Raw genomic sequence first — 144,179 nt, forward strand, 5'->3', positions numbered from 1 at the left:
AGTTCATATATGTGTATGTATGAACAACTCGATAAATAATATGTATGTATGACAACTCGATAAATAATAATAATAAAATAAAGAGCCTTAAACAGAATAACATGTGTGGAAGCATCGGAGTGTGTATATATGAATGCTACACAGTATTCATCTATGGACATCCATATATGGTGAAACACATGTGAAGAACCTCTCACACACTCACAGCTCCCTAGCAAGAGGGAGCCAGCTTAGCTTAGCTGCCAACACCCACACATCGTGTCAGCAAGGCGGACAGCCCGCCTGCTTTCATACCTCTCACTGTATTTCCCACTTCTATACTTCCCTTCACCTATGCCTCTCCTTCCTCTTTACTCCCCCCCCCCCCAAAAAAAAAATAGAGCAAGGGGGTCAGGACTGGAGTAAATGAAGGTTGTGTCGTCAGCAAATAGAATTGGTTTGAGGTGTTGGGAGGCATTTGGACGGTCATTAATGTAGATGAGAAAGAGGAGAGGGCCAAGTATGTTGCTCCGAGGAACACCAATTTGTAGATTTGACTATACAAGGAACATGTAGATTTGACTAAATGTAAACTCTGTCAGCAGAACTACTCGCATACTTTATTTATTTATTTATTTATTTATTTATTTATTTATTTATTTATTTATTTATTTATTTATTTATTTATTTATTTATTTATGCATATACAAGAATGTACATAAGGAATGTGAGGATACAAATATGGTAATTACAGTCTTGTAAAGCCACTAGCACGCGCAGCGTTTCGGGCAGGTCCTTAATCTAAGAAAATTTTAAGGAGGTAAATACTTGCAAAATTTATAGACAAAAAAATGATAACAGTTACATGAAATGAAAAAAGAAGATGAGAGAAAATTGTAGGTACAGTATATTAAAGCACATAGGTAACTAAGATTGATTGCAATGACAGCTTGAATGGTAGTTGACAAAAATTGGTAGTCACAATACAGCATATTGCTAGCACATACAAGAAGACAGCAATGAACACAATGATAATGTTGTTTGATATTACATAAAAATTAGGAGATTGGGTAACACTAGGTACAGAGCAAATTTAAAGCTCAGTGTAGGAAACTATGAACATGAAGTTAGGTACTTTTTGGTTTTGCTTTTAAATAAGGCAAAAGTTTTACAGTTTTTCAATTCACTAGGGAGTGAGTTCCATAGACTAGGTCCCATAATTTGCATAGAGTGTTTACACAGATTAAGTTTGACCCTGGGGATATCAAAGAGATATTTATTTCTGGTGTGGTGATAATGGGTCCTATTACATCTGTCCAGGGAGAGTTTCAGAGCATGGTTTGCATTTAAGAACAGGGTTTTGTAAATGTAGTTGACACAAGAGAATGTGTGGAGGGAGTTAATATTTAGGAAGTTTAGGGATTTAAACAAGGGAGCTGAGTGTTGTCTGAAAGCAGAGTTAGTTATTATTCTGATAGCAGATTTTTGCTGGGTGATGATGGGCTTAAGGTGGTTTGCAGTGGTAGACCCCCATGCACAGATACCATAATTAAGATAGGGGTAGATTAGTGCATAATATCGTGAGAGGAGAGCAGAGTTAGGAACATAATATCTGATTTTGGAGAGTATACCAACTGTCTTAGAGACTTTCTTAGTTATGTGTTGAATGTGGGTGCTGAAGTTGAGTCTCTTGTCTAGGAATAGGCCAAGAAACTTACCATCATTTTTATTACTGATGTTAATGTTATCTATCTGTAGCTGAATTGCATTTGATGATTTGCTTCCAAATAAGATGTAGTAAGTCTTTTCGATGTTTAATGTTAGTTTGTTCGTTGACATCCATAAGTGGACTTTTTTTAATTCATTATTCACAACATTATTTAGTGTATGTGGGTTGAGGTTTGAATAGATAAGGGTAGTATCGTCAGCAAACAATATAGGTTTGAGAATATTAGAGACATTAGGCAGATCGTTTATATATATAAGAAATAGAAGAGGTCCTAAGATGCTGCCCTGTGGCACTCCAACGGTAATTGGTAGAGTGGAAGAAGTTGTATCATTGATGGTTACATATTGGTGTCTGTCACTAAGATAGGATCGGATGTAGTCAAGGGCAAGGCCTCGGACTTTGCGTCATTATATAATGGAATGTGAAAAAATCGCGGAATTTAGAGATAACACCATCAATAGTGTCCAAGAAATGTGTAAGTACTTCATTCATAATGATGTGCTGCCCGAAATCTTAGCGACGTATCCAAAATTTGCTTACTGTAGGTAATGCATGCACATGACTGTAAAGCTGCCGCCCAGTTGGGTGGGTGTGCAGCAAGACTAGTAACTGTGTGACTCACTATAGATGTAAAGTGCCTCGTATAGTGACTGTTGTGAGCCTCGTGTAATGTCACTTGTGACACCTCTTTGTGTCACTTGTGACACAAAGATTATTGATGTGTGTAATTGTGTGGGTGATTAGATATGTATGTGTATACGTATATATATATGTATATGTATGTATGAGGGTGTGTACTTGTGTATACAACATTGATAATTTTGTAATTAGCGTCAAACATTGTTATTTGCTTAGCTAAACGAACTAGAGGGTTCAGTTCCTGAACCGATTATGTGCCTCTGTAATCCTTTACACCACCGCCCACGAGATGGGTATGGGGTGCATAATAAAGAAAGAAATTGAAATTGAAATAGTGACTGTTGTGAGCCTCTTGTTGATCACTTGTGACAAATGATTATTGATGTGTGTATCTGTGTGGATGATTAGATATGTATGTGTATGTATATATGTATACGTATATATATATGTACATGTATGTATGAGAGTGTGTACATGTATTTATAACATTAATAATTTTGTAACTAGCGTCAAAAGTTGTTATTTGCTTAGCTAAACGAACTAGAGGGTTCAGTTCCTGAACCGATTATGTGCCTCTGTAATCCTTTACACCACCGTCCACGGGATGGGTATGGGGTGCATAATAAAGAAAGAAACTGAAATTGTCATGTATGTCATAGTCAATCACAACATATATGCGTTCCTTCTTGTATATAGTAAATAAATATATAAATAAATACAATATATTATTATATACCTCAAGTTCCAAAGTCTGATTGTTTTTGTTAACAGATATATAAATAGTTCTTAATATAAAACAGTGTGTTTTTACACTGTTGTTTTGTTTTCAAGTAGCTTAGGTTAGCCGCAAAATGTAGTTGTTCCAAAGTCAGAATATATCCGTAGCCGCCTTGCAATATATTTTCAGCAGTTTTTGTAAATATTTTCATTGCTTTCAGCAATATGTATTTCCTTGTAATTAACTTTTATTATTTCCATTTTTATTCCTTAAGCATATTAACTTTATTAATGCAAAGTTAATATGTCGACAAAATATACCTGTCAGACAGTTTTCTCGTCTTGTCCCGTGTCGGCCGAAACTCCAAATTTTCAATCAAATTGACTGGGACACGATTATCAGGCATCATTGTGAGTTGCATTCATCTGTATCTTAGCTATATTTAGTATTACGAAGGATATAATGCAAGTTGCTTCTATAGGTATCCTTAAAAAATGGAAGCAATTAGAATCACTCTCGTCAAAGCTGGTCTCTCCAGAGCCCCGTGTTTACATTCTGGTGTCATATGGTGGTGGTCATGGAGGGTCTTCCTCGTGTTGTTGCTCCCGGGGCGATGGCTCCTCCACCTTCCTGCCTCGCTGACCACCTCTTGTCATCTGAACAGGGTGTCGCGGGTTCCTGCACGAGATTGCACAGGGGTAAGAAGGCCTTTTTATTCTGTGTTGGGTAAAAATTGAGTCGTTCAAAGGGTGTTATGAAGTGTGTGATGCTGTGCAAAAAAAAATAAATAAATAAATAAGTAATGTTTTCGTTTCTTAATTTCGGGGATAGAAAGCTAGTTTAGATGATCTAAGTCACCATAGCATAATTTCCCCATCAGATATATTCCCTGCATATCTTCCAACTAGATCAATTCTGTACTGGGTGCTTTCTATGTTTTGTCACCTCCAGCTAGATTCAACATGTCATTCTCAACACTGACATGTCTCCCAACATATGTACTCATGCAGTCAGTGGGAGGATAAACCCTTCATGTAAACTGCATATACCATCAAGAAGAAGATGGTATATGCTATCTGCTTAGCTGAACAAGTGCGATGAAGCAGGCAATGTGCAAAGTTCCTCAAGGTACAAGGCCAGGTTCCCAGACGTGTGGAAAAGTCAGAGGGCCTAGTTCAATTGAACCAGGCCTTTCGACTGTTAAACAACAATTCCACATAATTTTGGCCCTACTGTCAGGCCCTAGTAGCCTGACAGCTGAGTGGACAGCACATTGGATTTGTAGTCCTGAGGTTCTGGGTTCGATTCCCGGTGGAGGTGGAAACAAATGGGCAAAAGTTTCTTTCGCCCTGATGCGCCTGTTCACCTAGCAGTAAATAGGTACCTGGGCGTTAGACAGCTGCTACAGGCTGCTTCCTGGGGGTGTGTAACAAAAAAGAGGCCTGGTCGAGGAACGGGCCGCGGGGACGCTAAGCCCCGAAATCATCTCGAGATAACCTACCATTAAAATATAAAATTTAAGAGGCTGGATCTTGAAAAATACTGGCAGTGAGGGGTGAAATGTCATCACAGGGAAGGGAAGAGAATTATCAGATGGAAGCATCAAGACATTGCAACTACAGGTACAGTATATAGCACTAGGGAGGGATCAGGATGAGGATTTTGGATATAATTAGGGGGGGGGGGAAAAGAAATGGTGTCCAACCACTTGATCAGTCGGGGATTGATACCCTAATGGGTTCCTGTGGACTTGCATGAAGCAAGATCATCACTCTACTGTCCAGCCCAAGGGTGAAATTTAAATTTTGATCGGTGAAATTTTTCTTCTTTGCGATATGTGCAGTTTGCATGAAGGTTTTTCCTCCTGATTACTGCAAGAGTGGTAATGTTAAAAGATATATCACTCTTAGTGGCGCATCAAGGTTCATAATTTGGCAGAGTTTGAAAGTTATCGAGGTCATCTATTTGTGTGAGGATGTGAGGATGGTGACAAAAATAAACATGAGTGGAGCTTGACTCAGAACGGCAAAGATGAGGAGTTATGTTGATGGTGGTAGCTAAGTGTTGCTCTTCTATGGAAAATGTGTGGTTTACTCAAGTTAGTTTAGTTCATTTATTATGCACCCCATACCCATCTTGTGGGCAGTAGTGGAAAAGGTTACTTAGGCACATAATGGGCTCAGGGATTGAATCCCACAATTCACTTAGCTAAGCAAGTTACAATCTTGCTGAGCTAGTTACAAAATTCAGTGCACATCGTCCCATCAACAATGGGCTCGAGACAGACCACAAGTACAGTTTCTAAAGTAAACAATTGACATGTGGAGAGCTAGTGTCACAATTGATATGTTTATCCTGCAACCCGCCCCCCCTCATCCAGTGGGCAGCAGTGGATTGATTATGATGACTTTGTTATTACCTACAGTTAGCAAACTGGGGATACTTGGTTTAGATTTATATTAGCAGATTATTTTGAATGATGCAAGTCGAAGCATGTTAAGAAGTTAATCGTAATTCAGATAGGTTAGGGTAGATTACCCTACTGTCATTAGGGGGACATTAATAGAGGTTAGATGACATTAAGTAATGTGGGGGTTAGTGTGTATAAGGTTAAGTTGGATTGGGGTTAGTTAGTTTAAGATTGGTTAGGTTAGGCTCTTTAAGTCTGGGATGTGATGGCATCAGTCTTCCTTGATGTGCCAATAGTACAGCATGTTGAGTGTCTAGGGGTGGTGGCAGGATGTCGTGCGAGAGTGTGGTTTACAGTGGTACCTCGGAATGCGATTGTCCCTGTATGCGAGGTTTTCGGAAGGCGAGCAGTATTTACTCCAAAAATTTGTCTCAGAAGGCGAGGGTTACTTCGGGACGCGAGTTTGTTGATACGCGTACAGGCCGACCTAGCGCGTGGTGGTTCGGCGATCGTCACCCCTCCGCCCTGCCGCCCCTCAGTTTACCATTGTCTCGCGCTCAGTGACTACCCCCACATCAATTCTTCTCGCGGATTTTCAGTGTTTTGTTGGATTTTTGGTGATTTGTCTATACAATTTGTTATTATATATCTCACCATGGGTCCCAAGAAAGCCAGTGGTAAGGATAAAGGCCAGAAAGCTCATGTGAGGATGACAATAGAGGAGAAACAAGAGATCATTCGGAAGCATGAGAACGGTACACGTGTTGTTGAACTTTGTAGGCAGTACAACAAAGCCACATCAACAATATGCACTATACTTAAGAAGAAAAATAAGATTATGGGTGCTAAAGTGGCAAAAGGAGTAAGAACATTAATGGCACAAAGACCACAAATACTTGAAGAAGTGGAAAAGTTGTTATTAATTTGGATACACGACAAGGAGTTGAGGGGTGATAGTGTTTTGGAGGCCATTATTTGTGAGAAAGCCAGGGTGTTGCACGAAGACCTTCTAAAGAATACCCCTGCAACGAGTGATGCAGATAAGAAAGAGTTTAAGGCAAGCAGGGGCTGGTTTGAAAAATTTAGAAAGAGAAGTGGTATCCATAGTGTTACAAGGCATGGGGTTATGTGATGTGATTATGGAAGGGGACTCCCCTTCCAAACAGTAACTCCTCTCCTCCTCCCCCCTCCTCACCATCTTCCATACGCCTACAGCACTCGACAGCAAGGTAAGTAATAACTGGAACACAGTTTTGTAGGTTTATTTAGATGAATTAGGTAAATTAGGTATAAAAATTTAGTTTGATGTGGGGTTTTTGGGGTAGTCAGGAACGGATTAATTCATTTCCCTTTATTTCTTATGGGGAAATTAACTTCGGAATGCGAGTTTTCGGAAGGCGAGGCGTCTCCAGGAACGGATTAAACTCTTATTCTGAGGTATGCCTGTACGTGGTTTTTCAGTCGAGTGCCAGGTCGCATGGAGGTACCAGGTCGCATGGAGGTGCCAGGTCACTGGGAGGTGCCAGGTTGCTGGGAGGTGCCAGGTTGCTAGGAGGTGCCAGGTCTCTGGGAGGTGCCAGGTCGTTGGCAGGTGCCAGGTTGCTTCTCTACTACACCTGGGGATGATTCACCCATAAGTGTGTGGAAAATATTAGAGTATGAATGCTAATTCTTTAAATATGGTTCCAGTCATGTTTTTAATTATTTAAATAGATGCAGAAGTAGATGAAACAGTTAAAATCCTTAGGAAAACTATTGAACATATTGAAAGGTATGGGCCCTGCTACCTTTAAAAATCTTATTTCAGAACTGGGGCAAGAGAAATAAATTAGAAATGGTGGAATCTCTTTACAGACAGGGTCTCTTATAGTTGTTCATCATATAATTGGTTGAAATTAAAATTTTGCTCACGGAAATTCACTGACGTGTGGGGAAAAACTAGGATTTGAATTGTAATTCATTAATATGGGCTCTGATCATGATTTAAAACTTTCTCATAGATGAATGAAATATTAAGGGAAACTAGTACAGTATAGCAGTTTTTTTTTATTTGTTTTTACCATAGACGTGGCCACACATTTTCAATGCTAACCAGCATATATACATTTTCTTCTGGCCTCCATGGACAGAGTTAGAGATCTGTTAAACATATAATTCAGTGATTTATTGAACAAAGTATTCGCTGTGTCTTTTTACATAGCGTCATTAATGTGCATTTATGAAGGAGAAATGCAATTCTGACCAGCTTCCACATACCCTGTATGTATATGTGTATATATATATATATATATATATATATATATATATATATATATATATATATATATATATATATATATATATATATATATACATATATATATATATATATATATATATATATATATATATATATATATATATATATACATATATATATATATATATATATATATATATATATATATATATATACATATATATATATATATATATATATATATATATATATATATATATATATATATACATATATATATATATATATATATATATATATATACATATATATATATATATACATATATATATATATATATATATATATATATATATATATATATATATATATATACATTATATATATATATATATATATATATATATATATATATACATTATATATATATATATATATATATATATATATATATATATATATATATATATATATATATATATATACATATATATATATATATATATATATATATACATATATATATATATATATATATATACATATATATATATATATATATATATATATATATATATATATATATATATATATATATATATATATATATATATATATATACACATACATACATACATACATACATACACATGCATATACATACACACACACACACACACACACACACACACACACACACACACACGTACGTGTGTGTGTGTGTGTGTGATTTCACCTGATTTTTTCAGGAATCCCTGTTTACAGGAGTTGTAGCTGATGTGTGGAAAAAGGCTAACATAGTTCCAATCTACAAAAGTGGAAGCAGGGAAGACCCCCTTAATTATAGACCTGTATCATTGACAAGTGTAATAGTCAAAATATTGGAAAAAATAATTAAAACTAAATGGGTAGAACACCTGGAGAGAAATCATATAATATCAGACAGACAGTATGGTTTTCGATCTAGAAGATCCTGTGTATCGAATTTACTCAGTTTTTATGATTGAGTAACAGAGATATTACAGAAAAGAGATGGTTGGGTTGACTGCATCTATCTGGACCTAAAAAAGGCTTTCGACAGAGTTCCACATAAGAGGTTGTGCTGGAAACTGGAAAATATTGGAGGGGTGACAGGTAAGCTTCTAACGGATGAAAAATTTTCTGACTGATAGAAAAATGAGGGCAGTGATCAGAGGTAATGTATCGGACTGGAGAAATGTCACAAGTGGAGTACCATAGGGTTCAGTTCTTGCACCAGTGATGTTTATTGTCTACATAAATGATCTACCAGTTGGTATACAGAATTATATGAACATGTTTGCTGATGATCAGTAGCACTAGAAATATGTTCAAACCGCATACCCCTAAGAAAAAAGAGAAAGAGATGCAGATTGGAACGGGAACGTCGTTCCCTATATAGGCGAAGAAAACGAATCGCAGAACAACTTGAGTCGCACCCTATCTCAAGACCGGCGAAGAAGGTTAGGTAGAGAAATAGAAACAATTGAACTCAAGCTACAAGAATCATACAAAACCCAGGAGAGGCAAAGAGAGCAAAAGGCCATCAGTGAAATAGAGAGAAATCCGAAATATTTTTTCTCCTATGCAAAATCAAGATCAAAAACCACATCTAGTATCGGGCCCCTGCGAAAGGGAGATGGAACTTTCACCGATGACAACAAAGAAATGAGTGAGCTACTGAGGAAGCAGTACGACTCTGTTTTCAGTGAGCCATTAAACGCACTAAAGATTGATAACCCAAAGGAATTTTTCATGGATATGATACCAACATCAAATCATATATCAGACGTCACCCTGTCCCCACTAGATTTTGAAGAAGCCATAAACAGTATGCCTATGCACTCTGCACCAGGCCCGGATTCTTGGAACTCCATATTCATCAAGAACTGTACAAAACCACTATCGCAGGCCCTCCACATTCTGTGGAGACAAAGCCTAGATACTGGCGTTATCCCTGACATACTAAAAACAGCAGAGATAGCACCACTTCATAAAGGAGGAAATAAGGCAGAGGCAAAAAATTATAGACCGATAGCACTAACATCGCACATTATAAAATTTTTGAGAGTGCTAAGAAGTAAGATCACAAAATACATGGAATCACAGCATCTCCATAACCCCGGACAACACGGTTTCAGAACAGGGCGCTCTTGCCTGTCGCAGTTGCTGGACCACTATGATATGGCATTAGATGCTATGGAAGACAAACAAAACGCTGATGTAATTTACACAGATTTCGCAAAAGCTTTTGATAAATGTGATCATGGCGTTATTGCACATAAAATGTGTTCAAAAGGAATTACCGAAAAAATAGGCAGATGGATCTACAATTTCCTGACCAACAGAACCCAATGTGTAATAGTCAACAAAATAAAATCCAGCCCATCAACCGTGAAGAGCTCAGTCCCCCAGGGTACTGTGCTTGCTCCAGTACTTTTTCTCATCCTCATATCGGACATAGACAAGAACACAACCTATAGCACTGTATCATCCTTTGCAGATGACACTAGGATCTTCATGAGAGTAGGCAACATAGAGGACACGGCAAACCTCCAGTCAGATGTAGATCAGGTCTTTCTATGGGCTACAGAAAATAATATGGTGTTTAACGAAGATAAGTTCCAGCTCATGCGCTAAGGAAAAAATAAAAATATAAAAACGGACCACGTACAAAACTTAGGCAAATCATAACATAGAACGAAAAGGCAATGTAAAGGATCTGGGTGTACTCTTGTCGGAAGACCTTACCTTTAAAGAACACAATAAAGTAGCCGTCACAACTGCAAGAAAAATGACAGGTTGGATAACAAGAACTTTTCACACTAGAGATGCTATACCGATGATGACACTTTTCAAAACGCTTGTGCTCTCTAGAGTGGAGTACTGCTGCACAATGACAGCCCCTTTCAAAGCTGGAGAAATTGCCGACCTGGAGAGCGTGCAGAGATCCTATACTGCTAGAATTCACTCAGTAAAACACCTAAACTATTGGGACCGACTAAAGAGCCTAAATCTGTACTCCCTTGAGCGCAGGCGGGAGAGATATATAATAATTTACACATGGAAAATGTTAAGAGGGGCTGGTCCCAAACCTGCACACAGAAATAACATCACATGAGACCAGAAGACATGGCAGGATGTGCAGAATACCCCCGTTAAAAAGCGGAGGTGCAACAGGTACTCTGAGAGAGAACTCTATCAACATCAGAGGCCCGAGACTGTTCAACACGCTTCCACTACACATAAGGGGCATAACTGGCCGACCCCTCACAGTGTTCAAGAGAGAACTGGATAAGCACCTCCAAAGGATACCTGATCAACTAGGCTGTGACTCATACGTCAGGCTGTGAGCAGCCGCGTCCAACAGCCTGGTTGATCAGTCCAGCAACCAGGAGGCCTGGTCGACGACCGGGCCGCGGGGACGCTAAGCCCTGGAAGCACCTCAAGGTAACCTCAAGGTAAGGTATGATGCTAAGATAATAGGAAGGATAAGAAACTTAGATGATTGTCATGCCCTTCAAGATGACCTGGACAAAATAAGTATATGGAGCACCACTTGGCAAATGGAATTTAATGTTAATAAATGCCATGTTATGGAATGTGGAATAGGAGAACATAGACCTCACACAACCTATATATTATGTGAGAAATCTTTAAAGAATTCTGATAAAAGAGATCTAGGGGTGGTTCTAGATAGAAAACTATCACCTGAGGACCACGTAAAGAATATTGTGCGAGGAGCCTATGCCACGCTTTCTAACTTCAGAATTGCTTTTAAATACATGGATGACGATATACTAAAGAAATTGTTCACGACTTTTGTTAGGCCAAAGCTAGAATATGCAGCGGTTGTGTGGTGCCCATATCTTAAGAAGCACATCAACAAACTGGAAAAGGTGCAAAGACATGCTACTGAGTGGCTCCCAGAACTGAAGGGCAAGAGCTACGAGGAGAGGCTAGAGGCATTAAATATGCCAAAACTAGAAGACAGAAGAAAAAGAGGTGATATGATCACTACATACAAAATAGTAACAGGAATTGATAAAATTGATAGGGAAGATTTTCTGAGACCTGGAACTTTAAGAACAAGAGGTCATAGATTTAAACTAGCTAAACACAGATGCCGAAGATATATAAGAAAATTCACTTTTGCAAACAGAGTGGTAGACAGTTGAAACAAGTTAGGTGAGAAGGTGGTGGAGGCCAAGACCGTCAGTAGTTTCAAAGCGTTATATGACAAAGAGTGCTGGGAAGACGGGACACCACGAGTGTAGCTCTCATCCTGTAACTACACTTAGGTAATTACACTTAGGTAATTGCACATGTGCGTGTGTAAATCACGAAAATTAACACGTGATGAAAAATGTGAGCATCAGACAGACCACGGAGGAAGAATTGAAACAAGAATTTCCTTTAGTATGTATGTTGCCTCATATCGTGTGGCACTGGCGGAGCCACTCCTGTTTGCATTTGGGGTGGATGTCACTTCGGCCCTATTTCTTAAGCTTTCTCGTGCTTTGTTTCACCTCTGGTCTGCTTGTGCGCCGCCTGAGTTGTCCTGGTCCTTAGATAGGGTGCTCTCTTTTCTTGTCTTCTCGGTTTGTAGTGGCTCCTTCGGTTCAAGATAGTTTTTCCAAGGCCCTCTTTCAGTTGGCATGAGCTTCAGGTTGGTGAGCTTCATGCTCTCCTCTGGTGCAGACGTTTCTGCTATTCAGTCCTGGTGGTAGGTTTGTTCAGTTGCAGCCTTCTTTTTTTCTGGCGAAGAACGAGACGGCTGCTTTCCGGAGGGGTCCTTGGGTCATTGATGCTTAGTTGGTAAGGCCGGGGGTGCATCAAGTGCTGTGTCCAGCTGCTGTGCTTCGCCATTACTTGCGCACCTTGGCTTCTGTGGCCGGGGATGCACTTTTGGTCGATCCGGTTTCCCTTGTTCCCTGTTCCAGGGCTCAGGTCTCCCAGGTCGTCCACAGGTCATTAAGTCTAACCAGCCTGCTGTCAATCCTTGTGCCCACGACATTCGTAAGTTTGCTGCTGTAACTGCCGTCTTTGGTAATATGTCTGGGCTGATATTCGGGCACAGGGATTTTGGAGGTCGAACAGGGTCCTGGTCGCACATTATCTTGTCAACGTTCCTGGTCCTAGTCGTCTGTGTGGTTTTCACTTCATGTTGAGGAGTGTGTGGCGGCCACCTCCCAGGTAAGTCCCCCTTTTCCTTATCTTTAGTTATGTAGCTCCAGGGAGCCAAAGGGGCTCCTCACAGAAAACCAGCATTGAATGTAATGAAACATTTTCTGGGTGAGCCTCAGAAGCTCCCTGGTAACCTTCCTTCCCTCTGGTCGGCAGTTTTTCACGTTGTTTGATGCTTAGCCTCCGAACTGGAATGCTGGGTAGCCGCTGCGGGGAGGTCCGGGGCTCCCGTCCCCCTCTTGGAGAGGGAAGGGCTCCCCACTGTCTCCCTCTTGGAGAGGGAAGGGCGGTGCAGACGAGCGGTGCTGCAGTGGAGTGTGGCATTTGCTTGTTTGCTTGGGATTGGAAAGAGTTCTACCTCTTTTCATTTTTTGTTTTATGACGTGATGCGCACTTTAAGGGTTAAATAAAAAAAAATAAAATAAAATGAAAGATTTTGAAACAGAACAAATGTCAAAAATGTTCGTTCTGTGATCAGCAGGTAGGCTGCTCCATGTTTCTTAAATAAAAAAAAAAATAAAAAAAAATAAAAAAAAAGAGTTGAAACAATTTGAAAAATAGACAAATGCCATAAAGGTTCATTCAGTGCTTGTCGGATAGGCTGCTCCATTATTGAGACAAATGAAAAATACAAAACAAATGGAACATATTTGAAACAAAGAAAGATTGTCATAATGGAGCAGCCTACCTGACAAACACTGAACGAACCTTTATGGCATTTGTCCATTTTTCAAATTGTTTCAACTGTTTTTATTTTTCGTTTTTTTATTTATGAAACATGGAGCAACCTACCTGCTGAACAATGAACGAACCTTTTTGATATTTGTTCTCTTTTTCAATTTTTTTATTTTTTATTTTATTTTCGTTTTTTTTTTTTATTTAAGAAACATGGAGTAGCCTACCTGCTGAACACCGAACAAACCTTTTGCTATAAGACAAATGAAAAAACAATATTGAACAAATTTGAAGAAAGAAAAATTTCATGAAGGTTTGTTCAGTGTATGTAAGGTAGGCTGCTCCATTATTTAAAACATTAAATGCCATATTGATGTTTTTCGGTGGTAGAACGGATTAATTTGATTTCCATTATTGTCAATGGGGACATTCGTTTTGTATGACTTCCGTTTCACGTGACGATCACGGCGCCGGAACAGATTAAGTTTGTTATTCGAGGTTCCACTGTATTTTCATAACTATGTTAAGATAGAATGAAATTGGTCAACAAATAAATCAGTCACAACTCGCAAAACTTGGGACTTTCAATTGTTTTGGCTGATTTTTCTCTGATTTCAAACTCTATTTTCTTTGTCTCTTTAGGTTGTTTTGATGATTATGGACCATATTAGGGCTTTTTCACTTATATAAAGTATACCCTAAATATATCCCCTAAATCATTATAATTATTATAATTATCCCTATATTTTGTGTTTTTTTGGGGATTATTTTTTCTTCATTTCAACACATTAAACTACAACTTGAACATATTTGAGTACGAATGCCAAGCAGTGTTTATTAAAACATGCAATTAAATTAACGAATTAAAACTACCTTTATTCATTGTTGATTACTTCAACATTAATTATCTCTGAAACTAGAGTTTCAACTTTGAGTGGCTTCTAAAATTCCAGTTATTAACCGATTCTCACTATTTTGACATAGTGTGTGCTCAGCTGTCTGTTCTACAATCCCATCAGAATGGGTTTTTCATAAACTTTATACATTGGAGTTATAATTTTTTTGGGGTCTAAATTTGCTACATAGTGTATTTCAAATGCCATATTGACAATTTTTTTTTACAGTAAACTAGACAGAAGACCCATATTCAAATTTTATGAAAATGAAGAACATATGCTATTCTGAGAGAATAATAACATTAAATGAACAATTAATGATAGTTCATATTTTTTATTCTGAATTGAAAATCTGAAATTTTCAATATTCAATTTTGATATTAATTTTGATTCTCTTGTTTTTAAAGTTACATTGTGATCATTTAGACAAAGTTGGAGCATTTGCCTAGTTGATTATGCAAAAAAAATTGGAAAGTGTTTGTGCAAGTTTTAAAAACTTACGTTAAATTTTTTTGTCAAATTATATATGTATGTATGTACAGTATTGCATGATCTAAGGGTTAATGTGAAGTTTTCCTTAAATTATTAAGTAAAATGTACGACAATAATGACTTCAATTTCAGAATGGATCACCAGTCTCTCCCCAGGGTGACAGGTGAATCCTTATCACCAGATCTTCACCCCTCATCTTCCCAGAAACATCACCTGTCTCCTGTGATTGATCTCAGACCTGTAGATGCCGGTATAAGGTCAATAAACGAAGAGATACACTCAGTTCAGGAAGATTTGCAGCAAGTTCCTCAAGATATCCACAGAGCGGGTGGACAGCTGCACTCGGTCAATAACATTTCTGTCGACGGGGAAGAATTGAGATTAGGAGACCCTGATATGCAGCAAGTCGGCAACAATCACACTGTTTCTGACCCTCTTGCAGTAAGTAGTGAGGACACTTTGACGATGGACGGCGACATGAACGAAATGGACCAGAATCAAGATGTACAAGTCATTACACATCAGGTAATTGATGAGACTTGGCTCTTCTAATTAATTTGCTGTTTATTAACACTGAAGCATTGTACATATCAATCTTTACCCCTGATCTTGGATTTCTTGATATTTGCATTAGTGGAATATCCATTTCATGCTTGTCTTTCATCATATAGCCTGCAGCTTTTCGTATGAATTGTCAATCTATCTCACTTGCATCTTCCCATGTAAAAAAAATGATACACATATATTTATCAACTTTATAATCTTTCGACATCAGTACAAGGAGTCCCCGACTTATGAACAGGATGCGTCCAAAAAGACATTTGAAGTCGGTTATTTGTAAGTCAGATCCAGATTTCCCATGTTTGGATTACTATAGGGGAAATATTAGTTCCCAGATAGCCTAAAACCAACATATTAAGTACAGTACATATTTCAGGGAAAACGAAGATAGCATAAACTTCTCCGTATTTGCCTTGTATAAGGTTGTTGTCCTGCTTGTTAAAAATGCTGAGCTTTTGGAGATTAAAGAGGACTAAATTACTAGAGAGGAGGAGTTGAACCCCTGTACTGTGCTTACTGACATATCTTTGTTGACGGGTGGTGTGCTTATAAAGAAAAGAAGTTTCTTGGTAGTGCGGGGTTCAAAACTAATGCGCATTAACCCCTTAACTGCGCAGCTTCCAAATATGTCACCCCCCCCAGTGTGCAGGAAATAAAATCTGTGGAAAAAATTCTTTTCTGTTTTGAAAGTGTCAAAAACCCTTCCCTGAGTATGGGTATAGTAACAGAAGGTCGAAATTGTATGTACTTTGGCTGCAATGGGGTCCGTAAGTTCGTGCGTGACGTCATCATTTCCTGGTCGCCCGTGGCGTACGCCCCCGGGGCTGGTAGGGCGCTCGGGGCAGGATGAGCGAGTTGTATAATGAACACGTACACTGTATTATGGCAATAGAACATCCGTACTGTCCGAAGACACTGTGTTACGTGCATGACACGTGTGTACACATATCCAGCACATATTTCCATTATATCATGCTAATTTATGTATATATACAGTCTATTTACACACTGTACACTATCACACACTATATACATTCACCATCAACACACTCAGAACTCTGCGAGTGTCAGCTGCCACACCCTCACTCCTCCAACATTGTCTCTCCCTCACTCCTCCAACATCTTACTCGCCAACATTGCTCCTCCCACTATACTGTTATTGTTTGTATTACACTATTTACACATGTATACCTATCTACATGTTTTATTCACCAGAACTATGCAAGTAAGCCAGGATTGTGTCCAAACTTTACAATGGCCACCATACACTGCATGAGAAATCACACAGCAGCCAGCAGACGACGCTACAATTACATCACCTCCCTCGCCAAAATAGCTCCTCCCAACATACTCCTGTTGCTGTTACTACACTCTATACACACATTGTATATACCCATGTACAAATGTGTTCACCATAGCGAACCACTAAGTTAGTATGATGGGCAAAACAAGAGTTGCTGCCACACACAGTGAGGCTACCTCGATTCTCTCCCTTGCTCCCTCACCACAATTCCTCCCCCCACAATATTACGCACATATGTACATGGGTATATACACACATTGTATATATCCATGTACATGTGTGTTCACCATAGCGAACCACTAAGCTAGTATGATGATCAAAACAGAGTGGCTGCCACACACAGTGAGTTTACCTCGATACGCTCCCTCACCACAGTTCCTCCTCCCACAATACTACGCACCGTGCTTATTATCACCATAATCCTGCTGTTATCACAATACTGGTCACTAAATCCTGCAAATATATTATTGACCACAAGTTTATTTTGTAAAGGAACCTAAGAAGTTGTTTGAAGATTCCTAGATGGATGAAATAATGCTGTGGTGCTGTGGCTAGTGCTGTGAATATCGTGAACAGCATTGAATCACAAATATTTGAACATTGTACACAGTCATTATCACACTCAGGCTCTTCTGTAATACTATCATGGTTAAATAATACAAGTTATATATACAGTGGCACCTCGACATACGATGGCCCCTACTTACGATAATTTCGAGTTACGATATAAATTTCATTGAAAAATGCGACTCGACATCCGATATTTGTTGGTACACGTTCGGGTTGGCTGAGCGCGTGGTTCCCGGTCATGCGGTCCGACCTGCCTCAGTTTATTACAGCTACCCGCTTAGTGACGATCGCGCCTATAAGAAATTCCGCTTTTGTGGTGATTTTTTGCATTTTGAACATTAAAGTAATTATTATATAATACGCCATGAGTTCCAGGAAAGTCAGTGATAAGGCTCAACATATGAGATCCCATGTAAAAATGACCATAGAGCAGAAACAAGAGATCATTTGTAAATATGAAGATGGTGTGCAGGTAAGTGAACTGGCTAGGCAGTACAACAAATCTGTCAACGATCTCCACCATACTAGCTAAGAAATAGGACATTATGGGTGCTAAAGTGATGCATCATTACAGACAAATGTTAAAACGAATGGAAAAACAAATGTCTCTTGACAAATTTGTAGTGAGACAAACAAGCACTGAACTACAACCAGGTCCTAGTGGTATTCAGGCAAAACGTAGGAGAGAGTACCCCAGAGAAAACATCACTGCCTGATGTGATAATGGAAGGGGACTCCCCTTCCAAACAGTAACAACTCTCCTTCTCCCCCATCACCATCTTCCATACGCCATCAAGAGCCCTCCATAAAGGTAAGACTAACTTTGGTACTGTATTGAAGTTAGAAAAAAACATTGTATTCAGTATAAAATGTATTTTTATGTTAATATTTTGAAGAGTGGGGAACGGATTAATTCAAATCCCTTTATTTCTTATGGGAAAAATCGCTTCGACTTCCGATATTTCGACTTACGATCCGTCTCTGGGAACGGTTTAGCATCATAAGTCGAGGCTCCATTGTATATTTTTTTACATTATTAGGCGATGCTGTGGTCACAAGCTGTTCAAGTTCACAAGCTGCACAAGTTCACAGCAGTGCTGTGAACTCATGATGCGTGCGCCGGCCTTGGTTGCTCACTGAGTACTGAAGCTCTTACACCTGGGAATAAGGACCACAATTTTTTTTAAAGATGGCGTCTGTTTACAAGAGCCCTAAGGAAGCTGATGTGAACCCTATGTAGCCGCGGGAGTTTTGAATGGAACGTGAAAAAATACAAATACCCGAAGGCGCGTAGTGCACCCCAGACGTGGGCCTGCAGGCGCGTTGCGCAGTTAATGGGTTAACGTGGGTAGTAAGTGAGCATCTCGGGCCTCCAGTGATCAAACCCAACTTGAAAAAAATTCCCAGCATACTTCATGGCCATGGGTAGGCTTGGTTTGAAGTGAGCACCTATGGCTGGCGAACGTGCATCTAGCTTCTGGTCACCTATGGGTCATGTGGGTTAACCACCGTGCTGCGCTGAGTTTATTGTGAAATTTCCCCTGTGCGCATGAAATAAAGTGTTTCCAAAAATTTTTTTTCTCTTCGTAAAATGATAAATTCCCTTCCCTGAACATGTCTATGTAAAAATAAATACCAAATTCCACTTTGGCTGTGGGGACGTGGACAAGGTGCGCTGTGACGTCATCAGGGCCTGTTTCTTAAATAAAAAAAATAAAAAATTAAAAAAACAGTTGAAACAATTTGAAAAACGGACAAATGCCATAAAGGTTCGTTCAGTGTTTGTCGGGTAGGCTGCTTCATTATTGAGAAATAAATGAAACATACAAAACAAATGGAACGCATTTGGAACAAAGATTGTCATAATGGAGCAGCCTGCCCGACAAACACTGAATGAACCTTTATGGCATTTGTCCATTTTTCAAATTGTTTTAACTGTTTTTTTATTTTATTTAACCCTTGTGTTGCTCAGGGCTAATTATAATTAGCATTTGTCACCCACAGGTGCATACCAAAAAAAAAAAATTTTTTTTCTTCTAAACCTGTTAATTTGTGTTCTCGGACGCCTCCGAGAACACAAAAAAGACTCCGAGTCTGGCAAAAAACAGGCGCTGACTCAGTGTGCGTCCTAGGCGGTCTGCTCCTCCCCAGCTGTCAGGCAGGAGTGGCCACAAAGAGATAATTGGCCAATTATTTCAATGTCTCTGATTGATTTTTTGTAGTTTTTTTGCTGAAATATTATTCAGTAGTGTGTAGTGTTATATATTTATTTAATAAAATGTGTGAATCATTGCTGTACTCAAAATTATGTGGTGTGCATATTGTTGATTCAATTATGTTCATCAAATAGTGAACAAATACCTTGTTGATTATTACACTATATACACAGGTTATATAAGTTTCTGTAGGTTTTGTTCACCATAACGAACCCCTAAGTTGGTATTATGAGTCAAAAAGCAACGAGGAGTTACCACCACACACCAGCCAGCCACTCGCTGCTAATCACTCCCTCAACACCTCACTCGCCCACATTCTCCTCCCACCATACTGTTTTTGCTTTTATTAACTACCTGTATATACAGACATTATATATAAGTATTTACATTCGTGTTCACCATAACGAACCACTAAGTTGGCATGCTGAGTGGGAGTGGCAGTGGTAGTGGCAGCCCGCCACTGGCTGCTACTTCCTCCTTCCCTCAACTCACCTGACTCACCCACATTCTCCTCCCACAATACTGTTTTTGCTTTTATTCACTATATACAGATGTTATATATAAGTATCTACATGTTTTGTTCACCACAACTGTACAACTAAGTTGATATAGTTAGTTCAAGCACTCAAAGACATCGCTACACACAGTCAGGTAGCGGCTGCTTCCCTCACACATTCAAGGTCAGACGCACTAAAATTTCACCCCAACAATACTGTTTGTGGTGTTATATATAACGTCTGTATATAGGGTAATAAGTATCTACATGTTTTGTTCACCATAACTGTTCAACTAAGCTGGTATAATGCCCAAAGAGCATAGTGGCCATCCCCTACCAACATGACAAATCATGCAGATGTTGCCACACCCATCACCAAAATGGATTTTCCACCACACTCCTTTTGCTGTTATTACACTGTATATACATGTTATATATAAGTATCTACATTCATGTTCACCATAACGAACCACTAAGTTGGTATGCTGAGTGGCAGTGGCAGCCAGTGGCAGCCCGCCACTGGCTGCCACTTATTATTGTATTATTATTGTAAGAATGACAGCGTTGTTCCAACCCTAGTTTCTGGGAAATACACGTCTCAGGAGAGGTTTCTTTTGCTGCTTATCTGCCTTCATTTTGAAAATAATAAGATGCAAAGGATTGACTGGAAAGTGAGGAAGGAATATGTTCACTGATTTTAGAAGAAAGTTCAAAGATTTCTTGGTACCAGGCCAGAATGTTGATTGATGAATCACTAGTTTTTTCAAGGGACATCTTGTTTTCAAGTAGTATATCCCATCGAAACAGCACAGATTTGGATTGGAATTCTTTGTGATTGTGAAACCAGAATGGTGATATATTATATTCCGGTACGAACATAGACATACCCAGTCATGATTCTCATGGGTTTTCAGCCAGTGAGGTAAAGATGTTCATGGAACCACTGCTGAACAAGTGGCACATTTTGTGCACTGGCAATTATTATACCAGCCCCTTGTTACTTATATTCCAGCTTGAACAGGAGACTGGAGTCTATGGTACAGTAAAGCCTCATAGACGAGAAATGCCAATGTTTGGTACAGGGGTACAGTGTGTTTTCACTTGAACTAACTATATGGGGGCGAAGCCGATTCATTCCAATGCGGAATTCGTTCCATCTGTCCCACCTCGACAAGTTAAAAATATATACACTCACTCACACACTCTCACTCACACACTCACACACACACCCCTAAAGAAAAAGAAAACACACCCTGGAAAAAGGTGACACCCCTAGGGTCAACACTTGCAGCAGAGGAGCTCCAGCATATTTCAACAATCCTAAGTATTGTAGTACAGGTTGATGGTAGTGAGTGGTGTCCCAGAGAACATAAAGGTATAGTGCTCTTGAAAAATAGGTGAGATAACAGGAAAGTGCTAAGGGAAGTGAAAAATCGGATGAGAAAAAGTTGCCCTAGTGTTTACAGTGCAGAGAAGAACATTCAAGATGGCCACTGGCAAGGGGAAAAACAAAACAGAGCTTGATTTTGAGGGATTCAATGAAGAAAGCATTGATATTAGTAGTCTACATAACAAGTTGGTAAATTTAGATACTATAGTGAACTCTCATGTAGAAATAATTAGTAAATTGAAAGAAAGTAATGACCATTTGAATAGCAAAGTTTTATGTCTTGAGGGTTTAGTGAAAGACTTGCGCAAGGATAAGAATCAATTGGAAACAAATTGCAAAGCCATGGAAGAAGAAAATAAACTCTTAAAAATAGCTTTGGAAGAAGTTAAAGTAAATTTAAACATAAATGACTACAATAGGTTAGGCAAGGAAATTCAACAGGAGAAACAGCTTTTGTCAGCACAGATGGAGGAAGTTACACAGGGAATAGAACAGTGCAAGAAAGATATGCAACTCACTTATGCACAAGTGGCCAAGGAGAAGGAAAAAATAGAAGAAGCAGTAAAGGAAGTCAAACACTGCAGCAACCAAGATAAAACAAACATTAGGCTAGAAGTGAGGAAAGAATTGGCATCTAACCCGAAGTTGGTGCAAAACACAGTTGATCGGAGTAAGTCCCTGATCATTTTTGGCTGCAAAGAAAAGGCGATAACATCTAGGTCAGAAAGAGCTGTAGAAGAAGCTAAAGTAGTAGATAAAATTGTTGGCCTCGTGGAAGGTCTTACAAACAGAGAGAATGTGTGCGACTACAGGAGAATAGGCAGGTACGTAAAAGGGAAAGATCGACCTTTGAGGATCACCCTAAACGGTGCCAAACAGATGGAAGAAGTACTAAGGAATGCTAGAAAATTGCAAAGGGATGAGGATGTGAAAGGGTGGTCATTAAGACGAGATCTTTCAAAAGAAGATAGAGAGAAGCTGAAACTGAACCTCGCCGAGGCAAAACATTTAAATGAGAGCAGGAATGAAGAAGAAATAAATTCTTTTTTCTACAAAGTGATAGGGGTAGGCAAACCAGTAAAGTGGTACATAAAGGCAAACCAACAAAATCAATAGAGAGAGGGGGAGTGAAGAATAAGGAGAGGGGGAACAAGTTCCTGAAGATTGCATACACCAACATAGATGGAGTGAGATCGAAGATACTGGAGTTAAGTGATGTAATACAGCTGCAGACACCAGACATTGTTGCACTCACGGAGACAAAACTTGAAGATGTAATTTTAAATGAGGTCATATTCCCAAGAGGCTACTCAATTTGGAGACGGGACAGAAAAATTAGGAAAGGCGGTGGCGTTGCTGTGCTGGTAAAAGAACACCTAAAGGTGAAGGAAATAATGACTGCCAATCCACAAGAAGTTGACATAATAGCACTAGAGATCTGCTATGAGGATGATAAACTAATGATGATAAATGCATATAGTCCACCGCCAAGCAGCACATGGTCAAAGGAGGAGCTAGATAGTAAACGTGAAGGTCTTATAACAATAATGAGAGAGATTATAGCGAGAGCGGATAACGATAGATCACGACTGTTGATAGTCGGTGACTTCAACTTGAAATCCATAGACTGGGAAGCATATGAAGCTAAAACAGAAGATTTTTGGACCTGTAAATTTGTAGACCTCATCCTGGAAACATTCTTGTATCAACATGTTAAACAAGCTACGAGGATGAGGGAAGGGGACGTTCCCTCCATGCTAGATTTGATATTTACCAGGAAGGAGGAAGAGATATTTGTCATTCAGTACCTTCCTCCCTTGGGTAAAAGTGACCATGTCTTTTTGGGAATAAAGTATGCAATGCGTTATAAGCTGGAAGAAAATAAGGAGGTTGAAGCAGTTGAAAAACCAGACTTCAGGAGAGGACATTATGGTGACCTTAGAAATTTTTTTAGTGAGTATAATTGGACAGACTTGATGCTAGGCAAGGAAGTGAATGAGATGTATGGCAAGTTTTGTGAAATATATGATAAAGGCACAAAAAAATTTATACCAAAACAGAGATGCAGAACTAGGAAACAGGATTGGTTCGACAGAAATTGTGAGAGGGCAAGAGACCAAAAGACACAAAAATGGAATCAGTATAGGAAGAGGCCAAACCCCCAAACATACCAGCGATACAAAGATGCGAGAAACAATTATACAGCAGTAAGGAGAGAGGCAGAAAGAAATTTTGAAAAAGGGATAGCAGATAAATGTAAAACAGAACCGGGCCTATTCTACAAATTCATAAACAACAAATTGCAGGTAAAGGATAATATCCAGAGGTTGAAAATGGGAAACAGATTCACGGAAAATGAAAAGGAAATGTGTGAAACATTAAATGAAAAGTTCCAAAGTGTGTTTGTACAAAATGAAATCTTCAGAGAACCAGACACAATAAGAATTCCAGAGAACAACATAGAGCGGATAGAGGTGTCTAGAGATGAAGTGGAAAATATGCTAAAGGAGCTCGGGAGGAACAAAGCAGCTGGCCCAGATGGCGTTTCACCATGGGTTCTGAGAGAATGTGCATCTGAGCTCAGCATTCCACTTCACCTGATCTTTCAGGCATCCCTGTGTACAGGAATCGTAGCAGACGTGTGGAAACAGGCTAACATAGTTCCAATCTACAAAAGTGGCAGCAGGGAAGACCCCCTCAATTATAGACCTGTATCATTGACAAGTGTAATAGTGAAAGTATTGGAAAAGCTAATCAAAACTAAATGGGTAGAACACCTGGAGAGAAATGATATAATATCAGACAGACAGTATGGTTTTCGATCAGGAAGATCCTGTGTATCGAATTTACTCAGTTTCTATGATCGGGCCACAGAGATATTACAGGAAAGAGATGGCTGGGTTGACTGCATCTATCTGGACCTAAAAAAGGCTTTCGACAGAGTTCCACATAAGAGGTTGTTCTGGAAACTGGAAAATATTGGAGGGGTGACAGGTAAGCTTCTATCATGGATGAAAAATTTTCTGACTGATAGAAAAATGAGGGCAGTAATCAGAGGCAATGTATCGGAATGGAGAAATGTCACAAGTGGAGTACCACAGGGTTCAGTTCTTGCACCAGTGATGTTTATTGTGTACATAAATGATCTACCAGTTGGTATACAGAATTATATGAACATGTTTGCTGATGATGCTAAGATAATAGGAAGGATAAGAAATTTAGATGACTGTCATGCCCTTCAAGAAGACCTGGACAAAATAAGTATATGGAGCACCACTTGGCAAATGGAATTTAATGTTAATAAATGTCATGTTATGGAATGTGGAATAGGAGAACATAGACCCCACACAACCTATATATTATGTGAGAAATCTTTAAAGAATTCTGATAAAGAAAGAGATCTAGGAGTGGTTCTAGATAGAAAACTATCACCTGAGGACCACATAAAGAATATTGTGCAAGGAGCCTATGCTATGCTTTCTAACTTCAGAATTGCATTTAAATACATGGATGGCGATATACTAAAGAAATTGTTCATGACTTTTGTTAGGCCAAAGCTAGAATATGCAGCTGTTGTGTGGTGCCCATATCTTAAGAAGCACATCAACAAACTGGAAAAGGTGCAAAGACATGCTACTAAGTGGCTCCCAGAACTGAAGGGCAAGAGCTACGAGGAGAGGTTAGAAGCATTAAATATGCCAAAACTAGAAGACAGAAGAAAAAGAGGTGATATGATCACTACGTACAAAATAGTAACAGGAATTGATAAAATCGACAGGGAAGACTTCATGAGACCTGGAATTTCAAGAACAAGAGGTCATAGATTTAAACTAACTAAACACAGATGCCGAAGAAATATAAGAAAATTCACCTTCGCAAATAGAGTGGTAGACGGTTGGAACAAGTTAAGTGAGAAGGTGGTGGAGGCCAAGACCGTCAGTAGTTTCAAAGCGTTATATGACAAAGAGTGCTGGGAAGACGGGACACCACGAGCGTAGCTCTCATCCTGTAACTACACTTAGGTAATTACACACAACATGGGTTCAGGAGGGTAAATCTTGCATTACAGGCTTGATAGAATTCTACGATCAGGTGACAAAGATTAAGCAAGAAAGAGAGGGCTGGGCGGACTGCATTTTCTTGGATTGTCGGAAAGCCTTTGACACAGTACCGCATAAGAGGCTGGTACATAAGCTGGAGAGACAGGCAGGTGTAGCTGGTAAGGTGCTCCAGTGGATAAGGGAGTGTCTAAGCAATAGGAAGCAGAGAGTTATGGTGAGGGGTGAGACCTCCGATTGGCGTGAAGTCACCAGTGGAGTCCCACAGGGCTCTGTACTCGGTCCTATCTTGTTTCTGATATATGTAAATGATCTCCCGGAGGGTATCGATTCATTTCTTTCAATGTTTGAGGACGATGCTAAAATTATGAGAAGGATTAAAACAGAAGAGGACTGTTTGAGGCTTCAAGAAGCCCTAGACATGCTGAAGGATTGGTCGAACAAATGGTTGTTAGAGTTTAACCCAACCAAATGTAATGTAATGAAGATAGGTGTAGGGAGCAGGAGGCCAGATACAAGGTATCATCTGGGCGAGGAAATTCTTCAGAAGTCAGAGAAGGAAAAAGACTTGGGGGTTGATATCACGCCAGACCTGTCTCCTGCAGCACATATCAAGCGGATAACATCAGCGGCATATGCCAGGCTGGCCAACATACTAACGGCATTCAGAAACTTGTGTAAAGAATCATTCAGAACTTTGTATACCACATATGTCAGGCCAATCCTGGAGTATGCAGCCCCAGCATGGAGTCCATATCTAGTTAAGGATAAGACTAAACTGGAAAAGGTTCAAAGGTTTGCCACCAGACTAGTACCCGAGCAGAGAGATATGAGCTACGAGGAGAGACTACGGGAATTAAACCTCACTTAGCTGGAAGACAGAAAAGTTAGGGGAGACATGATCACCACATTCAAGATTCTCAAGGGAATTGATAGTGTTGATAAAGACAGGCTATTTAACACAAGGGGCACACGCACTAGGGGACACAGGTGGAAACTGAGTGCCCAAATGAGCCACAGGGATATTAGAAAGAACTTTTTTAGTGTCAGAGTGGTTGACAAATGGAATGCATTAGGAAGTAATGTGGTGGAGGCTGACTCCATACACAGTTTCAAGTGTAGATATGATAAGAGCCCAATAGGCTCAGGAACCTGTACACCTGTTGATTGATGGTTGAGAGGCAGGACCAAAGAGCCAGAGCTCAACCCCTACAAGCACAACTAGGTGAGTACAACTAGGTGAGTACTGTATATACCCATGTACATGTGTGTTCCCCATAGCGAACCATGAAGCTAGTATGGTGAGCAAAAAACAAAAAAGTTGTTGCCACACAGTGAGGCTACCTCAATTCTCTCCCTTCTTCCCTCACCAAAATTCCTCCTTCCACAATACTACGCACAATGCTAATTATAACCACAATCCTGGTCACTAATTCCTGTAAATGAATAATTGACCACAAGTTTATTTTGAAAAGGAACCCAAGAAGTCATTTGAAGATTCCTAGATGGATGAAATAATGCTGTGCTGCTGTGGCTAGCGCTGTGAACATTGTGAACAGCATTGAATCACTGATATTTGAACATTGTACCCAGTCATTATCACACACTCAGGCTCTTCTATAATACTATCATGGCTAAATAATACAGATTATATATATATTTTGACATCATTAGGCGATGCTGTGGTCACACGCAGAACAGCAGTGCTGTGTGCTCATGCTGCTAGCGCCAGCCTTGGTTGCTCACTCACTACTGAGGCTCTCACACCCGGGAATGTGGACCGTGAGTTTTTTTAAAGATGGCGTCTGTTTACAAGAGCCCTGAGGAAGCTGATGTGAACCCCATGTAGCCGCGGGAGTTTTGAATGGAACGTGAAAAATACAAATACCTGGAGGCCGACGACCGGGCCGCGGGGACGCTAAGCCCCGGAAGCACCTCAAGGTAACCATCTCAAGGAGGCACGTAGCATACCCCAGACGTGGGCCTGCAGGTGCGTTGCACAGTTAAAGGGTTATTATGTAAGATAGGGATAGATTAGTGAGTAGTATAATGAGAGGAGAGCAGAGTGGGGAACATGATTTCTGATTCTTGTGTTCGTGTGGCGGTCTTTTTTGTGTTCTTGTGGCGGTGTTTGCTAACATTTCTTGGGCTGATATTCAGGTACAGTGGTACCTTGGTTTAAGAGTTTAATCCGTTCCTGGAGACAGCTCATATTCCGAAAACTCGTATTCCGAAGCTAATTTCCCCACTCAATTTAACGGCCTCTTTTATACCGATCTGCCGGTATTAACGACCGGTTTGGGAGACCGGTATCTGGAGCCTGCTATACCGGTCTGCGGTCGATATTACCAACGGTCGGTATTGGGTTTGTTGTGGCATCAGCGTCCCCTCACATGGCGACCAGGCCACCGACCTGGATCGTCCAGAGTCATATATTACATCTTAATTTTCTTTTAAAATGATTCACTTTAATGAAGAAAATTGTAAATTATTATTAATAAAATATTTTGAAACAGTTTTTATTAAGCAAAAGTCTTTGTTTTCTTATTAAATACCTTTTATAGTATAGGCACTAGGTATTTTTTTTCCCATGGACCTAGAATGTACTCCGCCGGGCCATGTGTTCCCATTGTTTACTGTGAACTCGCGCGGTTAGCTTCAATTGTGAAGGATATTACTGTACTGTAATTGTGATCTTCTTTTTAATTTACAAAATGCCAAAAGTTACCCAAAGGAAGCGCCTGACGGTTGCACAGAAGCTGGAGTTAATTAAGAAACTTGATGAAGGATATTCTCATGCACGAGCAGCAGCAGAGTTTAACATCGGGAAAAGTACAGTAAGTGACATCAAGAAACAGAAGGATACTCTATTAAAATATGTGAGCACAACAGAGTAATTACCTAAGTGTAATTACCTAAGTGTAGTTACAGGATGAGAGCTACGCTCGTGGTGTCCCGTCTTCCTAGCACTCTTTGTCATATAACGCTTTGAAATTACTGACTGTCTTGGCCTCCACCACCTTCTCACTTAACTTGTTCCAACCGTCTACCACTCTATTTGCGAAGGTGAATTTTCTTATATTTCTTCGGCATCTGTGTTTAGCTAGTTTAAATCTATGACCTCTTGTTCTTGAAGTTCCAGGTCTCAGGAAGTCTTCCCTGTCGATTTTGTCAATTCCTGTTACTATTTTGTATGTAGTGATCATATCACCTCTTTTTCTTCTGTCTTCTAGTTTTGGCATATTTAATGCTTCTAACCTCTCCTCGTAGCTCTTGCCCTTCAGTTCTGGGAGCCACTTAGTAGCATGTCTTTGCACCTTTTCCAGTTTGTTGATGTGCTTCTTAAGATATGGGCACCACACAACAGCTGCATATTCTAGCTTTGGCCTAACAAAAGTCATGAACAATTTCTTTAGTATATCGCCATCCATGTATTTAAATGCAATTCTGAAGTTAGAAAGCATAGCATAGGCTCCTTGCACAATATTCTTTATGTGGTCCTCAGGTGATAGTTTTCTATCTAGAACCACTCCTAGATCTCTTTCTTTATCAGAATTCTTTAAAGATTTCTCACATAATATATAGGTTGTGTGGGGTCTATGTTCTCCTATTCCACATTCCATAACATGACATTTATTAACATTAAATTCCATTTGCCAAGTGGTGCTCCATATACTTATTTTGTCCAGGTCTTTTTGAAGGGCATGACAGTCATCTAAATTTCTTATCCTTCCTATTATCTTAGCATCATCAGCAAACATGTTCATATAATTCTGTATACCAACTGGTAGATCATTTATGTACACAATAAACATCACTGGTGCAAGAACTGAACCCTGTGGTACTCCACTTGTGACATTTCTCCATTCTGATACATTGCCTCTGATTACTGCCCTCATTTTTCTATCAGTCAGAAAATTTTTCATCCATGATAGAAGCTTACCTGTCACCCCTCCAATATTTTCCAGTTTCCAGAACGACCTCTTATGTGGAACTCTGTCGAAAGCCTTTTTTAGGTCCAGATAGATGCAGTCAACCCAACCATCTCTTTCCTGTAATATCTCTGTGGCTCGATCATAGAAACTGAGTAAATTCGATACACAGGATCTTCCAGATCGAAAACCATACTGTCTGTCTGATATTATATCATTTCTCTCTAGGTGTTCTACCCATTTAGTTTTGATTAGTTTTTCCAATACTTTCACTATTACACTTGTCAATGATACAGGTCTATAATTGAGGGGGTCTTCCCTGCTGCCACTTTTGTAGATTGGAACTATGTTAGCCTGTTTCCACCCGTCTGCTACGATTCCTGTACACAGGGATGCCTGAAAGATCAGGTGAAGTGGAATGCTGAGCTCAGATGCACATTCTCTCAGAACCCATGGTAAAACGCCATCTGGGCCAGCTGCTTTGTTCTTACCGAGCTCCTTGAGCATTTTTTCCACTTCGTCTCTAGACACCTCTATGTGTTCTATGTTGTTCTCTGGAATTCTTATTGTATCTGGTTCCCTAAAGATTTCATTTTGTACAAACACACTTTGGAACTTTTCGTTTAGTGTTTCACACATTTCCTTTTCATCTTCCGTGAATCTATTTCCCATTTTCAACCTCTGAATATTATCCTTTACCTGCAATTTGTTGTTTATGAATTTATAGAATAGACCTGGTTCTGTTTTACATTTGTCCGCAATCCCTTTTTCAAAATTTCTTTCTGCCTCTCTCCTCACTGCCGTGTAGTTGTTTCTCGCATCTTTGTATCGCTGGTATGTTTGGGGGTTCGGCCTCTTCCTGTATTGATTCCATTTTTGTGTCTTTCGGTCTCTAGCCCTCTCGCAATTTCTATTGAACCAATCCTGTTTCCTAGTTCTGCATCTCTGTTTTGGTATAAATTTTTTTGTGCCTTTATCATATATTTCACAAAACTTGCCATACATCTCATTCACTTCCTTGCCTAGCATCAAGTCTGTCCAATTATACTCACTAAAAAAATTTCTAAGGTCACCATAATGTCCTCTCCTGAAGTCTGGTTTTTCAACTGCTTCAACCTCCTTATTTTCTTCCAGCTTATAACGCATTGCATACTTTATTCCCAAAAAGACATGGTCACTTTTACCCAAGGGAGGAAGGTACTGAATGTCAAATATCTCTTCCTCCTTCCTGGTAAATATCAAATCTAACATGTGTGCTACTTCTGGTGCTGCATGTTCGAGAAAAACAGTAAAGTCTGGTCAGTATCCACAATTGGATGCTGCAGTGTATAATTGTCAATAGTGAAGTAGTATTAGAACTCATGTGAATTAGTAGTAAGCCTAGCTGTTGTGTGAAGTGAGTGCCTGAAAATAAGTGTACATGCAGTATGTACCCTGTATACAATACTGTATATACAATATAAAACAAGCGCTGCAGAGGATGACGTAATCTTCACAGCTTCGTAATCTTCAGCTTCATTAAAAGTAAGTAAATTTACCAATTTTATTATAGTATTACAAGATATTAATTGTTTTTTTTCAACAAAAGCTACATATTAGTCTCTGCAAATGTATATTCTATCGTCAGCAGAGAATAGGTGAGCTCAAAATATTTCGTCTTGGCTAGCTCTCAGTGACAAGGCTCGATCGCCATTGTTATGGCATGGCCGCCACAGCGTGTGTTGTAACATTAAAAATACATTACCTGCACTGTTCAGGGTAAATCAAAACACATCTCTAAAATATTATTGAGAAAATATTAACTTGCTGATTGATACATGAAATATTTTGCAATACAAAGGAATGAATCTATTTTTTCCCACCCATCTGGGCTTGATCAGACCGTGTTCACACATCATCCATGCAGCAGCCAACAACTGGCTCAATCTTCGGTGTGGCACTAAATTGGAATGCAATTACACAATGAACTTTATTTAATTTTAGCTATACAGTATAAAATATATCCTACCTGAATGTTACTTGAAAAATTACCCAACCCGACTTAACTTCGGAAATAACGTAGCTCCGGAAATAACGTAGCTCCGGAAATAACGACTAGGGTACAGCCCCATATAGGCCGTTAAATTGAGTGGATACTGTAATGGGAAAGGAATTAATCCGTTCCTGACTACCCCAAAAACCCCACATCAAACTAAATTTTTATACCTAATTCATCAAAATAAACCTACAAAACTATGTTCAAGTTATTACTTACCCTTGTTGATGAATGCTGTAGGCCTATGGAAGATAGTGAGGAGGGGGAGGAGGAGAGGAGTTACTGTTTGGAAGGGGAGTCCCTTTCCATTATCACATCAGGCAGTGAGGACCATTCTGGTGTGCACTCCCTGGCACATTTTATCTGAGTACCACTAGGTCCTGGTTGTGGCTCAATGCTCGATTTTCTCACCACAAATCTGTCCATGGAAGCTTGCTTTTCCCTTCTTCGCAAGCTGTCTCTGTAGTAAAGCATCACATTGTCATTGAAAAGATTAAGGCAACGGCCTACTACAGCTTTCTCTGGGTGAGTCTTTTCAATAATTGTTTGAATCTCTTCCCACATCTGACACACCTTCCTAATTTCTGCAGAAGGGACATTCGCTACTGCCTCGTCCTCCTCCACTGGAGAATCATCAGCTGCGTTGTCTTGCTGTTCCTGTTGAAGGGCTTGGAGTTCGTCGGTGGTCAGTTCTTCGTTGTGTTCTTCCACCAACTCCTCCACATCATCACCATCCAATTCCAAGCCCATTTGCCGGCCCAGAGTAACAATTTCCTCAACAATAGGCGCATCATTTACAGGCTCAAACCCCCTCAAAGTCTAGTTCTGTCACACATTCAGGCCACAATTTTCTCCAGCCAGAGATCAGGGTTCTTTGAGTCACTTCTTGCCAGGCTTTGTCAACGAGTTTTAAAGCACTACAAATGTTAAAATGGTGTTTCCAGAACTCTTTGAGGGTGAGGTTTGTCACTTCAAAACATTTCTGGAAAAGTGCCCTTTCATAAAGTTTCTTAAAATTTGCTATGATTTTCTGGTCCATAGGCTGAATTAGAGGAGTGGTGTTAGGAGGAAGGAATTTAACTGTGAGGAATTTATTGTATCTGGGCAACAAATCATCTTCCAAGCCTGGAGGATGAGCAGGAGCATTGTCGAGGAGAAGCAGGGCCTTGAGTGGCAACTGTTTCTCCTGCAGATATTTTTCTATGGCAGGGCACAGCACTTCATTCACCCACTCCGAAAAAATAAGCCTAGTCACCCATGCTTTTTTATTAGATTTCCACATCACACACATTTGAGTTTTCTGCACTTTATACTGTTTGAAAACCCTTGGATTTTCAGAATGATACACTAGCAAGGGTTTAATTTTCAAATCGCCACTCGCATTTGAACACAGCACAAGCGTAAACCTATTTTTCATAGGCTTGTGTCCGGGCAAGGATTTTTTCTCCTTGGTAATGTATGTCCTCTTAGGCATTCTTTTCCAAAACAGTCCTGTTTCGTCACAATTAAACACTTGTTGCGGTAGGTATCCCTCAGCCTCTGCAAACTCTTTATATTCGTCAATAAATCGTTCAGCGGCTGGTTTGTCTGAGCTGGCTGCCTCCCCATGCCTCGCAACACTATGGATACCACTTCTTTTTCTAAATTTTTCAAACCAGCCCCTGCTTGCCTTAAACTCTCTCGTATCTGCATCACTCGTTGCAGGGGTTTCTTTATAAGGTCTTCATGCAATACCCTGGCTTTCTCACAAATGATGGCCTCCGAAACACTATCAGCCCTTAATTCCTTGTCGTGTATCCAAATTAATAACAACTTTTCCACTTCTTCAAGTATTTGTCGTCTTTGTTTCGTCATTGTTCTTACTCCTTTTGCCACCTTAGCACTCATAATCTCATTTTTCTTCTTAAGTATAGTGCATATTGTTGATGTGGTTTTGTTGTACTGCCTACAAAGTTCAACAACACGTGTACCATTCTCATGCTTCCGAATGATCTCTTGTTTCTCCTCTATTGTCATCCTCACATGGGCTTTCTTGCCTTGATCCTTACCACTGGCTTTCTTGGGACCCATGGTGAGATATATAACAACATTGTATAGTCAAATGACCAAAAATCCAACAAAACACTGAAAATCCAGGTGAAGAATTGATGAGGGATAGTCACTGGGCGCGAGACACTGGTAAACTGAGGGGCGGAGGGGCGACGATCGCCGTATCACCACGCGTTAGGTCGGCCTGAATGCGTATCAACAAACTCGCGTTCCGAGGTAACCCTCGCCTTCCGAGACACATTTTCCGAGGAAATCTTGCTCGTATTCCGAAAAACTCATATACAGGGACACTCGTATTCCGAGGTACCACTGTACTTGGATTTTGGCGGACTAACAGGGTCGTGGCAGCTCGGTATTTGGTTTAATGTCCCAAGGCCTTGTCATGCCCGTGTTGCCTTGGGCTCTCTCTCTCACCCAGCTGTTCCTTCCTCATCTTGATTACCTGCAGTCTCCAACTGCTCCCTGGTAAGTCCTTTGACTTTCTTCTCAATGGGTAGTTTGCTTCAGGGTGCCAGAAAGAGCTTCCCAAGAAAACAAGCATTGAATATAATGAATCGCCTCTTTCTGGATGAGCCCTGGTGACTCCCTGATTCCCTTCCCCTCTTCTAGGTTCATTGGTTAGTTTGTGTAATCTTCACATCTGCTCCAGATCTGGCTTGGAGGCTCTGGGGGAGACTTGAAGCTTTGCCCAACCCCATACTGGCAAGGGGGTTGGTGCTAATGAGCTCTTGCTAGTTTCGAGAGATTCTATTGTTTGTTTACATTGGGGAGTTCATTTGGCAGTTTTGAAGCTTCGGTCTCTCTTTGTGCCTGGCAGTGGTCTGCATTGGTTTGCTGATTTTATGGATGCTTTGCCGGTGGAGTGGCAGTGTCACCTGGTTTCTGCATCTCTGTGAGGAGGGTCAGGTTCTGGCTTTGGTCCCCAGCTGCTGGTGTGTTTAGTTAAGGCTGATGCAGACAATAATGGTCCAGGATAGACCGAAACATTGTCATTTGTTCACTTTGTGATGTGTGGTTTGAATGTCTTAAGGCTTGATGGTACCAAAACCTAAGCTCGAGTAACAATTTGGGGCCCGCCAGAAAATGGCATTTCATTACATTCAGCACTTTATATTTTTACTAATTTTTGTTTAATTATTTATCTTTGTACTGTATATATGTATGGTTATGAATTTTGGTTATATTCTTGATATTTTGTCTTGATAATATATACTTTATAAATTACAGTATATTAAATTCCTGTTGCCAAGGAATTCAACATCTCGTATTTGTTATACCATTAATAAATAATAATGGCACAGCTGGAAAGAGAAGGTATTTTCTTACTAGATACCAGTGTAATAATACTAATTTTAAAAGTTCTCTGGCTAATTGTGACCCTTTGTAGGGATAAGACCAGGAAAATGTTGCATCTGTACCAGCACTGTTTCTGATGAAATACAATAAACAAAGGCAGAAATACAATAAACAATATAGTGCGTATGCACAAATTTCTTTCGTACAGGGACATCTCACTTAGCCATTCCAGATTCATAAGGCTGGTGGAGCTTCAGTACTCGATTACAAGAAGATTTTGATGTTATGATTATATTAAGATCTGCATACATGTGTTTTGTATATTTTTAGGATTTTTTTTTTAAATGACTTGCTTGTTCCAACACCAGATGGAACATTTGGGAGTGCATGCTGTATACATAATACTCTTTAGCTTTAGCTTCATGTTTTTATATGACTGAAGCTTTATGATGATTTCTTAACCAAGGAGTTTTTTGCCCTCAGACTAACCTATTAGAAGATGCATCAGGGGTGCTTAATGCAAATAAGACTATCAAGCTGCACAGATTTGCCACCCAGCAGACTCCCCATGAAGCCCATAATCCACAAGACCTGCAGCTGGGCGGCATGACCAGTGCTGGCGGGGCCTTACCCTTAGATGCCCAACATTACTACGAGACTCTTCACCCAGCCCCAATAATGGTGTATGAAGTTCCCACTGGCAACATTGTTCCTTTTGATTCTCTAGTGCCTGTTCCTTTATCCAAAGGCATTGGGGAAAAGAATAATGAAGGGGTAGATTTGCTACAAGCTTCTGTTAACGAAACTGTATACGCTCATCCGTCTCAGGATATGCCTCATCCTTTATATGTTTTACACCAACCTCAGAAGAAGGAGACTAGTACGGAAGGGATGGTCATTGAACAGATCAATGGAAGTAATGGGGTGGGCCCAAATATTGTCCTTGAGAACCGAGATGGTAGCAACTTTGCAAAAGTAGGTGACCAGTCTGGTAATATGATGCCAATTGGAACAGAGTTTAGTCTGATATCAACCTCATGCTATGATACTTCAGTAACAACTGTAGCAAACATGGCGCAGCTGTCCATGTCGGCAGTGTATCATGCCTCCACAGACACGGACAGCGAAGTGGCACTAACTCTGGCTAGTCTTGGCAATCCAAAAATTGAGAAAATGGACAGAGAATGTGGTCATAATCATGGTTCTGAGCACTCAGATGTCATAAGGGCTGCATCCATCATTTCAGGTGTAACTGATCATCAGCAATTTGATAACATTAATCATCAAACCAATAAAGAATTAGAAGAAATTAGGAATATTAATCACCAAACTAATAAGGCATTAGAAGAAGAAATTAGGAAAAAGGACCAAAAACCCACTCTAGTACTGAGAAGCAGAAGAAGTAGAGGCACAACTCCTAATCACCATCACCAAAGCATTTCTATTGATGACACAAAGAAAATTAACAGGAGGAAGAGAAAAAGGGAGCCAAAACTTGTTCCCTTTCCAAAAACAGAAGAGGGTGACAATTTTATAATTCCAGACAATGGAATTCTGTCTGTTCGTGAAATACCTGCTCCGTCAATCACCATGCAAAACGAATCGCAAAAGGAAAACCTCTTGGGTCAGCTGCTGAAGGCCTCGGAACACTGTGAGCCAGCAAGCCTCATACCAGAGGGTGTTGTGGATGATGTCATACCAGCTGTAGGCTATCGCATAATGGACATGACCAATCTCAGTGAGATGATAAGAATGATGCACCGGTGCACAGGTTCCATGGGAGCCATTGTGATCCAGGAGCAGGCTTCTCTCCGTGAGGGGGCGGTTTCCCAGCTTAGTGTTATTTGTACCGGCTGTCAAGTAAGTGTATACTGACATTTGTTTATTAAATCCATAAATGTAACATTTATTGAACACTTTTTAAGGACATTCATTATCAATGCTCCATTTCCCCCTGTCATGGGATAGGAAGGTGAATAATATATCAAAATAAGGTTATAGATATGTATTTAGAAAATCACTTGGCTATTCATTATATCATCCATATTATGGTACAATATATATATTCTTCACATATAAACAAACACCTTTGCACTCCAGCAATCCTTTACTGCTATAATCTAATGATCCATATACAATAGGTTAATCATAGATTTAGATACATAATGAAATTATATCTACTGTATTCCCCTTTAATAAGTTAATTGTATTTTCCTTTTATTTAATATGCTGAAATTATTCTAGGAAGGGGCAGTATGTGCAACCAGCAACAGAACCTCGGCAACAGGGCCTTGGGACATCAACGCAAGAGTGGAACAACTCACTAAGGAATTCAACATTAAGGAAGACCAAGTGCAACGGATGCTAGAGATTCTTGGAATATTTTATCGCCCTTGTGACCCTTCCCTTCAGCCTATGGCACAACCAATGGTAGTTATTAACTAGGTTGAATCTTACTTTTCATTACATGCAAGAACTTTTGTTTATATTCCTTAACCCCTAGGCTACTCTGGGCTATATGGCCTTCAACACCCACAGGCACAAAAAAAAAAAAAAAAAAAATTTTGGTCTTAAATAATAATAATAAATGTTTATTTAGGTAAAGTACATACATACAAGAGATTTTACAAAGATTGATGGATTTATAGATAGAGCTAGTACATACAATGCCTAAAGCCACTATTACGCAAAGCGTTTTGGGCATAAACAAAATTATATTCGGTTATAAACCTGTTAATTTGTGTTCCCTGAGTCGAGGAAAAAGAAATTTAATTGTACTTAACATTAACGTAAATGAGCCGACAACTTGGGCGATGACGTCACACCTAACATAATCGCTCATGCAATGAGCATCCAGTAGGCATCGCATGTGGTCTTCAAGCAGCCAGAGTTGCTACGAATTTATTTTCGCGGCATTATTTACAGTGTCTAGGCGTATTTTACCTCAATTTTTATCACTAATACAGTTCCATATCATGTTACTTTGTTGTATTATAATACAACTTGCATCCATTCAATACACACTTGCATATTAGTGTCACAATTATGCGCACACAAATGTTTTCTTTTACACAATATATAATATGTATTTAGATTTTTCATCAACATATATACACGCACTCGATAATATGTACAGGTTTCTGGGGGGAGCCCCCGTCGGCTCCCCAGGGCTATACCAGGATGATATGCTAATGTCAGACCTTGGCATCAGTCATGTGTATGGAATTCTTAGGGCCTACCCGATACCACGGCCAGAACCTGGCCCCCTCAGAGAGGCAAGCCTATAGAAAACCCCGTGTGGTTGGAAGCATTCTATGTCTGCCATTGACCGGGTCAAACATCCAGAAAGGTAAGCATCCCAAAACAAACTCCTATTTTGGTGAAAATTGCTACCAAAAGCCAAACTAGTGGATAGGACTCCCCAACAAAAAACAAGCAAACAAATATGACGTCACACGTCACCGTGCCACTGTCTGCGCAGCTCCCCCCCCCTCCCTGGGAGAGGGAAGGGGGCGCCCCAGACCTCTCACGCCGGCAATCCACCCATCAGTTCTTCGGCTGATGCTAAAGGCACCGGTTGTATGCTCCGGCTCCAGTGGTTGTTTCAACACTGTGCCTTGAGTGTGGTGTCTGTCTTCTAGGTGGCGTGTGAGCCGGGAGCGAGTCTCCAGTACTCGGGCTGCATGCGCCTAGGGTTGCCTTCCCTAGGTGTCCTGTAAGTACTGCCCTTGGGGCTTGGGGTTACCTTCCACAAGTTCCTTGGGTCCTGCTTCTGCTAGGCCATCTACTTTTTGGTTTTCGGCCGCCCTTTGTGTGATGAGGGGTTCTGTCTCCTTTGTTCGCGTTAGGGTAAGGGGCAGTTTGCACTGGTAGGGGCACAGGGTACTGCGCAGCTTGTTTTCACCAATCATAGCGGCCGGCTCTGTTCCGCCTGGATACGCTGTCCTCTTGCGGGGGTTGTCTTTTTCCTTTTTGTTTATCTACCTGGTGGGGGGTCTGCCTTTGGTTCTTGCCCCCTTTGTACTGGATTCTCTTCCTTCTTCCGGTGGTTCCCTCTGCTAGGGCTCCATGAGTGTACACGTCCCGGGGGTTCAGTTCTTAGAAAGTTGGTAGACATGGGCGCCGGTTAGCAGTACCCTGCCTGGGATTACCTGAGCGTGAGTTCTCTTATAGTAAACGCTCAGGACCCTGGGAAACCCATAGGGGAAGCGTGGGCCCGATGGATGTGGCCCCGGAGTCCCCCCCTCATTTTGTGCGAGTTTGAGGGTTGCTCTGTCCCCTTGTCTCAGGGTGACACTCGCTGTTTTGCCTCCGTCAGCTGCCTGTGGGGTCGGTGACACCTTCAGCCTGGGGTCCTGCGAGTTTTGTTGCTTGTTGTGGCTCGGTTACCCAGTCTTCTGCTGACTAAGAGGGTGCAGGCAGCATGGGCGTTGCACATTAAGTTTCGGTGGCAACAAGCTAGGTCGTTTGCTCCCCGGAAGCCCCGAGGCTGCCCCGTTTTGATTGGTGGTCTTGTCGGGTCCCCCCCTTCCTTTCCTCCCTGCATCCAGGTCTTTACTGTCTGTAGGTTTGGGGTCGGGGCTGGGCTTCCATGGTTTTGAGACTCGGTTGGTCTCGGGTAATTCCCCTTCCGGGGTAGCGACGGGGGCATTCGAGCCTGTTCCTCCAGCCATGTTGTATGAGTCTGCCAGTGGGCTCCCTTCCTGCCATGTGGGTTCCTGGGGCTGGGGAGGGGCTGACTTGGGGGGCCTCTGGCCCCATTGGAACCCACCGAGGTTTTTTCTACCCTCTGGGTGGGGCTTGCGGTTGTGCGGAGTGGGTTTTTTTTCTTCCCCCACACTCTGCACGAGTTGTTGGGCGTCGGCCCTTCCCAGGGCTCGGTTCCTTGTCCCTTACACCCGTTGGTTCTGTCCTGTTGGTTGGTGCTCTTCTCCGTTGTTCACCCCTTTTAACTTTGGACGGGACTTCCCCGTCATGTTTCCCTCTTCTTGGGGTTCTGTAGACTTTAGGTCTCGGGTGCGACTGGGTTTTTCGGTGCCTTCATCGTTTGTGCTTGCTTCTGTGTTCTTGAAGATTCAGGATGGTTTTTGCTTCTTCCCGTATTAGTGGATCGCCTGTTGTCTGCCGGTGCGGCTTCCCTCCGGTCCTTTCTAGGGCTTGTTGGTCCTCTTCCGTGCTTCCTCTTGAGTTTTCGGCCCTGTCTCGTTCTTTTGTTCATGTTTCTTCTTTCCGTGCTGTGTCTTGGTGCTGCTCGTTTTCCTTCCATACTCCTGGTTCGGGATGCTAGGTTGGGCTGCATGTAGCCCAATTGGGCTACTGGTGGCCCGGTTGGATTCTGTTTGGTTCATTGGTTTCCTTAACCCTTAACATGCTCGGGGTCTAATATCCTGCTATCCACACAGGCGCATGTCATTTTGAAAAAAAAAAAAATTTTTTTTTTTTGCTAATCTGTTAAGTTCTGTTCACTGATCACGGGAAAAATAAAAAAAAAATTCTATTGTACTTACTTTTGTTGCAATAGAGCCGAGAAGCTCTGCGATGACGTCACAATCTGCATGGTCGCTCATGCAGTACACGCCCGGGAGATGTTGCGCGCGTTCCTCAAACAGCCAGAGTTGCCACAAATATATTTTCGCGCTATTTATTTACAATGTCTAAGCGCATTTTATCTAATTTTTTTTCACTAATTGTGTTTCAAATACTGTTTGAACATATTTTGTATCAATAATTGTTGCATATTTGAGTATACACAGGCGCACACAAATGTTTTCAATTACGGCAATATAATATGTCATTACAGTCTATTATATTATATGTTCTGCTTATATGTTTACATATTTACACACTCGCACACGCTATACACACTTTGAAGCACACTTAGAAGATTTCTAGACTGTGGTAGTCATTGAAGCAGTCGACAGCACATAATGGGATACCACACGTTTCACACCATGTTTGCACAAGCTTCCGTTTCTTGTCTCTACGTGTCGTTGTTTTACACACCAAACAATCACGTTGGGCTATTGCACGCTTCACACCAGGTGGCAAATACTTAAGTTTGTGTGCTAGGAAGCCTTCAGTGTGAGCGAGGCGTGGAGTACCAGCATGCTGCAACAGTGGGTTTATGATGGGCCGCTGAATACCTGGGACATCTTTTGCAAACTTTCCTAATAACTGTATTGCAGCATCAAATACAAAGTCACGGAAAGTGGGCTTACGTCCAGTTCTCACAAGGTACATGTTGAAACAGTTCAGCATGCTCATGTCCACAAGATGGAAGAACACTTTTTTCGTCCACCTACATGTCTTCCGCACACACTCTGCAGTGCCAATCATCATGTCTGATTTATCAATCAACCGCATGTTGATATTATAGTCTAAAACACAGTCTGGCTTATATAGTGGTGCGTTTGTTTTATGGCTCACTTTCCCACTGTTCACCATTGTTCCATCATGAATTGTTGTCAACAAGTTCACCTCTCTTTTGTCTTTCCACCGAACTGACAGAATGTTATCACTTTTCCTTCTCTGACACTCACCAACTGCAATGTCGTTGTCAAACACAGGCATTTCCCTTCGTTGTGGCTTTACTGTACCAACCAATCCGGTTCTATTTTCTAGCAAGAACCGAGCTAGCAAGGGACTTGTATAGTAATTATCTGTGTATAAAATGTGTCCCTTGTTCATCCACGGAGCCATGATGGTCTTCACTACACTCCCCGAGAATCCATGTTCGTCGTTACCGGGAATGTCTACATCACTAGCCGAGTACAGAATCATGTGTAACACGTATCCTGTCTCACAATCACAAAGAACAAAAAAATTTCAGGCCAAATCGGTTTCGTTTTGAGGGAATGTACTGTTTGAATGGAACACGTCCCTTGAAAAGTATGAGAGATTCATCAACCACCAGCTTCTGTGCTGGTACGTAAAAATCTCTGAATTTTCCAATAACATCGTTCATGTAGTGCCTCACTCGCCACAGTCTATCATCAGGTGTTCGGTCCTGAACACTTCCAAAATGTAGACACCTGAGGAGTATCTGAAACCTGTCTCGTGACATATATTTCCCGAATAAAGGTGTTGGTATTGTCTTGTCCTTGCTCCAATAGTCATTTATTGCATGTTTGTGACAGTGCTTCATCAACAGAGTGCCAAAAACACATACATTTCCGCCACTGTGGTATTTTTCCAACGCTGCAGTCGTGAAAATTCTGTGATTTCCCTCTCAATCAGGTAAGCAGCATGCAGGTTCGTTTGGTGTACAATGTATTCCATGAGTGGTTCATCATAGAATGCTGTAAAATATTCCATCTCAGCCATGTCCTCACCTTGATTAGGGAAAAGGTTTGTAATCCCTACATCTTTATCGTCAAAGTGAGGAATATTAGGAATAAAATCGTCACCATCACTCCACTCAAGTACACCAGGCGTCCTGCGAGATGCAGAGGAAAGACGGCGAGGAAGCGATGCATACCGGCGACCAGGAGCTGAATACCGTCTGCGAGAAGCACGGCGGCTACGTGCACGTGAGGTGGGTGCACGTGAACACGAGGGTCTTGGTCCCTCATTTGGTGCTATGCGGTGGCGCTTGGCTGGGCGAGATGCTGCTGACGCGACAATTTCTCGCCCAGTTACACCACTGGTACCAGCCACAGGCTCAATAAAACTTTGATCTGAGTCACTAAACCCAGAAAAGGAGTCACCTCCCTCTGACTCGTCACCCTCAAACAGAAAATATCCACAGGAACTGTGAGGTCGTGGTAGAATTGGGGTAGAAAATGGGCGAGGAGGCATGGGAGAGCGTATAGGCCTCGCCATGGCATGGCGGTCATTCTCACTTTCACTGCTGCTGCTACTATCTCCCGACAACTGTGTATAATCCTCATCGTTGTCTGAATCGTCAAACACACTTTCTTCACCTTCAGAGAATAATTCGTGGGCTATTTGCTCTGGGGTGAGGGACTGAGTGATGCGTGCTCGTGAGGCGTTTGACCGTGCGCTCGCCATGGTGACTCTCGCTAAACTGAGGCCTCCCATGCCATCGGAGCGTGAGCTGGATTTTTTTTCAAAATGGCCGCTGTTTACTAGAGCCCCTGGGCAGCGTATGGGACCCCCAGCTACACCGCGGGCCATTCAAATCGTGCGCGGTACCCATACACTTCATATGAAGTTAAGCGCAGTTGACTGGTAAAACGATTTACACTTCATATGAAGTGATGCGCACTTTAAGGGTTAATGAGCCGGCTGTGTGTGTCGTTGCTTACTCCTTTTTTCATTTTTTGGCTTCTGTTCCCGTGCGTTGGGCTGTTTCTTCTCTTCAGCGAATCGCCCGGGATACGTCCTGTTGGGCTACTTTTCGTTCATGTCCTGCACATGCACTGTGGGAGTTTGTTTTGGTTCGGACGGTGTGCACCAGTGCTGGGGTTCTCTGTCCATTTTCTCTAGAGTGCTTTGCCTCTTGCTCGTCTCATTCTCCAGTCCATGCCCAGTTGCTCCTGGGGGTGTTCTGGGGTGCTGCTATGGGGAGGACGCCGAGTTTTCCCTGCATTTTAGGTAGTGGGTGCCTCTGTCGCCTCTCCCCTCCTCTTCTGCATGGGCGACTCTGGCCTGCTTCCGCGGGTGGTGCTCCCGGTTCTCGGCTGCGAGTGCACGATACCCTGGCCGCCTCGGGCGGCCAGGGTATCTTCTGTGCCACTGTTCTGCAGGCGAGTTTATGCGGTCTGGCGTCTCCTTCGTCCAGGCGCTGGTTAATTTTTGGGGGTACAAATGGGAGTACACACGTACATGAGTACATGGAACATACTAACAGGGGTGCCTGCAGCAGGCCTAATGGCCCATACGTGGCAGCTCTTGTTCCTAACCTCCCGATTCGGACGTCAGCCTGCAGGTGACTGCAGGAGGCCTCTCGCCCCATACGGGGCGGCTCCTGACTGTGCCCATCCAGTCCCTCTCCTTTGCATGTCCACCTATGTGGGCTTGGGGAGTAGAACAACTCCAAGAACCCCATCAAGCAGGTATCAAGCAGGTTTCATGCTTGTGTTCGGGGCCCCACCTCCACCGTGTTCCTCGGTGCGTAAGTGGTGGTGCCTGTTGTGTAATACATGTTCCTGTGTCAAGGATGTTATATGGTGACGTTTTGCTGCGGTTTTGATACTGCGGTTGCGTGTTGGAGTGTGCTTGTGGCATTTTGTTCGGCCCTTCCGTGCTTCTTCCTGGGGCCTTCCTTGTTTGAGTTATTTGTTCCATGCTTTCTGGGTCACTCATTCCTTGCCTGTCTTGCTGTACCTGGCTTAGCTTTTCCATGTACATTCAAATTGAAGTTCAGATGTTTATTCAGGTAATGTACATACTTACAAAGTGAGATACAAACATTGATGGAACATTGGATTCTCTGTTCTCCCCTAGTTGTCCTCTCCTAGTTGTGCTTGTTGGGGTTGAGCTTTGGCTCTTGGTCCCACCTCTCCGCTGTCGGTCGCTTAGTCTGCTGGTTCCTGGGCCTGCTGGGCTCTCTCGTATCTACGTTTGACCCTGTCTGGAGTCAGACTCCGCCATTCTCTGCCTTCGCCGCGAGACGTTACTTCCGGTTGCCTGTTGCCTGTTGCATGTGGTGCATGTTGCCTGTTGCATGTGGTGCATGTTGCTGGTGTAACGTGTGCCAGGGTGACATGTGGTACTTGTTATTGTCAGGTTGTTGTGGGGTGACATTTTGCTGTAGTTTTGTACCTGGGGTTGAGCTTTGGCTCTTTCGTCCTGCCTCTTCCCTATCGCTTCCCTGACATCTCCTGACATCTCAGTTGCCCTCAAGCTAGAGGAGGAGCAGGCAGGATGTATCCGTCCTCCTGTTTGACATAGGCCTAGGCCTAAGGTCTAGTCTTCAGTGCGCCAAATAGGTCAGGTCAAACAGGTCAGCTACAGCGTTCCTAAGTGTGCACCATCCCTCCTACCAACTGTGGTAGGCCCTGGATGTGTGGATTGGCCAGAAATTAAGGGAGTAATTGTTAATGTGGCAATATCGAGGCCTGGTGAGGGGAGAGTCGTGAGGTAGGTGAGCCGCCCCACGGTACCTGGAGCCTCGGGCACCACGTGCGTGAAAAATAGTCTTTGTGCCCTCCCTACCCAAGGTCGCGGTTTGTGTGTGCGACTAGTTTGTTTACACAAGACACTGCCAGGACACCCCATATAGTGCCCCTACACTACGTGTGGGTGTAAACCTTGTGCCTTGTAGGTGTCTATATGTACATGTGTGTGTGTAGGTTAGAGTGCAGTGTTGAAGACATACCACCCAACAACACATGAAGTGAGCCGCAGCAAATAGATGGTTGACACGAGGAGTAAGACTTTGAGACAAGTGACCATGGCTGGTGTGCCCGGGTACCATAACACCCCCCCACCCGGGACCCTCCGGTGAGGATCCCAACCCGGGGCCCTCTAACAGTACTGGTACAGGTGACTCTACAACAGGAGATGATGGTTACTGCTTAGTCCAAGGCAGAAACGGCAAGAAACGGGACAGGTTACAGCGACAGGATGAGCAGCAACAGCAGCAGCAACAGCAACCTCAACAATAACAACAACAACAACAACGACAAGACAAAGACAGTGAGTGGCACACCCTAATCTTTCCTGCAATGGGATTGACAGCAGCAGAGAAGTTCAGATGGATTGTTGAGGTCGCCCGCGCCCACAGCACAAAGTATCGTATAGAGACCAGGTGTGTAGGTGGCAATGTTAGTGCACGGGTGCAGGGTTACAGTGCCCTGAAGTACTTCACAGAGACCAGTCTCGAGTATTAAGATAAGAATGTTAAATTGTTGGAAGCAAACCCACAGACAAGACAAACTAAAATTATAATTAAGAACTATAGTATTCATGTTGATGTGGAATTTCTCAAGGACCATGAACAGATTGTTTGGGTCGAGCGCAACACTGAATCAGGGGGACTGGCCAAAAATCAGGCAATCGCTCTGTGGAAGGGAGACCTGCCCCAAGTCATTAAAGTTCCAGGCATGAGGGCGTGCAAAGTGGAGAGGTATATTGGCAGCCCGTCCTTATGTGGCAACTGTCAATGGTGGGATCACAGAACGTGGCAATGTGATCGTCCAATTAGGTGTGGGTGTTGCAATGGCTCTCACGACACCAAGCAGTGCCTAGCTAAGCTTGTACCGGGTGGGGTAACACCTAAATGTGCCAACTGCAAGCAACCCCACCATGCTTGGAACAGGTATTGCAGAGCGAGGCCTACATGGCGGGGCTCGAAACCACCGAATCAAAACGCAGGTGGACCAGTGAACAGGGGCGGGAATGGCTCCGTTAACAGTACCACAGCAAGCCAGGGTCCAGTTCAGGGACCAGCCCAGGGTCCAGTTCAGGGACCAGCCCAGGGTCCAGCTCACAGTAGACCGACAACAGTCTGAAGTAGTGATCATTCAGTGAACAGGGGGAACCCAGGGTGGGGGGGGGAGAATCAGGCGGGGGGCGGGGCGGTGTAGCCAGCCACGACCGCTCCCCCATCCCTGAGGCCTTCCCACCTCTTTCCCCTCCAGGAACCTACCCACCCACACCTCAATCTCTACCCACGGTGTCACACCACCACCACCACCACCACCTAACCTCCAAACCCATACCAATGAATCAGACCCCTCCACTATCTCCCATCTGCCTCTCCCTCCAGGCACTCCTGACCCCCAGGAGGTCGTCACTCAGGTTTGTGTTACAGCAATATTAGACCGCATGATAAGATCTCATCCAGTCGTCCACCAAATATTGCAAAAGCAGACGGAACTTGAGAAAGCCCTCTGCCAGATTAAGACGACTCGGGAACAAATCCTCCAAATCCTGCAATGGCAGAGTTCATCAAGTGGAGGTCCTGCAAGCTAGAGCCTGGTGCAAGATGATGCAACACATACTGCCGAGGTACGTCAGCAGACACAACCAGGACACCAGCACATCAGTGCACACAGTAACGCCAGTGCACACAGTAACGCCAGTGCACACAGTAACGCCAGTGCACACAGTAACACCAAACACCATGGAATACATGATGACACATGTGAACATAATAATTACACACGTGCAGCTGATGACAAACAACCTCAAAATGGATAATCACAATGAACAACATCTCACTATACTGCAATGGAACTGTAATGGAGTTCGCAATAGAATTAATGACATCATACAGTACGTCCGTGAACACCAAACTGACGTCATAGTGCTACAGGAGACGATGGTAGGTGATGACTTCAACCCAAGGTTCAGCGGTTATCGCAAGTTCTCCCTGCCCTCTGGGGAAAGAAAACGAGGTCTCATCACTTTTGTAAATAACAACATTCCCGCACAAATTATTGATGACCTGCACATGGGGGATGAGTTTGAATCACTGGGAGTAACCCTTTACTTAAACAAAAATGCCCTACATTATAATCAACCTATATGTGCCACAGAGTAAACTTGACCTTGACACACTGCCTGAATTTGTTAATGAAGAACCTACCCTGCTGGTCGGTGACCTGAATGCCAGACACCCACACTTTGGTGCCAACTGTCATCAGCCCAATGTCAATGGATGGAAACTGTCACTCTTTGTCAGGGGAAGTGAAAACCTTAGAGTCCTGGGTGATGAACAGCCAACTCACCTCAGAGGAGGAAGATTAGACTATGCTCTCGTGCTGAATGCACAGGACACGGATGCCAGTACACACATTGTGCACAGTTTATGTAGTGACCATTGAGCACTGATTACCACCGTCGACATGAGCAAGAGAAGGAAAGAGACAAATAAAAGAAAAAGGTTATCACTCGGACCAGATATGAGGCCGCACTTCATAAACAGGATGAGTGACTGGTTCACGGAATACCAAATCCCAGAAGACATTGACACATTTGTTGATGACCTTAATCACGAAATTGAGAGCTGCCTAAGAGTTCCGCGCCATACGCCTGGGCGAAGTAACCCTCAGAGGAAGAAAATAAAATGGTATAAGAATGATTACATAAAGATGCTTAACGCAAATGTACGTGACATGAGTAGAGAGTACCAGAGTCATCCCACTGAAAGTAACCAAGAGTTGTTTAAAACTGTGTATCAAGTAGCCAGGGAAGAGAAGATTAAAGAGCGGGAAAGACAATGGCTTGAGTTCACTAGCTCTATTGGACGAGAAACATCTGCAAGACAAGTGTGGGCAAAAATTCAGATAGCTACGGAGGGCAGAGCCCGGCCTGTGGCTTACAAAGACCCCCAGGGTAAGGCTGGGGAACTAATTCACAAGTGGAGTGATCCAGCATCCTCCTCCTCCCTCCCTCCTTCCCTCCCTCCATGCAGAAATCAGCAGGGAACAGCTCCTGCGACATGACAGAAGAATTAGGATAACAAGAGCACTGTCTAGTGATGACGAATATGGGGAACCAATCACAGCCCAAGAAGTAAAGGGCGCTATGAAAAAGGGTAAAAGTACAGCACCTGGTGAAGATGGCGTCACCTACGACATACTCAGTGCACTGTGTGAAGTGTCTGGGAATCCACTACTCCACCTGTTTAACAAGTCATTCCTAAGTGGAGTGTGGGTGTTGTTGTTGTTGTCAAGCCATTGTTGTGGTGGGTCCGTCATAGACACAATGGAAACACGCAATAATTGTTCCTATACCGAAGCCTAATGACCCTGGTAATTACAGACCTATCAGTCTCGTGTCATGCACTTGCAAGATGCTTGAAAGGATCATCCTAAACTGACTGTTGCACAAAATAGGCAGATTAGGGGAGGGGGTCAATGGATTTGTTAAAGGACGGAGCACAGCAAATTGTATAGTTAATTACTTGGCTAATGACACGGCTAGGTCCTCTGTATTTGTTGGCATCAAAGGAGCCTTCGACAGAGCACAGGGGATTGCGATCCTGGACGAGCTTGCATGCATGGGTGTCAAGGGGAGACTCGTGAAATGGGTTGAAGACTACCTCACAGGAAGGAAAGCCAAGGTTTGCTTTAATGGAGCAGTCTCCAGAACAATGAATATGGAACTCGGGACCCCCCAAGGCGGAGTCTTAAGCCCTACACTATTCAATGTACTTATGAACGCCATTGCAAATATTGATTTTCCAGAAGGAACACAACAAGTGGGATATGCAGATGATGTCCTAATACAAGCTCCCACCTTGGGAAAAATTTAACAGTCCATTGAACTCCTTGGAAGGAAATGTATTGAGCTTGGTTTCACTCTCTCCACAAACATGACGAAGGTATACTCCCATCACAAGCGGAGAGCAAATGAAGAACTGCAAATTAATGGTGTAACACTTGAATGGGTTGACCACTATCGGTACCTTGGCGTCACTGTCAGCTCTAACAAGGGAAAGAAAGAGGAGCTCAATCAACTCATAGGAACATGCAAAAGTCGACTCAGGGCACTGAAAGCCATGACCTGGAATGGACATGGAGCCTCTATTGCCGTGCTTAAAATGATGTACACAGCCTATGTGCGCTCCGTCATAGACTATGCCGCACCAGTTCTGTGCACCTACTCCCAAAGCGATATGAAAAGGCTTGAAAGCATTCAAAATGAAGCCATGACAATCATTCTTGGAGTTCCAAGAACTGCCAAAACGTCTAATCTACGAGAGGAGTTGTCCCTTCCCAGTGTTAAAAACAGAATTCAGGAGCTAAATGCTAAGCTTGCAATTAGGATAGCCAGAAATCCCCATTACAATGATATTGCTAAGAAAAACTGAGCTCTGTGCTACTTTCAGGGAGAAACAGGAGAAGCAAAAAATGGCATCACAGATCAGTCCGCTACCTCGAAGAGCTTCACCTGCTTGAGCAAGCCCGTGAGCTCCTGCCTGTGGAGAGGTTACCTCCCTGGGAGGATGACTCATGCAAGATCATCATCAATGAAATGGCAACGAAAAAATCCAACATGATACCACAAGAAATGAGGCACAAGTATCTTAAGGAAATTTATAAAGAAGCCGGTGATGAACTAGATCAAATCTACACTGACGGGTCATCTAATCCTGTCAGTGGCAGGGCTGGTGCAGCATACATGGTAATCAAGGATAATACTTTCCAACGCAGAAATGAAGAAAGAGCATGTATTGAGAACTATGCCTCTTCAACACAAGCAGAGCTAACTGCCATTGTTATGGCGTTAAGGTTTCTTGAACGGAACACTAATGGTGCAGTGATTTGCACCGATTCAAAAGCAGCACTGCAAAGCCTAAGTAAAAATCGGGCAGAAAATCTTGCAATAGTCGCTGAAATTAAGAGAGCTGTGAGAGTACTTACTAATCAGGGAAGAGTTATCAAGTTTCTGTGGATCCCCTCCCATGTTGGAATATGTGGGAATGAACGAGCAGATGTGCTGGCTGTTGAAGGCGCTGAAGGAGACCATATTGAATACTTCATACCCAAGACTCTACTACAAATTAGAGGTATTGTCAGGCAACATCACCGTGACAAGGTAACTGAGGGAAGGAGGATAGAAGCACAAACCAGTGAATCTATACGATGGTACAACGTGGTTGCAGCTGGCAATCCCAATCATTATGGCCGAAGAGGACGACGACGAGGGAGAGAATCGGTAATAGCGAGAATCTGTCTTGGATACAAATATCCATGGAGATATGGAATGGAAATAACAGTTGATCAGCGAAGTTGCAGAATCTGTGGTGAGAGTGATGGACACCGCCTTGACCACTATCTACGTGAATGTGAACACCTGAGAGAAATCAGAAGTATGTGTAGAATAATAAACCCCACATTGTTTGAGTTAGAAAAACACTATTTGTCAAATATTGATACTGTTCTTAAAAGATTTCCCCATTTTGCACCCGCAAGATAACGTAAGCTTTTAAGGGTTGATAGATGTTAATCTTCTTGTTTGAGGAGCTGTTCACTTGAGACAGTTAAGCCAAGTCCCAGCTGTGTCTGTGTACAAGTGACAGGATGAACAACCCATCGGGTTTTCTTCCTATTGGGGAGTGTTGTACATGCTGCTATGGCGGTGTGTCCACTCACAAGATGAGTGACGCTGCCCAATAAACTCGCCCCTCAGGGCAAAATTTAAATTAAAAAAAATCTCCTGGGCTCTGTCAGGTCTGCACTTGCAGCTGTGTGTGAGGTCCACTTCCACCACTTCCCTTCCTCATGCATCTCCCTCACGCTGTTGTGTGTTTTGTTTGTGCTTTTTGGCCTTCCTGTTGCCAGGTTTGGGTTCCTGTTTTCCTGGCTTGCCCTGCCTGTGGGCTTTTTCAGGGTCTAGCAGTGTTCCTTCTCTGGGGTCTCGCGTCGGGTCCGTAGTTTCCGCTCTCCTGGCAAGCTTGCTTGCGTTGGGTTTTTTTTGTTTGACAGACGTTCCATCTCCATCTTTGCTGGCTTGGGTTTCCGGCTATGCCTCCTTGGTGGTCGCGCCCGAGATCTTCCCACGGCTCCGCCTCTTCTATGCTTGGATGAACCTTGACGGGGCTGGTTGGGTTCTGACTCGAGTCTCTCACCTTTGGTAGGTGGTCGGGTGGCTTCGTTGTTGGTGTCCCACCTGCGTGCTTTTCTTGGCGGCAGTATAGAGTATTTTGGTGGTCCTTCCTTTTCCTTCTGTCCCTTCTTAGGTGACTGCGTTTATTGGCGTCGGCTTGGCTTTTCTGGTGGGGGTTGGGGGCCGTTGACTTGCCGCATCCTGTCGTCTCGTTTTGTGCGGCACTGGCGGAGCCGCATCGGCTTGCTTTCAGTCTTGGTGTTGCATCTGTGCCGTTCGTAGGCTGTCTCATGCGTTGTTTCACCTCCGGTCTGTTCTTGCGCCGCTTGGGTTGTCCTGGTCTCTGGACAGCGTGCTCTTTCTTCTCCTCGGTTGGTGGTGGCCCCTTCAGTTCGGGTTTGTTTTGACGGCTCTTTTCCTGTTGGCGTTTGCCTCTAGGGCTTGGGTCGCTGAGCTTCTTGCTCTCCTTCGGTCATGGTGTTTGGTTTGTTCGGTTGCAGCCGTCTCTCTTTTCTGGCACGGGGTGAGGCTGCTGCATTCCGGGGGGGGGGGGTCCTTGGTTTGTTGGTGCTTGGTTGGTCGGGCTGGGGGTGTGTTGTGTTTCGTGTTCAGTTGAGGCCCTCCGCTGTTATTTGTGCACCACGGTTTCTGTGTCCTGGGTGCGCTTTGGGTTACTCCTGTTCCGTTCTTCCCTGTTTGTGGGAGGTGTCCCGGGTCATCCGCCGTGTTGTTGCGGCTAGCCAGCCTGTGTTCTTTGCCTGTGCCCGTGGCGTTCGTGGTTTCACTGCTCATGCTGCCGTCTTGGCGGCGTGTCCTTGCTGACTTCGGACATGGGGCTCTTTGGCAGTCGTACAGGTGCCTGGCTGCTCGTTGTCTCGTGTCGTTCCTGGGCTCGTTCGGGCCTGTGTCGCCTTGGGTTGGCGGTTGCAGCCAGTTGTCTTGCTTTCCATTGAGGGGTGTTTCCGTTCTCCTCCCGGATCCGTCCCTTTGACTTTCCTCTGTGGGTAGTTAGCTCCAGGGAGCCGACAGGGCTCCCCCCAAAAAACCAGCGTTGAATGTAATGAAACGCCATTTTCTGGGTGTGACCCGGAGGCTCTCCGGCAACCCTCCCTCCCTCCGGTCGGCGTTTTTTTTGCGTGTTTGACATCCAGCCTCAGAACTGATGGGTGGATAGCCGGCATGAGAGGTCTGGGGTTCCCCCTTCCCCCTCTCGGGGAGGGGGGGAGCGGCGCAGACAGCGGCGCGGTGACATGTGACATCATACTTGTTTGCTTGTTTTCTGTTGGGGAGTTCTATCCACTAGTTCGGCTTTTCGTAACAATTTTCACCAGAATAGGGGTTTGTTTTGGGATGCTTACCTTTCTGGATGTTTGACTCGGTCGATGGCAGCCGTAGAATGCTTCCAACCACACGGGGTTTCTATAGGCCATTGCTCCCCTTTCCTCTCTGAGGGGGCCAGGTTTTGGCCGTGGTCCCCGGTAGGCCCTAAGAACTCCATATACGTGACTGATGCCAAAGTCTGACATTAGCATATCAGCCTGGTATAGCTCCTTGGAGCCTCCGGATCACACCCAGAAAATGGCGTTGCATTACATTCAACGCTGGTTTTTTGCACCAATATTGGACATTCAGAGGTCATTGACACAGTGGTAGTCATTAAAGCAGTTGACAGCACACCAAGGGACAGCACATGCTTCACACCATGTTTGCACCAGTTTACGTTTCTGTGGTCTCATTTGTGTGGGTTTACAAACTATGCACGCACGCTGGCCTATTGCACGCTTTCCAATTGGTGGTAGATATTTTAGTATGTGTACTTGAAAGGCCTCCATGTAAGTGAGCCTGGGTGTAGCATCATGGTGCAATACTGGGTTCTGAATGAGTCTTTGTATGCCTGGAATGTCTTTGCCAAACTTTGTTACTATGTCACAACTGTAAAACTAAATGTACGGAAAGTTGGTTTATGACCTGTTTTCACCAGATACATATTGAAACTGTTCAGTATGGTTACATCAACAAGATCTATCTCTTGAGGTTATCTTGAGATGATTTCGGGGCTTTAGTGTCCCCGCGGCCCGGTCCTCGACCAGGCCTCCACCCCCAGGAAGCAGCCCGTGACAGCTGACTAACACCCAGGTACCTATTTTACTGCTAGGTAACAGGAGCATAGGGTGGAAGAAACTCTGCCCATTGTTTCTTGCCGGTGCCTGGGATCGAACCCGGGACCACAGGATCACAAGTCCAGCATGCTGTCCGCTCGGCCGATCGGCTTCCCTTGGAGCCGGAGATGGAAAAACATTTTTTTCATCCACCTCAATGTTTTCCGTACACACTTGACAGTGTCCACCATCATCTCACATTTATCAACCAAACTCATGTGGCAATTGTGTTGCCACATGAGTGTTCAAAACATTGTGTCAATTACACATAATCAACCATTATTGGAGCAAACACCAGACTGTTCCAACACCATTGTATGGGAAATATATGTCTCGAGACATACTTTTGATACTCCTCAGATGTCTTCATTTTGCAAGTAATGAAGACGAGACACAGGATGATAGGCTTTGTAGGGTGAGGCACGTTCTGAATCAACTTATTGGAAAGTTCAGAGATTGCTACGTACTAGCTCAGAAGCTTGTGATTGATGAATCCCTTGTCCTTTTCAAAGGACGTGCTGCCTTCAAGCAGTATATTCCCTCCAAACGCCATAGATTTGGATTGAAATTCTTTGTACTCTGTAACACTGAATCAGGAATGGTGTTACACATGATAATGTATTCAGGTACAAATGTAGACATTCCTGGTAATGAAAAACATGGCTTCTCAGGTAGTGTGGTGAAGTCACTGCTTGCACCATGTCTGAACAAGGGTCACATATTATACACAGATAACTATTATGCAAATCCCCTTGCTAACTAGGTTCTTGCTTGATAATAGAAGTGGAATATGTTACAGAGTAAAGGCAAAACGAAGGGAAATGTCAGTGTTTGACAATGCTATTCAGGTAGGTGCAATAGGTACTCTGAGAGAGAACTCTATCAACATCAAAGGCCCAAGACTGTTCAACATGCTTCCACTACACATAAGGGGCATAACTGGCCAACCCTCACAGTGTTCGAGAGAGAACTTGACAAGCACCTTCAAAGGATACCTGATCAACCAGGCTATAACTCTCACGTCAGGCTGTGAGCATCTGCGTCCAACAGCTTGGCTGACAAGTCCACCAACCAGGAGGCCTGGTTGACGACCGGGTCACAGGGACGCTAAGCCCCGAAATCATTTCAAGGTAACCTCAAGGTGATGTGATTGCCAGCCAAGAAAAACTGGTGGAATGCTTTCTGTGTGATGGAAAGACAGGCATGAAGTGAATATGTTGACCACTATTCACACTGGTATAATGGTGGACAGTGGCAAAGTGAACAGAACCACCAGACAAATAATATATAAGTCAGATTGTGTTATGGGCTGCAACATAAACATTCGTTTGGTGGATAAATGTGATATGATGGTAGGGGCAGTCGAGTTTATACGTAAAATAGTGAAGTGGACCAATAGGATATTTTTCCACCTTGTTGACGTAACAATGCTAAACAGTTACAATATGTATCATGTGAAAATAGGTAGTAAACCACATTTCCATGCATTTAGTTTTCAAGTTGTGATACAATTACTAATAAAGTTTGGCAAAGAAATCCCTGGCATACAAAGACCCATTCAGAACCAAGTATTGCACCATGCTCCCACACCTAGGCTTGCTTACTGGGAAACCTTTTAGGTACACAAAATAAAAATAATTATGACCAACTGGAACGTGTGCAGTAGGCCAGCATGAGTGCATTATGTGTAAGACCACACAAAAAAGGCCACAAAAACGTAAATTGGTGCGAACATTGTGTCCAGCGTGTGCCATCCCTTTGTGCTATGTCGACTGTTTCAAAGAGTAACACACTCTCCAAGACTTCAAAATGTCCAATAATGGTGCAAAAACATGTACATATATTTAGATTTAGATTTTTTATTCAGGTAAAGGTACATACATTGAAGATGAGTTACAAACATAATGTTGGAATTTAAAGATAGAGCTAATACATACAATACCTAAAGCCACTAGGAAGCATAGCGTTTTGGGCAACGTTATGTTACCATATATTACATATTAAATGACATATTAAATGACATATTAAATGAGTGAGTGTATATATTGAAAGAAAAATCATAATACATTTTATATTTCCTGAAAAATACATTATTTTGTTGCACATATCTGTGACACTAATATGTGTGTGTATTGAATTTATGACAGTTGTATTATAATACATCAGGTAGCAATATATTGAACAATGTCAGTGACAAAAAATGGTTGTAAAATATGGTGTAGATAATGTAAATGATGCCGCAAAAATAAATTTGCGGCAACTCAGGAGGCTTGAATGCCGCGACGCCTTGGGGACGCACCACGCTCTACCAACTTCTCGGCTCATTTACCTTATTGGTAAGTACAATTAATTTTTTTCCTGTACTCTGGGAACATAAGTGAACACTTTTAAGACAATTTTTTTTTTTTTAATTTTTTGTTTTTGCGCTTAGCAGTGTTGAAGGCCATTAGGCCCATAGCAGCATAAGGGTTCAGCAGGGTAGTGGACATCCCAATTAACATTTTGTCATTTTACTGATGTAATTTTTTTTTTATTTTTTTATTATTATTATTTTCTACCACAAACGTGGCCACACATTTACAATGCTAACCAGCATATATACATTTTCTTCTGTCCTCCATGGACAGGGTTAGAGATGTGTTAAACATATAGTTCAATAAACCCTTGAACTGATGTAATAATACTGATACTCTTGTATGCAAAATTAACTTTCCTGATCTGTATTCACAGGAAATGGAAACAACCCCTGTTCATATTACCAAGAAGAGAAGAAAGAAGAAATCTGACACAGATTCCTGTGGGAAGCCGAAGAATTTAGTCTGCACTGTTTGTAAGGAGAGATTTGTTGGAGTAAGTTCTGGCTAGCACATTTTACCCTATGACTAAATCATTTAGTGATATTGTATGTAACTATGTATCCCTGCCAGGATACCTTTGTTGATATCACATTTGCCTGCTTACTGAACCGAGATTTGTGTTAATTCGGTAGATTTAAACACAAGTAGGATGACATTATGGACACAGTACCACAGAAAATCTTTCAAGTACAGTACAGTAGTGTCTTTAGGATTATGGACTTAATGAAGAATATTAAATCTAGGTCAGTATAACAGATATTTTATTCATGAAAACTCAAACCCGTTTCAAACCCTCCCAAACCCTTGTTTGGCATCACCCATTCCTGCAAAAGGAGGAATACTGCCAACAGCAAGTAGGCCTGCCGGGCTACCATCACCAGGTGGCAGCACTATACCTACCTTTCAGTATCCCTAGTCCAAGCCACTCCACTTTTATCCTTGCACTGTCCCATGTCACTCTGCAAGGAAAAAGTGTATATCGGTCAATTTTGCCTTGGTATCACTTCCCAAAGTTCAGAAGAGTTTAATCTGTTTTCACTGTTCTGGACCTTTGAATTCTATGCTGAAAGCTTATGTTTGTGCAGCACATATATTATATATTATATATATATATATATATATATATATATATATATATATATATATATATATATATATATATATATATACATATTATATATATAATGTATATATATATATATATATATATAATGTATATATATATATATATAATGTATATATATATATATATGTATGTATATATTATATATATATATATATACATATACATACATATGCATACATATACATATACATACATATACATATACATATATACACAGTGGTACCTCGGAACACGAGTGTCCCTGTATGCGAGTTTTTCGGAATACGAGCCGGATTTCCTCGGAAAATGTGTCTCGGAAGGCGAGGCTTACCTCGGAACACGAGTTTGTTGATACGCGTTCAGACCGACCTAGCGCGTGGTGGTACGGCGATCGTTGCCACTCCACCCCTCAGTTTACCATTGTCTCCCGCACAGTGACTATCCCTCCTGAATTCTTCACAAGGTTTTACAGTTTTATGTCGGTTTTCTGGGGGGAGCCCCGTCGGCTCCCCGGAGCTATCCCAGGCTGATATGCTAATGTCAGACTTTGGCATCAGTCATGTGTATGGAGTTCTTAGGCCTACCGGGGACCACGGCCAGAACCGGGCCCCCTCAGAGAGGCAAGGGGAGCAATGGCCTATAGAAGCCCCCGTGTAGTTGGAAGCATTCTATGTCTGCCATCGACCGGAACAGGCACCCAGAAAGGTAAGCGCCCCAAAACAAACCCCTATTCTGGTTAAAATTGCTACCTAATACCGAACTAGTGGATAGAACTCCCCAACCGAAAACAAGCAAATTAGTGTGACGTCACACACTGCCGCGCCGCTGTCTGCGCAGCTCCCCCCTCCCCGGGAGGGGGAAGGGGGAGCCCCAGACCCCCCGCGCCGGCTACCCACACCTCAGTTCTTGAGGCTGATGATATAGGCGATGGTCGTGTGCTCTGGCTCCGGTGTCGCTACTGCACTGTGCTTTGAGTGTGGTGTTAGTTTTGTGGGTGCGAGAGCCAGGAGTTATCTTCAGTACTCGGGCTGCATGCGCCTAGGGCTGCCTTCCCTAGGTGCCCTGTAAGTACTGCCCTTGGGGCTTGGGGCCACCTTCCACAGGCTCCTCGGGGTCTGCCTCTGCTGGTCCGTTTTACCTTTCGGTTTTTCGGCCGCCTGTTGGGCTCTTGGGTGTTCTGTTCTCCCTTGTTACCGGCAGGTAAGAGGCAGTTTGCACTGGTAGGGGCGCAGGGTGCTGCTCAGCTTGTAATTCCCGACATCGCGGCCGGCTCTGTTCCTTGGGGTTCGCTGTCCTCTTGCGGGGTTTTGTTTTTCTTTTTGTTTTTGCCTGGTGGGGGGTTCTGTCATTTTATTCAGTTTGTTTTTGCCCTTCCACTGTTCTCCTCGGTGGCGCCCCCTGCTAGGTCCCCGTGAGTGTACACGTCCCTGGGGTTCAGCTTTAGAAGTTTGCTTGGTAGTTTTGGGCGCCGGTTTGCAGCACCCTGCCTGGGACTACCTGAGCGCGAGTCCTCTTAAAGTAAACGCTCAGGACCCTGGGAATCCCCTAGGGGGCGCGTGGGTCCGATGGATGTGACCCCGGGGTCCCCACTCGCTGTGTGCGAGTTTGAGGGTTGCTCGGTCCCCTTGTCTCAGGGTGACCCTCATTGTTTTTGCCTCTGCCACGCTGCCTGTTGGGTCAGTGATACTTTCGACCCTGAGTCCTGTGAGTGTTGCTGCTTGCTTGTGACTCAATTTACCCAATCCTCTGATGATTCTATTCGGGTACAGGCGGCACGTGCGTTGCAGTCTAGGTTTCGTCTGTTGCAACGCGCTCGGTTGGTTGCTTCCCCGGATGCCCCGGGGCTGCCCCGCTTTGCTTTTCGAGACCCGGACTTGGGGGTGGGGGTCGCTTCGATCCTGGTTCAGTCCGCACCTCCTCGTCCTTCCCCTTCTGTTCGTTCTGGTCCCCCGCCCCTGCTTCCGGCCCCGAAGCGTCTGAGGGTTTCGGGGTCGGAGCAGGGGTTACTTGATCTCGAGACTCGGGCAGCTTCGGGGGTTGCCCCTTCCGGGGGGGCGGCAGAGGCATTCGAGTCTTGTCTCCCGGCCGAAGCTTCAGGGTCTGACCAGTGGGCCCCCCTTCCTCCAGCTTTTCCGGCTGCTCCGTCCTTGTCTTGTGGGGTCGGGGCTTGGGGAGAGGACTCGGCCTCGGGTCCTGTGGTGACGGACCTCGAGGCTGGGGAGGGGCTGATTTGGGGGCCTTGGGCCCCGCTGGACCCCGCCTGGGTTTTTCTTCCCACTGAGCGGGGCTTATTGTTACAAGGAGTGGGGTTTTCTTTCCCCCCCTCTGCGTACGAGTTGGATTTGGTGTCGGCCCCTCCCCGGGTACGGTTCCGTGTTCCCCCGGGTACGTCGGTTCCGTCCTTCCGGAGGTTTTCGGCTTATCGCATCCAACCTGGTGTGGTGCGAGCGGCCTTTGCAGCTTACCTCCTGCGTGACCCGGATTATGCCTCGGAAATGGATCCGTCCACGTTCAGGTTTGGGACTTCGTTCCCTTTCTGGCTCCGTTACGAGGTTCCGGAGTCATCCTGGCTAGCAGACTGCCCCTTGTTTGGTCTGGATTCCTGGCATTCCTTCTGTCGTTCCCGCACGCTGGAGTGGCGGGAAGCTTCCACGGTGCTTCAGGTTTTCCTGGGGGGTGAACTTGAGTACCTGAATGAGTGCTTGTTTGCCCCTGCCCTTCCCCGCGATGTGGGCGTTATTCAGCTCCATGTGCAGGTTCCCTCCCTTTCGGCGGCGCTCGTGGCGGAGGACTTGCGCGCTCGGGGCCTTTTGTGTTCGGCCTTGCGGTTCTTTTCCCTCCTGGAGCTGTCTTCGGATTGGCTCGTGGAGGATGTGGGGACGCTTGGGTCCGTCCCGGGGTCCGGCACCTTGTCCTCGGCTGCGCGTTCGTCGGCTGCCTTGTTGAAGCTGTTCACGCCGATTTTGCGGGATGCGGTTTCCCTGTTCTATGCTTCCCGTCTCGCGTGTCGGCAGGCGGTGCTGGGTTCCTCCGTGGAATCTGCTTGGGCTCTGGCTCTTAGGCGTTCTTCACCTTTTTGTCCTCTCCTGTTTGGGGAGTCGGCCGTGGCGCAGTTTATTCAGGCTGCGTCGGCGGCTTGTCGTCCGATGTCGGACTTGTTGGTTTTCCGGGGGTCCCGGGGTGGGTCTTCCCGGAAAGGTCGTGCCAGGGCACGGGGTTCCTCTCGTCGTGGTAGGCCTCTGGTGTCAGGTTTGGGGTTGGCTCCTCCTGCGGACCCTCCCTCGTCTGGTCGGCGCGGTGTTCGCGCTGTGCGGGGTTCTGGGTCTCGTAAGGGTCGCCGGCCCTTTCGCGGTTTGCCCCTTTGACGGGGCGATGGGGGGGCGGCTTGCGCTGTTCGCCCGCGCCTGGTCCCACGATTCGTGGGCCTTTCGGGTCGTGTCTCGCAGCCTGCGGTGGCGTTGGGTGGCCCCTCCCCCCTTTGGGGGGTCGGGGCTGGCGGGGCAGGCTTCTTCCCCTGCGCTCTGTCGAGTCGTCTTGGAGTGGGTACGCTTGGGCGTCGTCGAAACGACGTCGTCCCTCAGATGGGTTTCCCGTCTGTTTCCGGTTCCGAAACGGGACTGCGCGGACCTGCGGTTCATTCTGGACTTGTCCCGTCTGAACCCCTGGGTTCATTGCCCCTCCTTTCGGATGACTACGCTGTCTCAGGTTCGGCTCCTCTTGGAGCCGGGTGCTTGGATGGTGTCCCTGGACCTCCGGGACGCTTATTGGCATGTCCCGGTTCATCCGCGGTTCAGGGACTGGCTCGGTTTTGTAGTGGGGCGTCTGAGTTACCGCTTTCGTTGTCTCCCGTTCGGGTTGAACCTGGCACCTCGCGTGTTCACACGCCTTACACGGGTTGTGGTGGCTCGTTTGCGTCTCCTAGGTGTTCGGGTGTTGGCCTACCTCGACGACTGGCTGGTTTGGGCTCCCAGCCAGTCCGCTTGCTTGCTAGCCAGGGATTTGGTTCTTTCCCAGCTCGCCGGGTTCGGGTTCTTGGTGAACTGGAGGAAGTCCCATCTGGTTCCCTCTCAGGTTCGGACTTGGCTGGGTCTCGTGTGGGACTCTCGGACCGCCTCCTTGTCTCTCCCTCCGGAGTCTCTCCTGCGGCTGCGGTCCCGCCTTCGTCTGTTTCTGGAGGGCCCTCGGGTCACCCGGCGGTTGCTCGAGGGGCTGTGCGGGAGCCTGAACTTCGCGATGGTGGTCTACCCGCTGGGTCGGGTTTGGCTTCGACGGCTGTTCTGGTTCCTTCGGGGTTCCCCCTTCCGCCTCTCTCGCGATCGCAGAGTTCGACCCCCGGGGGACTTGCGTCGGTTGCTGCGTCACCGACTTCCTCTTCGGGTTTTTCGGGGTTCAGTGCCTTGGCGCCTACCCGAGCCCTCGCTCGATGTGTACACGGATGCGTCGTCTCTCGGCTGGGGTTTTGTGACCAGTGCTCACCAGGCCGGCCAGGGGCGTTGGGATCCGTCCTTCCGTCGAGCTCACAGTACGGTGCGGGAGTTCGCGGCAGTGTGGTTTGCTCTGGGGAGGATTCGGGTGGCCCGCGGATCGACGATTCGGCTCCATTCGGACTGCTCTCCGGTGGTTCATTGCCTGAACCGCGGGGGTTCGATGCGGTCCTTGTCTCTTTGGGGTTGGTCGCTTCGGGTGACTCGTCTGCTGAGTTCTCGGGGTTTGGCTCTCCTGGCGGTTCACGTACGGGGCGTGTCCAACGTCTTGGCCGACGCCCTGTCTCGCTTCGTTCCCCTCTCCACGGAGTGGACGGTCGACGACGAGTCCTTCCGTTGGCTTTGCCAGACGTTCGGGCGCCCCGAGGTGGACCTCTTCGCGTCGGCGTGGTCGCGGCGTCTTCCCGTTTATGCGGCGCCCTTCCCCGATTGCGAGGCCGTCGGGGTCGATGCCTTTCGGCTCGACTGGTCGAGGTGGGGGTTCCTGTACCTCTTTCCCCCAGTTCGGCTGTTGCTCCAGGTCCTGACTCGCTTAGAGACTTACCAGGGGAGAGTTGTCCTTCTGGCCCCTTGGTGGCCGGCCCAGCCTTGGTTTCAGGCGCTGGTTGCTCGGTGTCCGAACCCGAGGGTTTTCCCGCGGCTCCGCCTCTTTCAGCAGATTGGGCCGGTACGTCACGTAGCTGGTTCGATCTTCTCCTCGAGTCTTCGCGTATGGTTTTTTTGACTCGAGTCTATCATCATCTCTATGGTGATCAGGTGGCCTCCTTGTTGGTGTCCCACCTGAGGGCTTCTTCTCGGCGGCAGTATGAAGTTTCCTGGCGGTCCTTCCGTTTCTTTTTGCGTCTTCGTCGTGTTAGCTCCTTGTCTGTTCGGGTGGTCTTGTCCTTCCTCTCGTGGTTGTTTCAGGACCGTCATCTTATGCCTAACACTGTCGCTTCGTATCGTGCGGCGCTGGCGGAGCCGCTTCAGCTTGCTTTCGGTATCGATGTTACGTCTGCGCCGTTTCGCAAGCTGTCTCGTGCATTGTTTCACCTCCGGCCTGCTCATGCGTCGCCTGAGCCGTCCTGGTCTTTGGACAGAGTGCTCGCTTTCCTTTCATCTCCTCGTTTCGTTGTGGCCCCTTCGGTCCAGGATTGTTTTTCCAAGGCACTTTTCTTGTTGGCTTTGGCCTCTGGGGGTCGGGTAGGGGAGCTTCATGCTCTCCTCCGGCGCAGGGGTTTCTGCTCTTTTGGTCGTGGTGATAGTTTTGTTCGTTTGCAGCCGTCTCCTTCTTTTCTGGCGAAGATTGAGACTGCTGCGTTCCGGAGGGGTCCATGGGTGGTTGATGCTTGGTTGGTCAGGCCGGGGGTGCATCATGTTTTGTGTCCGGTTGCGGCGCTTCGCCGTTATTTGCGCGCCACAGCTTCTGTGTCCGGGGACGCGCTGTGGGTTGATCCGGTTTCCCTTCTTCCCTGTTCGCGGGTTCGGGTCTCTCAGGTCGTCCGCAGGGTTATTAGGTCTAGCCAGCCTGCGGTCTATCCCCGTGCCCATGACGTTCGTAAGTTCGCGGCTCTTGCTGCCGTCTTTGGGAATATGTCTTGGTCTGATATTCGGGCGCGGGGATTTTGGCGGTCGAACAGGGTCCTGGCTGCTCGTTACCTTGTGAATGTCCCTGGCCCTCGTCGGGCCTGTGTTGCTTTGGGTCGGCGGTTGCAGCCAGTTGTCTCGGCTTCGAGTTGAGGGGTGAGCGACGACCGCCTCCCGGGTAAGTCCCTCTTTTTCTGTCTGTGGGTAGTTAGCTCCGGGGAGCCGACGGGGCTCCCCCCAGAAAACCAGCGTTGAATGTAATGAAACGCCATTTTCTGGGTGAGTCCCGGAGGCTCCCCGGCATCCCTCCCTCCCTCCGGTCGGCGGTTTTTCGCGTTTTTGACATCCAGCCTCAAGAACTGAGGTGTGGGTAGCCGGCGCGGGGGGTCTGGGGCTTCCCCTTCCCCCTCCCGGGGAGGGGGGAGCTGCGCAGACAGCGGCGCGGCAGTGTGTGACGTCACACTAATTTGCTTGTTTTCGGTTGGGGAGTTCTATCCACTAGTTCGGTATTAGGTAGCAATTTTAACCAGAATAGGGGTTTGTTTTGGGGCGCTTACCTTTCTGGGTGCCTGTTCCGGTCGATGGCAGACATAGAATGCTTCCAACTACACGGGGGCTTCTATAGGCCATTGCTCCCCTTGCCTCTCTGAGGGGGCCCGGTTCTGGCCGTGGTCCCCGGTAGGCCTAAGAACTCCAAACACATGACTGATGCCAAAGTCTGACATTAGCATATCGGCCTGGGATAGCTCCGGGGAGCCTCCGGGACTCACCCAGAAAATGGCGTTTCATTACATTCAACGCTGGTTTTTTGGCCATTTGAGCATAAAAGTTGTTATTATATATCTCGCCATGGGTCTCAAGAAAGCCATTGATAAGGTTCAACCTAAGAAAATAGCTGTGAGTAGAGGCAGTAGAGGATGTCCCTTCTTGATTAAGAAAATGTGTGAAGTATGGGAAGAACTGCAAAGTTTTGTTGAAAAAACTCACCTAGATAAAGCTGTAGCAGGCCGTTGCATTGGCCTTTTAAATGACAATGTGATGTCTTGCTACAGACAAGTGTTAAAATGTAGGGAAAAACAAGTGTCTTTAGACAGATTCTTAGTAAGACAAACAAGTCCTAGTGGTATGCAGGCAAAATGTGCCAGTGTGTGCTCACCAGTGAAGTCCTCACTGCCTGATGTGATAATGGAAGGGGACTCCCCTTCCAAACAGTAACTCCTCTCCTCCTCCCCCCTCCTCACCATCTTTCATACGCCTACAGCATTCAACAGCAAGGCAAGTAATAGCTTTAACATGGTTTTGTAGGTTTATTTAGATGAATTAGGTATAAAAATTTAGTTTGATGTGGGGTTTTTGGGGTAGTCAGGAACGGATTAATTCATTTCCCATTATTTCTTATGGGGAAATTAGCTTCGGAATACGAGTTTTCGGAATACGAGCCGTCTCCAGGAACGGATTAAACTCTTAAACTGAGGTACCCCTGTATATATATATCATACCTAGTAGCCAGAACGCACTTCTCGGCCTAATATGCAAGGCCCAATTTGCCTAATAGGCCGAGTAATTTTCTTTATTTTCAATAAATTGTTTCCAATTGGTTTATTTTAAATATTATTATTATATTACATTAAGAACATGAATTATTGATTTAGTTTCATTAGTTTAGGTTAGAGTAAGATAAGTTAGGTAGGGTTGGTTAGGTTCGGTCATATATCTACGTTTGTTTTAACTGAAATTTAAAAAAAATGGTTCATACATAATGAAATAAATAGCTTTATCATTTCATAAGAAAAAAATTTGAAAATTTTTGAAACTACGGAAATCTTGGCTTATTAGGCAAACTGGGCTCTGCATAGTAGGCAAAGAACTGCGTTTTGGCTACTAGGTACAACACTTATCCCAAGTTCTTTCCCAAGAGGCAGACAAGAGGAGCTCCAGCATATTTCAACAATCCTAAGTGTTGTAATACAGGATGATGATAGTGAGTGGTGTCCCAGAGAACATAAAGGTATGGTGCTTTTGAAAATAGGTGAGATAACAGGAATGTGCCAAGGGAAGTGAAAAATTGGATGAGAAAAAGTTGCCCTAGTGTTTCCAGTGCAGAGAAGAACATTCAAGATGGCCGCCGGCAAGAGGAAATACAAAACAGAGCTTGATTTTGCTGCATTCAGTGAAGAAAGCATTGAGATAACCAGTCTATACAACAAGTTGGTAAAATTAGATAATATAGTGACCTCTCATGTAGAAATAATTAGTAAATTGAAAGAAAGTAATGACCATTTAAAAATAAAATAATAAATATTTAAATAGTCTTGAGGGTTTAGTGAAAGACTTGCGCAAGGATAAGAATCAATTGGAAACAAATTGCAAAGCCATGGAAGAAGAAAATAAACTCTTAAAAATAGCTTTGGAAGAAGTTAAAGTAAATTTAAACATAAATGACTACAATAGGTTAGGTAAGGAAATTCAACAGGAGAAACAGCTTTTGTCAGCACAGAGGGAGGAAGTTACACAGGGAATAGAAGAGTGCAAGAAAGATATGCAATTCACCTATGCACAAGTGGCCAAGGAGAAGGAAAAAATTGAAGAAGCAGTAAAGGAAGTCAAACACTGCAGCAACAAAGATAAAACAAACATTAGGCTGGAAGTGAGAAAAGAATTGGCATCTAACCCGAAGTTGGTGCAAAATACAGTTGATCGGAGTAAGTCCCTGATCATTTTTGGCTGCAAAGAAAAGGAGATAACATCTAGGTCAGAAAGAGCTGTAGAAGACGCAAAAGTAGTAGATAAAATTGTTGGCCTCATGGAAGGTCTTACAACCATAGAGAATGTGTGCGACTACAGGAGAATAGGCAGATATGTAAAAGGGAAAGACCGACCTTTGAGGATCACCCTAAATGGTGCCAAACAGATGGAAGAAGTACTAAGGAATGCTAGAAAATTACAAAGTGATGAGGATGGGAAAGTGTGGTCGTTAAGACGAGATCTTTCAAAAGAAGATAGAGAGAAGCTGAAACTCAACCTCGCCGAGGCAAAACGTTTAAATGAGAGCAGGAATGAAGAAGAAATAAATTTTTTTTTTCTAGAAAGTGATAGGGGTAGGCAGACCAGTAAAGTGGTACATAAAGGCAAACCAACAAAATCATTAGAGAGAGGAGGAGTGAAAAATAAGAGGGGGAACAAGTTCCTGAAGACTGCATACACCAACATAGATGGAGTAAGATCGAAGATACTGGAGTTAAGTGATGTAATACAGCTGCAGACACCAGACATTGTTGCACTCACGGAGACAAAACTTGAAGATGTTATTTTAAATGAGGTCATATTCCCAAGAGGCTACTCAATTTGGAGACGGGACAGAAAAATTAGGAAAGGTGGTGGCGTTGTTGTGCTGGTGAAAGAACACCTAAAGGTGAAGGAAATAATGACTGCCAATCCACAAGAAGTTGACATAATAGCACTAGAGATCTGCCATGAGGATGATAAACTATTGATCATAAATGCATATAGTCCACCGCCAAGCACCACATGGTGAAAGGAGGAGCTAGATAGTAAACGAGAAGGTCTTATAACAATAATGAGAGAGATCATAGCGAGAGCGGATACCGATAGTTCTAAACTGTTGATAGTCAGCGACTTCAACTTGAAATCCATAGACTGGGAAGCATATGAAGCTAAAACAGAAGATTTTTTGACCTGTAAATTTGTAGACCTCATCCTGGAAACATTCTTGTATCAACATGTTAAACAAGCTACGAGGATGAAGGAAGGGGACGTTCCCTCCATGCTAGATTTGATATTCACCAGGAAGGAGGAAGAAATATTTGACATTCAGTACCTTCCTCCCTTGGGTAAAAGTGACCATGTCTTTTTGGGAATAAAGTATGCAATGTGTTATAATCTGGAAGAAAATATGAAGGTTGATGAAATTGAAAAACCAGACTTTAGGAGAGGACATTATGGCAACTTTAGAAATTTTTTTAGTAAGTATAATTGGACAGACTTGTTGATAGGCAAGGAAGTGAATGAGATGTATGTCAAGTTTTGTGAAATATATGATAAAGGCACAAAAAAATTTATACCAAAACAGAGATGCAGAACTAGGAAACAGGACTGGTTAAACAGAAATTGCGAGAGGGCCAGAGACCAAAAGACACAAAAATGGAATCAATACAGGAAGAGGCCAAACCCTCAAACATACCAGCGATACAAAGATGCGAGAAACAACTACACGGCAGTGAGGAGAGAGGCAGAAAGAAATTTTGAAAAAGGGATTGCAGACAAATGTAAAACAAAACCAGGTCTATTCTATAAATTCATAAACAACAAATTGCAGGTAAAGGATAATATTCAGAGGTTGAAAATGGGAAATAGATTCACGGAAAATGAAAAGGAAATGTGTGAAACATTAAACGAAAAGTTCGAAAGTGTGTTTGTACAAAATGAAATCTTCAGGGAACCAGATCCAATAAGAATTCCAGAGAACAACATAGAGCACATAAAGGTGTCTAGAGACGAAGTGGAAAAAAATACTCAAGGAGCTAAATAAGAACAAAGCAGTTGGTCCAGATGGAGTTTCACCATGGTTCTGAGAGAATGTGCACCTGAGCTCAGTATTTCACTTCAACTGATTTTTCAGGCATCCCTGTTTACAGGAGTTGTAGCTGTTGTGTGGAAAAAGGCTAACATAGTTCCAATCTACAAAAGTGGAAGCAGGGAAGACCCCCCTTAATTATAGACCAGTATCCTTGACAAGTGTAATAGTCAAAATATTGGAAAAAATAATTAAAACTAAATGGGTAGAACACCTGGAGAGAAATCATATAATATCAGACAGACAGTATGGTTTTCAGTCTGGAAGATCCTGTGCATCGAATTTACTCAGTTTCTATGATCGAGCCACAGAGATTTTACAGGAAAGAGATGGTTGGGTTGACTATATCTATCTGGACCTAAAAAAGGTTACGACAGAGTTCCACATAAGAGGTTGTGCTGGAAACTGGAAAATATTGGAGGGGTGACAGGTAAGCTTCTAACATGGATGAAAAATTTCCTGACTGATAGAAAAATGAGGGCAGTAATCAGAGGCAATGTATCGGACTGGAGAAATGTCACATGTGGGGTACCACAGGGTTCAGTTCTTGCACCAGTGATGTTTATTGTCTACATAAATGATCTACCAGTTGGTATACAAAATTATATGAACATGTTTGCTGATGATGCTAAGATAATAGGAAGAATAAGAAACTTAGATGATTGTCATGACCTTCAAGATTACCTGGACAAAATAAGTATATGGAGCACCACATTTGCAAATGGAATTTAATGTTAATAAATGCCATGTTAACCCTTTAACTGTGCAACGTGCCTGCAGGCCCAGACTTCGGGTGCGCAACGCGCTTCCGGGTGTTTTTATTTTTCACGTGCCATTCAAAACTCCCGCGGCTACATGGGGTTCACATCAGCTTCCTCAGGGCTCTTGTAAACAGACGCCATCTTTAAAAAAAATCATGGTCCACATTGCCGGGTGTCAGAGCCTCAGTAGTGAGTGAGCAACCAAGGCTGGCGCTCGCATCATGAGCGCACAGCACTGCTGTTCAGCGTGTGACCACAGCATCGCCTAATATTGTCAAAATATATATATAATCTGTTTTATTTAGCCATGATAGTATTATAGAAGAGCCCGAGTGTGATAATGACTGGGTACAATGTTCAAATATCAGTGATTCAATGCTGTTCGTGATGTTCACAGCGCTAGCCACAGCACCACAGCATTATTTCGTCCATCTAGGAATCTTCAAACGACTTTTTAGGTTCCTTTTCAAAATAAACTTGTGGTCAATTATTCATTTACAGGAATTAGTGACCAGGATTGTGGTTATAATTAGCATTGTGCGTAGGAAGGAGGAATTTTGGTGAGGGAGGAAGGGAGAGAATTGAGGTAGCCTCACTGTGTGGCAGTAACTTTTGTTTTGCTCACCATACTAGCTTCGTGGTTCGCTATGGGGAACACACATGTACATGGGTATATATAGTGTGTGTGAATAGTGTAATAACAGCACCAGGAGTATGTTGTGAGGAGCTATTTTGGTGAGGGAGGTGACGTCGTAATCGTGGCTTCGTCTGCTGTCTGCTGTGTGATTTGTCATGCAGTGTATGGTGGCCACTGTATTGTTTGGACACAATACCGGCTCACTTGCATAGTTCTGGTAAATAAAAATGTAGATAGGTATATATAATATGTGTATATAGTGTAATAAATACAATAACAGTATGGTGGGAGGAGCAATGTTGGCGAGTAAGACGTTGGAGTGAGGGAGGGCTGGCTGGGTGTGGCTGCTCACACTCGCGGTGTTCTGAATGTGTTGATGGTGAATGTATATAGTGTGTGACAGTGTACAGTCTGTAAATAGATTGTATATATACATAAATTAGCATGATACATAGTAAATATGTGCAACATATGTGTACACAAGTGTCATGCACGTAACAGTGTCCTCAGACAGTACGGATGTTTTACTGCTGTAATATAGTGTACGTGTTCATTATACAAAGGATTAGCACGTAAAAACAAATAAAATGCATTTGGAACTGTGCGCAAAAAATGAACGAAAATATATTCGCGGCAACTCGCGCGCCCCGCCCCGGGCGCCCCACCGCCCCTGGGAGCTTACTGCACTGGCGAATGGGGAATGGTGACGTCACGTGCCAACTTACGGACCCTATAGCAGCCAAAGTAAGTACAAGTTCAAAATTTTTTTGACATACCCATACTGGTGGAAGGGTTTTTGACATTTTAAAAAAAGAAAAGAATTTTTTCAAGATAATTTATTTCCTGCTCTCTGGGGGGTGTCATATTTATAGGCTGCTCAGTTAAAGGGTTAAGGAATGTGGAATAGGAGAACATAGACCCCACGTAACCTATATATTATGTGAGAAATCTTTAAAGAATTCTGATAAAGAAAGAGATCTAGGGGTGGTTCTAGATAGAAAACTATCACCTGAGGACCACATAAAGAACGTTGTGCGAGGAGCCTATGCCACGCTTTCTAACTTAAGAATTGCTTTTAAATACATGGATGGCGATATACTAAAGAAATTGTTCATGACTTTTGTTAGGCCAAAGCTAGAATATGCAGTGGTTGTGTGGTGCCCATATCTTAAGAAGCACATCAACAAACTGGAAAAGGTGCAAAGACATGCTACTAAGTGGCTCCCAGAACTAAAGGGCAAGAGCTATGAGGAGAGGTTAGAGGCATTAAATATGCCAAAAATAGAAGACAGTAGAAAAAGAGGTGATATGATCACTACGTACAAAATAGTAACAAGAATTGATAAAATCAATAGGGAAGATTTCCTGAGACCTGGAACTTCAAGATCAAGAGGTCATAGATATAAACTAGCTAAACACAGATGCCGAAGAAATATAAGAAAATTCACTTTCCCAAACAGAGTGGTAGACGATTGAAACAAGTTAGGTGAGGTGGTGGTGGAGGCCAAGACCGTCAGTAGTTTCAAAGCGTTATATGACAAAGAGTGTTAGGAAGACGGGACACCACGAGCGTAGCTCTCATCCTGTACCTACACCTAGGTTAAAAAACAAAAACACAAAAAAAACACTAAGGTAATTACACACACATATACACAGTGGTACCTTGGTTTAAGAGTTTAATCTGTTTCTGGAGACAGCTCGTATTCCGAATACTCGTAATCCGAAGCTAATTTCCCTATAAGAAATAATGGGAAATGAAATAATCCGTTCCTGGATTAAGGGGCGGGAAAGGGGCGCCAGCCCTTTCGCGGTTTGCTCCATTGACGGGGCAATGGGGGGGAGGCTTGCGCTGTTCGCTCCGCCTGGTCCCACGATTCGTGGGCGTTTTGGGTCGTGTCGTTCGGCCTGCGGTGGCGTTGGGTAGCCCCACCTTTGGGGGGGGTCGAGGCTGGCAGGGCAGGTTTCTTTTCCTGCGCTCTGTCAGGTCATCTTGGAGTGGGTTCGCATGGGTGTCGTCGAAACGACTTCATCCCTCAGATGGGTTTCCTGTCTGTTTCCAGTCCCGAAACAGGACTGCATGGACCTGCGGTTCATTCTGGACTTGTCCTGTCTGAACCCCTGGATTCATTGCCCCTCCTTTTGGATGACTATGCTGTCTCGGGTTCGGCTCCTCTTGGAGCCGGGCGCTTGGATTGTGTCCGTTGACCTCCGGGACGCTTATTGGCAAGTCCCGATTCATCCGAGGTTCTGGGACTGGCTCGGTTTTGTTGTGGGGCATCTGAATTATCGCTTTCGTTGTCTCCCGTTCGGGTTGAACCTGGCACCTCGCGTGTTCACGTGCCTTACGCGGGTCGTGGTGGCCTTTTTGTGTCTTAGTATTCGGGTGTTGGCCTACCTCGACGACTGGCTGGTTTGGGCTCCCAGCCGGTCGGCTTGCTTGCTAGCCAGGGATTTGGTTCTTTCCCAGCTTGCCAGGTTCGGGTTCTTGGTGAACTGGAGGAAGTCCCATCTGGTCCCCTCTCGGGTTCGGACTTGGCTGGGTCTCATTTAGGACTCTCGGACCGCTTCTTGTCTCTCCCTCCGGAGTCTCTCCTGCGGCTGCGGTCCCGCCTTCATCTGTTTTTGGTTGGCCCTCGGGTCACCCAGTGGTTGCTCGAGGGGCTGTGCGGGAGCCTGAACTTCGCGATGGTAGTCTACCCGCCGGGTCGGGTTTGGCTTGGTCTGCTGTTCTGGTTCGTTTGGGGTCATCCCTTCTGCCTCTCGCAATCACTGGGTTTGACCCCAAGGGGCCTTGCGTCAGCTGCTGCATCGCTGGCTTCCTCTTCGGGTTTTTCCAGGTTCAGTGCCTTGGCTCCTATCTGAGCCCCTCGCTCGATGTGTACACAGATGCGTCATCTCTCGGCTGGGGCTTTGTGACCAGTGCTCACTAGGCCGGCAAGGGGCATTGGGGTCCGTCCTTCCGTCGAGCTCACAGCATGGTGCGGGAGTTTGGACTGCTCTCCGGTGGTTCATTGCATGAACCGCGGGGGTTCGATGCGGTCCTTGTCTCTTTGGGGTTGGTCGCTTCGGGTGACTCATCTGCTGAGTTCTCGGGGTTTGGCTCTCTTGGCGGTTCACGTACAGGGAGTGTCCAACGTCTTGGCCGACGGCCTGTCTCGCTGCGTTCCCCTCTCCATGGAGTGGACGGTCGACGATGCTTCCTTTCGTTGGCTTTGCCAAACCTTCGGGCGCCCCGAGGTGGACCTCTCTGCATCGGCATGGTCGAGGCGCCTTCCGGTGTATGTGGCGCCCTTCCCCGATTGTGAGGCCGTCGGAGTCGATGCCTTTCGGCTGGACTGGTCGAGGTAGGGGTTCCTGTACCTATTTCCCCCGGTTCGGCTGTTACTCCAGGTCCTGACTCGCTTGGAGACTTACCAGGGAAGAGTTGTCCTTCTGGCCCCTTGGTGGCCGGCCCAGCCTTGGTTTCAGGTGCTGCTTGCTCGGTATCCGAACCCGAGGGTTTTCCTGCGGCTCCACCTCTTTCAGCAGATCGGGCCGGTACGTCACATGGCTGGTTCGATCTTCTCCTCGAGTCTTCGTGTATGGGTTTTTTGACTCGAGTCTTCGTGTATGGGTTTTTTGACTCGAGTCTATCATCATCTTTATGGTGATCAGGTGGGCTCCTTGTGGGTGTCCCACCCGAGGGTTTCTTCTCAGCGGCAGTATGAAGTTTCCTGGTGGTCCTTTTGTTTCTTTTTGCGTCTTCGTCTTGTTAGTTCGTTGTCTGTTAGGGTGGTCTTGTCCTTTCTCTCTTGGTTGTTTCAGGACCGTCATCTTATGCCTAACACTGTTGCCTCGTATCGTGTGCCACTGGCGGAGCTGCTTCAGCTTGCCTTCGGTGTTGATGTTACGTCTGCGCCGTTTCGCAAGCTGTCGTGCTTTGTTTCACCTCCGGCCTGCTCATGCGCCGCCTGAGCCGTCCTGGTCTTTGGACAGAGTGCTCGCTTATCTTTCGTCTCCTCCTTTCGTTGTGGCCCCTTCGGTCCGGGATGTTTCTCCAAGGCTCATTTCTTGTTGGCATTAGCCTCTGGGGGTTGGGTCGGGGAGCTTTATGCTCTCCTCCGGCGCAGGGGTTTCTGCTCTTTTGGTCGTGGAGATTGTTTTGTTCGCTTACAGCCGTCTCCTTCTTTTCTGGCGAAGAATGAGACTGCTGACTACCCACTGATCCGGAAGGGTCTGTGGGTAGTTGATGCTTCATTGGTACGGCCGGGGGTGCATCATGCTTTGTGTCCGGTTGCGGCGCTTCGCCGTTATTTGTGCGCCACGGCTTCTGTGTCCGGGGACGCACTTTGGGTTGATCCGGTTTCCCTTCTTCCCTGTTTGCGGGTTCGGGTCTCCCAGGTTGTTCGCAGGGTTTTATCAAATCCAGCCAGCCTGCGGTCTATCCCCGTGCCCATGAAGTCTGTAAGTTCACGGCTCTTGCTGCCATCTTTGGAAATATGTCTTGGTCTGATATTCAGGCGCGGGGTTTTTGGCGGTCGAAAAGGGTCTAGCTGCTCGTTACCTCGTGAATGTCCCTGGGCCCCATCGGGCCTGTGTTGCTTTGGGTCGGCAGTTGAAGCCAGTTGTCTCGACTTCGAGTTGATGAGTGAGCGACGACCGCCTCCCAGGTAAGTTCCTCTTTTTTTCGTCTGTGGGTAGTTAGCTCAGTGGAGTCGACGGGGCTCCCCCCAGAAAACCAGCGTTGAATGTAATGAAACGCCATTTTCAGGGCGAGTCCCGGAGGCTCCCATGGCATCCCTCCCTCCCTCCGGTCGTTTTTTTTTCATGTTTTTGACATCCAGCCTCAGAACTGAGGTGTGGGTAGCCGGCGTGAAGGGTCTGGGGCTCCCCCCTCCCGGGGAGGGGGGAGCTGTGCAGACAGCGGCACGGCAACGTGTGACGTCACACTAGTTTGCTTGTTTTCTGTTGGGGAGTTCTATCCACTAGTTCGGCTTTTGGTAGCAATTTTAACAAGAATAGGGGTTTGTTTTGAGGCGCTTACCTTTCTGGGTGCCTGATCCGGTCGATGACAGACATAGAATGCTTCCAACCACAAGCGAGTTTCTATAGGCCATTGCTCCCCTTGCCTCTCTGAGGGGGCCCGGTTCTGGCCGTGGTCCCCGGTAGGCCTAAGAACTCCATACACATGACTGATGCCAAAGTCTGACATTAGCATATCAGCCTGGGAAGCTCCGGGGAGTCTCCGGGACTCACCCAGAAAATGGCGTTTCATTACATTCAACGCTAGTTTTATACGTAATTCAACCAAATCTACACTTCAAAACTATGTTCAAGTTATTACTTACCATTGCTGATGAATGCTGTAGGCGTATGGAAGATTGTGTGGAGGGGAGAGGAGGAGAGGAGTTACTGTTTGGAAGGGGAGTCCCCTTCCATTATAACATCAGGCAGTGAGGACCTCTCAGGGGTGCATTCTCTGGCACGTTTTGCCTGCATACCACTAGGTCCTGGTTGTTGCTCACTGCTTGATGTTCTCACAACATATGTCCATGGAAGCTTGTTTTTCCCTTTTGCGCAAGATGTCTCTGTAGTTAGGCATCACATTGTCATTGAAAAGATTAATGCAACGGCCTACTACAGCTTTCTCTGGGTGAGTCTTTTCAATAAAAGTTTGCATTTCTTTCCACATCTGACACCACTTCTTGATGTCTGCAAAAGGGACATTCGCTACTGCCTCATCCTCCTCCACTGGAGAAACATCCTCAGCTGGGTCTTCTTGCTGTTCCTTTTGAAGGGTTTGGAGTTCTTCGGTGGTCAGTTCTTCGTTGTCTTCTTCCACCAACTCCTCCACATCATCACCATCCAATTCCAAGCCCATTTGCTGGCCCAGAGTAACAATTTCCTCAACAATAGGCGCATCATTTACAGGCTCAAATCCCTCAAAGTCTAGTTCTGTCACACATTCAGGTCACAATTTTCTCCAACCAGAGATCTGGACTCTTTGAGTCACTTCTTGCCAGGCTTTGTCAACGAGTTTTAAAGAACTACAAATGTTAAAATGGTATTTCCAGAAAACTCTGAGGGTGAGGTTTGTGGTTTTCATTCACTTCAAAATATTTCTGGAAAAGTGCCCTTTCATAAATTCTCTTAAAATTCGCAATGATTTTCTGGTCCATAGGCTGAATTAGAGGAGTGGTGTTAGGAGGAAGGAACTTTACTGTAAGAAATTTATTGTATCTGTGCAACGTTTCTGCCCGAAACGCTGCGCGTACTAGTGGCTTTACAAGATTGTAAATACTGTACTATTCAATGTATTCTCACAAACCCAATGTACCTTCTTGTATATATATATATAAATAAATAACAATTCATCTTTCAAGCCTGGAGGATGAGTAGGAGCATTGTCGAGGAGAAGCAGGGCCTTGAGTGGCAAATGTTTCTCCTGCAGATATTTTTGTATGGCAGGGCATAGCACTGCATTCACCCACTCCGAAAAAAAAATCCTAGTCACCCATGCTCTTCACATCACACACATTTGATTTTTCTGTACTTTATACTGTTTGAAAACCCTTGGATTTTCAGAATGATACACTATCAAGGGTTTAATTTTCAAATTGCCACTCGCATTTGAACACAGCACAAGCGTAAACCTATCTTTCATAGGCTTGTGTCTGGGCAATGCTTTTTCCTCCTTTGTAATGTATGTCCTCTTAGGAGGCAATCTTTTTCCAGAACAGTCTTGTTTCATCACAATTGAACACCTGTTGCGATAGGTATCCCTCAGCCTCTGCAAACTCTTTAAATTCTGCAATAAATTTCTCAGCGGCTGGTTTGTCTGAGCTGGCAGCCTCCCCATGCCTCACAACACTATGAATACCGCTTCTTTTTCTAAATTTCTCTAACCATCCCCTGCTTGCCTTAAAATCTTTCTCTGCACTCGTTCCAGGTTTTTTTTTACAAGGTCTTTGTGCAATACCCAGGCTTTCTCACAAATGATGGCCTCCGAAACACTATCACCCGCTAACTCCTTGTTGTGTATCCGAATTATTAACAACTTTTCCACTTCAAGTATTTGTGGTCTTTGTTTCGTGATTGTTGATACTCCTTTTGCCACTTTGGCACTCATAATGTCCTTTTTCTTGGCAAGTATAGTGCATATTGTTGACGTGGATTTGTTGTACTGCCTACAAAGTTCAACACGTGCACCATTTTCATGCTTCCGAATGATATCTTGCTTTTCCTCTATTGTCATCCTCACATGCGATTTCTTGCCTTGAACCTTACCACTGGCTTTCTTGGGACCCATTGCGATGTATATTATAACAAATTTTATGCTCAAAGAGCAAAAACTCAGAAAATAAATGGTGAATCCTTGTGACGAATTAAGGCAGGATAGTCACTGGGCGCAAGGCACTGGTAAACTGAGTGGCGATCACCGTGCCACCATGCGCTAGGTCAGCCTGTACGCATATCAACAAACTCGTATCCTGAGGCAACCCTTGTAACCCGATACAAATTTTCCGAGCAAATCCTGCTCGTAACCCAAAAAACTCGTAACCAGGGGCGCTCGTAATCCGAGGTACCACTGTATACTAATAAATGGCCAACTATAATATATACTAGGTTAGTTAATCAGATATAGAATGCTTCCAAATGCTAGTGAGCTCGTAATGTTGATCGGAGACTCGTTGGTTCCTTTGTAGGGAGACTTGCGGAAATTTTTTTTGTTAGTTTTTTTACACGTGTTGACTGGGACAAGCTTGTCTATATAATGGGGGGGTCTCCTTCCCTCCCCCCTTCATCCCGCTTCAGGGACTTGTTCTCAGGAACGGTTCAAAATTTGTAGTTTTCGTCACTGGTAGGTGTGCGGGGTACTACATCGCTAATTATCACCTATTATAGCGGCTTGCTCTGTTCCGCCTGGTAAATTGTCCTCTTGCGGAGTTTTTCTTTTGTTTTTGTTTGTTCCTGCTTGGTGAAGGGGGGGGGGGGTTCTGCCTTGTCCTCCCCTTCTCTGTTGTTGGGATTGGTGTATATTTTCTTGTGTGTTGGTGGTATCCCCCGCTAGGCCCTCCGAGAGTGAACACGTCCTAGGAGCTCAGCTTTTAGAAGTTCGTTTGGTAGACTTGGGGGCCGGTTTACAGTACCCTGCCTGGGCTTCCCTAAGCGTGTTAAGAAGGTTACGGGTCCTGTAAAACCCTGCGGGGGGCTCCATGGTCCGATGGATGTGACCCCTTAAGTCCCCTCTCGCTTCTTGTGAGATTGAAGGTTGCTCTGTTTCCTTATTTCAGGGCGACACTCACCAGTTGTGCCTCCGCCATGCTGCCTGTTGGGTCGGTGATTCTTTTGACCCAGAGTTGTGCGACGTTTGTTGTCTGTACGTGCTTCAGTTGTTCCAAGCTCCTGAACATATGAGGGTGCAGGCAGCTGCTGCGTTGCATGCTAGATTTAGGTTGCTGCAACGCGCCAGGTTGGTTGCTGTCCCGAATGCCCCGAGACTACCACGTTTTGTTATAGGGACCCGGACTTGGGGGGTGGGAGTCGCTTTGGCTCTGGTTCCGTCCGCCCCTCCTAATCCTTCCCCTTCTGTTGTGCATCCGGTTTTCCCTGCTTGCTTCCAATTCTGAAGTGTCTGAGGGTTTCGGAGTCGGTGCAGGGTCTAGTTGGTGTTGAGACTCTGGTGGTCTCGGGGGAGTCCCCTTCTGGGATTGCGGCAGAGGCATTCGAGCCTGGTCCTCCATCCGGAGCATCTGGGTCTGACCAGTGGGCCCCCCTTCACTCCTGCTTTTTTGGCGGCTCGCGCTATTACTTTAGAAGCAGGGGGTTTGGAGACTGGCTCGGCTCCGGGTCCTCAGGGCGAGGTTACCAGGGCGGGGGTAGGGGTTGACTTGGGAGCCTTGGGCCTCGTTGGTCCCCGCCTGGGTTTTTCTACCCTCAGAACAGGGCTTGGTGTTACAAGGAGAGGAGTTCTCTTTCGCTCCCTCCTTGTATGAGTTGGATTTGGTGTTTACCCCTCCCCAGGTTTGGTTCTGTGATCCCTTAGGTTTTTCAATCCCATCCTTCCGGAGGCTTTCGGCTTACTGCGTTCCATCACAAGTGGTGCTGGAAGCCCTTGCGGTTTACTCCTGTGCGACCCAGATTATGCTTTTGTGATGGATCCGTGTACGGATCTTCGTGTCAGTACCGGGTTTTTAATGAAGCTCTGGAGTCGTCCTGGTTGGCAGACTGCCTGCTCTTCTCTTTGGAGGCTTGGCACATGTTCTGTCGGTCCCGCGCACTTGAGTGAAGGGATACTCAGACGGCGTTGCAGGTTTTCCTGGGGGGGCGACTTCAAACATCTCGATGCTTGTTTGTTCGCCTATGCCCTTCGGCGGGATGTGGGTGTGATGCAGCTTCGGCCCTGCGTTTCTTTTCCCTCCTCGTGCTGTCCTTGGATTAGCTTGAGTGGGATGTGGGGGCGCTTGGGGCCGCTGCTGGGTCAGGTGCACTGCCCTCAGCTGTGCAGGTGTCGTCTGCCTTGTTGAAGCTGTTCGCATCTGTGACGGTAAAGTGTTGGAGTGTTTGATGTTCGGCTGTCTTCAATAGCAGGGGGCAATGCCTCGTCACATTTACAGAAAAAAAAGAAACAGCTTGCCTGTTTGTCTGTGGTAAGGTAATGGGAAGACACACAAAACACAAAGTATAAACAATGAAATTTTAATTACTCTAGAAAACAAGATATGAACAAAGACAATCCTTGGCTTACGTAAAATTCAAAACAAGTCAACAAACAAAACAACATGAATAATTAATGGCGGTGAAATTTACTCTAAAATAAAATGGAGTGTAAAACAATAGTAATATTAATCAGGTGCTGAGAATACTGGCTTTAAGCTGCCACCTCCCTTAGTACACGACAGCCAGAGCTTTGTCTACCAGAGAGAGATGTCAACTCCAAAGAGCACAGAGATATTCTGAGGAGTACGGCGTGTGCTGGCCTAGACGTCGACTCAGGTAGTGGCGTTAGTGCAGGTGCGGCGACACACCAGCCAACCAGGAGCAGGCAGGCGGAGAATGAGTAGTTTGCTCGTTGACGGCGGGCGGGAGCCGGTGAGTCTGGTGGTGCAAGGTACACTTTGCTTCCTGGGCAAAACGTTTGGCGATACTGGTGGACGTATCTTCAATATAGTATCTTGTACTTGAATGACGTGAATTTTGTAGGGAAGAGCAGGCTCAATCTCTCTTGAAAGAGATTATCGTCACACGCTGCTCCTGCGGGATACGATTTCGCGGTTTTATGCTTCTCTCCTCGCATGTTGGCAGGCGGTGCTTGCTTCTTGCTTGGAATCCAGGTGTGCCCTGGCTCTTAGGTTGTCCTCGCCTTTTTGTCCGTCGTTGTGTGCAGAGTCTGCGGTGGTGCAATATCTGCAGGCGGCTTCGGTTAGTTGTCGGCCTATGTTGGACTTGTTCGTGCTCCGGGGGGGGTTTGTGGGGGGCCTTCCTGAAAACGTCGTGCCAAGGCTCGGGGTTCCTTCCATCATGGTAGGCCAATGGTGCCAGATTCGGGGCATGCACAGCCTTCGGTTCCGTCTGTTTCCGGTAGGCGTGGGGATTGCCCCGTGCGCCGCTTAGGTTCTCATGTGGTGCGTCAGCCCTTTTGCGGTTCATTCCATTGACGGAGCACAGGGGGGGGGGGGGGGAGGCTTGCTCTGTTCGCTCGCGCCTGGTCCCACGATTTGTGGGGGTTTCGGGTCGTTTCGTGCAGCCTGTGGTGGCGTTGGGTGGCTCCTCCTCCCTTGGAAGGCTCGGGGTTCGCGGGGTAGGCCTCTTCTCCTGCGCTCTGTCAAATCATCTCTGAGTGGGTTCTCTTAGGCATGGTCAAAACGACCTCGTCCCTCAGGTGGGTTTCCCACCTGTTTCCGGTCCCGAAATGGGACTGCGCAGACCTCCGATTCATTCTGAACTTGTCCCGTGGGTTTATTGCCCCTCCTTCAGGATGACTACCCTGTCCCAGGTCTGTCTTCTGTTGGAACCGGGCGCTGGGATCGTGTCCCTGGACCTCAAGGACGCATACTGGCACGTCCCAGTTCATTTGAGGTTCAGGGACTGGCTAGGTTCCGTTGTGGGGCGTCAAGCTTACTGCTTTCGTTGCTTTCCATTCGGCTTGAATCTGCCGCCTTGCTGGTTCACTCGCCTTACTCGGGTCGTGGTGGCCCGGCTGCATCTGTTGGGTGTTTGGGTTCTGGCCTACCTCGACGACTGGCTGGTTTATTCCCCCTGTCCACTGAATGGATGTTCGACGCCAGCTCATTCAGTTGGCTCTTCCAGACATTCAGGCCTCCGGAAGTGGATCTCTTCGCGTCGGCGTAGTCGAGGCGTCTCCCGGTATAGTGGCACTTCGACATACGATTGCCCCTACTTATGATAATTTCGAGTTAAGATATAAATTTCATCGAAAACATCGACATCCGACATCTGATGGTGTTGTCGACATCCGATGGTGTCGTCGACATCCGATGGTTTCGTCGACATCCGATATCTGTTGGTACACGTTCGGGTCGACTGAGCGCGTGGTTCCCGTTCACTCGGCCGACCTGCCTCAGTTTACTACAGCTGCCTGCATAGTGACGATCGTGCCTATAAGAAATTTCCATTTGTGGTGATTTTTTGCATTTTGAACATTAAAGTAATTATTATATATCACGCCATGAGTCCCAGGAAAGTCAGTGATAAGGATAAACATATGAAAACCTATGTAAGCAGACCATAGAGCAGAAACAAGTGTACAGAATATGTCTTCCTCAACAATTAAGAAAATGTGTGCAACATGGGAAGAATTGCAAACCTTTGCTGAAACGACTCGCCCAAATCAAGCTGCAGTATGTCGTTGCCTTAACCTATTCAATGACACTGTGATGCATCATTACCGACTAATGTTAAAAAGGGAAAACAAATGTCTCTTGACGATGCATCATTACCGACTAATGTTAAAAAGGGAAAACAAATGTCTCTTGACAAATTTGTAGTGAGACAAACAAGCACTGAACCACAACCAGGTATTCAGGCAAATACCTAGTGGTATTCAGGCAAAACGTAGGAGAGACAGTACCCCAGAGAAAACATCACCGCCTGATGTGATGATGGAAGGGGACTCCCCTTCCAAACAGTAACAACTCTCCTCCTCCCCTCATCACCATCTTCCATACGCCATCAAGAGCCCTCCATAAAGGTAAGTGAAACTTTGGTACTGTATTGTAGTTAGAAAAAAACATTGTATTCAGTTTAAAATGTATTTGTATGTTAATATTTTGGAGGGTGGGAAACGGATTAATTCAATTCCCTTTATTTCTTATGGGAAAAATCGCTTCGACTTACGATCCGTCTCTGGGAACGGATTAGCATCGTAAGTCGAGGCCCCATTGTACATGTGACGCCATTCCCTGACTGCGAGGCCGTCGGAGTCGGCACCTTTCGGCTGGACTGGGCAAGGTAGGGTTACCTATACCTCTTCCCCCCAGTTCAGCTGTTGCTCCAGGTCCTGGCACGCTTGGAGACTTACCAGGGGAGAGTTGTCCTTCTGGCTCCTTGGTGGCTGGCTCAGCCTTGGTTTCAGGCGCTGCTTGCTCAGTGTCCGAACCCGAGGGTCTTCCCGCGGCTCCGCCTCTTTCATTAGATTGATTCAACCCAGTACGAGGCTGGTTTGGTCTTCTCCTTGAGTCTTCGTGTCTGGTCTTTTTGACTCCGGTCTATCATCACTTGTATGGTGCGCAGGTGGCTTCGTTGTTGGTCTCCCTGCTGCGAGCTTCATCTCGGCGACAGTGTGAAGTTTCCTGGCGGTCCTTCCGTTTCTTCCTATCATTGTGTAGGTGTTCTTTGGTCTCGTATAGGGTTGTTTTGTCTTTTTCTTTCTTGGTTGTTCCAGAACCGTCATCTTATGCCGAATACTGTTGCCTCGTATTGTGTGGTGCTGACGGAGCAGCTTCAGCTTGCTTTTGGTGTTGATGTTACTTCTGCCCCGTTCCGCAAGCTGTCTCATGCATTGTTTCACCTCCGGCCTGCTCATGTGCCTCCTGAGCTGTTGTGATCTTTGAACTGGGTGCTCTCGGTTCTCTCTCTTCTCCTCGGTTTGTTGTGGCCCCTTCCGTTCAGGATTGTTTTTCCAAGGCATTTTTTCTGTTGGCATTGGCCTCTGAGGGTCTGGTCAGGTTGGGTCGGGGAGCTTTATGCTCTCCTCCGGCGCAGGGGTTTCTGCTTTTCTGGTCCTGGTGGTCATTTTATTTGGTTGCAACCTGGCGAAAAGTTGCAATCTTTACTGGCGAAGAATGAGATGGCTGCGTTCCGGAGGGAGCCTTGGGTCGTTGATGCTTGGTTGGTCAGGCCGGCAATCGAACACAACACATGTGTTGTGTCCGATTGTTTTTCTCAACCGTTATTTGTGTGCCATGGCTTCAGTGGCTGGGGATGTGCTGTGGGTTGACCCGGTTTCTTTTCCTCCCTGTTCCCGAGATCGGGTCTCTCAGGTCATCCGCAGGGTTATTAAGTCTAGCCAACCTGCGATTTATTCCCTTGCCCACGACGTTCGCAAGTTTGCTGCTTTGGCTGCCGTCTTTGGCAACATGTCTTAGGCTGACATTCAGGCCCGGGGTTTTTGGAGGTCGAACAGGGTCCTGGCAGCTCACTACCCAGTGAATGTCCCTGGGCCCGGTCGGGCCTGTGTTGCATTGGGTCGGCAGTTGTAGCCAGTTTTCTTCTTGACTTCGTCTTGAGGATTGAGGACAGACCGCTTCCCGGGTAAGTCCCTGTTTTTTTTATCTTTGGGTAGTTAGCTCCGGGAAGCCGACAGGGCTCCTTCCAGAAAACCAGCGTTGAATGAAATGAAACCCCATTTTCTGGGCGAGTCCCGGAGGCTCCCCAGCATACCTCCCTCCCCCTGGTCGGCGGTGTTTTTCGCGTATTTTGACATTCAACCTAAGAACTGAAGGTTGGTTTGCCGGTGCAAGGGTCTGGGGCTCCTCCTTCCCCTTCCCAGGGAGGGGGGGGTTGCACAGACAGCGACGCTGCAACATGATGACGTCATGCTTGTTTGCTAATTTTCGTTTGAGGAAGCTCTGTCCACTTGTTCGGCTTTCGGTAACAATAGTTACACCAGAATAGGGGGTTTGTTTTAGGGCGCCTACCTCCCTGAGTGCCTGTCCTGGTCGATGGCAGACATAGAATGCTCCCAACCACATGGGGGTTTCTATAGGCTATTGCTCCTTGTACCTTTCTGAGGGGGGGCCAGGTTCTGGCTCGTGGTCCCCAGTAGGCAAGAACTCCAAGCACATTGACTGATGCCAGATAGTTCTACATATCCATTCAGCCTGGGATAGCTCTAGGAAGCCTTCGGGACTCGCCCAGAAAATGGCGTTTCATTACATTCAAAGCTGGTTGTTTTGGGGGAAGGATTCAAATTAGGAGGTGAGCATACTATATGTGGATGTATTATAATAATAGTGCATGCATTTTTAGTTATTGGTCTCTAAATGAAACCTGTGTTATGACAAACTCATTATGCTAAAACTTTAGTTATACATAGGAGTTGACTGTAGTTTAATAAGTTCCATAGTGAATTATGATGATGGTCAGTGAAAATGTTTTCTTTTGTGACCATTATATTATAATTAATTTGTTACTACATTGAAGATACCATATGCTATATATTGAGACAGGTTTTGTTGGTGTTACAGGAAAACCACCTCAAAAAACACATGCACAGCCACGACCTGTCCCTACACACCTGTCCCTACTGTCATGCATATTTCAAGAAGCCCTTCAACCTCAAGCAGCATATTAAGAAGCATGAAAGTAAGTCTTTATTCAAAAGTAGAGGAGTATATGAATTGTTTGCAAAATGTTAATTGTTTTTCTTTGTGTGGGAGCCCCGTCTGCTCGCTGGAGCTATCGGACTGATATTAGCTATCAGTAGCTAATAGTAAAAAAGTAAAGTAAAAAGTCTGGGGCTTCATTCTCATGGAGTTCGAGCCTACCAGCGACCACAATCCAGAATCTGGGGCCAGATTCACGAAGCAGTTACGCAAGTACTTACAAACCTGTCCAGTTGCGGCTTTACGCCGTTACCTGTACACCTCGGCTTGTGTGTCCAGGGATGCCCTGTAAGTTGAACCGTTGTCCCTCGTTCCTTGTTCCAGGGCTCTGGTTTCTCAGGTTGTCCTCAGAGTTATTAAGTCTAGCCAGTCTACGATCTACCCTCGCGCCCATGATGTTCGGAAGTTCGCAGCTCTTGCTGCTGTGTTTGGGAACATGTCACGAGCTGACATTTGGTCGTGGGGGTTTTGGAGGTCGAACAGGGTCCTGGCTGCCCAATAACTTGTTAATTAATGTGCCGATTTTTCAGCGGTTTTGTGTTGTGTTGCGTGGGCGGTTGCAGCCAGTTGTCTCGTCTTTGTCATGAGTCCCACGGTGCGGCTGCCTCCCAGGTAAGTCCCTCTTTTTCCTGCCCTTTGGGTAGGGAACCAACAGGACTCCCCCCACAGAAAACCAGCATTGAATGTAATGAAATGCCATTTTATGGGTATAGCCCTGGAGGCTCCCTTGCACCCTCCCTCCCTCCGGTCGGCGGTTTTGTTCCATTTGTCAGTCTTCAAACTAGCGGTCCGGGTGGTGGGTGGTGTTTCGGCGCACACGAGTGACACATGTTATGATGACTTGTTGCTTGTTATCTTGTTTTCCTTGGGGGGAGACATTTTAGCCTCTGTTCGGTCTCCGGTTGCAGTTTTCTTAAAAGTTGGCGTCTGTTTTGGGGCACCTACCTTTTTGGGGTGTCTAATCCCGGTCAATGACAGACACGACTACTAGCACACAAGGGAGTTTCATAGGCCATTGTTTTCTGCGCATCTCTGAGGGGACTAGGCTCTGGCTTGTGGTCACTGGTAGGTTCAAACTCCGTGAGACTGAAGCCCTAGACAAATAGAGCTAATATCAGTCCGATAGCTCCTGGGAGGCTCCGTGGCTCTACACAAAAAATGGTGTTTCATTACATTCAACGCTGGTTTTATTAAATGAATTTTTCATGATTTCAGCTAACCCCTTCATTCTAGTTATGCATCTAATCCTTGATTCTAGTTAGGAAGTTGTCCTTGCCCAAATAACTATCTAAAGTTTTATACAGTTCCCATTGTCAGTGAGGTTTAGTTTCAGCCACAAAGGAAAAAAATTATAAAATATTAATAATGAGCATGAGTAGTGGTAGGTTGATGAAAGACTGGGAATGAAAATAGTGCTGAGAATCATCTCCAGCTTTCTCCATAAATTTGAACACAGAAGTTCAGCACAATATTCTTTTTGAACTTTGTTTTCATAAAGGTTAATAAGTTTTTGAGACTCATGGGTGTCATCTCTAAATTATGACTTCCAAATTTAATGTATTTATGGCACAGCTATGCTTGTGAAGTTCAACATTTTCTTGTTTTTATTAACTTTAATTAATTTGTATTAAGTGTCCCTGATAAATATTTTTTAGGTCTGTGTGACTCTTGCTGTTTCAGACAAGGAACTCTGCAGTCATGCTGTAGAATTCATCCTATAGAGTAGGTTTATTTCAAGTAATACTTCCATCATGGCATTCAACTCTGTGAATGCTGCTTCAATTTTTCCCCTTGAAACAATTTTTTGTGGAAAAAAATAGAATGTTTTCTTAGACATAATTTTGTTAAGAATATCAACCAGGATTTGGTTCCTACCCTGCATATCTGTATTCAGTTCATCTAGGTAATGAATGATATCACATACATAGGGAGCCTGGCAGACATGTTTCTTCTCATAAAGATAAATTTAGATTTCAGCTATTTAATAAACTCTTGCAAAAAAAATTCTTGAAAGACCCAGCAAACTTTTCATTGGATGAATAGGTATTGGTGTTCAGATCCCATTTCCTTCCACATCTTTGGAGATGCCTTCAAGTGTGAAATACATAAAAAGCTCATGCTTTTTATGTATTTCACAATTAGGTTGGCATCTTTGAGAAATGAGCAGATCTCGAGCTGCATTTCTTGGATTATTTGAGTTTTTTGATGCAGAAAGCAGGGAAATCGAGACAATGCTAAAATTTATATCCTTAACCCTTGAATGGCACAATAGATACATGTACATGGGAAGTAACTGTCAGGGAATGGCGCACATCGTACATATACTATTGAGGGTCTCACACTCGATATTAAATGCCCCCCAAGGGATATGGGCAGTTATAGTCCAGCCACGGCCGATAGTAAACAGACGCCATCTTGGAAAAAAATTGTGGGTAACATTCCCGGGTGTGAGAGCCTCAGTACTGAGTGAACAACCAAGGCTGGCACACGCAGCATGAGCTAAGAGCACTGCTGTTCAGCTTGTGATCACAGCATCACCTAAAAATGTCTAAATATATATGTACCTGCTATTATTTAGTGAAGATAGTATTACATAAGACCCCCTGACTGTGATAAAAATGACCAGGATTCTGATAACAGGACTGTGGTGATAATTAGCACTGTGCATAGTATGGTGGGAGGAGTAAACTTGGTGAGGGAGGGAGGTAGCATTGTCTGCTGACTCTTTGTGGTCACCTGTTAATGTCTTGACTCACCATGCCAACTTAAAACACTTTGGCTCACCGCGCACACAAGACCCGCATTGTCCCGGGTGGGTCTTGGCGTTTCACGGGAGCGTGCGGTAATTCTGAAAAGTGTGTACTCTCTTCAATTTTGTCACCTCAATTTTCGTCCTAGATTTTTCAATTTGGTATCATTGTGTTCGCAATAGAATTCTCTACACGACTAAAGACATATAAAGTCCAAAAGCCCTGCTTACCATCCACAACAAACAGAGAAAGTGAGTGCGTGTTACCTGGGAGCACATAAGAGCTATAAAATGTATACACTCCTTTCATGTTTGTCACCTCAATTCCTGTCCTAGGGCTTTCATTTTGGTATCATTGTGTTCGCAATAGAATTCCCTTGCAGCATGCCTCCTGCGTGACCCGGATTATACCTCGGAGATAGATCCCTCGGAATTTAGGTTTGGGACTTCGTTCCCTTTCTGGCTCCGTTACGAGGTTTCGGAGTCTTTCTGGCTTGATGACTGTGCCTTGTTTGTTTTAGATTCCTGGCATTCCTTCTGTCGTTTCCGCGCGCTGGAGTGGTGGGAAGCTTCCACGGTGGTTCAGGTTTTCCTGGGGGGTGATCTTGAGTACCTGAACGAGTGCTTGTTTGCCCCTGCCCTTCCACGTGATGTTCAGCTCCATGTGCAGGTTCCCTCCCTTTCGGCGGCGCTTGTTGCGGAGGACCTGCGCGTCTGGGGCCTTTTGGCTTTGGCCTTGCAGTTCTTTTCCCTTCTAGAGCTGTCCTTGGATTGGCTCGTGGAGGATGTGAGGGCGTTTGGGTCCGTCCCTGGGTCCAGTGCCTTGTTCTCGCCGGCTCGCTCGTCTGCCTCCTTGTTGAAGCTTTTCGCGTCAATTTTGCGGGATGCAGTTTCCCTGTTCTATGCTTCCCGGCTCGCGTGTCGGCAGGCGGTGCTGGGTTCCTCCGTGGAATCTGCTTGGGCCCTGGCTCTTGGGTTGTCGTCGCCTTTTTGTCCTCTTCCGTTTGAGGCGTCTGCCATGGGGCAGTTTATCCAGGCTGCTCCGTCTGCTTGTTGTCCAATGTCAGACTTGCTGGTCCTCCGGTGGTCCTGTGGGGGGTCTTCCCGGAGGGGTCGTGCCAGGGCTCGGGGTTCCTCTTGTAGTGGTAGGCCACTGGTGTCATGTTCGGGTTCGGTTCCTTCAGACCCGCCCTCGTCTGGTCGGCGCGGTGATCGCTCTGTGCGGGGTTCTGGGTCTCGTAAGGGGCGCCAGCCCTTCCGCAGTTTGCTCCATTGACGGGGCGATGGGGGGGGGGGGAAAGCCTGCGCTGTTCGCTCACGCCTGGTCCCACTATTCGTGGGCGTTTTGGGTCGTGTCTGTCGGCTTGCAGTGGCGTTGGGTGGCCCCCCCCCCCTTTAGGGGGGTCGGGGCTGGCATGGCAGGTTTCTTCCCCTGCGCTTTGTCGGGTCGTCTTGGAGTGGGTTTGCTTGGGCGTGGTTGAAACGACAACATCCCTCAGATGGGTTTCCCGTTTGTTTCCAGTCCCGGAACAGGACTGCGCGGACCTGCGGTTCATTCTGGACCTGTCCCGTCTGAACCCCTGGGTTTATTGCCCCTCCTTTCGGGTGACTACACTGTCCCAGGTTCGGCTCCTCTTGGAACTGGACACTTGGATGGTGTCCCTGGACCTCCGGGACGCTTATTGGCACGTCCCGATTCATCCGAGGTTCTGGGACTGGCTCGGTTTTGTTGTGGGGAGTCTAAGTTACCACTTTCGTTGTCTCCCGTTCGGGTTGAACCTGGCACCTCACATGTTCACACACCTTAAGCGGGTTGTGGTGGTCCATTTGCGTCTCTTTGGTGTACGGGTGTTGGCCTACTTCGACAACTGGCTGGTTTGGGCTCCCAGCTGGCTGGCTTGCTTGCTAGCCAGGGATTTGATTCTTTCCCAGCTCGCCATGTTCGGGTTCTTGGTGAACTGGAGGAAGTCCCATCTGGTCCCCTCTCAGGTTCGGACTTGGCTGGGTCTTATTTGGGACTCTCGGACCGCTTTCTTGTCTCTCCCAGGGAGCCGAGCGAACAGCACGCTGGACTTGTGATCCTGTGGTCCTGGGTTCGATACCAGGTGCCGGTGAGAAACAATGGGCAGAGTTTCTTTCACCCTATGCCTCTGTTACCTAGCAGTAAAATAGGTACCTGGGTGTTAGTCAACTGTCATGGGCTACTTCCTGCGGGTGGAGGCCTGGTCGAGGACCGGGCTGTGGGGACACTAAGGCCCCGAAATCATCTCAAGATAACCTCCCTCCGGAGTCTCTCCTGTGGCTGCGGTCCCGCCTTCGTCTGTTTCTGGTGGGCCCTCGGGTCACCCGGCGGTTGCTTGAGGGGGCTGTACGGGAGCCTGAACTTCGCGATGTTAATTCTACCCGCCGGGTTGGGTTTGGCTTCGTCGGCTGTTTTGGTTCCTTCGGGGTCATCCCTTCCGCCTCTCGCGATTGCTGGGTTTGACCCCCGGGGAGCCTTGCATCGGCTGCTACATCACTAGGTTCCTCTTCGGGTTTTTCGGGGTTCAGTGCCTTGGCGCCTACCCGAGCCCTCGCTCGATGTGTTCACGGACGCTTCGTCTCTCGGCTGGGGTTTTGTGACCAGTGCTCACCAGGCCGGCCAGGGGTGTTGGGTTCCATCCTTCCGTCGAGCCCACAGCACAGTGCGGGAGTTCGCAGCGGTGTGGTCTGCTCTTCGGAGGCTTCGGGTCGCCCGCTAATCGACGATTCGGCTCCATTTGAATTGCTCTCCAGTGGTTCATTGCCTGAACCACTGGAGGTTTGATGAACCATGGGGGTTTGATGCGGTCCTTGGCTCTTTGGGGGCTGGTCGCTTCGGGTGACTCATCTGCTGAGTTCTTGTGGTTTGGCTCTCCTGGCAGTTCACGTGCGGAGAGTGTCCTACGTCTTGGCTGACGGCCTGTCTTGCTTTGTTCCCCGCTTCACGGAGTGGACGGTTGACGACGCTTTCTTCCGTTGGCTTTGCCAAACGTTCGGGCTCCCCGTGGTGGACCTCTTCGCGTCCGATTGGTCGAGGAGCCTTCCCATGTATGCGGTGCCCTTCCCCGATCGCGAGGCCGTCAGGTTCGATGCCTTTCGACTGGACTGGTCGAGGTGAGGGTTCCTGTACCTCTTTCTCCCGGTTCAGCTGTTACTACAAATCCTGACTCGCTTGGAGACTTGCCAGGAGAGAGTTGTTCTTCTGGCCCCTTGGGGGCCAGCCCAGCCTTGGTTTCAGGTGCTGCTTGCTTGGTGTCCGAACCCGAGGGTTTTCCCATGGCTCCGCCTCTTTCAGAAGATCAGGTCAGTACTTCATGTGGCTGGTTCGATCTTCTCCTCGAGTATTCGCGTATATTTTTTTGACTCGAGTCTATCACCATCTCTATGGTGATCGGGTGGCCTCCTTGTTGGTGTCCTACTTGCGGCTTCTTCTCGGCAGCAGTATGACGTTTTCTGGCGGTCCTTCTGTTTCTTTTTGCGTCTCCGTTGTTTTAGTTCGCTGTCAGTTAGGGTGGTCTTGTCCTTTCTCTCTTGGTTGTTTCAGGACCGTCATCTTATGCCTAACACTGTCGCCTCGTATCATGCGTCGCTGGCGGGGCCACTTCAGCTTGCTTTCGGTATCCATGTTACGTCTGCACCGTTTTGCAAGCTGTCTCATGCAGTGTTTCACCTCCGGCCTGCTCATGCGCCGCCTGAGCCGTCCTGGTCTTTGGACAGAGAGCTCGCTTACCTTTTGTCTCCTCGTTTCGTCGTGGCCCTTTCGGTTCAGGATTGTTTTTCCAAGGCTCTTTTCTTGTTGGCATTAGCCTCTGGGGGTTGGATTGGGGAGCTTCATGCTCTCCTCCGGCGCAGGAGTTTCTGCTCTTTCGGTCGTGGCGATTGTTTTGTTCACCTGCAGCCGTCTCCTTCTTTTCTGGCGAAGAATGAGACTGCTGCATTCCAGAAGGGTCCGTGGGTGATTGGTGCTTAGTTGGTACGGTCAGGGGTGCATCATGCTTTGTGGCCGGTTGTGGTATTTTGCCTTTATTTGAGCGCCACGGCTTCTGTGTACGGGGACGCGCTTTGGGTTGATCCGGTTTCCCATCTTCCCTGTTTGCAGGTCGGGTCTCCCAGGTCATTCGCAGAGTTATCGAATCCAGCCAGCTTACGGTCTATCCCCATGCCTATGACGTCCGTAAGTTCGCGGCTCTTGCTGCTGTCTTTGGGAGCATGTCTTGGTCTGACATTCGGACGCGGAGTTTTTGGCGGTCGAACAGGGTCCTGGCTGTTGTTAACTCTTGAATGTCCCTGGGCCCCATCGGGCCTGTGTTGCTTTGGGTCGGCGGTTGCAGCCAGTTGTCTCGACTTCAAGTTGACGAGTGAGCGACGACCGCCTCCCGGGTAAGTCCCTCTTTTTCCGTCTGTGGGTAGTTAGCTCTTGGGAGCCGATGGGGCTCCCCCCAGAAAACCAGTGTTGAATGTAATGAAATGCCATTTTCTGGGTGGGTCCTGGAGGTTCCCCGGCATCCCTCCATCCCTCTGGTTGGTGGTTTTTCGTGTTTTTGACATCCAGTCTCAGAACTGAGGTGTGGGTAGCCAGCGTGAAGGGTCTATGGCTCCCCCTTCCCCCTCCCGGGAAGGGGGGAGCTGTGCAGACAGCGGCGCGGCAACGTGTGACGTCATACTAGTTTGCTCGTTTTCTGTTGGGGAGTTCTATCCACTAGTTCGGCTTTTGGTAGCAATTTTAACCAGAATTGGGGTTTGTTTTGGGGCGCTTACCTTTCTGGGTGCCTAGTCCGGTCAATGACAGACATAGAATGCTTCCAACCACACGGGGGTTTCTATAGGCTGTTTCTCCCCTTGCCTCTCTGAGAGGGCCCGGTTCTGGCCGTGGTCCCCGGTAGGCCTAAGAACTCCATACTCATGTCTTATGCCAAAGTCTGACATTAGCATATCAGCCTGGGATAGCTCCAGGGAGTCTCCGGGACTCGCCCAGAAAATGGCGTTTCATTACATTCAACGCTGGTTTTTTGGATAGGCGGTTTCCAGATTAGAGGGTGTCTACAGTATTAAGTTATTGTGGTTTGTCATCATTAAAAACTAACATTACTCTGTAATTCTCTGCAGTCACAGATTTTGAATTTTTCACATGAACTAAGAATAAAAATGTTCCCAGGCCAGAGTCTTGAGGAATACCACTCATCGCATTCCACTAGCTTGACTTCTGAATGTGAACCTTTCTTTTCTGTATATCAGGTACTCCATTATTCATTTCAGAGTCCGAGCACTTTAAAAATCGATATATTTTGACCAAAAATAAAAATTCTATAAAAAAAGGTAAAAATCTCGTAGCTTCTGGCATAATGTTCATGGAAATCTTATATCGTAATGTTAAATAATAATTTTTTATGAATAAATAACTACCCCTCCTGCCCACTTCTGACAAGGCAACAATTGTGGACAATTTTGTGCTGGGGGGGGGGGGGGGCTCCCAAGCACAAAATTGTCTGCAATTGTTGCTTTGTCACCTTGGGCGTGTTTGTTGTCAAGTTGCATCTGGGGCAGGTTTTGGGGTTCATGAAAAGCATATTTGTTATCTACTTTCTCTCTGAATATTCTTTGGTGTGTGTGTGTGTATATATATCGCATCAGTATTTCACGAGACAATTTTAAAAATTGACCTGCCTTCACTGTGGCAAATCATAACCAGAGGAGAGAGTAATCTTGCTTTAAGGAGCAACTGATTGTACTGCTCAGAAAATTATTCGTGTACTCAAAATTTAACCTTTTCAGATTGCAAGTACGAATGCACCCAGTGTCAGAGAGTGTTCACGGATAAGTCAACTTTGCTTTGTCACATTAGATCACAACATGAAAAAAGGTAAGAAAATTATTTTTAAAAATTTGGATAATTTATGAAAGTCAATATGTGACATTTGATTTTATTTAGGGCATGGAATGGCCATAAAAATGAAATTTCTAAGGAAAACAAGTATTCAGTTTCATAATCTGGTGAGATATAATTAGGAGTCATAAAATGTATGGGCTGTGAGTTTTATCTATGGGCTTGAGAAAAATGGAGCTACTGTATTTATCAAAAGAAAAAATGGAAATTAAAAATTTAGTGAAGACTCGACAGAATAGGAAAAAAATGATTTAAGTGAAATCACAGAAATTAATACTTATGTTTCCAATAATGCATTCATGCATCATCCATTACATCTGCTTCACACATAAGCTTCACATGACGTGGGAAGAGAGAAGGAAGGCTGCAGAAGCAAGAAAGCGATGCAAAGAAAGTGATCAGGATGGGGAAAGCCACAGGACTCGGCTCAGTACAGTATCCACTTGATTTAAAGACCTCTTATTTACTGTTTCGCCGGTTCAAATAGCCGATTTTTAGATCGTTAACTGGGGCCTTATTTACCGAGTCATTGGGCCATTAAATTCGGAATATGGTATTGAGTTTACAGAGTCCAGTACGCATTAAACTGGAGGCCACTATTGTGTTGTGACAACCTTGCCTTCTCTCTAGGCCAGAGGTTACATTTTTCTTCACAGATTTCACTGCTTCTGTTATGCAGCATCTACTCAGAGCTAGTCACAGTCACAACCAGTCAGAGGCAACCATGGTCAAGTCACAGTCAGGCTGTGCAACCTGCTTTCGCACAAGACAGCACATATATGACTTATTGCTTAGTCACTTTTGCTTATAATTAAGTACACATGTGACATATTCCAAGCCATATTTGTTTTCAAGGCACTAACTTTTCCTCTGTTTTATTAAACAATAGAGATTTTATACAAAATTTGACAAGATCCTGAGTTACTTTACAATTTATTTAAATATTTTAGTTTTGTTTTATTATTTTTATAAAACTGTAATATCAATATAGGTATAGGTTCAGTACTAATTGTAATATCTTAACATACTAAGAAGGTCAGGTTAGGTTGTGGTTTTCTATTCAGCTTTTCAAGATAAACTCAATATTCACAATAAATTAGTATGTCACATATGCACTTATTCATAAGTAAGATATTAACTATAAGCAAGTGCAAGAACGGGTTGCAGGCAGGCATTCACAGTCACAAGTCAGTCAGTCATAACCAATCAAAGGCAGTTAGGCATTCATAGTCATAGTAGCAATCAGTCACAGTTTGTAAACAATATGAGTGATGATGTTGACTAAACACCAACATTATTTACTCACAAACACAAAACCTTCTAGTATATAAATAAATAAATAAAGCTGTCAGGCAGGGCAGTCTGCCCCCAAGGCCATCAGCTGGTGGGAAGGTAGCCTAGCCATATGGTATTAATCCCGCTCAGACCGTCTACACGCGGCTCGAGGGGTGGGGGATATATCTGGGAGGGTCTGGTGGGGGATGGGGAAGCTATAAGCCAGTCTGTGGTTGTCCACCCACCTGCCTGCCACTATGCCAGTCACCCACCACTACGACAAAGTCACTGAGGCATTAGAAGAAAAACAGAATGCTGATGTGATATACACGGACTTCGCAAAGGCTTTCGATAAATGTGACCATGGCGTGATAGCACACAAAATGAAGTCAATGGGAATAACCGGTAAAGTAGGACGCTGGATACTCAGTTTTCTGTCAAACAGGACTCAGCGAGTAACGGTCAACCATATAAAATCTAGTCCAAGTGCAGTTAAAAGCTCTGTACCTCAGGGTACAGTCCTTGCACCGCTGCTTTTCCTTATTCTCATATCAGATATAGACAAAAATACAAGTCACAGCTTCGTATCATCCTTTGCAGATGACACAAAAATCAGTATGAAAATTATCTCGGCTGAAGACATTGAAAAACTTCAAGCTGATATTAATAAAATTTTCGACTGGGCATCAGAAAATAACATGATGTTTAACAGTGATAAATTCCAGGCACTCAGGTACGGTAAAAATGAGGACCTAAAACATAATACAGAGTACAAAACACAATCAAATGTACCCATAGTAGGAAAACAGCATGTAAAGGATTTGGGAATAATAATGTCTGACGACTTAACGTTTAAGGAGCATAACCAAGCAAATATTGCGACAGCCAGAAAAATGATAGGATGGATTATGAGAACTTTCAAATCCATGGATCCCATCACAATGGTTGTACTCTTCAAGTCACTTGTGTTGGCCCATCTTGAGTACTGCTCAGTACTCGCTTCCTCCTTCAGAGCAGGAGAGATTGCTGAAATAGAGGGAATACAGAGAACATATACGGCACGCATAGACGCAATAAAGCACCTAAATTATTGGGATCGTCTCAAAGCCCTCCAAATGTACTCACTAGAAAGAAGACGAGAGAGATATCAAATAATATACACCTGGAAGATACTGGAGGGCCAAGTACCAAATCTACACAGTAAAATAACAACGTACTGAAGTAAACGATATGGAAGAAAATGCTGAATAGAACCAGTGAAGAGCAGAGGTGCCATAGGCACAATCAGAGAACACTGTATAAACATCAGAGGTCCGCGTTTATTCAATGTCCTCCCAGCAAGCATAAGAAATATTGCCGGAACAACTGTGGATATCTTCAAGAGGAAACTAGATTTATTCCTCCAAGGAGTGCCGGACCAACCGGGCTGTGGTGGGTATGTGGGCCTGTGGGCCGCTCCAAGCAACAGCCTAGTGGAGCAAACTCTCACAAGTCAAGCCTGGCCTCGGGCCGGGCTTGGGGAGTAGAAGAACTCCCAGAACCCCATCAACCAGGTATCAACCAGGTATCACCAGTCCATTCATCAATCCACGCACCCCGTCCAGCCACCCAACTACCCAGCAAGCCCAGTGATGTCTTGCCTGCCCACCCATTGCAAAGCCCGCCTGCCTACCCTGATGCCCAAACCCCTGTCTGCCATGATGCCCACCTGCCCAACCAGCCCATACCTATCCACCAGTCAGTCACCAATGCATCTATCCATCCACCCTGCCTGCCTGCCCGTCCATTCAGCCTGTCTGACCACCTGCCTGCCTTTCCATTCAGCATGACTGCCTGCCTGCCCTGCCCTGCCCTGCCCCCCCCCCACATCTGCCTGCTCACCCAAACCCACCTGAACCTACCTATCTGCCTGCCAGTCAGCTATCCACCCACCCAGCCAGCCATCAACCCTTCCCATCTTCCTGCCCACTCTGTCCCCCCACCTAACTACCCACCCACCAGTTGGATTGGATGAATTGGTTAACCACTAATCCATCCACCCCCACCTGCCTTCCAGTCAGCAACCAATCCATCCACCCTGCCAGCTCACTACCCAGCCAGTATACACCTGCCCACTACCCATCCAATCAACCTGCCCACTACCCTGCCAGTCCTCATGCCCACCCCCACCTGCCCACCACCTAGCCAGTCCACCTGCCCACCCCCATTCTCGTCTGCCTACCAGCCAGTTATTCATTCGATCCATCCAGACAGACAGCCCACTTGCCTACCCACCCAACTGAGTGGGTCTACCAGCCAGTTAACTAGCCAGTCAGCCCACCCAACATCCATCCTGTTGCTCTTCCAAATATCACTAAAAAGTTACCAACATTTTAAAACCAGATTTAGCAGAGCCCCGGATTTAACAACCTGTGTACAGTCCCATATAGGTTGTTAAATCGAGTGTATACTACAGTAACCTCAGAGGGACGTGGGTTCCCCCCCCCCCACCAGCAGGCAAGTATCCTGGGGGGAGGGGTAGGGGTCCAGCAATGTAACTGAAGCCTCCCACCAATCCACCCCATGACCATTCTACTGCAATCACTTGTACCTCCCCAATCAGTAGAGACCCTCTCCAGATCCCCCCCCCCCTGCTCCCCAACCCCATACCCTCCTTGTTCCCCGACCCTATGCCCTCCTTATTCCCCAACCCCTTCCCCCACCCCATGCCCTTCCCTGTTTCTCCAGCCCATGCTCTCCCCAGTTTCCCCCGCCCCCCAAGCTCTCCTCCCTACCCCTCCCCCACACTTTCTTCTTGCCTCCCCCCCCCCCTCCCCAGGCTTCCTTTCCCTTCCCAACTCTTTGACCTAGAGGGCTCGCCTTCATTCCCCAACCCATGACCTTCCTCCCCCTCCACGACATGCCCCTTCCCCTGCTCCCACATCCCACGCCCTAATTGATACCAACCCTCTCAGCTACACCACCCCAGACCCTCCTAGCCTTCCCGTTCCAGATCCTCTCAGCCCCCTCACACCCCAGATCCCCCAGATCCTCATTCTTAGGCCCTTCCACCCCAGACATACCTTGTCCCTCTACTCCATTGGAATCAAATGAAACTGAGGATGGACTGAAGAGAGTCAGCTTCAAGGTAATATTCTCAAACATAGATGGGATTACGAGCAAGGCAAGTGAATTTAGGAAAAGAGAACAAGAAGTGAACCTGGATGTAATTGGACTCACAGAAACAAAACTCTCAAGAATCAAGAGAGAAAACTCTCAAAACTCGACGAGAGAAAACTCTCAAGGAATGCGGCAAAAAGGAGGATCTGAAACATAATACAGGGTACAAAACACAATCGAATCTGCCTATAGTAGAAAAACAGCATGTCATGGATTTGGGAATAATGATGTCTGACGACATAACGTTTAGGGAGCATAACCAAGCAAATATTGCGTCAGCTAGAAAAATGATAAGATGGATTACGAGAACTTTTAAATCCATGGATCCCATCACAATGGTTGTACTCTTCAAGTCACTTGTGTTGTCCCGTCTTGAGTACTGCTCAGTACTCACTTCCCCCTTCAGAGCAGGAGAGATTGCTGAAATAGAGGGAATACAGAGAACATATACGGCACACATAGACGAGATAAAACCTAAATTATTGGGATCGTCTCAAAGCTCTCCAGATGTACTCTAGAAAGGAGACGAGAGAGATACCAAATAATATACACATGGAAAATACTGGAGGACCTGGTCCCAAATCTACCCAGTAAAATAACAACGTACTGGAGTGAACGATATGGAAGAAAATGCAGGATTGAACCAGTGAAGAGCAGGGGTGCCATAAGCACAATCAGAGAACACTGTATAAACATCAGAGGTTCGCGGCTGTTCAACGTCCTCCTAGCGACTATAAGAAATATTGCCGGAACAACCGTGGACATCAAGAGAAAACTGGACTGTTTTCTAAGAGAATTTCCGGATCAGGCGGGCTGTGGTGGGTATGTGGGCCTGCGGGCCGCTCCAAGCAACAGCCTGGTGGACCAAATTCTCACAAGTCGAGCCTCGAGCCGGGCTTGGGGAGTCCAAGAACTCCCAGAACCCCATCAAGCAGGTATCAAGCAGGTAATCATAACAAATATGGTGTTTCCCCAGGACTACACTAAAATAAGGAAAGAGAGGGAGGGAGGGAAGAAAGGGAAGGAGGTGGAGTGGCCCTACTGGTGAGAAAGGAGTGGAGTTTCAAGGAGATGGTTATCCTGGGCTGTGAGGGGTTCAGAGACTACATAACAGGCACCATGATGATGGGAGGACCAAGAGTAGTAGTAGCAATGATATATAACCCTCCACCAAATGACTGAAGACCCAGGCAAGAGTATGACAGAAACAACAAGGCAGTTAACACTTTTATTGAGAGAGCAGCCATTGCTGCCTGTAGAAATCGATTCCATCTGCTCATCACGAGGGACTTCAATCATGGAAGGATAGACTAGGAAAACAAATAACTGCTTGGAGGTGAGGAAACATGGAGAGCTAAATTGTTGCAAGTGGCAACAAGAAACTTTTTAAATCAGCATGTCAGGGGAACCACAAGAATGAGAGGCAACAATAAACCAGCGAGACTCAACCTAGTCTTCACTCTAAACGACTCCAGCACAAGGGAAATCGGTTTCGAAGCCCCCTGAGGGAATGAGCGATCACAGCATACTGATGTTTGAGTTCCCGGTCGAAGTAGGGTAAATGTACTCAAGGAAGGGCCCAAAAAACAAATGACTGGCATTCCGAAGGGGAAACTATGAGGAGATAAGAAAATTCATTACAGATATAACTTGGGAAACAGAGCTCAGAAGAAAGACAGCCCAAGACATGATGGACTACATCACGCAGAAGTGTAAGGAGGCAACAGACAAGTTTGTCCCGGTCCAAAAGGAAAAAAATTAAATGCAGACGAGCAGCTCATTTAATCAGAGATATAAACTAGCAAAGCAACTAAGTACAAGCATTTGGAGAAACTATAGAAATTACAGATCACTAGAGAGCAGAGAAAGATACCAGAGTGCCAGGAATGACTACGTCATGGTGACAGGAGAAGCAGAAAGACACTATGAAAGTGACATAGCATGCAAGGCAAAGACTCGACCTAAATTGCTTCACAGCCACATCTGAAAAAAAACAACAGTGAAGGAACAGGTAATGAAACTGAGGATAGGGGCAGACAGGCACAACCAGCAGATATCAGAGCCAACTAGGAACAAAACTTTCCTAGATCTGGTCTTCACAAACAATGAAGATATAATCAGGGGACATAATGATCTCGGATACCACATATGCAGATCACAAGCTCATTGAATTGCAAACTATCATCAATACTCAGAATAGACCTAAAACAATGATGAAGAAAGAGGGGTTATTCAGTAAATTAAATTTTAATAAAAGGATTGACTGAGAGAAAATAAACATGGAACTTACAAACATTCAATGGGAAACTGTTCTAAGTAATAAAAATCCTGCACAAGGAATAGAAAAACTGACTTTCAAAGCATATAAAATCTGTCTCAACCATGTTCATTTGCAGAAAGCTAGAAAGAGGTCTGACTTAGAAAGAGAACGCAAGCGACACTACCAAAAAAAAAAAGGAAAAAAATAACGAAAATGCTAAACCACCGTGCTGCGCCGAGTTTATTGTGAAATTCCCCCTGTGCGCATGAAATAAAGGGTTCCCAATAAATTCTTTTTTTTTCTTCGTAAAATGATAAATTCCCTTCCCTGAACATGTGTATGTAAAAATAAATACCAAATTCCTCTTACTTTGGCTGTGGGGACGTGGACAAGGTGCGCTATGACGTCATCAGGGCCTTGTTCGCCCGTGCATGACTCACCCAGACAGTCGCGCGGACCATTCAAGCACCGGGTGTTGCCACAAATATATTTTCAGTTATTTGTTCTATGTATTTCCAATGCGGTTTTATTTGTTTTTTATCATATATGATACATATTTGTGTCCTTTACACTATATACAGTAGAATGTTCATAATGTTCCATGGAACTGTGATACATGTGTCAGTAATGTGTCCACAATAAATGTTTGTCTCAATATTACTTGTTAAAAATTCACTAAAATTACAATATGTACAGTTTCACACACTACACAGTAACACACTGTATTACACACTCAGTACTTCAGAAGTGAGTAATAATCAACAAAGTAGTCCATGATGCACTGCACGACTTTGCTCTTGTTGCACCAGGTAGAGATAGATTTTCGCTTGCTGTTTCTTCATTCTGCGTGCTTGCAAATAACGCACTCACATACACCCTTGGCTTTAGTACTTGTAGGTTGTATGTAGCCAAGCTTGTAAAGCATAAGGTAGTATTGAAAGGATTATAGGAAAAGATCAATTTGTAAGGTAGTCTTGTAAAGATCGCTTTGTATGGTCCCACACAGGAAGAGATTCAGCTTGCCTCAAAGAGTGTCCATCAGTCAGGAAGAGATTCAGGTATTCTTGAAAATATCTATGGAAAATTAACAAATCCACAAGGGCTGTGACAAGGATTCGAACCTGCGTCCAAGAACATCCCAAACGCTGCCTTAATTGACTGAGCTAGGACATGGTCAAAATGAAGTACGGGTAAGTAGGGTCAAAATGATATAATGAAGTAAGGGCGAAGAGGGAGAACTGCCTATTGACATCGCTCGAGTGCATGGGGGAGTTGTGTAAAACCCTGGTTTGTGCCTCGGAGAGGCTGCAGGATCCAGTAAGTTCAGTAGAACTTCGGTTTCAACTCTTTTTGACCATTTTGTAGCTCAGTCGATTAAGGCAGTGTCTGGGATGCTCTTGGACGCAGGTTTGAATCTTCGTCATGGCCCTTGTGGATTTGTTCATTTGATGCATCACGCAATTGTGATTTGTGTGTATATCTATGGAAAACACCACCATGGAAGCCGCTAACACTGCTCATCTATGCTACTTGTATCAGATGCATCATCACTGAGTGCAGAAAATGATTCATCTATGTATCATCTAAATAAATTGGAGATAGCATAGAATTGCAAGGGTGATGCTCAGAGTAAACTGGATACGCTCGCTGTATCGTCCTCATAGGTGCTGTATCACTTGCATCCGACCTTTGTGTTAGGTCCTTATTGCGCCTAGCTTCACCAATATTATAACCCTTATGTTCTTCAAACAAAAGGTTTGAATTTCACCGACAGAGCGTTATCTTTCAATACCACGTCGGACAGGTGTTTGGGAGCCAGAGGCGCGTGCGCCACCCCTGGTTGTTCACTTGGTACTAACCCAGCCAGCAGCCCTTGGACATTCTGGGAATTTTTTCCAAGATGGCTGCCTCTCACTGTAGGTCCTAAGAGTCCATTTCGTACACAACCAATCTCGCACACATTCAGAGTGGGTACGGAAAAATCAAAGAGTTTTCTTGGTTGGCGCAGTTTCCCGCCGACCGAGAATACTTGGTTGGCGCAGTTAAGTGGTTAAGTAGATACGACTTTCCCTACAAAGGAGGAATAATTTAACCCTAAAGTTGCTAAGGGGTCCCGAGGAGATTTACACCTCTGTGCGCAAAAAAAAAAATGTTTTTTAATTATTTTGTGTTCTAAAAATGATAATTTTGTTCCCTGGGCACGGGAAAATAATAAAAAAATCGTAGGGACATATTTTGGGCGCAACATGCCGAGGAAGTCTGGCAAAATGTCGGCGTCGACAGAGAGCGGTCGTCAGAGCTGGTCAGCGTCACCCGAGCTGACAGGTGAGAGTTGCCACAAAGATATTATCATCTAATTATTTCAATGTCTCTGAATAATTTTTTCTTAGTTTTTTGCAGTAATATTATTGAATAGTGTGTAGTGTGATAGATTTATATAATAAAATGTGTGAATCATTGTTATACTCAAAAGTATGGTGTTTATATTACGGTTCAATTATTACGTTCATAAAACAATAAACAAATAGTTTTGCAGTTATTACACTATATACACACATTATATACAGTATAAGTATCTACATGTTTTGTTCATCACAACTGTACAACTAAACTGATAGTTCAGGCACTAAGAGACGTTGCTAGACACAGTCAGCTGGCGGCTGCCTCCCTTCCTCATTCAAGGTCAGGTGCACTAAAATTTCTCCTCCAACAATACTGTTTGGGGTATTATTACACAATATACACACAATATATATAAGTATCTACTTGTATGCACCGTAACTGTACACCTAAGCTTGTAGGGGGCCCAAAGAGCATAATGGCCACCCTCTACACAGCTAGACAAGTCAAGCAAATGATGCCTCCGTCACCCAAATGGCTCCTCCCAACATAGTCCTTTTGCAGTTATTACACTAATACACACATTATATATAAGTATCTACATTTGTGTTCACCATAGATAACCACTGAGCTGGTATGGTGAATGCAGACAATAACAGGTGGCCACACAGTCAGTAAACGACGCTATCTCCCCTCCCTCCCTCCCTCCCTCAGCATTACTCCTCCCACACAGCAATAATTATCTCAACAATCCTGCTATTGTCACAATCCTGGTAGTTTTTATCACAGTCACAGTCATCTGTAATACTGTCATCGCTAAATAATAGCAGTTACATATTTATTTTGACAGTTTTAGGTGATGCTGTGGTCACAAGCTGAACAGCAATGCTGTTAGCTCATGCTGCATGCGCCAATCTTGGTTACTCCCACAGTAATGTGGCTCTCACACCGGAGAATATTGCCCACGATTTTTTTAAAATATGGCGTCTTGTATACAAGAGCCCTGAGGAAGCCGATGCAAATACCTTGTAGCCGCGGGCCATTTGAATCGTGCCTGGCACCCTATGGCGTATACATACACTGTGCGCACCGTGGGATATGTTACTCATGGCGTATATATACGCCATGCGCAGTTTAACCCTTAAAAACTGCGCAATACACCTACTGGCCCTCGTCTGGTTTGCGCAACGCACCTCTGGGTATTTGTATTTTTCACGTTCCATTCAAAACTCTTGTGGCGTCCCAAAACAAACCCCTATTCTGGTGAAAATTGCAACCAAAAACCAAACGAGTGGATAGAACTCCCCAAACAAAAACGAGCAAACTAGTATGACGTCACCCATCATCGCGCCGCTGTCTGCGCAGCTCCCCCCCTCCCCAGGAGGGGGTTATGGGTAGCCCCAGACCTACCACGCCGGCGATCCACACCCCAGTTCTTCAGCTGATGCTAATGGCACCGGTTGTGTGCTCCGGCTCCAGTGGTTGTTTCAGCAGTGTACCTAGAGTGTGGTGTCTGTCTTCTAGGTGGGGGGACTGGATGGATGGTGGGGGAGTCTGGATGGATGGATGGTGGGGGGGTCTGGATGGATGGTGGGGGACTGGATGGATGGTGGGGGGGTCTGGATGGATGGATGGTGGGGGGTCTGGATGGATGAAGCTTCATTCGCAGCTCCCTCCTTCCCCCTCCCAGGGAGAGGGGAGCTGTGCAGACAGTGGCACAGTGGCTGTGGTGACGTCATGTTTGTTTGCTTGTTTTCTGATTGGGGAGTTCTGCTTGCTTGTTCGGCTTTCGGTTTGCAATTTTTAACCAGCTGTAGTTTGTTTTGGGATTCCTACCTTTTTGGGTGTCTAGCCCGGTCGATGGCAGACATGGAATGCTTCCAAACACACGGGGGTTTCTATAGGCCATTGCTTCTCGTGCCTTTCTGAGGGGGGACAGGTTTTGCCACGTGGTCCCTGGTAGGCAAGAACACCAATAGAATTGACTGATGCCACAGTCTAATACATACATATCAGCTCGGTAAGCTCCTGGAAGCCTCCGGGACTTGCCCAGAAAATGGCGTTTCATTACATTCAATGCTGGTTGTTTAATTTACTTTGGTGGCTTAACATTTCACAGGTTTATGTACTTTCTTTGAGAGAAACACTTCCTGTAGCTGTTCAGCATGATGGTATTTACATTCTAGCCTCTTGCATGCGCAATATTAGATAAGTTTTTAAAGAAATTATCAAGCTTTAATATTTTCTTTCTATTTAGCACCTTAAATTGTATGAGATCCTATTACATGTCATGCTCGAAGCATTGTCACCTCTATAGCATTCACCCTATATTTTCACAATAATTTAGTTTCTGGGTGATTTAAATGCAGTCTTAGATTGAATTTGGTAATTAGTAATAATATTTGTTGTATCCTTTAATTGAAAGGTATTGATTATGACTACTACTTGGTTTTGATCTCATTTAAGTCCATTTGAAATATTACACTTCTCGAGAAAACTTTAACTAAGTTACTAGTATAATTTAAATTCTCTAATTATATAATAGCATTTTTGATTTGTACTTAAGTTTAAAATTGTCATTAAATTTTAATAATCTTTCAATTTCTTTGCAGATATAACATTCAGTGTGAGCTATGCTTAAAGCGTTTCTATCACCGAGCGCATTACAATGAACACGTTCGAATACATACTGGTGAGAAACCATACATGTGTGAGTTGTGTGGCAAGAAATTTTCCTGGCATGACAGTGTGAAAAAACATATGCAGACTCATAGTGCTGAATCCAAGTACAAGTGTCGCCTTTGTGGAAAATGGTTTCGGTAAGTTTGAAATGCTACGACGGTTTAATTTCTTTCGTCACAAAAATGTAGTTTATAATTCAGCTTACCGCTACCATATATGATGTCTTACTATACAAGTTCAAGCTTATGCATGCCCATTCATGACTAAATACATTGTTTACTTTATGGGGAAGTGCCCCTTGTGGCTTTCTGAAGCACTCTCTCTGAGATGGTCCCAAACCACTGGAGTGCATCAACTGTGGAGTTCACTTCAGCATACAGTCGACCAGAGCCAGAACCTTCCCCTCCACCCCCTCACAGAGGAATGAAGAGCAGGTGACTGAGAATGCTACCACAAAGTCAGAAAGCCAATATAAACCAGTTCCCCCACCATCCATTCAGGCAGGCAGGGAGGCAGGCAGGCAGGCAGGCAGGCAGGCAGGCAGGCAGGCAGGCAGGCAGGCAGGCAGGCAGGCAGGCAGGCAGGGAGGGAGGGAGGCAGGCAGGCAGGCAGGCAGGGAGGGAGGGAGGGAGGGAGGCAGGCAGGCAGGCAGAGATTGGGAGGGAGGTAGGCAGGAAGGGAGGCAGGCAGGCAGAGCTTGTGAGGGAGAGGCAGGGAGGGAGGCAGGCAGGCACGGAGGGAGGCAGGGAAGGAGAGGATGGAGATGGATTGATGGAAGGATGGAGGGAGGGATGGAAGGATGGATGATTTGAGTGTGTGTGTGTGTGTGTATGGGCTGCAGGGGTGGGGGTGGGGGGTTGGGGGAGGTGTGTCGGTGGTGGTGAAGGGACCGACTCGGTGATAACCCTAACTCTGACCCAGTTATTTTTTTTTTAACTTGATTTGTTTCTTCAATTCTGGATGGATGGAAGGAGAAAGGGGATGGATGGAGAGAGGGAGGGAGGGATGGATGGAGAGAGGGAGGGAGAGATGAAGGGGGAGGGAGGGATGGAGAGAGGGAGGGAGGGAGGGATGGAGGGAGGGAGGGATGGAGAGAGGGAGGGAGGGAGGGAGGGATGGAGAGAGGGAGGGAGGGAGGGATGGAGAGAGGGAGGGAGGGAGGGATGGAGAGAGGGAGGGAGGGAGGGATGGAGAGAGGGAGGGAGGGAGGGATGGAGAGAGGGAGGGAGGGAGGGATGGAGAGAGGGAGGGAGGGAGGGATGGAGAGAGGGAGGGAGGGAGGGATGGAGAGAGGGAGGGAGGGAGGGATGGAGAGAGGGAGGGAGGGAGGGATGGAGAGAGAGAGGGAGGGAGGGATGGAGAGAGAGAGGGAGGGAGGGATGGAGAGAGAGAGGGAGGGAGGGAGGGAGAGAGAGAGGGAGGGAGGGATGGAGAGAAGGAGGGAGGGATGGAGAGAGGGAGGGAGGGATGGAGAGAGGGAGGGAGGGATGGAGGGATGGAGAGAGGGAGGGAGGGAGGGGGGATGGAGAGAGCAAGGGAGGGCTGGAGAGAGCAAGGGAGGGCTGGAGAGAGGGAGGAAGGGCTGGAGAGAGGGAGGGAGGGAGGGATGGAGAGAGGGATAGATGGAGAGAGGGATAGATGGAGAGAGGGATGGAGGGAGAGAGAGGGATGGAGGGAGGGATGGAGGGAGGGAGGGAGGGAGGGAGGGAGGGAGGGATGAAACAAGCATGGTGTGTGTACAGGGATTAGACCCGTCCACTCACGCTAGAGTTGTTCCAATAACATACAGTAATTTCTCAAAAAGCAGATGTCTATCATATTACAGTATATTTTCGGTTTTATTTAGTTTAGTTTAATTAGGATAATAAAAAGCTATTAAAACACTGGTTTTAGAAATTATTTATTAATATAAAACTTTCAAAAGTCATGGGTCACTGAACTATGACGACACACAGACGAAAGCGAGTGAAACCTCACTGTAAAGTGAGGTTTACAGTACAGTATTCTCTTATCTGTCCACCCTCACTCATCTTGTTTCATCACAGAAAATGTCTATAAGGAGATTTTACCACATGTAGCTAGGTAATCACGCTTCATCCTTTAAATTAATGTACAAAGATACGTGTGCCCCAAATCAGTGAACGAAAATCATGGAAACTCAGTTGTTCACTTGTGTGGATCACTCTGGCTGGTGTTTGTGTGGACCATTTTGGCTGGTGTTTGTGTGGACCATTTTGGCTGGTGTTTGTGTGGACTATTTTGGCTGGTGTTTGGTTCATATGGTTCACTTGTGTGATCCAACTTCTTATGAAGGAATTATTAATTGTAATCTGTGATAGAATGAGAAAGTTTTCCACCAGTCTGTGAACTCTGTCTGGACATCGTAAGCAAATCTGAACATCCCTCGCTTCGGCGAACCATTGTTCGTCGAACCTGGTGAGTAAATTCGGCCTGAAAAGTGTGTGAACTAGTCGGAGATTCGTTGAATCGAGGTTGTACTGTATAAAATATAATTTGACACTGTAATATGACTTGCACTATGGAATAATGATATTCCATAGTGCAAGTCAATTAATTTAGATGATGATAAATGCCCGAGAATATTAATAGTAGAAATCAAGTTTATTGTTTTAAGTACAGGAACAGCTGATCTAGACTGTATAAACTATTTCCATTAAACGAAAGTATATACTATCAAATAAAAATAAATATTATTAATCAATAATCCTTAACCCTTGTGTTGCTCAGGGCTAATTAGCATTTGTCACCCACAGGTGCATACCAAAAAAAAAAAAAAAATCTTCTGAACCTGTTAATTTGTGTTCTCTGATCATGGGAAAAATAATAAAAAAATCGTAAGTGGCATATATTGCCCACTATAGGGCGGGAAAGTTGGGCAAAAAACAGGCGCTGACTCAGCATGCGTCCCAGACAGTCTGTTGCTCCCAGCTGTCAGGCAGGAGTGGCCACAAAGAGATAATTATCTAATTATTTCAATGTCTCTGATTGATTTTTCGTAGTTTTTTGCTGTATTATTATTCAATAGTGTGTAGTGTGATATATTTATATAATAAAATGAGTGAAACATTGCTGTACTCTAAATTATGATATGCATATTGTTGATTCAATTATGTTCATCACACAGTGAACAAATACTGTGTCGGTTATTACACTATATACACAGGTTATATATAAGTACTGTCTCCACTCGATCATACGGACTATATGGGAAGGACCCCCCAGCCGGATTATCACATTTTTCGGATAATGGTACTTTTTCACCTACGAGTCCAAAAGTGACAATTTCCAACTACTTTTATACTACAAACAACATAATTTGAATTGCCTTGCCACATATAATTATTAAATATTCAACTAGAAACCTCAACTTACCTTGTTGGTGTTCGTCTTCTTGATTGATGCCACACATCTTGAAGTTAAGAATTCTTAACAATTTACGTAACCTATACTAACACAACACTTAAAATTACTGTACAGTTCATTAAGCAAAGTTAGTTTTGACTGCCAGCTGGTGAAGCCTCACTGGTTGAAGGCATTTGGGTTGCCTGTGAGGCCTCGCTTGTTGAAGGCGCTTGCATGCGCCTCACTTGTTGAAGGCGCTTGGCTTGCCTGTGAAGCCTCACTTGTTGAAGGCATTTGGCTTGCTTGTGACGCCTCGCTTGTTGAAGGCGCTTGCTTGCTTGCTCCTCACTTGTTGAAGGCGCTTGGCTTGCCTATGGCGCCTCACTTGTTGAAGGCGCTTGCTTGCTTGCTCCTCACTTGTTGAAGGCGCTTGGCTTGCCTATGGCGCCTCACTTGTTGAAGGCATTTGGCTGCCTGTGACGCCTCACTGGTTGAACAACACATAACTTGTCTTTAATTGCTAGGACAACCTTCTTCCTCTTAACACCTCCAGAACGATTGATGCTGCTACCAGACATAGTCTTGGCCAAAAATATTCAAAGTTACTATGAAAATAAAAAAGTTATTTAAAAAAATATTTCACTAATGGCGCAGCACTGTGTATAACACGAGGGACGGACGCACATGGGTTGACCAGTGTTGGACGGGTCCACTTGGGGTGGGGCAGCTATAGCGCGTTACGTAGGCCGCCAGGAGGAAAAAAAACTCAATATTTTTGAAGGAAACTTCAGCCTGTGCACATTACTTTTAGGAAACTTATTTATTTGTTAATACATAATTACTAGTACTTATTTAATTTGTTTTTGGCTATGATTAAGTGTTCTAAAATTAATGGTAATTCCTGTACCCAGGTGGTCCCTTCCGACGCACCCCTCCCACCCTCCCAACACCACCCACCCACCCCACCCCCTCCTCCACCATGCGTCTAGAGCCACAGACGGGATTAATACGGTATGGCCGAATATTCATCCGGCCAAACCAGCTTTTATCCGGTTTCTGTGGCCATTTTGGCCGGATATTGTGATAGCTTTATCCGATCACGATTTTGGCCGTATAAGGGCGTTTTCCGGATGTTTGAATCCCGGATAATCGCGGGGTTACAGTATCTGCATGTTTTGTTCACCATAACGAACCACTAAGTTGGTATTATGAGTCAAAAAGCAATGAGGAGTGACCGCCATACACCAGCCAGCCACTCGCTGTCATTCACTCGCTCAACACCTCACTCGCCCCCACATTCTCCTTCCACCATGCTGTTTTTGCTTTTATTCACTATATACAGACGTTATATATAAGTATCTTCATTCGTGTTCACCATAATGAACTGTTAAGTTGGTATGCTGAGTGGCAGTGGTTGTGGCAGCCCGCCACTGGCTGCCACTTCCTCCCTCCCTCAACTCGCCTGACTCCCCCATATTCTCCTCCAACAATACTGTTTTTGCTTTTATTCACTATATACAGACATTATATATAAGTACATGTTTTGTTCACCACAACTGTACAACTAAGCTGATATAGTTAGTTCAGGCACTAAGAGACGTCTCTGACACAGTCAGCTGGTGGCTGCCTCCCTCACACATTCAAGGTGAGATGCACTAAAATTTCACCCCAAACAATACTGTTTGTGGGGTTATTACCCTATATACAGACGTTATATATAAGTATCTACATGTTTTGTTCACCATAACTGTTCAACTAAGCTGGTATAATGCCCAAAGAGCATAGTGGCCACCCCTACCAACATGACAAATCATGCAGATGTTGCCACCCCATCACCAAAATGGCTTCTTCCCCACACTCCTTTTGCTGTTATTACACTGTATATACACATTATATATAAGTATCTACATTCGTGTTCACCATAACGAACCAATAAGTTGGTATGCTGAGTGGCAGCCAGTGGTAGCCCGCCACTGGCTACCACTTCCTCCCTCCCTCCACCTCACCTGACTCGCCATCATTCTCCTCCCACCATACTGTTTTTGCTTTTATGTACAGACATAATATATAAGTATCTGCATGTTTTGTTCACCATAGCGAACAACTAAGCTGGTATAGAGTGTCCAGACAGTAAAAGGTGGTCACACAGAGTCAGCAGTACTTCCTTCCCCACCAAGATTACTCCTCTCACTACAGCACTAATTATCACAACAATCCTGCTATTATCAGAATCCTGGTCATTTTTATCACAGTCAGGGGTCTTCTGTAATAATATCGTCGCTAAATAGTAGCATGGACATTTATATTATTGCATTTTTAGGCGATGCTGTGGTCACAAGCTGAACAGCAGTGCTGTGAGCTCATGCTGCGTGCGTCAGGATTGGTGGCTCACTCAATACTGAGGGCCTCCCACCTGGGAATTTGGCCCACGATTTAAAAAAAATGGTGTCTGTTTACAAAAGCCCTGATGAAGGTGATGTGAACCCCGGATATCCGCGGGTCGTTTAAGTCTTGCGTAGTACTCCAATACATCATATGATGTGATGCGAATTTTATAGCAAGTCACTCAACACATCGTATGATGTGTTATGCAATTTAAGGGTTAATAAAGAAGTGTAAATGAGGCTGGATACAATTCGATCCATTAATATGTAGAAATTATTCCCTGTGGCGGCTGGCTGATGCAACATGGCCATGATTCTAGGGAGAAATCGAGTGCTACTATGCCTCAATGAAATAATTTAATTTCACTACTCTATTGGTTAGTAGTGTAGTAAAATATAATGCCTAGTACAAGAATTACATCTTATTGTACTAGGGGTTAGTAGTTAAGGATTGGAAATTTCCAACTAGGCCCTCCCTGCTTTCTCCTACATGTGCATGCACTGTAAATTTGAACAAGCCATCCTAAACTTAAAGCATCATGAATGTATGTCTTTTCACTAGGAAAGATGCCAGGTCCACTGTCTTACCTTTTTCTCTGGCATGACTGACACAGTGCAATTCCTTTTTCCACCCTTCTTCTGTTCCTCAGTTCCACAACCATTTCCATTTCCATTTCTTAAATCCCAACACCTCCACCTGTGTCCCTGTCTCCCCTCCAGTCTCGGTGGCGGAGTCGACTGACACCACCATACAGATTCCTGTTGCTTTTGATTCTCCCTCATGTGTTGACATTCATCAAGTGCACTTTGCCATTTCTGTCCTTCCTCACCCCCCCCATTTACTTGACATCACCTTCCCAGTGTCTTTTTTCCATTCCCCCACCACTCTAACTCTTCCATCTTTGCTAGATTTACCTATGACCCACCCTAATTTCACTGAACCTGTCCCTGATCCTCCCATGTTCTTTTTTACCTTAGTTTTCTGGGAGGAGCCCCGTCGGCTCCCCGGAGCTTTACCGGCTGATATGCTAATGTCAGACTTTGGCATCAGTCATGTGTATGGAGTTCTAGGGCCTACCGGGGACCACGAGCCAGAACCTGGCCCCCTCAGAGAGGCAAGGGGAGCAATGGCCTATAGAAACCCCCGTGTGGTTGGAAGCATTCTATGTCTGCCATCGACCGGGTCAAGCATCCAGAAAGGTAAGCATTCCAAAACAAACCCCTATTTTGGTGAAAATTGCTACCTAAAGCCGAACTAGTGGATAGAACTCTTCAACAGAAAACAAGGAAACTAGTATGACGTCATACGTCACCGCGCCGCTGTCTGCGCAGCTCCCCCCTCCCCGGGAGGGGGAAGGGGGAGCCCCAGACCTCCCACGCCGGCTATCCACCCATCAGTTCTTCGGCTGATGCTATAGGCAACGGTTATGTGCTCCGGCTCCAGTGGTTGTTTCAGCACTGTAACTAGAGTGTGGTGTCTATTTTCTAGGTGGTGCGTGAGCCGGGAGTGATTCTCCAGTACTCGGGCTGCATGCGCCTAGGGTTCCCTTCCCTAGGTGCCCTGTAAGTACTGCCCTTGGGGCTTGGGGCCGCCTTCCACAAGTTCCTTGGGTCCTGCCCCTGCTAGGCCGTTTACTGCTTGGTTTTCGGCCGCTCTTTGTGTGCTCGGGTGTTCTGTCTCCCTTGTTCGCCTTAGAGTAAGGGGCAGTGTTTGCACTGGTGGGGCGCAGGGTACTGTGCAGCTTGTCTTTACCAATCATAGCGGCCAGCTGTGTTCCGCTTGGGTACGCTGTCCTCTTGCGGGGTTTTCTTTTTCTTTATGTTTATCTACCTGGTGGGGGTCTGCCTTCGTTCTTGCCCCTTTGTGTCCCTTGTGTTCTGAGTATTTTCTGGTGGTACCCCTGCTAGGTCCCCGTGAGTGTACACGTCCCGGGGGTTCAGCTCTTAGAAAGTTGTTTGGTAGCTTTGGGTGCCGGTTAGCAGTACCCTGCCTGGGATTACCTGAGCGCGAGTCCTCTTATAGTAAACACTCGGGACCCTGGGAAACCCCTGGGGGCGGGCGGGTCCAATGGATGTGACGCCAGAGTCCCCCCCTCGCTTCCAGCGAGTTTGAGGGTTGCTCTCACCCTTTGTCTCTGGGTGACTCTCTGTTTTGCCTGCGTCTGCTGCCTGTGGGGTCGGTGACACCTTCGACCCGGAGTCGTGCGAGTTTGGTTGCTCGTTGTGGCTCGGTTACCCAGTTGTGCTAACAAAGCGGGTGCGGGCAGCAGGGGCGTTGCACTTGAGCCTTGGTGGTGGCAACGTTCTCGTGGTTTCCTCCCCGGGAGCCCCGGGGCTGCCCCGTTGTAGTTCGTTTTGGGACTTGGGGGTGTTGGTTGCTTCGGTTCCATCCACGCCCCCTTGTCTTTCCCCTGGATCACCCTTCCTGCCTGCAGCCGGTTCCTTACCGTCTGTAGGTTCGGGGCGAGGTTTTTGATGGTGTTGAGACTCGGGCAGTCTCGGGAAATTCCCCTTCCGGGGTAGTGACGGGGGCATTTGAGCCTGTTACTCCAGCCGTGTTGTACGAGTCTGCCAGTGGGCTCCCTTCACTTGTGTTTTCACGGCTGCCCCGGTTTTCTGGTACGGCCGGGGCTTTGGGGGAACGGCTCGGCCCCGGGGTCTGTTGTGTAGGTTCCTGGGGCTGGGAAGGGGCTGACTTGGGGGGCCTTGGCCCCATTGGACCCCGTGGGGTTTTTTTTATCCCCCTCTAGGCGGGGCTTGTGGTTACGCGGTGTGGGGTTTTTCCTCCCCACTCGCCGTACGTGCTGTTGGGCGTCGGCCTCTCCCCGGGCTCGGTTCCTTGGCCTTTTGAGTCGGTTGGTTCCGTCCTGTGGGTGGATGTTTCCTCCCACCCCTTTATGGGATGGTGTTTTCGTCATGTTTCCCCGTTCGATGGGGTTCTGCGTCACTTCTGATCTCGGGTGCGCCTGCACCTTCGTGTGCCTTCGGGACTAGTGTTGGCTTCTGTGTTCTCGAGGGTACGGGAAGGTTTTTCGCTACTTCCCGCATTATTGGAACGTCTGTCGGCTCCTCGTCCTTGTCGCCCTGTTGGGCTACTTGTCGCCCTGTTGGGCTGCCTGTCGCCCTGTTGGGCTGCCTGTCGCCCTGTTGGGCTGCCTGTCGCCCTGTTGGGCTGCCTGTCGCCCTGTTGGGCTGCCTGTCGCCCTGGTGGGCTGCCTGTCGCCCTGGTGGGCTGCCTGTCGCCCTGGTGGGCTGCCTGTCGCCCTGGTGGGCTGCCTGTCGCCCTGGTGGGCTGCCTGTCGCCCTGGTGGGCTGCCTGTCGCCCGGTTGGGCTGCCTGTCGCCCGGTTGGGCTGCCTGTCGCCCGGTTGGGCTGCCTGTCGCCCGGTTGGGCTGCCTGTCGCCCGGTTGGGTTCCTTTTTGGGCTCTTTGCTTCTTTGGCCGGTTTTATTGTTCCTGCTCCCTCTTTTGGCTACTTTTCTCGTGCAGTTGTCCTGGCTGGCGCCTTCCCGCTGGGAGGGTGTGCGGTTCGGCCAGCGTGTTATGCGCATGCGCCGTGGAGTTTGTTTTGGTCTGGGCGGTGTTTCAGTGCTGGTGTTTTGCGCCCTTTTTGCTACAGTGCTTCGCCTCTCGTTCTTCTCCCTGGCTGCGGTATGTGCCCCTTCGCGCCGGGGGTGTCCTGGTTCCCAGTTGTGGGGAGGGCACCGCGGTTTTCCGTGTCATGGGTGTGGACCGCCTCCTTCGCCTCTCCCTGCTCTCCTGCGGGTCCGGCAAGGTCCGGCTCTGGCGTCTTCACCTGGCGGTGCTCCCAGGTTCTTCTGGGCACGGTTGAGTCGTGTCAAGTTCGTGCCACCATTCGCCAGGTGAGTTTCTGCGGTCTGGCGTCTTTTGGCCGGGCGCTGGATGCGGTGTTGTTTATATACCTGTCCTTGTTTAGGTATCTTTTTGTACGACTGAGACCGTTCGCACACCAGTGACTGTCCCTTTTTCAACCCTTCCTGTCCCCCTCATGTGCATGTCCAACCCATGCTGGAATCATTCAGGGGACCCTCCTTTTTTACTGTTGTGAGGTGTGGGGGTTGTAGGGTTGGTTCTGTACTCACCTGGTAAGGCTCCTGGCTGTGCTTGCAGGATTTGAGCTCTGGCTCTTGGGTCCCGCCTATCTGGTAGAACTTGCGGGATAGTACCAGTGGAGTGCAGTGGTGCTATTGGCACATTTGGGGAACACTGTATTACCATCAGAGGTCTGTGCTTGTTACACGACCTACTTGCGAGCATAAGCCTTCTTGCTGGTTCGTCCGTGGACTTCTAAGGCGCACTAGCCTGTTTTCGTATGGCAGTTCCGGCCCGTCCTGGTTGTGGGGGTATGTGGGCCGGTGGACTGCTCCTAGCAGCTGCCTGATGGGCCACCCTCTGGCCGGTCTAGCCTGGCCTTGGGCCGGGCTTCAGGTGTAATAGAGCTCCCAGTACCTCATCCAGCAGGTATCGGGCGGGGTTTTCTCCGCCGTCGGTCGCCTGGTGCAGGTTTCTGGGCCTGCAGGGTTTTGTCGTGTCTCCGTTGGCCCTGTCTGGGGTCTGCCTGCTCCGTTCTCTGCCTTTGCAGAAGGGAGTTGCTATTTACATGTTGCATGTTGCAGTGGTGCCTGTTGCTGCTGCTGCACGTGTGCATTGGTACCGTGTTTCACGGTGGCGTGTCCTTGTTCCTGTGTCCAGTTGTGGAGTGGCACTTTGCTGCCGTTTTGTGCCTGGGGATTGCGTGGGGGTTTTTCTGTCCCTGCCTGCTTGTCCACCCCTGGTTGTTCTCCTGGGGTTTTTGTGCTTCTGCTCTTTCTTCCTGCCTCCTCTGCAGCAGGGATGTTCTGCGTGTGTTCTTAGGCGTTGGTCAGCCTGTGTCCTGTGATGTGCTTCTTTGTCTCGGTCTATTGCAGTTGTTCGTACCCCTGGTTCGGGTACTGTTCTGGCGGCGACCCTTCCGCCTTCTTTGGTTTCCTAGCTTGCCCTGCCGGTTGGTTTTTCTGGGGTCTTGCGATGTCTCGCGTCGGACCCATCGTTTCTGAACTCCTGGCGGGCTTGCATGCTTTGGGGAGTTTTTTCTGTTCGGCAGACATTCCATCTCCTTGTGCCGCCTGGGTTTCGGTGGTCACGCCCGAGATCTTCCCGCGGCTCCGCCTTTTTCCTGGGCTCGGAGGGGCCTTGTCGGGGCTGCTTATGTTCTGCCTCGCGGTCTCGCCTCCGGTTGGTGGTCGGGTGGCTTCGTGGTAGGTGTCCCACCTGCGTGCTTCTCTTGGCGGCAGTATGGGGTATTTTGGCGGTCCTTCCTTTTCCTGTCCCTTCTTAGGTGGTTACTCTTGTTAGCTTGGTTTCCTCTCGGCTTGGTTTCTGGTGGGGGTTGGGGGCCGTCGTCTTGCCACATACTGTCGCCTCTTTTCGTGCGGCGCGGGCGGAGCCGCTTCAGCTTGCTTTCGGTCTTGGTGTTGCTTCTGCACCGTTAGTCAGCTGTCTTGTGCGTCGTTTCACCTCCGGCTTGTACGTGCGCTGCTTGCACCATCCTGGTCTCTGGTCAGCGTGCTCTGTCTTCTCCTCGGTTGGTAGTGCCCCTTCGGTTCCGGTGTGTTTTTTCGTCGGCTCTTTCCTTTGGGCCTTTGCCTCTGGGGGTCGAGTCGCTGAGTTTTCTTGCTCCTTCGGTTTTAGCATTTTGGTTGTTTGGTGGCAGCAGTCTCCATCTTTTCTGGCGCAGGGTGGGGCTGCTGCATTCTGGAGGGGTCCAGGGTTTGTTGGTGCTTCGTTGGTCGGGCCGGGGGTGTGTCGTTTTTGTGTTCTGTGGCGGCCCTCCGCTGTTGTTTGCGTGCCACGGCGTTTGGGTCCGGAGCGCGTTTTGCGTTGATCCGGTTCTGTTCTTCCCGGTTCGCGGGTGATAGTGTCCCGGGTGGTCAGCCGTGTTCTTGCGGCTATGCTGCCTGTGTTCTTCCCTCATGCCTGTGGCGTTCGTGGCTTTGCTGCTCTTGCTGCCGTCTGGGCGACGTGGCCTTGCGGTCTTTCGGCCGTGGATTTTTGGTGTTCGTGCAGGGGCCTTGCTGCTCGTGGTTCTCGTGTTGTTCCCGGGAATTTTCGGGGCTGTGGCGCCTTGGGTTGGCGTTTGCTGCCGGTTGTCTCACCTCCTTGGGGGGTGCGTGGTGTCCTCCTCCCGGTTCTGTCCCTTTGACCTGCCTCTGTGGGTAGTTAGCTCCGGGGAGCCGACGGGGCTCCCCCCAGAAAACCAGCGTTGAATGTAATGAAACACCATTTTCTGGGTGTGACCCGGAGGCTCCCCGGCATCCCTCCCTCCCTCCCTCCGGTCGGCGTTTTTCGCGTGTTTTGACATCCAGCCTCAGAACTGATGGGTGGATAGCTGGCGTGGGAGGTCTGGGGCTCCCCCTTCCCCCTCCCGGGGAGGGGGGAGCTGCGCAGACAGCGGCGCGGTGACGTATGACGTCATACTAGTTTCCTTGTTTTCTGTTGAAGAGTTCTATCCACTCGTTTGGCTTTTGGTTGTAATTTTCACCAGAATAGGGGTTTGTTTTGGAATGCTTACCTTTCTGGATGCCTAACCCAGTCGATGGCAGACATAGAATGCTTCCAATTTCACTTCTGAATTTCTTCTGTCTCTTCTGAATTCTGGTGAGCTCACTCATTTGGACTCTCGGACTCGCACCCTTTCCTGCCTTGATCTTTCTCTCTGTTCGTCGTCTCTTTACTTGGATTTCACGTGGTGAGTTCTTAATGACCTCCATGGCAGTGACCAATTTCCCCATCCTTGTTAATTTTTTCTCTTTTCACCCTCCCTTCTCCTTCCCTAGGTGGCAGTTTGCTAAGGCAGACTGGAACCTATTTACCCTCTGTGCTGCTCTCTCTGACTTCTCCCTTCTGCCTCTCCCTCACTCTTCCTCTCGGGAACAACGAAAGTGCGTTCCCTGGTGGAATGTGGACTGTGCTCATGCTGTCCGCTGTAAGCGTGCAGCGTGGAAGAGACACCGCTGCAGGCAGAAGGCTGACTTTTTCTTTTGTTTCGGAAGGCAAGTGCGGTGGCCCATAGGGCCACCCGTACAGCTAAGCGTGAGTGTTGGAAGTCTTATGTTTCCACCATTACGTCAGAAACTCCAATCCGCAGATCTGGAAGCGTGTCCGCAAGATAGCGGGTAAGTTCGTTCCCGATGTCTCGCCGGTCCTTCACCTCCATGGTACTCTTGTGGCGGACCCGTTGCAGGTCACGACCGAACTGGGTTCCCACTTTTCTTCTGTTAGCTCTGGTTCTCATTTTCCTCAATCTTTCCTTCTTCGTAAACCTGTCTTTGAATCTTGTCCTTTAGATTTCTGCACTCATCTCACACTTCCCTATAATGATTACTTCTCTCTGAACTTCAGTCTGCCCTGGCCCTCTGCGGTTCTACAGCGGCGGGCTTCGATGGCATTCATTATGAAATGCTTCGCCATCTCCCACCATGCACGTCTCAGTATTTACTGAGTCTGTATAATCGGGTCTAGGAGTCGTCATCGGTCCCTGAGGACTGGCTCGATGCCGTTGTCCTCCCTGTTCGGAAACCAGGGTCTCTGGGGACATCCCCTAAGCACTTCCACCCTATTGCCCTCGAGAGTTGTCTGCAAACTCTTTGAACGTATGGTTAACGTTCGTCTGATGTGGTTCTTAGAACACCATCACCTCCTCTCCCCTTCTCAATTTGGTTTTCGCAAGTGCCGCAGCACAACAGATGTCCTGGTGAACTTGGAGGTCTATATTCGTACTGCTTTTGCTGCGAAGACCTCTGTTGTTGCTGTCTCTTTTGACCTGGAAAAGGCTTACGACACCACTTGGTGCTATCATATTCTGTCCCAACTTCATTCTTTTGGCCTTCGTGGTAATCTCCCTCTCTTTCTCCAAAGCTTCCTTTCTTGTCATTCCTTTCGAGTGAGGCTTGGTACCACTTTCTCTGCCTCTTTTCAGCAATACGAGAGTTTGCCCCAAGGTAGTGTTCTGAGCACTACTCTTTTTCTGGTTGCCCTCAATGGTCTTCTTTCCTCTCTTTCTTCTGGCATCTTCTACCCTCTCTATGTCGACGGTCTTACCCTTTGCTGTCGGGGTGATGATTCGCCTCTCCTTCAGCGGCGGCTTCAACTTGCGATTGATGCCGTGTCGTCTTGAGCCACCGATCATGATCTCGGGTTTTCTACGTCTAAGACTTGTGCTACGACTTTTACTCAGAAGCGTGTCATTCTTCGTCTTTCTCTGTCGCTTTATGGTCACCCCTTTGTGTACAAGGATTCCGCTAAGCTTTTGGGGTTAATCTTTGACACTCGTTTGTCTTGGTCACCCCATATCTCTTACCTCCGACTTGAATACTCTAATGCCCTAACCCTCCTTCAGGTATTGTCCCATACTTCTTGGGGAGTGGATAGGCGCGCACTCCTCGCTTTACATTCCTCTCTCGTTCTGTCTAAACTCGATTATTGTTACCCTGCTTACTCGTCTGCTTCTCCTACTCTTCGCCGTCTTGATGCTTTGCACCATACTGGGTTGCGCCTCAGCTCTGGTGCCTTTCATTCGACTCCCGTCCTCAGCTTTTATGTTGACACTGGCTTTCTACCTCTCCAGGACCGCTGTGATCGCTACTGTCTTCGCTATCCTGCGCGATCCTTGCAACATCCTTCCTCTTGCCTCTGTCGTGCTTTATCTTTTACCCCTCCTGTGGTTCCTGTTTCTCTTCACCACCTCCCTCTTTTTGCTGGGTTATCTCGCTTACAGGATTCTCTTTCAGTTCATATTTCTAATATTTCTCCTCGTGTTGTTCCTTCCTTGACCCCGTGGAGAGTCCCCCTTCCAGTTTTGTACATCTTTAACCCGCATCACTAAAACTTTTACCCCTCCTACAGTTCTGAAATGCCTTTTCCTTGAGTACTTTCTTTGCACTCCCGCTCCACTTCCATCTTCACCAATGGGTCTAAGTCTGGGGACGGTGTAGGCTACTCTGTTGCTTTTCCTGACAGCACTTATATGTGTCGCCTACTTCCGGAGACTAGCATCTTCACAGCGGAACTTTATGCTATTCTCTATGCTTTTTGTCTCCTGCTTTCTCGTTGTCAGTCTTCCTTTGAAGTTGTTGTTGACTCTCGTAGTGCCCTCATGGCTCTCGGGTCCTTTAACCCAGTCCATCCAGTGGTTGTCGAGATTCAGCATTGGCTGTTTCTTATTTCCAGTAAATTTAAGTTAGTTGAGTTTTGCTGGGTTCCCAGCCATATTGGTGTCAATTTAAATGAGCGTGCAGATGCTGCTGCTAGGGAAGCTGTCCGCTCTTGTCCCATCTCCCGTAAAGGTATTCCTTATTCCGACATTTACCCAGTTATTCATTCCTCCATCCTTACCCGTTGGCAGGATTGTTGGTCTTCTGTTACTGGTAGCAAACTGCGTACTCTTTAGAGTAGTGTGTCCTCATGACCGTTCTCCTACCACTGTAACCGGCGATGGGAAACGGCTCCGGCGAGGTTGTGTATTGGCCATACATGTTTAACTCACGGTCACTTAATGGCGCGCCATCCTGCTGCTTATTGTCCAAGTTGCATTATCCCTCGTACGGTCGTGCATATCCTCGTTGAATGTCCTGACTTCCAGGATGAGTGTGTCTTGTTTTCCAACCATCCTTCACGGTCGCTTGTCCATCGATAGAATTCTTGGTGAATCGGATACTTTTGATATCGTTCACCTTAAGCGTTTCTGTTCGTGTATTGGCATTCTTGGTGAAATTTAGCGCCCTCTGATTATTCCGCACATTTAATGGTGCTACATAGCCTTTCCGGTTTGGTGCCTCCTTTTGATAATTACTTACTTCATATCGAATTAGGTAGCAGCACATTGCTGAGTGTATCTAAACTTCTTAATAAAAGCAAGTTTTCTTGAATATCATAAGATAATCTTGTTTATATTTCTGCAAATTATAGCATAGTGCATGTGTGCTATGAATAGACAGACTTGTCCCTGATCCCTTGTGCTGCACTTAAATTTTCACCCATGTCCAAGGTGTCTATGTTATGTAAAAAATTTAGTTTGAAATAATAAAAGCAAAGCAAAATATAACAATGACCGCTCAAAAAGGACCTTTCGTGCCTGGTGTAATGAAGTGGCATAGTGACAAATTGTGATAAATATGTTAAATGGTGGAATTTTTGTATGAGTATCTTCAACCTTATTTTGCTATTGTTTGGCTCTTTCCTCCAGGCTGAAGCCTCACATCTCATGAAAATGGGAAATAGGGTAAAGATACAGATGTCACAATGGTTGTATTTAATTCCCCAGTCAGATTGATTGATCTGTCGGGCTTTTAGAATTTACAGCATACAATAGTTTTATTTAGATTTAGCACATTGTGTTTTTCATGATTTAGGTTTCGTAGATATAAATAAGCAATTTATATACTTTCTATAATATGTGACTTGTGTGGCACTCATTTTGTTTTTCCTAAATTTAGAATGTGATATATATTATTTGTTTATTTGCAAAACGTAAATTTTCATTGCAGATGGCTTCAAGGTGTCCGCCAACACCTACAACAACAGCACAAGCTTAAGAAATGTGACATAGAAGCTCAAGTTGTGACAGCAGCGACAGAAACAGCCTCGACTCTTCCGCAGTTCCATCAACAAGCACACCCAGAGCAGCAGGCACACCACACTCATGCTCACCCACAGCCACATGTCCTACCACAAGCACCAGCTCAGCAACCACATGATGACAGTGCTTCAGGAAGAGAATACCACACTCTTGAGGCTGCTGCACCCAACAGTGACACCACAGCACAACAGACATTGAATATGTTTCATGTAGAAGTAGAGACTCAGCAGCAGAGTATGTTTCAATATCATTAATGTTTCTCAAAAATAACTGCCAGCTGTTAGTCTTGAGATTTTTAATACTGTATATGTATTTCAGTGCCCAAAAGGATGAATTTGCCTTATATAATTGTATTCTACATCTCTCTTTAATCTGAACAGTTTCTCTTGAAAAGAAAATTGGGCTATGATTTATTCAAATTTTCTCCTTGATCATATACTTGAGACTAATCCGCTTACAAACCATTGAGAAACTAGTAATTTTCTTGGCTCTCAAATGACTTTCCATCATTTAAAAAAAATTATACGCTTATATGTATGTAACACAGATTAAAATGTGAAGAAAAAGCTTGATTAAATGTAAAAGGGTCGAGAGAAATACAAGTGCTGAAATATAAAAGTGGTGTAACTTGTGTTTTAAAGTATATGTAGAAAGATGGTAATGCTTAAAGTAAATCAGTTTGTAAACCAAACTGATACGAGCTCAAATAAAATTTAACATGGAAGTTTGTTCTAGAGACCTAATATTTTTATAGAATTTCCTAAAAAAATATATATTTAAAGGTTAAGTTTTCAATATATTTTCTGTGGGGAGCCCCTTCGGCTCCCTGCAGCTATCAGGCTAATATGCAATTCATTAGACCAGGGCATTAGTCATAGTTCAGCCTACTCTAGATCACATCTGGACAAACATAACCTCTCCGCTTACTTCAGGTATAATCACCGATAGCACTACAGACCATTACCCCACATTTCTCTTAACTAACATTAGCAAACCACCTCTTGAGTCAAGAGAGATACGTTTTAGACTACACAATGAAACTGCTATAGACAATTTTATAACTGCTACTGATAATGTCAACTGGGAGTCCGAGTTAGGTAACATAGAGGACATCAACCTAGCAGTTCAATCTTTTCTTCAAAAAACTCTTAGCCTTTATAATACCCACTGTCCTCCCCCTCCCCGCTCAGCTCGTTGTCGCCGTGTGGGGGCTTAGTGGGCGGCTGCCGGAGTGTGATGCTCCTTGGGACGGTCCTCTGTCCTTTTCTAGCCTTGTGCTCCTGCTGCCGTCCTCTCCAATTCTGCTGGGCATCTTTTCCTTTTCCTTCTGTTTCGTTTTTCTCCCCCCTCTTCTCCTATCTGCTTGCCGTTTCCTACCGACCTTTTGCTCGTTCTGGTTCTTCCCTTGGACTTCTTCTATTTTGACGCCCAGGTGCTTGAGGAGGCATACTCATGCACCCGTAGAACTGCAGTACCCGACGTCGAGAGCGAGGGGAACCTTTTATTGTCAATCCCCACTTCGTCACTGAACCCGATCTCGACGGACTGTCGGTTTCTTAAGGTGGCGTTTGTGGGGCGTATACTCGCGACGCACCCCTAGGAGGCCCCGACAAGATCGGCGATAGCTTCTTGTTGGGTGTCCTGCCTCTAATTGTGGCTCCATGGTGGGTGTGGGGGCACATTCGTGAGTGAATTCTTTCTTTCGTCAAGATGATTACCCCTGCTTCGGCTTCTTCTGGTTTACCTTCTCAGGCTCGTGGGGTGGGCGACCAAGCCCCCGAGTCGGTCCGTATTGGAAGACCGGGCTCTGTAGCCTCCGCTGCATTGGGCCCCGACCTTGCTCCTCCTTTGGCCTCTCTGACTCCTTCCTCTGGCTCCCCTCCCTCCTCTGTGGTTGGGTCGAGCCCCAAGCCCCCAGTGGTGACTACCTCGTCCCCTGGCGTGGCTCCTTCTCTAGTTGTAACTACTGCGCCTTTTAACCCCTCTCTCTCTGGGGGTTCTCGCCGCCGTCTTCGTCACGGCCGCCCTCGCTCGATTCATTCCAGTTCTGCTACCTATCAAGCCTTGTTTGGTCCCGCTTCGTGGGCCAAATATTTTGATCTCCTCCCTCTTGATTCTGCGCCTCCTGACGATTTCTCCCTCCATCGACATCTCATTGATTCCGTGGATGCCTCCATTACTTTCAACCCCACTCGTCTCGGTACACGTGTCGTTGCTGCTCCTTCTCAGGATGCTGCTTCCCGCTTGGCTGCCTTATCCTGCCTTGGCGAGACCCCCGTTCGGGTCTCGAAGAACGTTCAGTTGAATGCCAGTGTTGGCACTATTTTGCTCCCGCCCCATGTTGCGACCGGTGTTCGGGACCTACGCGACTGCCACGACGATATTCGACATATCCTCGCTGCCCAGGGCCATTCTATTCTCCAGGTGGACACGTTTACTCGTCCCCCTCGTGGTAGTCGCCGTCAACCCCTCCGGGTTGTGAAGATTACCTTTGATGGTAGGACCCTTCCACCCTCTGTCATTCTTGCTGGTGCCAGGTGCTCTGTCCAGGAGTACATTCCTTCTCCTCGGCTCTGCAACAAGTGCTGGAGGTTTGGGCATGGTGCCCTCCACTGCTCCGGGACTGTCTCTCTCTGTCCTTTGTGTGGTGGCGAAGGTCACTCTAAGTCGGAGTGCGCTTCTCCCCAGGCTCGTTGCCTCAACTGCGGTGAGGCCCATCCTACCTTCTCCCGTGCGTGTGTCCATTACAAGCTTGAGGCAGCCGTCCTCAACTTGAAGCACCGGGAGCGTTTATCTTTTCCTGAGGCGAGGCGCCAGGTTCGCCGGCTCCCGCCTTATGCTAATATCTCTTATGCTCGCGTGTTGCGCTCTTCCTCTCCTCGTCCTTCCCGCCTTCCTCAGACTCACAACCGTTTCCAGGCCTTGGACCCTGATGCGCCCACTGCCCCCTCCTCTGTCCCTTTGGGTTCTCTCCCGAAGGATCCTCCTCCTGGTCCTCTGTCTGGGGTTCCCCTTCCTTCTACCCGGTCTGTCGTGTCTTCTGTGTCTCCTTCCTCGTCCCCCTCCGATCCTCCTTCCCATCCTCTTCCTCCATCTATCGGCTCTCCCCGCCGCCTGTCGGTGCGGGCGGATGTCCATCGCTCTCCTAACGGCCGTCGTGTGTGCTCTCGTTCGGCTTCTCTTGTTGAGACACTGGAATCCGTTGCCCGGTACGTAGTTGCTGGGACACCGGTCTCTTTAAGTCAGAAGCGTAAGCCTGGCTCCTCTCCTTCCTCTTCCCCGGCGGGTAAGAAGGCTTCGCTTTCTTCCTCAGCTCCTCCTTCTGGCTCTGTTGCTCCTTCCCCTCCCGTTTCAGTGCTTGCGCCCCCTGTTCCTGCTATGGAGGTTTCTTTGGCCCCTGCTTCCCTTTCGGTTGCTGCTCTTGCTGGGGTGCGCTCCTCTCTTTCTGCTCCCCCTCTTCCTGCTGCTGTCCTTGACTGCTCCTCTCCGTTGTCTCCTCCTCCTCCTCCTCCTCCTCCTCCTCCTCCTCCGGACCCTGCCCGCCCACCTCTGATCTGTTCTCCCGTTTCCTTCCCTCCGTCTTTGCTCAGTTTACCCATGCCCCCTAACCCTGACTTTGCTGACCCTGATCCCGACCCTGATATTCTTTAACGTGCTCTGTTGGTCTTTCGCCTTTGTTTCTTCCTTGTTCTCTGTTTTTGTCCTTTCTCTTCTCGTCGTTGTCCATTGTTCAATGGAACGTTCGAGGTTATTACGCCAATTTCCTCGAACTCCAACTTCTGGTTTCGCGGTTTTCGCCCCTTTGTGTCTGTCTCCAGGAGCCGATGCTTGGTGCTCGTCCTGGTCGTTTTCGTGGCTATTCCTTTCTCTCCCCCCCCCCCAGCCATTGCTGGGGCTTCTAATTCTTCTGCTCTCTTGATTCGGGCTGATGTTCCCTTTGTTCCTTTACTTTTTCCTTCGCCTCTCCATTGTTCTGCTGCTCGTATCTTTGTGGGGAAATGGTACACAGTTTGTTCCATTTATCTCCCCCCGAGTGTCCCGCTCTCTCTTCCTGATTTGAAACACCTCCTAGACTCCTTGCCGGAGCCTGTGCTCCTGCTGGGTGACTTCAATTGTCGTCATTCTCTTTGGGGTGACGTTCTGACGAATACCCGGGGTCGCCTCCTTGAGCCGTTTCTCCTCTCTTCTTCCCTGTCTCTTCTGAATTCTGGTGAGCCCACTCATTTGGACTCGAACTCGCACCCTTTCTTGTCTTGATCTTTCTCTCTGCTCTTCTTCTCTTTACTTAGATTTCACATGGCAGGTTCTTGATGACCTCCATGGAAGTGATCATTTCCCCATCCTTGTTTCCTTTTTCTCTTTTCGCCCTTCCCTCTCTTTCCCTAGGTGGCAGTTTGCTAAGGCGGACTGGACCCTATTTTCCCTCAGTGCTACTCTCTCTGACCTCTCCCTTCTGCCCCTCTCTCGCGCTCTCCTCCTTTTTCATGACACTGTCTTCGACGCTGCCCTCCGCTCTATTCCTCGCTCTTCCTCTCGGGGTCCACGGAAGTGCGTTCCCTGGTGGAATGCGGACTGTGCTCGGGCTGTCCGCTGTAAGCGTGCAGCCTGGAAGAAGCACCGCCGTAGGCAGACGACCGATTCTTTTCTTTTCTTTCGGAAAGCGAGTGCGGTGGCCCGTAGGGCCATCCGTACGGCTAAACGTGAATGTTGGGCATCTTATGTCTCGACAATTACGTCCGAAACCCCTCTGGCCCAGATCTGGAAGCGTATCCGCAAGATAGCGGGTAAGTTCGTTCCCGATGTTTCACCGGTCCTTCACCTCCATGATACTCTTGTGGCGGACCCGTTGCAGGTCGCTTCCGAACTGGGTTCCCACTTTTCTTCTGTTAGCTCTGGTCTTCATCTTCCCCAATCTTTCCTTCTTCGTAAACCTGTCCTTGAGTCTCGTCCTTTAGATTTCTGCACTCATCTTCAGCTTCCCTATAATGATCCCTTCTCTCTCTCTGAACTTCGTTCTGCCCTGGCCCTCTGCGGTTCTACGGCGGCGGGCTCCGATGGTATTCATTATGAGATGCTTCGCCATCTCCCTCCGAGCACGTCTCAGTATTTACTGAGTCTGTATAATCGGATCTGGGAGTCGTCGTCAGTCCCTGAGGACTGGCTCGATGCCGTTGTCCTCCCTGTTCGCAAACCGGGGTCTCTGGGTACTTCCCCTAAGGACTTTCGCCCTATTGCTCTCACAAGTTGTGTCTGCAAACTCTTTGAACGTATGGTTAACGTTCGTCTGATGTGGTTCCTGGAACACCATCACCTCCTCTCCCCTTCTCAATTTGGTTTCCTCAAGTGCCGCAGCACGACAGATGTCCTGGTGAACTTGGAGGTCTATATACGTACTGCTTTTGCTGCAAAGACCTCCGTTGTTGCCGTCCTTTTTGACCTAGAAAAGGCTTACGACACCACTTGGCGTTATCATATCCTATCTCAACTTCATTCTTTTGGCCTTCGTGGTCATCTCCCTCTCTTTCTCCGCAGCTTCCTCTCTCGTCGTTCCTTTCGGGTGCGCCTTGGTACCGCTCTCTCTCCCTCTTTTCAGCAACACGAAGGTGTGCCCCAGGGTAGTGTTCTGAGCACTACTCTTTTTCTGGTTGCCCTCAATGGTCTTCTTTCCTCTCTTCCTTCTGGTGTCTTCTCCGCTCTCTATGTCGATGATCTTACCCTTTGTTGTCAGGGTGATGATTCGCCTCTCCTTCAACGCCAGCTTCAACTTGCGATTGATGCCGTGTCGTCTTGGGCCACAGGTCATGGCTTCAAGTTCTCTACTTCTAAGACTTGTGCCATGACTTTTACGCGGAAACGGGTTGTTCTTCGTCCCTCTTTGTCACTTTATGGTCATCCCCTTGAATACAAAGATTCCGCGAAGCTTTTGGGGTTATTCCTTGACACTCGTTTGTCTTGGTCTCCCCATATCTCTTACCTCCGTGTTGAGTGCTCTAAGTCCCTTACCTTCCTTCGGGTCTTGTCCCATACTTCTTGGGGGGCAGATAGGCGCACTCTCCTTGCTTTACATTCCTCTCTCGTCCTGTCTAAGCTCGATTATGGTTGCCCTGCTTACTCGTCTGCTTCTCCTTCTACTCTTCGCCGTCTTGATGCTTTGCACCATACTGGGTTGCGCCTCAGTTCTGGTGCCTTTCGTTCGACTCCCGTCCTTAGCTTGTATGTTGACACTGGCTTCCTGTCTCTCCAGGACCGCCGTGATCGCTACTGTCTTCGCTATCTTGCGCGGTCCTTGCAACATCCTTCCTCTCGTCTCTGTCGTGCTTTAACTTTTACCCCTCCTGCGGTTCCTGTTCCTCTTCACCACCTCCCTCTTTCTGTCCGGTTATCTCGCCTACAGGATTCTCTTTCCGTTCGTATTTCTGATGTTTCTCCTCGTGTTGTTCCTTCTTTGCCCCCGTGGAGGGTCCCTCTTCCGCGGTTTTGTACATCCTTGACTCGTATCACTAAAGCTTTTACCCCTCCTACAGTTCTAAAACGCCTTTTCCTCGAGCACTTTTCTTCTCACTCCCGCTCCGTTTCTGTCTTCACCGATGGGTCTTAGTCAGCGGACGGTGTTGGCTACTCTGTTGTTTTTCCTGATCGCACTTATATGTGTCGCTTGCCTCCGGAGACTAGCATCTTTACAGCGGAACTTTATGCTATTCTCTATGCTCTTCGTCTCCTGCTTTCTCGTTGTCAGTCTTCCTTTGTGGTTGTTGTTGACTCTCGTAGTGCCCTCATGGCTCTCGGGTGCTTTAATCCAGTTCATCCGGTAGTTGTCGAGATCCAGCATTGGCTGTTTCTCGTTCACAGTAAATTTAAGTCGGTTGAGTTTTGTTGGGTTCCCAGCCATATTGGCGTGTCTTTAAATGAGCGTGCGGATGCTGCCGCTAAGGAAGCTGTCCGCTCTTGTCCCATCTCTCGTAAAGGCATTCCGTATTCCGACTTTTACCCGGTTATCCATTCCTCAGTCCTTACCCGTTGGCAGGCTTCTTGGTTGTCTGTTACTGGTAACAAGCTACGTACTCTTAAATGTTGTGTTTCCTCGTGGCCGTCCTCCTTCCACCGTAACCGGCGGTGGGAAACAGCTCTAGCGAGGTTGCGTATTGGCCATACTCGCTTAACCCATGGTCACTTGATGGAGCGCCGCCCTGCTCCTTATTGTCCTAGTTGCATTGTCCCTCTTACGGTCGTGCATGTCCTTCTTGAATGTCCTGACTTCCAGGACGAGCGTGTGTCTTGCTTTCCGACCGCCCCTCGTGGTCACCTGTCCCTCGATAGAATTCTTGGTGACTCGGATACTTTTGATATCGTTCGCCTTATGCGTTTTTGTTCTCGTATTGGCATCCTTGGTGATATTTAGCGCCCTCTGATTATTTTGCGTATTTGATGGTGCTACATAGCCTTCCCGGTTTGGTGCCTTCTTTTGATAATTACTTACTTCTTAAATTACATCATTATGGTGTCAGAGGACACTCCCTACAATACCTCAAATCCTACCTTACTGACAGGCTCCAATGTGTTTCTGTGAATAATACAATTTCTCCCACACTACCCATCAACATTGGTGTTCCCCAGGGCAGCATACTTGGCCCTCTCCTCTTTCTCATCTACATTAATGACCTTCCAAATGCCTCCCAACACCTCAAACCAATTCTATTTGTTGATGACACAACCTTCATTTACTCCATTCCTGATCCCCTTGCTCTAAATGCCACAGTAAATACTGAGCTTAATAAAGTCCATCTGTGGCTAACTGCCAACAAACTCACCCTTAACATTGACAAAACTTTCTATATTCTGTTTGGCAATAAATCCTCTAATCAAATAAATCTCAAAATAAACAATACCCAAATTTGTAACAAATTAGATGGCAAATTCCTTGGCATTCTCATTGACCACAAGCTGAATTTCCAGGGACACATTCTAAACATATCAAAAAAAGTTTCAAAAACTGTGGGCATTCTTTCTAAGATCAGATATTATGTACCACGCCCTGCCCTGGTGACTCTCTATTACTCCCTTATCTATCCATATCTCAACTATGGTATTTGTGCTTGGGGCTCTACTACCCAAAATCACTTACGTCCTCTAATTACTCAACACAAAGCTGCTATTAGGACAATATCCAATTCTGGCCCCAGACATCACTCGGTACCCCTACTCAAATCTCTGAATATGTTAGACATTAAGTCACTGCACATTCTCTCATGTGTATTATACATATATAAAACGCTAAACTATAATGACAATCCTGATCTCAAAAGCTTCATAGAAGGTTGTAACAGAACCCATGAGCACCACACCAGAAATAAATACAGTTTTGATATTCCTAGAGTACGACTAAATCAAACCAGAAATGCTCTACAAATCAAGGGGCCCAGAATGTGGAATGACCTTCCCAACCATGTTAAAGACTGTACCTCTCTCAACCAGTTTAAGTTAAAAACGAAGCTATACCTAATAAATTCCATGTAACCCACCTTACCCCCCTGTTGTCAACCCATGTATATTTTTTGTTTTTTTTTGTTTTTCAAATCAACGCTGTTTGAATGTAATTTTCTGTAATAATTTGTAATTGTATTTGTGCTGCTTTTTCAACAATGTTCCCCCCTCTTTTACCTCTATTTTTTATATGTACACATCACATCTTTTCTTTTTACCCATTAGTTTTAAGCTGTAGTCATTAATGTTTTTCCTGCCCGAAACGCTTTGCGTAATAGTGGCTTTAGGCATTGTATGTACTAGCTCTATCTATAAAGCCAACAAACTTTGTAAATCTCTTTATGTATGTACCTTACCTAAATAAAGATTATTATTATTATTATTATTACTGGGGACCACGAGCCAGAACCTGGCCCCCCTCAGAGAGGCATAGAGATCAGTGGCCCTGGAAAAAAATAAAATGTGGTTAGGGGTTTTCCTTGGCTGCCATTGACCAGGGTTAGGCACCCAGAAAGGTAGGAATAACAAAACAAACCCCACATGGTAAGAAAATTGAACAGAAAACTGAACAAAGGCAGAACTCCCTCCAATCCCAAGGAAACAAGCAAATGTCACACCCCACTACTGCGCCGCTCGTCTGAGGGAGGGGGATAGCCATTCCAGTTCATCGGCTAATGCAATCCAGGGCGGCCGTCATCTCTGGTCTTGATTTCCTACACAGTGTTTTACCTTAGTGGCCCCCTCCCCATCCGGCCCGTTGGCGTCGTGAGGGGGCTTGGTGGACGGCTGCCGGAGTGTGATGCTCCATTGGGCAGTCCTCTGTCCTTTTCTGGCCTTGCACTCCTGCTGCTGTCTTCTCCAATTGTGCCGGATCGCTTTTCCTTTTCCTTATGTTTCGTTTTTCTCCCCCCTCTTCTCCTATCTGCTTGTCGTTTCCTGCCGACCTTTTGCTTGTTTTGGATTCTTTCTTTGGACTTCTTCTATTTTGACGCCCGGGTGCTTGAGGAGGCATACTCTTGCACCCATAGAACTGTAGTACCCAACGTCTCGAGCGAGGGGAACCTTTTATTGTCAATCCCCCTTTCGTCGCTGAACCCGATCTCGACGGACTGACGGTTCTTAAGGTGGCGTTTGTGGGGCGTATACTCACGACGCACCCCTAGGGGGCCCCGGCATGATCGGCGATAGCTTCCTGTTGGGTGTCCTGCCTCTAATTGTGGCTCCATGGTGGGTATGGGGGCACATTCGTGGATGAATTTCTCACTTTTCGTCTCTATGTCATTGAATGTTTCCGTTTTACCCTCTCAGGCTCGTGGGGTGGGCGACCAAGCCCCCGAGTCGGCCTGTATTGGAAGACCAGGCTCTGTAGCTCCCGCTGCGTTGGGCCCCGACCTTGCTCCTCCTTTGACCGTCCTGACTTCTTCCCCCAGCTCCCCTCCCTCCTCTGTGGGTCGAGCCTCCAGCCCCCGGTGGTGACCACTTCGTCCCCTGGTGTGGCTAAGTCTTTCGTTGTGACTACTGCGCCTTTTGACCCCTCTCTCTCTAGGGGTTCTCAACGCCGTTCGCGCCCCAACCGCACTCGCTCGATTCCTTCTCGTGCTGATGCGTATCAGGCCTTGTTTGGTCCTGCTTCATGGGCCAAATACTTTGATCTCCTCCCTCTTGATTCTGCGCCTCCTGACGATTTCTCCCTCCATCGGCGTCTTGTAGATTCCGTGGATGCATCTGTTACTTTCAACCCCACTCGTCTCGGTACACGTGTCGTTGCTGCTCCTTCTCAGGATGCTGCTTCCCGCTTGGCTGCCTTATCCTGCCTTGGCGAGATCCCTGTTCGGGTCTCCAAGAACGTTCAGATGAATGCCAGTGTTGGCACTGTTCTCCTCCCACCCCATGTTGCAACCGGTGTTCGGAATCTGCAGGATTGCCACGATGATATTCGGCATATCCTTGATGCCCAAGGCCATTCTGTCCTCCAGGTTGACTCGTTTACTCGTCCCCCTCGTGGTCGTCGCCATCAACCCCTTCGCGTTGTGAAGTGAAGATCACCTTTGATGGTAGGACCCTTCCATTCTCTGTCATTCTTGCTGGTGCTAGGTGCTCTGTCCAGGAGTATATTCCTTCTCCTCGACTTTGTAACAAGTGCTGGAGGTTTGGGCATGGTGCCCTCCGCTGCTCTGGGACTGTCTCTCTCTGTCCTTTGTGTGGGAGTGAAGGTCACTCTAAGTCGGAGTGCACTTCTCCCCAGGCTCGTTGCCTCAACTGCAGTGAGGCCCATCCTACCTTCTCCCGTGCGTGTGTCCATTACAAGCTTGAGGCAGCCGTCCTCGACTTGAAGCACCGGGAGCGTTTATCTTTTCCTGAGGCGAGGTGCCAGGTTCGCCGGCTCCCGCCTTTTGCTAATATCTCTTATGCTCGCGTGTTGCGCTCTTCCTCTCCTCGTCCTTCCCGCCTTCCTCAGACTCACAACCGTTTCCGGGCCTTGGACCCTGATGCGCCCACTGCCCCCTCCTTTGTTCCTTTGGGTTCTTTCCCGAAGGATCCTCCTCCTGGTCCTCTGTCTGGGGTTCCCCTTCCTTCTACCCGGTCTGTCGTGTCTCCTGTGTCTTCTTCCTCGTCCCCCTCCGATCCTCCTTCCCATCCTCTTCCTCCATCTATCGGCTCTCCCCACCGCCTGTCAGTGCGGGCGGATGTCCATCGCTCTCCTAACGGCCGTCGTGTGTGCTCTCGTTCGGCTTCTCCTGTTGAGACACTGGAATCCGTTGCCCGGTACGTAGTTGCTGGGACACCGGTCTCTTTAAGTCAGAAGCGAAAGCCTGGCTCCTCTCCTTCCTCTTCCCCGGCGGGTAAGAAGGCTTCGCTTTCTTCCTCAGCTCCTACTTCTGGCTCTGTTGCTCCTTCCCCTCCCGTTTCAGTGATTGCGCCCCCTGTTCCTGCTTTGGGGGTTTCTTTGGCCCCTGCTTCCCTTTCGGTTGCTGCTCTTGCTGAGGTGCGCTCCCCTCTTTCTACTCCCCCTCTTCCTGCTGCTGTCCTTGACTGCTCCTCTCCATTGTCTCCTCCTCTTCCTCCTCCTCCTCCGGACCCCGCCCGCCCACCTCTTATCTGTTCTCCCGTTTCCTTCCCTCCGTCTTTGCTCAGTTTACCCATGCCCCCTAACCCTGACTTTGCTGACCCTGATATTCTTTAACGTGCTCTGTTGCTCTTTCGCCTTTGTTTCTTCCTTGTTCTCTGTTTTTGTCCTTTCTCTTCTCGTCGTTGTCCATTCTTCAATGGAACATTCGAGGGTATTACGCCAATTTCCTCGAACTCCAACTTCTGATTTCGCGATTTTCGCCCCTTTGTGTCTGTCTCCAGGAGCCGATGCTTGGTGCTCGTCCTGGTCGTTTTCGTGGCTATTCCTTTCTCTCCCCCCCCCCCCCCCAGCCATTGCTGGGGCTTCTAATTCATCTGCTCTCTTGATTCGTGCCGATGTTCCCTTTGTTCCTTTGCTTTTTCGTTCGCCTCTACATTGTTCTGCTGCTCGTATCTTTGTGGGGAAATGGTACACAATTTGTTCCATTTATCTCCCCCCAAGTGTCCCGCTCTCTCTTCCTGATTTGAAACACCTCCTAGACTCCTTGCCGGAGCCTGTGCTCCTGCTGGGTGACTTCAATTGTCGTCATTCTCTTTGGGGTGACGTTCTGACGAATACCCGGGGTCGCCTCCTTGAGCCGTTTCTCCTCTCTTCTTCCCTGTCTCTTCTGAATTCTGGTGAGCCCACTCATTTGGACTCTCGGACTCGCACCCTTTCTTGTCTTGATCTTTCTCTCTGCTCTTCTTCTCTTTACTTAGATTTCACGTGGCAGGTTCTTGATGACCTCCATGGAAGTGATCATTTCCCCATCCTTGTTTCCTTTTTCTCTTTTCGCCCTTCCCTCTCTTTCTCTAGGTGGCAGTTTGCTAAGGCAGACTGGACCCTATTTACCCTCAGTGCTGCTCTCTCTGACCTCTCCCTTATGCCTCTCTCTCACGCTCTCCTCCTTTTTCATGACACTGTCTTCAACGCTGCCCTCCGCTCTATTCCTCGCTTTTCCTCTCGGGGTTCACGGAAGTGCGTTCCCTGGTGGAATGCGGACTGTGCTCGGGCTGTCCGCTGTAAGCGTGCAGCCTGGAAGAGGCACCGCCGTAGGCAGACGACCGATTCTTTTCTTTTCTTTCGGAAAGCGAGTGCGGTGGCCCGTAGGGCCATCCGTACGGCTAAACGTGAATGTTGGGCATCTTATGTCTCAACAATTACGTCCGAAACCCCTCTGGCCCAGATCTGGAAGCGTATCCGCAAGATAGCGGGTAAGTTCGTTCCCGATGTTTCACCGGTCCTTCACCTCCATGATACTCTTGTGGCGGACCTGTTGCAGGTCGCTTCCGAACTGGGTTCCCACTTTTCTTCTGTTAGCTCTGGTCTTCATCTTCCCCAATCTTTCCTTCTTCGTAAACCAGTCCTTGAGTCTCGTCCTTTAGATTTCTGCACTCATCTTCAGCTTCCCTATAATGATCCCTTCTCTCTCTCTGAACTTCGTTTTGCCCTGGCCCTCTGCGGTTCTACGGCGGCGGGCTCCGATGGTATTCATTATGAGATGCTTCGCCATCTCCCTCCGAGCACGTCTCAGTATTTACTGAGTCTGTATAATCGGATCTGGGAGTCGTCGTCAGTCCCTGAGGACTGGCTCGATGCCGTTGTCCTCCCTGTTCGCAAATCGGGGTCTCTGGGTACTTCCCCTAAGGACTTTCGCCCTATTGCTCTCACAAGTTGTGTCTGCAAACTCTTTGAACGTATGGTTAACGTTCGTCTGATGTGGTTCCTGGAACACCATCACCTCCTCTCCCCTTCTCAATTTGGTTTCCCCAAGTGCCGCAGCACGACAGATGTCCTGGTGAACTTGGAGGTCTATATTCGTACTGCTTTTGCTGCGAAGACCTCCGTTGTTGCCGTCCTTTTTGACCTGGAAAAGGCTTACGACACCACTTGGCGTTATCATATCCTATCTCAACTTCATTCTTTTGGCCTTCGTGGTCATCTCCCTCTCTTTCTCCGCAGCTTCCTCTCTCGTCGTTCCTTTCGGGTGCGCCTTGGTACCGCTCTCTCTCCCTCTTTTCGGCAATACGAAGGTGTGCCCCAGGGTAGTGTTCTGAGCACTACTCTTTTTCTGGTTGCCCTTAATGGTCTTCTTTCCTCTCTTCCTTCTGGTGTCTTCTCCGCTCTCTATGTCGATGATCTTACCCTTTGTTGTCAGGGTGATGATTCGCCTCTCCTTCAACGCCGGCTTCAACTTGCAATTGATGCCGTGTCGTCTTGGGCCACAGGTCATGGCTTCAAGTTCTCTACTTCTAAGACTTGTGCCATGACTTTTACGCGGAAACGGGTTGTTCTTCGTCCCTCTTTGTCACTTTATGGTCATCCCCTTGCATACAAAGATTCCGGAAGCTTTTGGGGTTATTCCTTGACACTCGTTTGTCTTGGTCTCCCCATATCTCTTACCTCCGTGTTGAGTGCTCTGAGGCCCTTACCCTCCTTCGGGTCTTGTCCCATACTTCTTGGGGGGCAGATAGGCGCACTCTCCTTGCTTTACATTCCTCTCTCGTCCTGTCTAAGCTCGATTATGGTTGCCCTGCTTACTCGTCTGCTTCTCCTTCTACTCTTCGCCGTCTTGATGCTTTGCACCATACTGGGTTGCGCCTCAGTTCTGGTGCCTTTCGTTCGACTCCCGTCCTTAGCTTGTATGTTGACACTGGCTTCCTGTCTCTCCAGGACCGCCGTGATCGCTACTGTCTTCGTTATCTTGCGCGGTCCTTGCAACATCCTTCCTCTCGCCTCTGTCAGATTCAGATTCAGATTCAGATGTTTATTCAGGTAAGGTATATACATACAAGTGATGTTACATTTATGGATTGATATATAGATAGAGCTAGTACATACAATGCCTAAAGCCACTATTACGCAATGCGTTTCGGGCAAGAAAAACATTAATATCTAGAACTTAATACTAATTGAGCATAAAGAATAAAAAGTGTTGAGAACAAATACAAATAAAGATAAAAAAAAAAGGGGGAACATGACTGAAAAAGCAGCACAAATACAATAGGTTGACAAACAGTGTTGATTAAAAAAAAAGAAAATAACAGACATGGGTTGACAATAGAGGAGTGAGGTAGGTTACAGGGAATTTATTAGGTAGTGTTTAGTTTTTATCTTAAACTGGTTGAGAGAGGTACTGTCTTTAACATGGTTGGGAAGGTCATTCCACATTCTGGGCCCCTTGATTTGTAGAGCATTTCTGGTTTGATTAAGTCGTACTCTAGGAATATCAAAACTGTATTTATTTCTGGTGTGGTGCTCATGGGTTCTGTTACAACCTTCTATGAAGCTTTTGAGATCAGGATTGGCATTACAATTTAGCGTTTTGTATATGTATAGTACACATGAGAGAATGTGCAGTGACTTAATGTCTAACATATTCAGGGATTTGAATAGGGGTACCGAGTGATGTCTGGGGCCAGAATTGGATATTGTCCTAATAGCAGCTTTGTGTTGAGTAATTAGAGGACGTAAATGATTTTGGGTAGTAGAGCCCCAAGCACAAATACCATAGTTGAGATATGGATAGATAAGGGAGTAATAGAGAGTCACCAGGGCAGGGCGTGGTACATAATATCTGATCTTAGAAAGAATGCCCACAGTTTTTGAGACTTTTTAGATATGTTTAGAATGTGTCCCTGGAAATTCAGCTTGTGGTCAATGAGAATGCCAAGGAATTTGCCATCTAATTTGTTACAAATTTGGGTATTGTTTATTTTGAGATTTATTTGATTAGAGGATTTATTGCCAAACAGAATATAGAAAGTTTTGTCAATGTTAAGGGTGAGTTTGTTGGCAGTTAGCCACAGATGGACTTTATTTAGCTCAGTATTTACTGTGGCATTTAGAGCAAGGGGATCAGGACTGGAGTAAATGAAGGTTGTGTCGTCAGCAAATAGGATTGGTTTGAGGTGTTGGGAGGCATTTGGAAGGTCATTAATGTAGATGAGAAAGAGGAGAGGGCCAAGTATGCTGCCCTGGGGAACACCAATGTTGATGGGTAGGGTGGGAGAAATTGTATTATTCACAGAAACACATTGGAGCCTGTCAGTAAGGTAGGATTTGAGGTATTGTAGGGAGTGTCCTCTGACACCATAATGATGTAATTTAAGAAGAAGGTTTTGGTGGTTGACAGTATCGAAAGCTTTACGCAGGTCCACAAATAACCCAACAGGGAACTCATTTTTATCAAGAGCTGTATGAATCGAGTTAAGCATACTAATAAGTGCATCGTTAGTGCTTTTTTTGGGCCTGAAGCCATATTGGCAAGGGCTAAGTATATTGAGTTTGGCTAGATATGAGTAAAGCTGCTTATAGATTAGTTTTTCAAAATTTTTTGACAAGTTTGGCAGGATTGATATAGGTCTGTAGTTGTTAACATCTGTGAGATCACCACATTTGTGGACAGGCGTTACTCTCGCTTTTTTTAGAATATCTGGAAAGGTTTGGAGTTCAAGTGACTTGTTGAAGAGCAAAGCAATAGCAGGGGCTAAAGATCTGGAGGCTTTTTTGTAGATTAAAGTTGGTATCTCCTCAAGGGCACCAGACTTGGTTTTAAGGGAAAGGATTATCTCATTGACGTCAATGGAATTAATAGGCTTTAGGTACAGAGACTGGGGATAGTTCCCTGTCAGATAGTCCTTAATGTCAGTACTGGAAGATGGAATATCATTAGCAAGGGATGAACCAATGGAAGAGAAGAACCTATTGAACTCAATAGCAGAATCAGAGGCTGAAAGCTGACGATCGTTATTAGACAGGAGAGTCGGTTTGTTATTTAAAGACTTCTTTGATCCCAATATTTGTGAAATTGTTCTCCATGTTTGTTTAATGTTGCTCTTTATTTGGGTAAATTTATCTTCGTAGTACTTAGTTTTGGCTCGTCTAATTATCTTAGATAGCAATAATGAGTAATTCTTTGAGAATTCTTTGGAGACAATCCCTAACCTATACTTTTTCTCAAGGTCATGTTTTTTATTAATAGATTTAAGTATTCCCTTTGTAAGCCAGGGATTGTTAAGCCTTTTGGTTGTGACTTGTTTTGTAAGCATAGGACAGTGGGTATTATAAAGGCTAAGAGTTGTTTGTAGAAAAGATTGCACTGCTAGGTTGATGTCCCCTATGTTACCTAACTCAGACTCCCAGTTGACATTATCAGCAGCAGTTATAAAATTGTTTATAGCAGTTTCATTGTGCAGCCTAAAGCTTAACTCCCTTGTTTCTAGAGGTGGTTTGCTAATGTTAGTTAAGAGAAATGTGGGATAATGGTCTGTAGTGCTATCGGTGATTATACCTGAAGTAAGCGGAGAGGTTATATTTGTCCAGATGTGATCTAGAGTCGTGGCAGTGCTATCAGTGATTCTAGTAGGTCTAGTGATTAAGGGTATGAGGAAGCAGGAATTCATACAGTTGAGGAAGCTAACAGCAGTAGGGTGTTCTGGCTCGCAGAGGTCAATATTAAAGTCCCCTGCGATAATTAGGTGGTTTTTGTTCAGTCTGTTATCAAGTATTAGATTTCTAAGGTTTGAGTTGAATTCGGACACATCAGTGTTAGGAATTCTATAAACTGTCGTGCTTTAACTTTTACCCCTCCTGCGGTTCCTGTTCCTCTTCACCACCTCCCTCTTTCTGTCCGGTTATCTCGCCTGCAGGATTCTCTTTCCGTTCGTATTTCTGATGTTTCTCCTCGCGTTGTTCCTTCTTTGCCCCCGTGGAGGGTCCCTCTTCCGCGGTTTTGTACATCCTTGACCCGTATCACTAAAGCTTTTACCCCTCCTACGGTTCTAAAACGCCTTTTCCTCGAGCACTTTTCTTCTCACTCCCGCTCCGTTTCTGTCTTCACCGATGGGTCTAAGTCAGCGGACGGTGTTGGCTACTCTGTTGTTTTTCCTGATCGCACTTATATGTGTCGCTTGCCTCCGGAGACTAGCATCTTTACAGCGGAACTTTATGCTATTCTCTATGCTCTTCGTCTCCTGCTTTCTCGTTATCAGTCTTCCTTTGTAGTTGTTGTTGACTCTCGTAGTGCCCTCATGGCTCTCAGGTCCTTTAATCCGGTTCATCCAGTGGTTGTCGAGATCCAGCATTGGCTGTTTCTCGTTCACAGTAAATTTAAATCGGTTGAGTTTTGTTGGGTTCCCAGCCATATTGGCGTGTCTTTAAATGAGCGTGCGGATGCTGCCGCCAAGGAAGCTGTCCGCTCTTGTCCCATCTCTCGTAAGGGCATTCCGTATTCCGACTTTTACCCGGTTATCCATTCCTCAGTCCTTACCCGTTGGCAGGCTTCTTGGTTGTCTGTTACTGGTAACAAGCTACGTACTCTTAAATGTTGTGTTTCCTCGTGGCAGTCCTCCTTCCACCGTAACCGGCGGTGGGAAACAGCTCTGGCGAGGTTGCGTATTGGCCATACTCGCTTAACCCATGGTCACTTGATGGAGCGCTGCCCTGCTCCTTATTGTCCTAGTTGCATTGTCCCTCTTACGGTCGTGCATGTCCTTCTTAAATGTCCTGACTTCCAGGACGAGCGTGTGTCTTGCTTTCCGACCGCCCCTCGCGGTCACCTGTCCCTCGATAGAATTCTTGGTGACTCGGATACTTTTGATATCGTTCGCCTTATGCGTTTTTGTTCTCGTATTGGCATCCTTGGTGATATTTAGCGCCCTCTGATTATTTTGCGTATTTGATGGTGCTACATAGCCTTCCTGGTTTGGTGCCTTCTTTTGATAATTACTTACTTACTTACCTTAGTGGTGTCCTCTGCTATTCATAGTGTGGTGGCCAGGTGTACCTGAAGTGTACCGGGGCTGCATGCGCTTAGGGCAGCCTTCCCTAAGCACCCTGTGAGTACTACCCTTGCGTGTCAGGATTATCTTCCCTGGTGCGTTTGGGATGCCATTTCTGTAGGGGTGGTTGGTGCTCGGCATATACCTGAGCATAATTTTGTGGCCCTTCGCTAGGCCCCCGTGATTGTGCATGTTGCAGGGGTTTCAGTGTTTTGATCTCCCACTTGTTAGCTTTGGGTCTAACCGGTTAGCAACACAATGCCCGGGCTTCCTGTAGCAGTCAGCCTATGGGCTCAGGAAAATCCTGTTGGGGCTCGGTGGACGTATGTATGCGTCTTCAGAGTTCCAGCTCACCTGTGCAAGTTTGAAGGTTGCTATGTGCCCTTGTCTCGCGGTGACAGTCACCACTTTTGTCTCAGTCATGTTGTCCGTTGCGTCACCGACCACAGTCTTTGACCCAGAGTCTTGCTCCTTGCTTGTTCTCCAATTTACCCATTCTGATGACATTGATATTAGGTACAAGCGGCATCTGCGTTGCACGCTTGGTTTAAGTTGCTGCAACTCGCTAGGTTGGTTGCCCACCCGGATGCCCCGAGGCTGCCCCATTTTGGTTATAGGGACCTGGACTTGGGGGTGTTAATCGCTTCGATTTTGGTTGTCCATACTCCTTGGTCCTTTCCCTGTTGTTCACCCTGCTTCCGGCTCCCAAACGTCTTGAGGGTTTCAGAGTCGGAGTTTAGTGTCGGTAATGGGAATTGGGCAGCTTTGGGGGGCTGCCCCATTCGGGTTGGGGACGGAGACATTCGAGCTGGTTCCTCATGCCGAGGCTTCTGGGTCCCACCAGCAGGCCCTCCTCTTTTCTGCCTTTTCTTCAGGGGGTAGAGGGTATGGAGAACTGCACTTCCTGACATGGAAGGGGTTCCCGGGGCTGGGGAGGAGTTGACCTCGGGGCTTGGGCCCCCTTTGACCCCGCTTGAGTGCTAGTGCCCTCTTTGCGGGGCGTATTGGGGGTTTTTCTTAACCAACCAACCCCCCAACCCGCCTTTCCGTGTACAAGTATGATTTGGGGTCGGCTCCTCCCTGAGTTTGGTTCTGGGTGCCCTTGGGTTCTTCGGCTCCTTCTTCTGGAGGTATTCTGCTTCTCAAATCTCACCTAAGGAGGTTCAGGAGAGACCCGGATTCTGCCCCCGTCATGGATCTGTCCTCGTTTGAGTTCGGTTCTTCTTTCCCGTATTGGGAGCGTTTGGAAGTTCCAGAGTCTTCCTGGCTGGCAGACTGCCCATTTTTTCATTAGGGGCATGGCATGGGTTCTGTTGGATCTGAATGCTTGAACGGCGAGAAACTTTACCATTCTGTAGGTTTACCTGGTGGGAGGGAGGGGGGGGAGGTGGTCGCCTTAACCACCGTGCTGCCAAGCACCGGGTGTTGCCACAGATATATTTTCAATTATTTGTTTTATGTATTTCCAATGCGGTTTTATTTTTTTTTTATCGTATATGATGCATATTTGTGTCCTTTACAATATGTATACAGTAGAATGTTCATAATGTTCCTTGGAACTGTGATACATGCGTCAGTAATGTGTCCACAATAAATGTTTATTGTTGCAATATAACGTGTTAAAAATTACCTAAAATTACAATATGTACAGTTTCACACACTATTTACATAGTAACACACTGTATTACACAGTACTTCGGAAGTGAGTAATAATCAATGAAGTAACCCATGGTACACAACGCGACTTCGCTCTCAGGCACCAGGTAGAGAGAGATTTTCGCTTACTGTTTCTTCATTCTGTGTGCTTGCAAATAATGCACTCACGTACACCCTTGGCTTTAGTACTAGTAGGTTGTATGTAGCCAAGCTTGTAAAGCATAAGGTAGTATTGAAAAGATTATAGGAAAAGATCAATTTGTAAGGTAGTCTTGAAAAGATTGCTTTGTATGGTCCCACACAGGAAGAGATTCAACTTACCTCGAGTGTCCGTCAGTCGGAAAGAGATTCAGCTAGCTTCAAAGAGTGTCTGTCAGTTGGGAAGAGATTCTGGTATTCTTGAAAATATCTATGGAAAACACCGCCATGGAAGCCGCTAACACTGTTCATCTATGCTATTTGTATCAGATGCATCATCACCGAATGCAGAAAACGATTCATCTATGTATCATCTAAACAAATTGTTATAGATAGCATAGGATTGCAAGGGTGACGCTCAAAGCTACAACTGGATACGCTCGCTGTATAGTCTTCATTGGTGTTGTATCACTTGCATCCGACCTTTGTGTTAGGTCCTAATTGCGCCTAGCTTCACCAATATTATGACCCTTATGTTCTTGTATTAAGTAACATTATTATTGCAATAATGGAAGGATTAGTGAAGGATTTGGTGAGTCTGGTTGGAGCTCTGAGAGCAGAGATGGATTCCCTGCGGGAGTGCGGGAGGAGGTACGACGGCTGAGACTTTGGGAGGAAACGAAGGAGGAGACCAGTGTTGACGGAACCTCATCGTGGAGAGTCGTGAAGGACAGGAGTCTTAAGAAGACCTTGACAAGGCCGCCTACAAACGCCCTAAGGACAGCAAATTCATTTGCCGTGTTGGAGGACGAGTGCTGTGGTGAGCCTGCAGTTCACTCGGAATGGAAATCAGCGAGGAGCGGCGGAGCGCAGGCTGCTCAGAAAGTTAAGGAGGTACCGAAGTGAATTTTGGTTGTGGGAGATTCCCAGGTGAGGTATTTAGACAGAACGATTTGTGCCAGAGATAGGGGGAACAGATTAAGGGTTTGCTATCCGGGAGCTGGAATTGGTGATATTGTTGGAAACATGAATGATATTATGACGGGAAATGGGAACAAACCCATTATTTGTATTAGTGCAGGGGGTAATGATGTTGGGCAAGTTAGGAGTAAGGAACTAATACAGAGATTCAGGACAGCCATTGAATTAGGAGCAAGGGAGGAATCCCGATCATATGTGGCATTCTTCCAAGAAAGGGATGAAATGAGAGGGAGGAAATGAATGGATGTCGAGGGCACTTGGTGTCAATTGCCGGCTGGAAAGATATTGCAAATCAAATGCAATATCTTTCATAGACAACTGGGAACACTTCTATGGAAGAAATGAAATGTATGCTCGTGATGGGGTGCATCTATCGAGGGCTGGGGTCGTTGCTGTTGCGAATTCGTTGGAACCAGTGGTTAGAGGTGTTTGTTTAGGTTTAAACTGTTAGTAGATAGTGGTATGGGAATTGATTTGGAGGAAGGAGGTAATAAAAGTATGTGTTCGTGGGAGAAAAGAATTGGCAAAATGATCAGGGAAAGAAAAGGGCCTCAAAATAACAATTCACTTAGGGTATATTACACTAACAGTAGAAGTCTAAGAAATAAAATTAACGAATTAAATGCTCTTGTCTGCATAGAAAAAATAGATATTATTGCACTTACCGAAACGTGGATGAATGTAGAAAATAGAGAACTATTAGCTGAATATCAAATAAATGGATTTAAACTATTTCACACAGATATATTAGATGAGGAGGGGGAGTAGCCATATATGTTAGGGACAATTTGAAATGCAGTCTCAAAGAGGGAATCAAAACTGAGCCACACACACAAACTATTTGGATAGAATTAAACGAAAAAGCAAATATTATAATAGGAGTTATATATAAGCCACCAAATCTAGACAGAATGGAAGCAAAGCATATATGGGATGAAATATCTAGAGCATCTAGATCTAACAGTATTTGTCATGGGTGACTTTAATTTTAGTGGAATAAACTGGGTGAACAAAACAGGGAATAGTGAAGCAGAAGATTTTCTAGAATTAATTGACAATTGCTTTCTTATGCAACACATTAAGGAACCAACGCGGGAAAATAATATTTTAGATTTTATTTAATTTAATATTTTAGATTATTTATGCCCGAAACGCTTTGCGTAATAGTGGCTTTAGGCATTGTATGTACTAGCTATACCTATAAGTTAAACAATCCTTGTAAATATTTATTGTATGTATGTACCTTACCTAAATAAAATTGTATTGTTGTTGTATTTAGTGTTAACTAACAGGGAAACACAAATTAATGACATCGAAATAGGGAGTGAGCTAGGGAACAGTGATCACAAAGTAATCAGATTTAGCATAGAATGGAATAGACCTGTAGGAGAAAATTCTGTTAAAGTGCCAGATTTTCGAAAAGCTGATTTTAATAGCCTTAGAAATTTTTTGGGTCAAATAGATTGGAAAGTCTTGGGTATGGGGTGTGGGCCGATCTTGGAGCGAGACATGAACCCAGCGACAGGTGACGTAAAAGGGGATTTCGATGTGGATTTAATATATAACTTATTTAAGAATATTCTAAACAAAGCACAGGAACGTAGTATCTTATCTTGAGATGATTTTGGGGCTTTAGTGTCCCCGCGGCCCGGTCCTCGACCAGGCCTCCACCCCCAGGAAGCAGCCCGTGACAGCTGACTAACACCCAGCTAGGTACCTATTTTACTGCTAGGTAACAGGGGCATAGGGTGAAAGAAACTCTGCCCATTGTTTCTCGCCGGCGCCTGGGATCGAACCCAGGACCACAGGATCACAAGTCCAGCGTGCTGTCCGCTCGGCCGACCAGCTCCCTACAAATTAGTATACCATACAAATTGAAAAGATTGAATACTAATGACCCAAAGTGGATAACAAATAATTTAAAGAACCTTATAGGTAAAAAGAGAGCTTGGTACAAAAGGATTAAGAATGGGGAAGTCAGTTTAGAACAGGAATTCGTACAACTGGTTAGAAATGTTAAAAAAGAGATTAGGAAAGCAAAAAGAAACTATGAAGTTCGCATAGCAGAGGAAGCAAAGTCAATTCCTAAAGGGTTTTTTCAGTTATATTGAACTAAGACTAGGGAAAGGATAGGTCCATTAAAATCTGAGACAGGTCAAATAACGGATAATGACAAGGAGATGAGTAGTATTTAACAAATATTTTATATCTGTATTTACTAAAGAAGAACTTAACAATATGCCTTCAGCCGAACAAGTCTATGTGGGTGGGGATGAGGACAGGTTGACTAGTTTAGCAGTGACCAGGGAGGATGTAATTAAACAATTAGAAAAACTAAAACCAAACAAATCCCCAGGGCCAGATGAAGTGTTTGCCAGGGTGCTTAAAGAATGCAAAGAGGAGCTTTCCGAGCCACTATCTACCATATTTAATAAATCAA

The 144,179-nt window shown here is 45.9% G+C and overlaps 1 protein-coding gene across 3 annotated transcripts; it reads left to right on the forward strand.

Moving 5' to 3' along the window:
- Window positions 1-3,357: 3,357 nt before the first annotated feature.
- LOC138353996 (uncharacterized) lies at window positions 3,358-121,328 on the forward strand. 3 transcript variants are annotated; one of them, XM_069307702.1, is made up of 9 exons: window positions 3,358-3,475; window positions 15,114-15,507; window positions 35,372-36,748; window positions 37,133-37,318; window positions 56,242-56,361; window positions 83,703-83,820; window positions 92,383-92,470; window positions 104,141-104,347; window positions 120,501-121,328. In XM_069307702.1, exons 2-9 carry the CDS (start codon window positions 15,115-15,117, stop codon window positions 120,844-120,846), a joined length of 2,835 nt encoding a protein of 944 aa, XP_069163803.1. In that variant the 5' UTR covers window positions 3,358-3,475; window position 15,114; the 3' UTR covers window positions 120,847-121,328. The 3 variants fall into 3 exon arrangements, with proteins under 3 accessions (XP_069163803.1, XP_069163805.1, XP_069163804.1); XM_069307703.1 differs by lacking the exon at window positions 3,358-3,475 and adding an exon at window positions 3,626-3,763; XM_069307704.1 differs by lacking the exons at window positions 3,358-3,475; window positions 15,114-15,507 and adding an exon at window positions 3,534-3,763.
- The last annotated feature ends 22,851 nt before the right edge of the window (window positions 121,329-144,179 follow it).

Source organism: Procambarus clarkii, chromosome 60 (genome assembly GCF_040958095.1).
Source record: "Procambarus clarkii isolate CNS0578487 chromosome 60, FALCON_Pclarkii_2.0, whole genome shotgun sequence".
NCBI lineage: Eukaryota > Metazoa > Arthropoda > Malacostraca > Decapoda > Cambaridae > Procambarus > Procambarus clarkii.

Excerpts from the sequence above, each read along its gene's own strand:
- LOC138353996 (XM_069307702.1), top strand. The coding sequence starts at position 15,115 with ATGGATCACCAGTCTCTCCCCAGGGTGACAGGTGAATCCTTATCACCA. Across the intron at positions 83,821-92,382 it reads GCATATTAAGAAGCATGAAA|ATTGCAAGTACGAATGCACC; the intron begins GTAAGTCTTTAT and ends TAACCTTTTCAG. Across the intron at positions 92,471-104,140 it reads AGATCACAACATGAAAAAAG|ATATAACATTCAGTGTGAGC; the intron begins GTAAGAAAATTA and ends ATTTCTTTGCAG.